We start from the raw sequence: 144,179 nt of genomic DNA on the forward strand, positions 1-144,179 counted from the left end.
ACAAAGGACACTGTCACTAAGACAAAAAAGCAACCCACTGACTGGGAGATCTGCAACTGACAAAGGTCTGATCTCCAAAATATATAAAGAACTCAAGAAACTAAACTGTAAAAGGCTAATCAACCCAATTATAAAATGGGGCACTGAGCTGAATAGAGAATTTTCAACAGAAGAAGTTCAAATGGCCAAAAGACACTTAAGGTCATGCTCAACTTCCTTAGCAATCAGGGAAATGCAAATCAAGACAACTTTAAGATACCATCTTACACCTGTCAGAATGGCTAAAATAAAAAACACCAATGATAGCCTTTGCTGGAGAGGTTGTGGAGAAAGGGGTACACCATCCATTGCTGGTGGAAATGCAAACTTGTGCAACCACTCTGGAAAGCAGTGTGACGGTTTCTCAGGAAATTCGGGATCAACCTACCCCTGGACCCAGCAATACCACTCTTGGGAATATACCCAAGAGAGGCCCTATCATACAACAAAAGTATATGCTCAACTATGTTCATAGCAGCATTGTTTGTAATAGCCAGAACCTGGAAACAACCTAGATGCCCTTCAATGGAAGAATGGATGAAGAAAGTATGGAACATATACATATTAGAGTACTACTCAGCAGTAAAAAACAAGGATTTCTTGAATTTTGCATACAAATGGATGGAAATAGAAAACACTATTCTGAGTGAGGTAAGCCAGACCCAAAAAGAGGAACATGGGATGTACTCACTCATATTTGGTTTCTATCCATAAATAAAAGACATTGAGCCTATAATTCGCGATCCTAGAGAAGCTAAATAAGAAGGTGAACCCAAAGAAAAACATATAGGCACCCTCCTGAATATTAACCTTCATCAGGCAATGAAAGGAGACAGAGACAGAGACCCACATTGGAGCACCAGACTGAAATCTTAAGGTCCCAATCAGGAGCAGAAGGAGAGAGAACACGAGCAAGGAACTCTGGACCACGAGGGTGCACCCCCACACTGAGACAATGGAGATGTTCTATCGGGAACTCACCAAGACCAGCTGGCCTGGGTCTGAAAAAGCCTGGGATAAAACCGGACTTGCTGAGCATAGTGGACAATGAGGACTACTGAGAACTCAAGAACAATGGCAATGGGTTTTTGATCCTACTGCACATACTGGCTTTGTGGGAGCCTAGGAAGTTGGGATGCTCACCTTACTAGACCTGGGTGGAGGTGGGTGGTCCTTGGACTTCCCACAGGTCAGGGAACCCTGATTGCTCTTTGGGTTGATGAGGGAGGTGGATTTGATCAGGGGAGGGGGAGGGAAATGGGAGGCGGTGGCGGGGAGGAGGCAGAAATCTTTACTAAATAAATAAATTTAAAAAAAAGAAAAAAATAAGAAAAACTATAATTATCTAGTCTTCAACTCCCTCAGAGACCTGAAAAGGAAATAATATTAATTGAGTAAGCAGGAAGTGCAAGCAAGAGACTTCTAAAAATTGTGAGTAATGACAGAAACAGCTGGCAGTCTGGACAGTCACCCAAAGTTCCCCTGCAACACTGGGGCATCCATCTTCAGCCTACTGATGCCAAATCAAGTCAAGTTAATAAGATAAGCTTTTAATCTGAGAAAAGCACTCCCTGGATGATCTGGTGGTGGTGGTGGTGGTGGGGAAGCAATCACATCCCTACTGCATAGGCGTGGTCTTTGAGAAAATCCAGGGAAGGAGCCTCCGCTTGGCAAGCTTTCTGAGGGCAGATGGAGGAGTGGGGCCAAAGAGGAGTTCCCAGCTAAGCAGACTGACTGAGCTGTGCCATGTGGGAGGGGGGCAGGAAGGGAGATGGGAGAGCTAGGAACCAGGTGCAGCAGCCAGGAGGCCAAAGGTGGAATTACAGGTAACCAAAAAGTCCACGTTATATAGGAAAGAGCCTCTAGGGAAGGTCAGCCCTAGATTGAAGAGAGGATGCGGTACAGCAGCTGTATCCTGTAACAATGAGGGACTGAGGAATGCTGGAAGAACCTGGAGGCCAGGTTGGCTTTGATGTTTTATTTTATTTTTTTCCCTGAGACAGGGTTTCTCTGTGTTAAGAACTCTGATTGTCCTGGAACTTCAACTTTATATATGTATGTATGTATGTATGTATGTATTTCCACATCCCTACTGAAGTTTCTCCTCCCTGCTTTCCTCCCAGTACTTCCTCTCACGCCCCTCTGTTCCCCACCCCCAATCCACTCCTCTATTTCTGTTTAGGAAAGGACAGTTCTCCCATGAGTATCAACAAAACCTGGCCTATTAAGTTGCAGTAAGACTAAGCACCTCCCCATGTATTAAGCCTGGGCAAGGTGACCCAATATGGGGAGTAGGGTCCCACAGGCCAGGGAAAGGGTCAGAGACAGCCCCTGCTCCCACTGTTAGGAATCCCATAAGAGGACTAAGCTACACAATTGTAACATGTGCAGAGGGCCTAGGTCAATTCCATGCAGGCTCCCTGGCTGTCAGATCAGTCTCTGTGAGCCTCTATGAATCCAGGTTAGTTGAATTTTGTTTTCTAGTGATGCTGGAACTCGCTTTGTAGACCAGGCTGGCCTTGAACTCACAGAGACCTTCCTGCCTCTGCTTCCAGATTAAGGACATGCCACCATTGCCTGCTTGCTTTAATATGTTAAGTAGACACCTCAGCTCTTTGTCTCAGGTTGGAAACTTAGCAATGGTAAATGATCTTTTTGATGTGAAATTGAAAATTAAATTTTCAAGTGAATTCAATTTACAAGTATTTTATTGAAAAAAAATTGAAAAAATCCAGGAGATTTGCTGTTGTTTTGTCTTTCTCCTTACCTGACTTTGATATCAGGGTGACTGGCTCTGTTAAAACAGTTTGGTAGCTTCCTCCCCTTTTTGTTTTATGAAGTAGCATGGGGAACATTGTTCTTAGTTCTTCTTTAATGGTCTGGTAAAATGGTGAATCCATCCAGACATGATCTTTGGATTACTGTTTCAGTTTCATTGCTTGTTCAGAACTATTTATATATTTGCTTAGTTTAATTTCTGTAGGTTATATGTGTTAGCATTTAGCATTTCCACGGGCTGCCCTCAGAGAGGGCAGTAGGACACATCTGTCCTTACTGCAGCTAGGGGTCGCCATTCGTGCTATGCACATGCACTGTATCCCGTTATGAAAAGCAAGCATCTCCTCCTCCTTCCCCTTTCTCTCTTTCCCCTTTTGCTTTTGCTCTGGGGACTAAAGTTTATCATCTCTGACCTCCTTAGGAAATAAAAACTGCTTTGCCCCTCATCTCCTCTTTAACACCCTGCACTTGCCCAGTGGGACTGTGGTGGTTTGAATGAAAATGGCCCCAAAGGGACTAATGGGAGGTGCTAGAGTAGGTGTCACTGTGGAGGTGGGCTTTGAGGTGTTGTATGCTCAAGCCAAGCCTAGTGAGACAGACCACTTCTTGTTAACACCTTCTCCAGCACCTTGTGTGCCTGCACCTCACCATGTCACACCATGAGGATAACGGACTAAGCCTCTGAAACTGTAAGTCACCCCAATTAAGGTGTTTTCCTTTGTAAGAGTTGCCAAGGTCATGGTGTCTCTTCACAGCAATAGAAACCCTAACCTGGCTCAAGATGTCCAGCTCACCAGGCTGTCTATTCTGCTCGTTGTGGATAACCCTTACACACTCCTGTCCACTATCCCCTCAGGATCCTCCCACTCTCAGTCCTGGACCTCAAGGATGCTTCTTCTTTGTCCTCTCCAACATCCAGTCACTAAACATCTTTGCTTCACCTGGACTGACCCTGACACCCACCTCCCTGCTCCCCTCACCTGGACTGTCCTGGTCCAGGGCTCTGGGATACCCACAGGTATCTGGCCAGTCCTTGGCCTCTCTGTTCTACTCTGTCTCTCCCCAAATCCAAACTTACACAGTATGTAAATGACTTTTTCCTAGCTGGCTTTTTATGTTCCTGGGTTCCCTCCTTGTCAGCCCCCTGTATGATGCAGCCCTTGGCCCCTCACATGAACCCTTCTCATTCCCTTGACTAAACCCTTTCAGAAGCTGCAACAGGCCTTCCTCCTGGTCCCAGAACCACACCTCCCAGACCTAACCTTCCCTTCTCCCTCATTGTAACAGAAAAAAGAGGTCTTGGGGTCTAGGTCACCAACTGGGACCTTCCTTTGCACCAGGAGCATACCTGCCAGAGAAATTAGACCTTACTGCCCAGGGATGGGCACTCTCCGTACATGTTTTAGCAGCTACCAGGCTCTTCCATTCAAGAATCCAAAACACTGACTTTTGAACCACCTCCCGCAACCTGTCCCACCACTTAACATATAAAGGCCAACAAACTCTACCTCCTTCCCGTTTTTTTTCTCTCCAGCTGCACTAGAGGAAGATACCACACTTACTTTCCAATGTTGCCCACTCCTCAATGTCTCAAATCTTCTTCCTCGACCAAACACAGAACACTCTCCAACTCATTCTTGCTTCAAAGCCCTAGAGGAACTCCAGCTCCATCCTCACACACTCAGGAGGGCACACTGCCAAGGCCCCAGGTTGTCTATACTCTTTTCCCATGAGGGGGCCCAAAAGGCCGGCTATGTCATAGTGTCAGATACTGAGGTGGTTGGGGCACACAGGCCCTCCCTGCCCATACCACTAATCAACAGGTAGAATAGTTCTCACCCATGCATTCCAACGGATACAAGGACAATTCCTAACTGTCTACACACACTTCAAATATGCATCTCATATCCTCCTGTCTCACACTGCCACCTGGAAAGAGCATGGAGTACTTACAACAAAAGAAGGGTCCGTAGATCAAATTATGGACATGCTAAAAAGCCTTCCATCTCCTCATGGTTGTCGGAGTTGTCCACCATCATCTCTAAGGGAAATAAGCAAGAGGTGGCTAGAGTTGCAGCCGTCAGAGGCCAGACCCTCTCAGCCACTGCAGCGCATCCTCACATGACAGCCCTCACCTTCACTTGCATCCCCTAGCATCCAACAAGCTCTTTCCTAGCCACACCAGCTCCTTCATCCTAATATTCAAGGCCCACCTGCAGCCCACCTGAGGATTAGCATTTCTTAAGGGCTATTACTGCCTCTTGTAAATTCTGTTTAAATGTCAGACCCCAACTCCAGTTATGGCAGCCCCCCTTTCCAGACCCACTAGGCCAGAGGCTCTCTCCCCAGAACTGACAGGCAACTTGACTTTACCCACATTCCCATAGTCAAATGTGTTAGGTTCCTCCTCTTCTTGGTGGACACCTTCTTAGGATGGGGGGGAGACATTTCTTCCAGCCAACAAAAGGGTTCAGTCTCTGACCCCTTCCTCTGGGCGACCATTCCCTCCCTGATTTGGAATACCCATCTCTCATTGACCGTGAATTCACCTCCCATATTTCCCAAATCCCGTCGAAAGCCCTCAAGATCCCTTGGTATTTCCATATCCCATACTATCCCCAGTCCTCAGGAAAGACAGAATGAACTAACCAATCCTTCAAAAACAGCCTGTCAAACTGTCACTTCTCTAAACACCAAGCCTATGTTTGATGACATTCTCAGGACCATAAATTCTTGTTTTTTTTGTCATTTGCTTTATTACAATAGTAACTACACTGAACCTCTTTTGATCCAATGACTTTCCATTACTGTATCAAAGATACCCCAGCATTCTATTTTCCCTGGATGTTTTCTTTTGTTATCCATCTAATTGCCAATGCTATTCTCTACAAACAGCTCTCCTCTGCCCTCTGCTGGCAGGACAGTAGACAAGCATTCCATGAGTTCTGTTAAACTTCCTGTTAAGTTTACTCAGGAGCCATCATTGTAAGGGGTCAGCGTAAACAATGCTGAGACGTCTTTTAAATTGGTAGGTATGTTGAAAGATACAGCTGAACAGTAGAATATGAGATTCAATTCATGTTATTTTGGAAGTGATATTTTCCACATTAAATTCATACTTAAAAGGTGCTAGGGATAAATGGATAGGATATTCAGACAGGTTTCTTAAAATTTCCTTTTTGGTGGTGGTAATGGTAAGGTTGTATTCTTTTGTTTTCAAAACAGGGTTTCTCCGTGTAGCCCTGATTGTCCTAGGGGTTACTCTGTAGACCAGACTGACCTGGAACTCAGATCCACCTGCCTCCGCTCCCAGGGTAAGGATAAAGCCCTTGACAAACTCTTGTTAAATGAATGAAGTGGTGCCCTTTGGTTTATGTAATACTATTTTTATAACAATTTTCTATAAAGGGCAATCTTCATAGAAATCCTTGCAATCTTTTAGACTTTAGACTCTAAGATGCACCGTGGGCTGACTATAGTATAGACTGAGCTACTAAGATAATAGGCCTCAGCAGCAGCCTGACTAGATGGTCTTTGAAAGTGGTTTTAAGAAACAGTTTTGTTTCACACACGGCTGTCCCCACATCATTATCTTCTATATACCCTGCGGGACTCCCAACTAACTCATTCAAATAGCTGCTATAGAAAATGTTTAATCAGAATGTTTGTCAAAGGCAGAAGTTACTCAGATGTTAAGTGATGGTAGATAGTTCTGCATATGTCCAGCATCTGAATCAGTCCAATTAAAAAAAAAAACTTCTATGCAACTAAAATTACACAGAACTATAACTAGCCACTTAAGTGATATATTTATATATTAGATATGAATCATTTACAAATATATGAAGCCCAATTCTAACCACTATCTTTAAAAAAGTGTAGAGGTGTTTGCCTGCATGTGTGTCTGTGAACCATGTGAGTGCTTGGTGCCCCAGGTGGCCAGGATTCAGGTCCCCTGGGACTAGTTAGGGGTGGTTGTAGACTGCCATGTGGGTGCTGGGAGCTGAACCCAGTGTTCTTAACTGCTGAGCACTCCCTCCAGTCCTCCACACAATGTCTTTTATGTGTATGAGTGTTTGACTGTGTTTATGTGTGTGTGCACCACATGCTTGCCTGGTGCTCAAGGAGGCCAGCAGGTTTCAAATCCCCTGGAACTGCAGTCCTGGATGCCATACACGGGTCTTCTGCAAGAGCAGCAAGTGCTCTTAACCACCCCTCCAGCCCCTATACATTATCTTTTCAAAGTCTGAGAGTGTGCTGTGCCATAAACTTCCACTTGCATTTAAATGCTTTTCTTACACTATTACTTCAAGATTAGGCTGGCTAAAAGAAGATAAAGAAGAGATAGTGGCACCACTATTTAAACAGAAAAGGGGAAATGGTGTAGAAGTCCTTCTATGTGTTGCTTGTATTGGTTAATGAATAAAGAAACTGCTTTGAGCCTATAGAAGAACTAGGTGAGGAAAATGAAACTGAATTCTGGGAGAAAAAAGGTGGAGTCAGGGAGAAGCCGTAGAGCTGCCAGAGACATGCTGAAACTTTGCCAGTAACCCATAGCCATGTGGCAATACACAGATTAATGGAGATGGGTTAGTTTAGGATATGAGTTAGCCAGAAATGTTTAAGCTATTGGCCAAACAGTATTGCAAATAATATAGTTTCTGAGTGGCTATTTCAGAGCTGAGCAGCCAGGAACAAACAAGTGGGCTCCTACTACAAACTGGTGCACCAACATGTGCCAGCAAATCCACATAAAATCTGAGGGGGGCTTGGAAAGGAATTCTAGACACAGAAAAACAAAGTTTAGCCACATTATTTTTTTCAGCTGGCAGCCATGCGGCAGCTCCCTATGAGAGGCCTTCCTGATTTGGCAGTAGCAAAAAAACAAAGTGCTGTTTCAAAATGGCAGCTTCCTGGTTTGTGCTTCCAGCAATAACTCTGGCTCTTTCCAGAGGCCGAGCACTTAAATGGGGTTTGTGAGCAGCATGCTGCAAGTTACTTGGTGGCAGTGGCAGTATGGGCCAACTGATACCAGAGTTGAGTTGACAAGTGTGGCTCCCACCCAGCAGTCTCAGAGGCAGTGAACAGACTTCTGCCATGTTGGACTGGGTAGAGCAAGTAGGCAGGGCCGTATTTGTCCTAGCAATGCCACCGCTTAGGTTTTTAAGAAGCACTTAGCATTTTAAGAAGCCATCCTGGTCAGAAAAGGATTACAGATATGCAATAAGGACAGATTCAGACATAAAAGACCTCTAAATGAGACGCGGTATGCTTAAAAAAATGTACACAGGCTTGGGAGAGAGAAGAAAAAGAGACATCAAATGTAATCTAAGAGTACAGACAGTCATAAATTAAAGGAGTAAAGATAATAAATATTAAACTTGTAAAAAAGTAATAGAGTAAGCCATGTAAGATGGAATACACAAAGTCTGGATTATGTATATTATTGTGTTTCTTTAAATTATTTGACTGTGAAGCTAAGTAGGAGAGACATTTCATTGTATAACCTGCTAACCTAAACCAGCATAGAATTTTTTTAAAGGTATCTTGAATTCAGAATGTGGGTCTAAGGATTTGTTGCTATGGAAAGAGGTTCTTTTGTTTAGAAGATGAGAACCTAAGGATTTCCTCTAGACTAATGTGGTTTGATGGACCAAGACCTCCCAAAAGGTCACCATGAACACCCCCAAAAATTACTTTGCCCAACAAAAAGCAGGAAGCAGTTTGGAGATAAATACACCCAAATTCCCAAATATTGTTTATGTTTGTTTACATTTAAAGGGGAATATGCTATAGATGTGAATACTTTGCTTGGTTTATTGATACAAATTTAAAGTCAATTTTGTTATACTGTGTATATGTATTTCTGCTCTTGATTAATGTGTTTGTGCAGCTCATTTAAAAAGTAATGTATAATTAAGAAATATAGGTTAATAGATAATTATCTATAATAGTCAAGCTTGTAGTCTTGTTAGGATTTCTAGATATATATTTCAGTTAGATAGGTATTTCAAATATCATTTAATGTCTGATTGTGCGGGACTGACTCGCCTTCATGAGGATCCAGGGTCCAGATCTACTCTATCACTGATACACTGTTTGGCTCTCAAGCTTTTACATCACTATGGTAGCTTCTGTTCATCACTTTCTTTCTTCAATAGTTATCTTGTGTCTGGTGGGTTTTGCTTTTTTGCTGACCATCTTTTTGGTTGCACATAGGATTTTCTCTTTTAATTCTTGAATAACCTGTTCACTTAATAGTGATGTTAATCTGTGACAAACAGCTCCCCCAGACAACCATTTAAAAAACAAATGATTGGTTTTTCCCTTACCTTAAAAAAAAAAAAGTCACCAGTCAGAGGCTGCTTATAGTTCTGTAAACCCCCCACCACACCCCAGTGACCCAGATCTCCTTTCTGTTCTTCCAAACTCTGTGTTACATTTATCTTTGTGGCTGTAAGAAAGCTATGCAGTATCTAGAATAATTTTTATGTTCTATGAGAAAAGAAAAAAGCACAGGCTGTTTTATCCCCTTAAGATGTTTTACAGAGCTGGGTGTGGTTATCCACACCTTTAATCCCAGAAGGGAGCTAGAGGCAGGAGGAGGCAGTGAGTTCCAGAACAGCCAAGACCACACAGGGAGACCCTGTCCCAAAGAACCACAAATAAATCAAAAATGTTTTACAAAAGAAGTCACATGTATGTGAGGGTCCATGGCTGCTTCCTTCCAGAAGCAGAGCTCATATCCACAAGCTAGGAGTCTGAGAGATCTCTGAGCAGGCCACAGACGTGTGGTGTCCACCTCTAGTTGATTTTGCTTTTTATAAAGCAGCCTAAGCATAGGAAGGTTGCCTGTGTAGTGACAGTGTGACAGTTGTCTAACCCATTAGTAATTAAGTTATTTAAATTTTATCTTGTTACCCTGTGTAAGACTGAACTGTTGTTTGTTCCTGGCTGCTCAGCCCCAAAATAACCACTCATAAACCATATTCTTTGCAATACTGTTTGGCCAATAGCATAAGTGTATTTCTGGCTCTTACATCTTAAATTAACCCATCTCCATTAATCTGTGTATGGCCATGTGGCTGTGGCTTACCAGCAAAGCTTCGGCATGTCTGTCTCTGGCAGCTCCATGGCTTCTCCCTGACTCCACCTTTTTTCTCCCAGCATTCATTTTGGTTTTCCCCACCTAGCTCTGTTCTGCCCTGCTCTGCTCTAGGCTCACAGCAGCTTATCAACCAAGGTATGCACAGCACACAGAGGGGAATCCCACATCAGCACTTCTACATGTACACACCAGAGGAAACTGAGTAAAAGACCTGTAAGGAGCAAATTATAGGCTACAACAATCATATTTCAAAAGCTATAATTACCAAATAAAGTTATGGTGGTTTCAAAGAAAATGGCCACCATTAGGGTGTTGCACCATTAGGACAGGTGACCTTGTTGGAAAAAGTGTGTCACTGGGGGACAGCCTTTGAGGTCTCAAATGCCAAGTCTAGTGTGGCCTTCTTTTCCTGCTGCCTGCTGATCGGGATACAGAATTCTCATCTTCTCCAGCATCACGTCTGCTTACACACCACCATGCATCCCACCATGATGATAATGGACTAGACCTCTGAACTAAGCCAGCCCCAATGAAATGTTTTCCTTTAGAAGAGTTGCCATGACCATGGTGTCTCTGCACAGCAACGGAAACCCTAAGACAAAAGTACAAAACCCTTGAGTTAGACTGAAAAATGAAATGCCTTATTGTTTAAAGGCACAAAAGACCAAAAAAAACAACAACAAATAAACACATCCACATTTTTAAATAGCTATTTGTATAGTAGGTAAATGTTGCTTAAACATTTTTAATAGAAAACTCATTTATAAATCAATTTATAGAAGATCAAAAAATCAAAGATCAATGTTTATTACAACTTTAACTATAAATAACTAAAAAAAAAAAAAAAAAAAACCAAAAAACCAAAGGTCATCTGCTCTGCTTTGACTCAAACATCTAGGTCCTCTGTTCCTTGCCCTTTGGAGAAAACACTGCGTTGTAAGGCTGCCGTCTTTTGGGACGAGGGCAAAGATCAAGATCTTCCTTGATGTAACCTGAAAAACAAATGGTGAATTTAGAACGGTACATTATTAACATGCATTTCTTTTAGCGCAGATGAGCATGGTGGCTGTTTGTAATCCCAGCACTGAGGAAGCCAAGGCAGGAGAATCTGGAGTTCAAAGCCAGTCTGGGCTTCATGGGACCCTATCTTAAAACACAAAACTAATCCAAACAATGAAACAATAGCATTCTTCAATATATATTCACGATACATCGCTAATGCCTGAGTATTTCTGAGTTTTAGCTTTGTGATGCTGGTGAATGATTTTATCAAGTCTACTCATTTATGCAAACGTTTATAAAATGCTCCCTGTTCACCACCTCAGAGAGTTCTCACGTTCCTTAAAGTACTTCTACTACACTGACTTCCCAGGTGAGGGTGGAGACCTGCGGAAAACACATCACTTCAGTTGACAAAACTGAAAGAGTATGAGAACCACGCCCTCGTTCAGCCTAACTAAGTATCTGCACTCTCAGGAGTTTCTCTAAATTGCCCTTATAGGTTTGTATATGGGGCCATAATGCTAAACCCAAACTCTGCTATTATTACAAATTCCAGGTGATTTTCCTCAAAGTTTTTTTGTGGTAGTTATTCCACTCAGTGAGACACCTCTATGTTCTCCATACCATTCAGATTCTCCCCAGGCATCTCCAATCCTGTAATTTTCAGTGGAGGACGGTGCTCTGGGCCAGGCTAACATGGCAAACAACCAGTGTAGCCACCTTATCTGATTCTATGCAATGACCAGGAGAAACAATGTCAATGACCTTGTGTATTTCTTTCTTACAGTTAAATATACAAAGTTTCTTTGAAATTGCATCCTTTTTCATGAAAATTCAGTATACTCAAATTTTCTTAGCGCTGTGCTATCAGTGACAGGACAAAAATCACTATTTAAAATTTTAAAATCTAGCTGTGATGATGCATATTAAATGTAACTGTCAAATTTGAAGGAACTGGGGATATGCCAACATTCTAACCTTTGTAAGATTTATTTACTTAAATTTCATCTTGACAGGATGAATCTGAATGACGAAGCTCATAATACACAGTTCCATTAAGGACATTATAAGCAATGTCTAATCCCAAATAAATTAACACAGCAGTGGAAAATCTTTCCGACTCAGGAATTCACTTGCATGTTGCAGAATCAGCACCTAATGTGCAGCACAAGATAGAGTTAGAGAGGAAAGGGTTAATATTCAGACTTTAAAAAAAATCTAAAATACTAAAATCTATAACCCTACCCCTTTCCAGACATGTCTGAGTAGAAGGAAAACCAACTTCCCAGAAATTCTCTGGTGTGCTGGGTGGAATGTAGCGAAATCGGTGTCGGGAGCAGGAAGCCAACTTCTTTTCTCTTTCTTCTGCTGGCATATCTGCATAGTACTAACAACAACAGGGAATAATAAACAGTGTTATGTTTACTGATTACAAACTAGAAACTAAAAAGCTATTTGTTTTAAACATTCTAAGGAAATAATACTGATATTGTAATAATAATGATAATGATAATAAGACAGTCAGTGCTTGATTCACACACAAATGAGGAAAGGAGCTTGTATCACAGCGTCAATCAACACAGCCTTCCTTTATCAGTAGACGTTTGTGCTAACAGTCGCCAACCCTGGCACACTGACACTGAGCTACCTCTGGGCCTGCAGTTAACTGAGAAGATACTGAAAGGTACTGGCATGATTTAACTTCTATTCTAAAAGATCATTAGGAAAAACCACAAAAGACTGGTGTGGGAAGTCCTTCTATGTTTTATTGGTTAATAAAGAAGCTGCTTTTGGCCCAATGGCTTAACAGAATATAGCCAGGCTGGAAATATGTATGTATGTATGTATGTATGTATGTATCTACCTATCTACCTATCTATCTATAGAAAGAAATAGAGAAAGTAGGTGGAATTGGTGATAAGCCATGTAGTCCTGCCAGAGACAGAGGCAAAATAGAATTTTACTCAGTAAGCCACAACCACGTGGCAATACACAAATTAATAGAAATGGGTAATGCAAGACATGAGAGCTAGCTAGCAATACGGTTAAGTAAACTGGCCAAAGAGTATTGGAAATAATATAGTTTCTATGTGATTATTTTAAGTCTGGGCAGCCGGGAACAAATGAATGGCCTCCAACTACAAAAGACCATTGTGTCTAATAAGAGGTAAGAACATAAAGGAAGACTACAGAGGTGAGCAGTATTAGGACTGTCTTTTTGCTTATGTTCTAAAAGGTGAAGTACTTAAGAAAGGCAGAGTACTCAACAGTCCAGGGTAAGACAGTACCTGGGTATGTCCCAGGTGTTGGTAGTAGAGAGAGTAAATAAATGTAAAGGGGAATTTTATGAAGGTAGAATCTGTGGGACTTAATGAAAGATAAGTTATTCATATATGCAAGAAGCACAGTCTCTTCTCCTCAAAACCAAAATTAGAAAACAAAATCAAACTTCAGACATATAAGAGACTGAGTCCTAAAGTATGGGAATCAAATGTAGAATACAAATTTGTTTTTACGCATGTGAGATTTGTGGTCACTACCATACTCTTTTACCATACATTTGGAATAGACATTGGAATAGACTTCCAAATAGTAAGCTACAAATTACATTTAAGTCCATGGGAGTTGTACTTTTATTCTTACCACTTAAAAAACTCTTTTACAGTAAACAGTTAGCAGGAGCACATAAAATGCCCAATAATTAGCAGCAAAGGAACTGAATACTGAGGAGGAAAGCAGGTAAACACTGTGCTATGAAAACTAGCAAATGGTTTTATTTGTACTGATGCGCTGCTTAATTTTATCAACTTGACACAGGTAGTTGATAAGCGTTCTCCTGGGAAAAGGAACCTAGACACCTGTAGGCAAATCTGTGGGGCATTTTCATGATGAATTGCTGATGTGTGAGGGCACAGCACATCGTGTCTGTCTTCAAAAAGACTGGGACTTTTAAAGTTATTTATATTTTATTATGTTATTATGTTTAATGTGCCATCTTGGCTATGGTTGTGGCTTAACAGTGATGTGTTTGTGTGTCAAACTGACATAGGGCCAGTTATACTGTTGGTTTGTGTGTACCAGAAACAGCTGGAGTAATCAGAGAGGAACAAGTCTCAGTTGAGGAAATGCCCCATGAGATCCAGCTTGCACTTATGACCTATTAAATCAAATTCAAAATAAGTGTTTACATCAGTACTTACAATTTCACACTCTTTACATGTGTGCCCAAGCAATTTCCTTCGCTCTTCTTTTTTCCGAACTACCTCAATATGAGGGAAATTCTGTATGCTACTTTCTCTGGAGGGAAAAGGAATTTAAAGTTAACCTGTTTGTTACTAGAAGATTTCTGGTTTAAAATCTGAATTAAAAATAAAAAAAAAATAGAAGAACTCATAAGAGAAAAACCCCCAAACACTCATTCTATTTGAAATGTTCTGTGTATTATGAAAACAAAAAATTCTTTTCAAGTGTTTATTAAAGGCCTACTATTGGTAAGTATTTCAGACTAATCTTAAGTCAGCACACAAAGTATGTTTCACTGTGTCATTTCATGCATGATTTCTTATTTGTTTCCTTCCTCTACTGCTCTTGTCCATCCCTTCTTTTCTCTATGCTCACTGCCCGTTCTCTGTCAAGTGCCCCCTTCTGCTATCCTGCCACACGTGGTCCACCCTCTCTTTCCCCTACCCCTTAAGACTCTCCTCTTAATGGTTCCCTTCTGAGTTTAATGACCTGCATAAATACATACAAATTTATACCTTTATGAAGCCAACTACTGGAAGTTATCAAATTATACATATATATAATTATAAATATCAAATTGCATGCATATAATATATATATGTTGTTTCTAATAGAAACACTCTCAGTGAACTTAAATACTCTGAAACATAAAAGATGATTTTTAAAATGATTTCTTGGGGACACACCTACTCTTCTTGATTGGAATTTCATGTTCCTTTAACTGGAAAGAATTTTTCTTCAAAACAAACTATTCTGTTTCCAACTATACTGAGTAAGAGATCCCTTCTGTATTCTAACTTTTAAAACCCTCAACTCTATAGTAATGCATGAATTAAAAAAGGGAGAGCAAGAAAGGGTGGATAAAATTTTGCTATAAAATATTTTTGTCAAAGAATTTATGAAATCTAGGCATATGTAGAATCTGTTTTTACCATATGCTCTCTGAGCATCATACATGAAGCAGGTACTCACTAGACGACTGGCATCCAAGGCAGACTCAAGGAAAGCATCACTTAAAAGGCTGTAAGCTTTGTGTCCCTGACCAGACCTGATGTATAATACTGCCAACCTGACAGAATCTAGAGTCACTTAGGAGACAGTCTCTAGGCACACCTATGAAGGACTATCAACATTAGGTTGCCTCTGGGCATGCCCAGGAGTGCTGGTTAGCTGAGATAAAGACCCATCTTAGCTGTGGGGGATACCATTCCATGGACTGGAGGAAGAGAGCTGAGCACCAGCATTCATGGCTCTCTGCTTCCCAACTGGGGATACAGGAAGACAAGCTGCCTCAAGTCCTGCTGCTGTGACCTCCCAACCGTGATGCAAGAGATCTTACAACTGTGAGCCAAAAGAAACCCTTCCTTCCTCATGTTGCTTTTGCCAGGTATTTATCAGAGCAACGAGACAAGTACACCAGGGTCTTCTAGACTTCTCAGCAGGAGGAGCACACGATTACCGAGACCTTTACCATCTTTCCACCTTTATCCACTTCCTGTTTCCTTAGCTACCCAACAGCTTCAGAAATAAAGCTACTCTTACTTCAGGAAACACTGAAACCACAAGCTATTGCCCTGTAATATCGTATTAATCTAGGACTGTCTCGAAGACACAGAACAAAGCTCTTCATTCACTGCATCATTAGGTGCATTAGCCTTGCAGTGAACGAAACAAGGGTTTACTGCTAGAGAACAAGCTACGGCAGTCACATGACAGCTAGAAAAAGAAGACAGTCATTATTACAATTTTCAGGATATACAACTAAAGGAAAACTAATAAAGCAGAAAAAAGCTATATTAACATCACTTGCTTAAGTGTATCCAAACACACATGACATGCGTGCAAGCATGCACACTTCCCATAGGGCTGGGTCTCCTGGAGCTGAAGCTGCAGGCAATTGTGAGCCACCTGACATGGCTGTTGGGAACCAAACTCACCCTGTGGAAGAGGGGTCAAGTGCTCTAAACTGCCCCAGCTAAGAACGCCTTCCACCAGACATTTTGCAGCTTCTATCATGGAAGCTATAAAAGGGGTCTAGGGCAACTCTTTGACCCAGGAGGCTTCTAACAGGTGAAAATGGGACAATCTGTCTGTAGTAGTTCCTCATTCGCAGCTTCGCCACCTGCCATTACATGTATGAAGTTCTCTGTATGTAGTACAATGGATTCCTGAACCATCATGCTCCATCTGATCTGTGTATGCTACCCACTGCAGTTGTTTCCGGTATCAGACTGGCCACAGCGCTACGGTTTATTTGGTAATGCCTCTCAAGCACAAAGACAGTGATGCTGACAATTTGGATATGTGAGGAAAATGCTTCTTTTTAATGGAGTGAAAGCGTTCACAGGCACAGGATACAATCTTGTGCATACAGGAGTCAGCACCGTCTATTAGGACTGGGGGTCATAAATGTAGTGTGTGATAAGAGGGACTGTTACTACAAACATGTCAAATACAATGGATGCAAACACATCAGATGCTTAAATTCATGAACCTATGGTTACATTAAAGGAAAAAACATGCCTGCTTACATTTTTTTTGGGAATTCTAGGGTTCCATTTCTTTGGGAAAGTGGCACATAAAGGAAAATAATTAAACATTTAATGACAAAATGTCAAGTTAGTGCTTTTGGACTCATAGGAATCAATAAAATTCATTTTAGGCCAGGTGGTTGGGCCTTTAATCCCAACACTCAGAAGACAAAGGCAGACAGATCTCTGTGAGTGTGAGAATAGTTTAATCTACCAAAGTGAGTTTCAGGCTGTTGGGGGTTGTGGACCCCCCCGGACCCTGAATTTCCTGAAAACAACTTGTTATGTTTGCAGCTACTCTGAGCAGAGACCCTCAGGAGTTCCAGATGGCAGAAGAGTGGTTTCTGGTTGGTTTGGTTGGGGCATGGCTATCAGTCATAAGCTGTCCCTGAACACAATAAAGGGGGCATTCTTGTTTCAGGGATGACCCGTGTCCCCATGTCTCTGTCTCTGTGTGTATATGTTTAAAATCTCCAGCCCTTTTCCCAGCTAGCGTCCAGTCCTGTCTAGTAGTGCAGGTGGTAGGCTACAGGCATAGTATCATAGTACACGTAGTACAGGCACTACAGGACCGTAGTACATGCAGTAGCACGAATGCTACATCAGGCCAGCCAGTATTATACACTTAAATCATACCATGAAATCCTGCTCTTAAAAAACAATTAATTAAAATTTTTGGCTTTTAGATTACTAAAGTACTCAACAGAAATGAAAGTTGAAGAGTGACTTTATTTTGGGCTGAAGAGAAGGCCTAACAGGTGAGGGCACTTGCTACCAAACCTGACCTGAGTCTGATCTCTGTGACCTGTATGGCAGGAGGGGAACTCCTCCTCCTCCAAGATGTCCTCTCATTTCCATATAACAGCTGTGGCATGCTCATGCCCTCCCCTAACAATACATAAATAAATGTAATTAAAAAGAATAACTTATGAAGTGACTCATTCTGAGAACTTCATAAAGAAAAAAAAGCATAGTTTTTCAGAATAAGTATTAAGTCCTAAATTTACTTAATTATTTATTTTTATTTTTTGTGCATTGATGTTTTGCCCACATGTATTATCAGATCCCCTGGAGCTGGAGTTACTGACAGGTGTGAGCTGCCATGTAGGTGCTGGAAAGTGAACCTGAGTCCTCCTGAAGAGCAGTCAGTGTTTTTAACTGCTGAGCTTTCTCTCCAGCCCCCCTAAATTTACTTAAAAAAAAAAAAAAGCCAACTAGACCATTAACTGAAAGGCACAGAATTTACAATCTTTGTGAAAAAAGCAGAGAGTAGCAAAGTTCAAAATTAAGAAGCTGAAATTTTTGTTCCAAAGGTTCAAAAATCCTCAAAAATGAAGCATGGCACCCTCAGCTCATGACCTAAAGTCTTTAACATGTGAAAGAGAACATAATTCAACAATTTCCAAAGTTCAAAATGAAATAGACTAAAAATAAGGAATCTGTTACAATAAAGTAAACTACTTATTTCTACTGTTGAAAATGAGAGGTACTGGTAAAAACTTCCTTCTATGTACAATTTGTATCTTATCTTCCAGTCTCTTTGTTTACAAGTACAAACTGCGTGTGTAGGTGCGGGTATATGCATGTTGCCCATGAGGGCACATGTAGAAATCAAAGGTGGACATCAGGATGCCTTCAATCGCTCCCCCCACTTTTTATTATTTCTCTGAGAATTTCATTCAATGTATTTTGATCATATCCAAGTGGCCCTCTTACCCACTCAGCCTCCCTCATTTTTGGAGACAGGGTCTCCAACTGAACCCCTGGACCCCCCTGTCTCTCCTGGCCAGTGCTGGAGTAATGATGTGCACACGGTACCTGGCTTTTATCATCTTAGGTCCTTGTGCCTGTCAGGCAAAGACAGTACCACTGGGCTATATTCCCACACTCCCTGACCCATAGTGATTTATTTATTTATTTATTTATTTTTGAGGCAAAGTCTCACTGTGTAGGCCATACTGGTTGCAAATGTGAATTGTTCTGCCTGTCTCCCAGTGCTGGGTTTTAGAGAAGTGAGCCTGGTTCTAAATGATTCTTTTATCTTCTTCTTCTTCTTTTTAAACTATGATGGAGGAAGGTCATTGGTTAAGTAATAAAGAAACTGCTTGGCCTCATAGGTTAAAACATAGGTGGGAGGAGTAAACAGAACAGAATGCTGGGAGGAAGAGGAAGTGAGCTCAGACTTGACAGCTCTGCTCTCTGGAGCAGAGACGCCATGCTCCCTTGCCCAGCCAGACGCACGCGATGAAGCCACCTCGTGGGCTACACAGATTATAAGAAATGGGCTAGTCCAGGTGCAAGAGTTAGCCGAGAAGAGGCTACATATAATGGGCCAAGCAGTGTTTAAAAGAATACAGTGTCCATGTAATTATTTAGGGGTATAAGCTAGCCAGGTGGCCGGGGTGCTGGGGACGCAGCCCCGCCGCTTCCTATTACTACAAAACTATGTAACTTTGGATGGCCTCAGTATCCTTGTAAATTATTTTATTTTAATCAAAGTAATCATTAAATATCTTACAGACTGGCAAAGTCAGCTCTACTGTACCTCTAAACACTTACCTCTCTTTATCTTTAAAATATGGCTCCACAAATGCTTTCTGCTTGACTCCCTCTTGTTTATCACCATGTACTGTAAACAAAACAAGAATGTCACAAGATGTAGAACTTGTTGAGAAATAATAAGCTTGCCTAGGGAAAAAAAAAAAACTATAGCATGCACCAAACTTCCCTTTATATTGATTTTCATATTTGAGTCCTGGGAGGCAATTCACTAAAATTTTATTTTATCTACATTAAAGGTGATGATTATCTTGTCTCAGAGACACTAAACTAAAAATTACATTTCAGGAAGTATTTAATTGATTGATTAATTTGGGTCCAGGCCTTACCATGCAGCCTCAGACTTAAGAGATCCACCTATGTCTGTTTCCCAGTGCTGGGATTAAAGGTGCACACCACCACTTCTGGCACATGAAGTATTTAACTATCTAGATGTCTGCTGTTATTTGGCAGGAGATAGAAATAATATTATAGTATATCTCACTTATTTGACCTATTAATTTGTATAATGCATCTTTAAGACAGGCTATGATTCAAAAAATAGAGATTAAAGATTTCATCAGAAAATTGATGATAAAACTGAAAAATATCCATCACTTCCAACTTTGCTGTTAGTACTTTGTTTCTCATGTGCAGGGATGTTCTCATATTTCTCTTCAACTCCCTCTCCCAACACCAATTTGAGTTTTTTCACCAAATAGCTTGTTTTAGAACTACATACTAAAAAATTTTACAATTTACTTTATTACTTTTATTTTCCCAGCTTAGCAAACTGGAGGTTTATCTATGTTGTTTTGATGTATTTACTTATTGGTGGAAATGTAGACTGTCTTCATTTTTAAGCCATTTAAGATGGCACTATTATAAGTATACTTTTCGGTGCTACAATCCTAACCCTATAAAAATAAGCACAACTCTTTTGCATTTTTACTTTTCTTAGGGCATGCATTCATAACTGAGTCAAACGGTGGGATAGGTATATATTTAATTCTGTACAAAACTGATGATGAATTTATGAAACTGGTTTCTTTTCCTTACTTGTATTAACTCCTGTCACCAACACACATGATGCCCGGCACTCCTCCTCCTTTCTAATATTTGGTTGTCAGTGTTTTTAATCACCCCAGGGAATGTGAATTTAACACTTGATGCCCAAGAACACTGGATACTTGTTTCAGGTGCTTACTGATTATTCAAATATCTTTTCATTCAAGAACTTCTAGCTGAAAACATAATGTAATCAATCTAATTTGTTTTTAAAATAAGGCCATCCTGGTGTTCTGTAGAAAGTACAGGAGGCATGCACACGACAGGTGAAACAGCAATGCTTTAGATCAGGACAGAGAGAAACAGTAAAGTATGCCCTGGACAGTACCTCCAGGCTTCAGACGAGGCACAAAAGTGAGGTGAAAAATAAAGTCAAATATGACCCCTACTGCCCACTCCAACCTCTGGTTCCCAGGTTAAATCTCATCCTAAAACCAGCTTTGTGTGTCATTCTAGATAAGGGAGAATCTACAGACAGCATCCACATGGTAGGCAAGCTATTATCACTACAGCAAATAATTCCTATCTACTTTTCATTAAGATTTTAATTTTTATTCTTCTGTGATTTATTCTGACATTGTTAAAAGTTGACTCTCATGGAGTTTTGTTGGCATGACCTGTGTATGTCACAAAACAATAATGCTTACAAATTATGTGACGTTTAATTTTGATGGTAATAAAAAAATAAAGTATGTGGGGCTGGAGAGATGACTCAGAGGTTAAGAGCACTGATTGTTCTTCTAAAGGTCCTGAGTTCAATTTCCAGCAACTACATGGTGGCTCACAACCATCTATAATGATATATCTGGTGCCTTCTTCTGGCATGCAGGCATGCACACAGAACACTGTATATATATGTATATATAATATTATATATTATATATTATATAATATATAATATATATAAATAAATCTTTAAAAAAATGAACTATGTAAAAACTGATTTCCCACATTTCTACTTTTAGCTACTGGGTAGATGGATACTGAAATAATAATTATAAATTATTATAATTATAATAAAATAATGAAACCTGGAGTGGCAGGGGAACACGAAAACTGGGGTAGAAAAAAATTTTTACTGGGAAGTTGGTATGCACACCTTTAATCCTAGCACTTGGGAGGCAGAGGCAGGTGGATGTCTGAGTTTGAAGCTGCACTGGTCTACAGAGCAAGTTCCAGGACAGCTAGGGCAACACAGAGGAACTCTGTCATGAGAAACCAAAAAACAAAACAAAAGAAAAACAAATTCCTTAAAGAAAACCAAGAAAAAGCAATCAAACAGATGAAAGATATGCTTCAAAACTGAAAAATGTGATAGAGGCAATTAAAAAAAAATAACAACCCACAAACTGAGGTAAATCTGGAAATGGAAAATCTGGCTAAACAATCAGGAACTACAGATGCAAGCATAATCAACAGAATCCATGAGATGGAAGAGAGAATCCCAGGCACTGAAGATATGATAGAGGAAATAGATTCATTGGTCAAAGAAAATGTTAAATCTAACAAATTCTTAACACAAAATATCCAGGAAATCTGGGACACCACGAAAAGGCCGAACCAAAGACTAATAGAAATTGAAGAAGTCCAGCTCAAAGGCACAGAAAATATACTCAAGAAAATCATAGAAGAAAACTTTCCCAACCTGAAAAAGGACATGCCTATGAAAATACATGAAGCTTACAAGAACACCAAACAGACTGTATCAAAAAAGAAAGTCCCCTCACCACATAATAATCAAAACACTAAACATACAGAATAAAGAAAGAATATTATGAGCTAGAAGGTAAAAGGGCCAGGAAACATATAATGGCATACCTATCAGAATTATACTCAACTTCTCAATAGAAACAAGGAAAGCCAGAAGATCCTGGTTAGGTGTTATGCAAACATTAAGAGATCACGGATGCCAGCCTAGACTACTATATTCAGCAAAGCTTTCAATCAGCATAGATAGATACAGAAAACAAAATATTCCATGGCAAAACCAGATTCAATCAATACCTATCCACAAATCTAGTCCTATAAAATGTACTAGAAGGAAAACTTCAACCCAAGAAAGTTAGCCATACCCACAAAAACACAGGCAATAGATAATCTCACACCAGCAAATCCCAAAGAAGAGAAACACACATCACCATCACCACCACCAAAAAAAAAAAAAAAAAAAAAAAAAAAGGAAATAACAATCACTGGTCATTAATATCCTTTAATATCAATGGACTCAATTCATCTATAAAGAGACACAGGCTAACAGACTGGATACGAAAACAAAATCCATCCTGCTGCATATAAGAAACACACCTCAACTACAAAGACAGACACTACCTCAAGAGTAAAGGGTTGGGAAAAGATCATACAATCAAATGAACCTAAGAAACAAGCTAGTGTAACTATTTTACTACCTAACAAAATAGACTTCAAACTAAAATTAGTCAAAAGAGATCATAGGAAAAATCCATTAAGATGAAGTCTAAATTCTGAAGTCTCAAACACAAGGGCAGCCACATTTGGAAGAGGAACATTACTAAAGCTTAAAACACACATCAACACCCACACACTAACAGTGGGAGACTTCAACACCCCACTTGCACCACTAGACAGGTCTGTCAGACAGAAACTTAAGAGAGAAATAAAGAATCTAATAGATGTTATGACTCAAACGGGCTTAATTCATCTACAGAACATTTCACCCAAACACAAAAGAATATACCTTCTTAGCACATTATAGATCCTTCTCCAAAATAGATCATATACTCGGTAACAAAGTCTATCTCAATAAGTACAAAATAAATTGGGATAAATCCTTGTGTCATATTGGACCATCGTGGCTTAAAGTCAGAATTCAACAACAATACTAACTACAGAAAGTCGACAAACTCATGGAAACTGAACAATGCTTAGCTGAATCAGCCCTGGGTCAAGGAAGAAATAAAGAAATTAAAGACTTCCTAGAATTCAATAAAAATGAAGGCATAACATACCCAAACCTATTGGACACTATGAAAGTAGTGCCAAGAGGAAAGCTCATAGCACTAAGTGCCTACATAAGGAAGCTGGAAAAGTCTCACACTAGTAACTTATCAGCACATCTGAAAGCTCTAGATCAAAAAGAAGCAAACTCACCCAGAAGGACTAGATGGCAGGAAATAATTCAATTGAGGGCTGAAATCAATAAAATAGAAACAAAGAAAATAATACAAAGAATCAATGAAACAAAGAGTTGGTTCTTCCAGAAAATCAACAAGATAGACAAACCCTATCCAAACTAAGCAAAAGGCAGAGAGAGAATATCCAAAATCAGAAATGAAAATGGGGGCATAACTACAGACACTGAGGAAATCCAAAGAATCATTAGGTCATACTTCGAAAACCTGTATTCCACTAAATTGGAAAATCTAAAAGAAATGGACAATTTTCTGGATAGGTTCCACATATCAAAACTAAATCAGAACCAGATAAACAATTTAAATAGACCTAAGGAAACAGAAGCAGTCATCAAAAGTCTCCCAACCAAAAGAGCCCGGGGCTTTCAGCTCAGACTTCTACCAGAACTTAAAAGAAAAGCTAATACCTATATCCTTCAAATTGTTCCACACAATAGAAACAGAAGGAACACTACCACTTTTTACAAGGCTACAGTTATCCTGATACCCAAACCATACAAAGACCTAACTAAGAAAGAGAATTACAGACCAACCTCCCTCAAGAACATTGATGCAAAAATATTAAATAAAATACTTGCAAACCAAACCCAGGAACACATCAACCATAACCAAGTAGGCTTCATCCCAGAGATGCAGGGATGGTTTAACATACGAAAATCTTTCAATGAAATCCACCATATAAACAAACTGAAAGAAAAAAAAACCCAACATGATCATCTGAAAAAGTCTTCAACAAAATTCATGATAAAGGTCTTGGAAAGAGCAGGGATATAAGGAACATACCTAAACATAATAAAGGCAATATACAGCAAACCAACAGCCAGCATCAAACTAAATGGAGAGAAACTCAAAGCAATCCTACTGAAATCAAGAACAAGACAATGCTTCTACTCTCTCCATCTCTATTCAATATAATAGTTCTAGCTAGAGCAATAAGACAACAAAAGGAGATCAAGAGGCTACAAACTGGAAAGATTCACTTTCACTATTTGCTCATAGTATGATAGTATACATAAGTGACTCCAAAAATTCCACCAGGAAACTCCTACAACTATAAACACCTTCAGTAATGTAGCAAGATACAGGATTAACTTAAAAACAAAGAGTAGCTCTCCTATAGACAGATGATAAACGGGCGGAAAAAAAAAATCAGAGAAACATCACCCTTCACATTAGCCACAAATAACATAAAATATCACAGGGTAACTTTAACCAAATAAACAAGTGGAATACCTGTATAACAATAACGTTAAATCTTTGAAAAAAGAAATCGAAGAAGACACCAGACAATGGAAAGATCTCCCATGCTCTTGACTAGGTAGGATTAACATAGCAAAAATGGCTATCTTTAAAAAAAAAAATCTACAGATTTAATGTAATGCCCATCAAAATACCAGAAAAATTCTTCACAGACCCCAAAAGAATATGCAACATCATATGGAAAAACAACAACAACAACAACAACAAAACAGGATAGCCAAAACAATCCTGTACAATAAAGGAACTTCTGGAGATAGCATTTTACACCTGTAAGAATGGCCAAGATCAAAAACACTGATGACAGCTTATGCTGGAGAGGATGTGGAATAAGGGGAACACTCCTCCATTGCTTGTGGGAATGCAAACTTGTGCAGGCACTTTGGAAATCAGTATGGTGGTTTCTCAGAAAATTAGAATCAATCTACCTTAAGACCCAGCAATACTGCTCAATCATAGCACAAGCATTCAATGTTCACAGCAGCATTACTCATAATAACCAGAACTAGAAACAACCTAGATGCCCCTCAACTGAAGATCGAATAAAGAAAATGTGGTACATTTACACAATGGAGTACTACTCTGAGGTAAAAAAGAATGACATCTTGAAATTTGCAGGAAAATGAATGGAACTACAAAAAACCATACTGAGTGAGGCAACCCAGACTCACAAAGACAAATATACTATGTACTCACTCATAAGTGGCTTTTAGACATAAAGCAAAGAATAAACCAGTCGACAACCCCAGAAATCCCAGACAACAAAGAAGACCTTAAGAGAGACATACATGGATCTGCCTAGGAAGGAGAAAAAGACAAGATCTTCTGAGTAAACTGGAAGCATGGGAGGCAGAGAGAAGGTGGAAGGGGTGAGGGGAGGAAGGAAAGGGAGTGGGGAAAATGTAAAGCTCAAGTAAAAACAAATTTAAAAAAGGTGTTCAGCAGAAGGTATAGTTAAACATTCTCAACTTCTTTTTTGGAATATTTCCTTAGTTTGAAATTATTTCAAGCAAAAAAGTAACTGGGAAAGACAGCTCAAGTCGTTAAGAACACTGGCTATTCTTCCAGAGGACCCAGTTTTGAGTCCCAGCACCAACCTGGTGGTCCACAACTTTCTGTAATTCTAGTTCCAAGAGATCTACTACTATAACCTGACATCAGAGGGCACAAAATGCATACGTGGTACACAAACATATACACATAGACAAAGCACCCATAAACATAAAATTTTAAAAAATATCTGAAAAAAATTTATGTAAGAAACATAAAACTTTTGTTAATATTTCTAATCAATCCTCTGTTAATTAGTTGATGACTTAAGTGAACTCAGTACAATGGTAAAGATATAATTAAAGAGAAAGCATATTTACTGTTTGGTTTCTTTGTGGCAGCAGACAATTCTTCCTCATCTGGTACCTGGGGAAAGTTATCTGTCAAACAGGATTCATATTCTTCATGTGCTGTCTGATCAAACATTTCTTCCATGCTATCATTCATTTTTATGTCTCCATCTATAAAAAAGGTATTGATTGACTTAGCAGCTTTGGCCTTCTGTGAAGCCCAATGTGAAAATAGTAACAAAGAAAAAGTAATGTAATACGGTCTATTCTGAACTAAGACGATTCTTACATGTGGACTGTAGGTTTCATCTTCAAGTGTTCTTTTAATAAATGAGCACAGTGAAGTGCTTATAGACACGTGTGTAAAATGTGACTCTAAGACTGTTAGTTTATGACACCTTGTCAATAGAGAACCTCAATCAATACATGTGATGGGAAGTTTAGAGATACTTAAAAAATACACAGCTATAATACAGACTTCAGATCCAATTGTAAAGAATGTTTTACTGAATACAGAGTGAGGTGGAGGCATCTATGGACATGCTAAAAAGATGATAGAATATTAGTTGCAAACTCTAATGTTAAAAAGAGCAGAATATTGTTATTCAAAGTGAGTAACATACTACAATATATGTAATTAAGAATTTAGAGATTTTTAAGTCGAGATTCTTTCCATGTAGCTTAATTCTTAGAAGGGGCACAAGTGGTAATAAACTAAGTCTGTTTATTTATAAAGGCCTTTGCGGTGATTTCAAGTGTTATCCTATGGCGTAAAGCTAGCTTTTGTTACTGTCACAAAACTGGATCTCTTACACATGTTGAAGACTTTCCCTTTCTATCAACTCACATATAACTCACAAAAATCAAAAAAATTCTAATCAAGGAAACTTTGAAAACTAGAAAATATACCATAATATAAATGAAAAATGCTAAATATAAAGAAATGTATAAACAGCAAATATTAAGTGTCAGGAGCCAATTTCCTCCTAAAATCATTACAGGAACCGTCACCCTGGGGAGTCTGCAGAGAACGCCATACCCATAATTGTGTTAGGAATCGTTCTATTGACAGAGCCTACCCCACACCCAAATTGGCTGTTAGTGGAGAGCTATCTGTTAGCGGAACCCATCCCACATTCCAAACTATCTAAAGATCTAGGTGTGTCAACTCGTGACTTCCTGGCCTAGGTGACCTGACCGAAGGTAACCTCCTGGCTACGTGACCAACACGGACCATGTGACCAATGTGAACCACGCGGCAAGAGCCCAGGCCCCTGTGCCCATCCCCCAACTCTTTACCCTATATAAGCTGTACCCCATCTCTAATAAACTGAGGCTTTGACAAGAACCCCCTCGCTTAGCCTCCTTCCTCTTTCCTAGCTCATATCTTCCAGATAGTGCCTCTCTAGGACCCTGGAATAACTGAACTGCCAGGCCGGTTACTAACCCTAGACTAAGTAACCCGCCAAGGCAATCAACAATTAAGCTCTGTATAAAATTTTACTTGATTTTTTATTTTTCTAACAAAGTAGCAAAAAGTTATTCTTTTTTTAAAAATCACTATTAGCACTTGGTAATTTAAAATGATGGAAACAATGAACTTACACCCCATCTACTACATCACAGTGCTGAATTCATCTTCACAAATTTCCTAAATGATTGTTTATAAATGTTTGTTATATTTAAAGGGGAATATGCTATAGATATGAATACTTTGCTTGGTATGGATCTTGGTCTATTGATTTAAGGTCTAACAAATTTAAGGTCAATTTTGTTATACTGTGTATATGTATTTCTGCTCTTGATTAAGGTATTGTGTTTGTGCAGCTCATTTTAAAATGTAACATATAATTAAGAAATATAGGTTAATATATAATCACCTATAATAGTCAAGCTTATAGTAATGTTAGTTAGGTTTCTAGATATATAGAGATATAATATACCTATCTATCAGTTAGATACGTATTCTTCAAATCTTTCAAAAGACTAACAGAATATGGCATTTAAATGTTTTTAAGAACTTAGGTCTTTTCATGACAATGAGACACATGTTCCTGGCAGTACCAATCTATTTCAAGAGGATGATGGACAATGAAGAGGCTTCTTATGGAGTTTGCTAGCCATTTGGGCAAGAAACTGCTCTTGCCTGGACTGCTTGATGAACTGGACATGCAGGACCCCCAGAAAAATGACTGCTGAACTTGCCAGAAGGTGAGAAAGTCTTTTGGGGTTTCTGTTTCATCAAAGAGTCTGCCAGACATTCTGCAGGACACAGAAGAAAGTGACTGACAATCTGTCCACATAGGTGCAACTATCTTTGAAATCTCCCGCTTCATGGGAAAGTCTGCCAGACACTATGGGCCTATAGGCTGAAGATGGGTACCCAATGTTACAGAAGACCTTTGGATGACTGTCCAGGCGGTGAGATGTCTCTGCCAATTCTAGAGTTTTGGAAGTTGCTTACAATGGAATTCTTGTTAACTTAGGTAATGTTATATCCTTCTGGAGTCTTTGATGGAGTTGAAGAATAGATAGTTATAGTTATAGTTTTCCTTAGTTATGAAAAAAGATTAAGTAGATATAAATTTTTTAACTATAATTCTTGCTTGATACCTGTTTTGTTGTATGTAAATTTCCTATGTTAAAGTTAAAACCTTTTTATTTAATAGAAATGGAGAGGTGATGTGGGATTCTCCTCTGTATGCTGTGAATATGTTTTATTGCCATTTGTTAATAAAGAAGCTGCTTTAGGTCAATGGCTTAACAAATAGAGCTAGGTGGGAAAAGCAAACTGAATGCTGGGCACTCAGAGCGGGGCCGGGGAACAAATGAGGGAAAAGCTAGGTAGCTGCCAAGGAGACAGATGCTTCCACCAGAGCCCGTGGTAACTTTGCCCAGTAAACCACAGCCACGTGGTGATACACAGATTAACAGAAATAGGTTAATTTAAGATATAAGAGCTAGCTAGAAAGACACTTAAGCCATTGGCCAAACTATTGCAAATAATACAATTTCTGTGTGATTACTTTGGGTCAGGGCAGCAGGAAATGAACCAGTGCCTCCGCCAACACCTACCAACTAGTATTCATGGTAGTGGAAGGTAGTTTGCATGCTACTAGAGGAGAAAGGTAATCATCAAACCTGCTACAAACCCAGTGACCTACAATGGTGACCTGCCTTCAAGATATCCCAGCATACACATTGTGGGAGGGACCACCTATACTCTGACTGTGTGGAAGGCCATTCCATGAGATGGAACCCATGTGTGACACTGCTAGGGTGGCCATGGGCCTAGGCAAAAACCACACACTATTGTTTTTACTAAAGGAACACAGCAATAACATGACTGTCAACTACATTCTGCTATACCCATGCCAGTATTGCCCACCCATTATCACAGAAGTTTCTTGCAGTAAATGGGAACTAATACAGAGTCCCACATGGACAATGTGCAGAGAGTGAGAGACTTCAGAGCACCCAGTCCTAAATAAGATGCCCTCATCAAACGTCCCTCAGAGATCAGGGATCTATGTGGAAGAGGAGGTGAAAAGACTATAAGGGCCAGAGGTGATGGATGACTCCAAGGAAACAGTGAGACCAGTGCACACATGAACCCAGACTGGCAGTATGCACAGGACCTGCGTGCACAGGTTCCAGTCAGATGGGGTCCCCATCACTGAGAGGAGGAAGTGGACCAAGGCTCCTACACTTAACCAAGGAGCTAGTTGCAACTGATAACCACTTGCAGAGGAAAAACAGTTTTCTCTAATGGAATCTCATTGGTTATATTACCCACATTTTGGGGCAGCCCCCATGCCTGGCTATAGTTAGCCAACATAAAATGAACATAATGGTATTTATTAAGATTTCTGTCTCACACAACTTTGTTTGGGAAATTTTTGTCTTATAGGTCTTTTGCTTGCATATTTTATGTTTTTGTGGGGTTTTTGTTCCTTTTGATTTTTCTAGAGAAAGAAAGAAGGCATGGAGTTGAGTGGGTAGAGAAGATCTGAAATGAGTTGGGGGAGAAGGAAAATGTGACTAGAATATATTGTATGAAAATTTGTTTTCAATAAGAAAAAGTCCCAAAATCCAGATCACAAACTTACTGCACTTATCACTATGATACAACTATACATTTCATTTCACATCTGATTAAAGTAAATGAAATCAAAGTAAATCTTACTTGGACTTTTTTCTTTTGGCTCTTGTTTCTTCATTTTTAAAAGCACAGTTTCACTGACCAATGTACAGTCCATATCCACCGTTTCTCCTAATCGTGAATGACTGCTATCCTAAATAAATATATTAAAAGCACAAAAGTTTAGCAATTATTCTTTCATAGTCTTATATCTGCGCTTCTGACCACAAAAAAGGTTAAAAACTCTCAACAAACTTTACAATTTTAAAGCATTAAGTTATTTACTTTTGTATCTCAGGAACAGATATAGATTTTCCTGCTTCTAGAGCACTTTAGCCTCAATATATAAGCTCTTCATGCCAATCTGAGGAAAAGGAAAACGGACCACGGAAAGACAGATTTATTTACCACTGATCCTTTGTGCTTTAGTTACCATCTCCAATCTGCCTTGCAGTAATAAACTTCAGTGAACATGAAAAGCAACTTTAATAGTCAAATTTGATTTCTTCATAGCTACATGCTACTTTAATAAACTACCTAATTTCTTAATGTGCCACCAAGTAGGAGAATTTCACTAACTATATGGAACTTGAACACAAAGCAAAATCATATTTCCAGTACAAATTAAACAAAATAAAACAAAACACCATAGCTGGGTGTAGTGACATGTGCCTTTAATCCTAGCACTCAGGAGGCAGAGATAGGTGGATCTCTGAGTGTTCAAGGTCAACCTGGTCTACAGAGCTAGTTCCAGGACAGTCAGAGCTATATAGTGAGATCCTCTCTCGAACATTCATATATAAACACAAAAATGTTCCCTTTAAAAAAAGTAAACTGGGGAAAAAAAGTCTTGACAGCATTCCTTCTTTTTTTAAAGCTAATTAAGGTGGCTAGAAAGATGATGGCCTGAGGGTTAACTTGCTGCTTTTGTAGAGGACCCAGATTCAGTTCCTTGCACTCATATGGTGACTCCCAACCAATTGTTACTCCAACTCCAGGGGATTTGACACCATCTTCTGACCTCTGCAGGTAATTTCAGGCAGATGGGGCACACAAACACACATGTAGGCAAAACTCATATGCATAATAAATATAAAAAATAAAAACATTAAAGCTAATCAAGACACATGATGGAATTATTAGCATGGTGATACACATCTATGATCCCAGCATGTGTAGGACTGAGGCATTTGAGACCAACCTGGGTTGTATAATAAGATCCTATCTAAACAACTAAGAACATATGATAAAGGTAAAATCACTTGAAATATGTAACTATAATTCTTTGCTATTTAATAAATACAGCTACTGTCTCCAGGGGTAAACATACAAGTCTGATAACCTGGGTTTGATCCCCAGGACTCACATGGTAGATGAAGAGGACCAGATCCTGAGGGCTGTGCTCTGACCTCTGCATATATGATGTAAAATTCACATGGTGTGCAATATTGTACAAATGCACACATATACAATAAAGGAAATGTGTAAAATAGTATTCCAAGGAGAGGAGACTGCTAACTCACTAGAGTACGAAACAAAGGGACTTTAGTTCATTTTCTAACATACCTTTGTATCTATTACAGTAACATCCATTTTATACTGAGAAAGGTCTGCTCCGGGATCAACACTCCACTGGATATTTTCAAAGGACACATCTTAGAAAAAGAGGACAAGCACAAATTAAAAACCCAATTTGAAAATCTGTTTCATTTTAAAATGTTAGGGATGTACAGAACAGAAATATTAAGGTTCCTGCAGCACTCACTCAGAAACGAACGTCCCGGGGAGCTGAAGAAATAAATACCTCACTAGGTGAAAGCACTAACTGCTCTAGCAGAGGACTTGGGTTTGGTTCTTAGCATCTACATGGCGGCTCCTAACTGTCCATAACTCCAGTTCCAGGGACCTGATACCCCTCTGACCTCTGCAGGCATGAGCCACATACACGGTACAAATATACATACAGGAAAATCATTCATATACATAAAAATTTTAAAATGTTGGGGGGCTGGAGAGATGGCTCGGAGGTTAAGAGCACTGATTGCTCTTCCAGAGGTCCTGAGTTCAATTCCCAGCAGCCACATGGTGACTCAGAACCATCTGTAATGAGATCTGGTGCCCTCTTCTGGCCTGCAGCATACATGCAAGCAAAACACTATATACATAATTAATAAATAAATCTTTTAAAAAATTTAAAGCTTAAAAAAAAACCAATTCAAAGTGGCCATAGAATTTCTCAAGACAGTTCAAATGGCCAATAAACATTATGAAAAAGTTATCAATATAATGAACAACCAGAAAAATGAAAGACAAAAATGAGATATTCACAGACTAAGATGGCTAGACTCAAACTATGTGCATGTGTATATATATTTTTGGAAATCCTGAAACCGTTATACAATCACAGTGTTAATGTGAAATGGCATAGCTGCTTTGGGAAACAGAAAGTCTCTTAAAAGGCTAATAGCTGATACAAGGTCCAGCAATTTTAGTCCCAGGTAAATTGAGAAAAAGAAACAGCTATTTCCAGAAAAATCTGTACACAAATGTTCATAGCAGTATTATTCATAAAGGTAACAATGACAGCAAATTTGTACTGACTGATGAAAACATGACTGTATATAATGAAATCTGACTCAGCAGTAGATAGTGATGGAATGCTGACACATACACAAAGCTGGGAACTGACAACACCATGTCAGTGTGGAGATGGCTCAGCAGGTAAAGGTGCTTGCCATGCAAACATGATGACCTGAGTTTGAACTTTGGAACCCAGGTGAAAGTTCGAAGAGAGAACCGACTGCATGAAGTTGTCCTCTGACCTACACATGTTGTGACACGTTCACATTCACATTCAGAAACACATCACACATGCAACAATAGTAGTAAAATAAAGTCAAAGGAAAACATTATGCCAAGGGAAAGAAGTTACAAGATTTCATACTAAATATGGCTCTATTCACATAAAACATCTACGATATTTCAATCTACAGAGATAAAAGTTAGAGCATTGATAACCAGAATTGGGAAGGATGGAAAGGCTTGGGAGATGAATAAACTTAGATTGTACAGAGAGCTGTACAATTCTTTAAGAATACCAAAACCACTGGACTGGACACAATGGACATAAGTGGTTTGTATTTCACTAAAGTAATTGTTTAAAAGGTAGAATTGTAAAATTGTTTGAATTTTGAGTGTATTATATGTAGATATAACATATGACAACTACAAACTGTAGTTTAAGAACATGAAACAACAGTTGGGTGGTGGTGTATGTCTTTAATCCCAGCACTAGGGAGGCAGAGGCAGGTGGATCAGTGAGTTCGAGGTCAGCCTGGTCTACAAAGTGAGTTCCAGGACAGCCAGGGCTACACAGAGAAATCCTGTCTCGACCTCCCCTCCCCCCCCATGGAGCAAAATACTAACTGCAAACAGACTGTGGGAAGTTAATAGGTATAGTGTGATTCCTAGAGGAATAATGAAACAAAAAATAAACACAAAAAGCTAAAAATCAGAAATGACAGAAAAAACAAACAAAAAACTAAAACCAAACTTTTTTCCACTTAGGGACTGAAACCTGTGTAAGAAGAACAACTAAATCATGTGCTTCAGGGGAAAATGGAAATAAGTCAATTATAAAAGAATAAAAACTTGGCTGATGAAAACAAGAAAAACACTGCATATGAAGCAGAGCAGTGATGAGGGGCTGGAAACAGAAGGACATTTAGACAGATGAGGGGAACTGGGCTTGGGAGACATCTCAGAAGTGAAAGTGCTGGCTGTGCAAGGATGAGCCTTTAAATGTATATAAAAAGATAGGTGTGGGGCTGGAGAGATGGCTCAGTGGTTAAAAGCATTGCCTGCTCTTCCAAAGGTCTTGAGTTCAATTCCCGGCAACCACATGGTGGCTCACAACCATCTGTAGGGAGGTCTGGCGCCCTCTTCTGGCCTTCAGGTATACAGACAGAATATTGTGTACATAATAAATAAATAAATATTTAAAAAAAAAAAGATAGGTGTGGTGAAGACAGAGGACTGATAAATCCCTGGGGCTTGCCGGCAGGCCCAGGCGTTGTTCTAGGCCAATGAGAGACCACCTAAAAATAAGGTGGACAGCATCTAAGTAGCAATATACCAGGCACACATCCACCTACATGTGTACCTATACAGATGCGCACATGCATGTATATACACACACAAGCAAGTACAAGATTTAAACAAGAAGCTAAAAACCTATTAAATTTGCATATGTATAAGCTTACAGACAAACATTTCAATGCAAAACAAAAAAGACAGTAGCTAAGTATCAAAGGGTGAAGAACAAGTTTTGAATGATTAAGTATTTATTCATACATTAATATTACTACTTCTATTATTACTATTACTGCTGCTACTGATGTTGCTGCTGCTGTTTTTTAAGACAGGATTCTTCTGTGCAACAGCTCTGGCTATCCTGGAACTCACAGAGATCCACCTGCTTCTGCCTTCTGAGTGTGTGCACCACCACAGCCCAGTGATGAGCTATTTTTAAATATTCTGGAGAGTTTAGGACTATGGATGGAGCTTAGTGGTAGGTTGCTTATCTAACATGTTTAAGGCCCCGTGTTCATTCTCTAGTATTGTGTTCCTCTAAAACACTAAAAACCAAAACCAACTAACAAAACAACCAAACAAATAAAAAAAACCCCAATGGAATAGTTAAAACACTTTTTAAAAGCTTTTGCAAAGGAAGTAATGAATTAACTGCATCCACAAAGCCATCTAAAAATACTTATAAAGTATTTAAAATAAATTTTTAAAAAGTATAACAGCAGAAAATCAAAGGCAAAATGAAAGCAGTGAGAATGATGCTATATGCAGGAAAAAATAAGATCTCATTTCCCCCAAATTTATGTCTAAAGAACGTAAATGTCATGCAGTTAGAAAGAGGAAGAGCCTGTTTACAATGCACATACCTTGGTTGTTTGGTAGAGACTTTGTTTTAGCAACTCTACAGGGATTTAACTGAAGAACTGATGCAAGCTCACATCCTCCATGGACCGATCTGCCTTTTACTTTTGTTGGCACAAGAGAACCAGTACCCTAAACAAAAATGATTATTAGTACCTAAATGAAATCACAAACAATTTTAATCAAAATGGATGAACACAGAACACAAACCTTCACATCACTAAAAAAATTCTCTGTCTCCGAACTTTCTTGTGAACAGGGAGGGGTTTTGAAGACAGGCTTTTCCTCTTTTATCCGCAGGGCTGTTTTATGGTCTGGAGAGCCTTTACTAGAGGCCTGGAGGACACACCGCTGCTGTAAACAGGATGCCTCTGAAGACTCTCTGGCTAATATGCAGGCCCCACTCAAAGCTTTACGACCTGAAGAAGAGCCCTTTGGAATGGGCTTCAAAGCCTCATAAATAGTCACTTGTTTAAACTTGTTTTTACAAGTCTCATTTCCATGGCTCTTCTCTTGACGTTGGGTAGCTGCAAACCGATCTGACAAGTCCAGGGGTTTATCCATCACATGGTCTCCATTCATGAAGAACTGATTCTCCATTGGAAAAGGAAGAGTATTTTCCTTATCAAAACAGGTTGGGGGACAGTTTACTACATGTTCACTCTCTTCCTCAGTCTTCTTCCTTTTGGATGCTTTGCCGCCCAGTGATTTCAAAGGCACCAAATATTTATCAGTAATAACATCTTTATTATGATCTGTACTGCTCTGCTCATCTACAGATTCACTTACATTTTTATTCATAAATATCTGCTTATTAGGAAATGATTGGCTAATGACCTTATTCACTTCAGACCCCAGATTATGAGGTGTGAGAAGAGCACTGTCCTCAGATTTTGATCTAGCTTTCTCTGACTTAGAGGCAGAAATGTTACTAAAGGGAGCCGTCTTCAGAAGGTTTCTTTTCCCAATGTCTAAAAGAGAAGGGGAAAAACTTGTATTCAAACCCAAATGAGTTTTCACAGTAGAGGTAGCTCCAAATACAGGAGATGAGACCCGAGTAGTAAATTCTTGGGGAGGTGTCTTTGAAGTAGAGTCTGAAAATCTAAATAAATAAAGAATGATATAAGATTTTTTTTAAAACTGAAAAGCAGGAAAAAAATTAAAAGACCAGTATACTAGGAAAACATTTCTTAAAACAGAACAGTAAAGCACTCTCTACCTATTAGAGGGAGATGATTAAAACAAATTTAAGAAACAATGTTGGTTTCACCTCATTTGACAGAATGAAATCCTCTGAGGACTCAAAAGTCTTTTGCTATTATTAAATCGTATGAGTAATTCCAGGGAGAGAAAAATTCTTAAACTACAGAACTGAAAACAGAGCTCGGTAAGTGCTCTCATCAGCTATATGATCTTCAACAAGATAGTTAACCTTATAGAACCATATTTTTGTTATCTGTTTAAAGAAAATAGAAATGGGTAATAAAACTCACTTGACAAGTTATTATCATGATAAACTCAAAGTAACTGAGGTATCTTTAAAAAAAAATTCAAGCAAATTCAAGGCTTGGTGGTGGCGCAAGCCTTTAATCCCAGCACTCAGAGGCTGAGGCAGGCAGATCTTTGTTAGTTCAAGGTCAGCCTGCTCTAGGGATCAAATTCCAGAAAATCCAGGGCTGCATAGAGAAATCCTGTCTAGAAAAACCAACTAATCAACCAAACAAACGAAACAAAAAAAATCAATACCAAAACACTCTAAAAAACAAGCAAAATGCTTTATCAACATAGATACTGTTAGTTAAATATTACAAAATTAGAGAAAAACAAAAACAAAAAAATGGGCTGGAAATATGGCTCAGTGGGTTAAAAGCACCAAAAACTCTTGCAGAGGGTCCAGGGTGAGTTCCCAGAACCAAATGGCAATTCACAACCACCTATAACTCCAGTTCTAGGGGATCTGACACTCTCTTCTGATCACTGTTACTTCCAGAGAATACGTGGCACACACACATACATAAAGGTTTACACAAACATAAAATGCATCTTTCACACCATTTAGTGTTTGGAGACACAAAGTAATGACTATGTCTTTAATAGGATAAAGCAAGATTGGGAATTCTTAATGCTGCCTGATGAATAATATCTGAAGCCACTTGGGGGGGGAGGCACATGGAATATTGCTGAAATTCAGCCTTAAAGGGTTTATGGAACTTCATTAAAAACAAAACAAAACAAACAAACACTATATGCTCCAAATTACCTTAAACTATCTTCACTACTTTCTGCAGATTCTCCTGAAGGCTGTTTATTGTGATCTCCTTCAAGACAGCGGTAGAGCTCACCCCCAAGAGGGCTTGCAGGACCTTGGGGTTCCTTCAATAGAAAAATATGCTTAAAGTTGATAAATGCTTCAATGAAATAAATCTCAAAAGTACATGAAGTAAAAGAAAGCAGAGTAAAGAGGTAATTAAACAGAGAAGGAGTTGTATTGTGAATGTATAAAATATTCTTATACTGTAGACTTTATTTTTAATAAACCTTTAAGAGTCATTTATTTATTACGTATACAGTGCTCTGTCTGCATAAATCCCTGCAGGACAGAAGGGCACCAGACCTCACTGTGAGTCACCATGTAGTTGCTGGAAACTGAGTTCAGGTTCTCTGGAAGAGCCTGTGCTCTTAACCACTGAGCCATCTCTCCAGTCCTATACTGTAGACTTTAACTAATTTTGTTATCTAAATTTTATAACAATAAAAAATACGAAAAGATACTACCATTATTTTAATACTTTACATAAGTATAATTTACAACTGCATAGAAATATTTCAATATCAAAATACATTAAGATGAAGGGTAGAATGAAGGGTAAATGAAAAGAAGTTAATTAAATAAAATTAAAAATGTTTTGTCCTCCTGCTCATTCTCATAGTCCCTCTGTTTCTTCTTCTTCAGCATATTCTACTAGCCTGTTTAATTCTTAAACATAGATCCAAGTAGACATATCAGTTATTAATAATTTATATAATCAAACTAAGTGATTACTTACAGACTCTTCTTGAGCATTGAGTCCAAGTGTTTCAGCGACAACAGTGTCTAGATTGAAAGCTGACTCATCAGTGGGGTAACTGCTCCTTCCACACATTCCTAAAGAAGAACAAAGAATGCTCACTACACAATTTTAGAGAAGAGATATACTGAAAAAAAAAAAAGATTAGAAGAATCAGGTATTAACAACAACAACAAAAAAAGATTAGCAAAAAGCAAACAAGCAATCAAGCAAACAAAGAAACCAAGGTACCATTTTTAAGATGGCAGTAAACAAATTTTAAACTCTGTTCAAAAGGTCCAAAATATTTTCTATAAACAGCTATGGGTTACAGGTATTTTAGCAAAAGCATGTTATATGTTTTCTTCTCAAGGAGCTTAGTGATTACACTTGAAAGGTGAAAACAGAATTTCTGTTTTCTAAGAGGAAAAAAAAGAATTTGCAAAAGAATGTAAAAAATATAACAAAGTTTTAAATGCAGGCCTCTAAATCTCCCTTGGGAAGTTAAGACAAACTATACAAACTGATGCCTAAAGTGGCCCCTAAGGTAAAGGGAAGTTTGGCCACTTAACAAGATTGGGAAAACAGAAATAAAGTTTTAGGTATCTTTAAGGATATAGATATATGAAAAAAAACAAAACAAAACAAAACCCTGCTGTTCAGAGGACTACATGTGATTTAATAGCCAGGAAGATGAAAGTAGAAGGACGTGAGCCCAAACCTGTGAATTAGGGGTCAAATTATGCTTAAGAACTCAACATTTCAGCCGGGCGGTGGTGGCGCCCGCCTTCAATCCCAGCACTTGGGAGGCAGAGGCAGGAGGATCTCTGTGAGTTCGAGGCCAGCCTGGTCTACAAGAGCTAGTTCCAGGACAGGCTCCAAAGCAACAGAGAAACCCTGTCTCGAAAAACCAAAAAAGAACTCAGAATTTCTCTTGTGAACAAGGAAAAGATCCATATTTTGACAGTCCAGATGTAAATACTCAGGTAAAAAGGGTAATTCTGACTATGACAGACTCATGGCCAAGAAGAAAACTCTGACAGGAGAATGAAGCAATGTACTTAAAACAGTTCCGATGATGCTGGTGGCTAAAATCAGTACAGAGATCCTATAAACACACACGGAGACCGTACAAATCAGTACAGAGATCCTATAAACACACACGGAGACCGTACAAATCAGTACAGAGATCCTATAAACACACACGGAGACCGTACAAATCAGTACAGAGATCCCATAAACACACAGAGAGACCGTACAAATCAGTACAGAGATCCTATAAACACACACGGAGACCATACAAATCAGTACAGAGATCCTATAAACACACATGGAGACCGTACAAATCAGTACAGAGATCCTATAAACACACATGGAGACCGTACAAATCAGTACAGAGATCCCATAAACACACACGGAGACCGTACAAATCAGTACAGAGATCCTATAAACACACACGGAGACCATACAAATCAGTACAGAGATCCCATACACACATGGAGACCGTACAAATCAGTACAGAGATCCCATAAACACACAGAGAGACCGTACACATCAGTACAGAGATCCCATAAACACACAGAGAGACCGTACAAATCAGTACAGAGATCCCATAAACACACACGGAGACCGTACAAATCAGTACAGAGATCCCATACACACACGGAGACCGTACAAATCAGTACAGAGATCCCATAAACACACACGGAGACCGTACAAATCAGTACAGAGATCTCATAAACATACAGAGAGACAGCACAAATCAGTAAAATTTGGAGGATGTTTAGAAATGGGAACCTGGTACCCCATGGCAAGTAGCTCCCTGACTGTACACTGGTGCAAAGGTCCCTTTAAGAGGCAAGTTCTGTGCACTTCCAATCTCTCTATTCCTGCAGAAGCAAGTAGCTCTCCACCTCTCTTCTGCCTCCTCTTTGCCTCTGTTTCTCTCTCTGTCTTTGTGACTCTCTCTTCCCTCCTTTCTCTCCACGCTCCCTATAGCCTCTTCTCAACTCCACACTCAAGCTCTCTCTGCATAGTGTTTTGTCACCCATTGTGATCCTCACCCAACTGCCAAGGTCCCAACTCACACCATATCTTAATTCTTAAAAACGGTGCTGAAAACTCAGCAGCTCTCCCTTGCAACTGAGGAGTGCTGGGGATCCTGGAACCCTTCTATCTGGTCACTTTTCCCACTCAGGATCACTGGAATTCTAAACCTAACAGGAGCAAAATCAGCAGTAACAGTATGCCCTTGACTTTGCCTGACATAATTTTGTTTTCCTTCTCCCATCACCAGACTGAAAGCTCTAAAACAGCAAAGGCTTTGTTTAGTGCCTGACACAGAAGACTCTTAAATACTTAATGGATGAAGGAATAAATCAAAATAACGTCTTTTTACTTAAACTGTTAGAACTTTGTATTAGATTTGATAGTAACATGAATTAATACTAGCATAACATTACTTTTTCAAACAAAGCTTTAAAGTCGGACGGTGGTGGCACACACCAGGAGGAAGAGGCAGATGGATCTCTGAGTTTGAGGCCAACCTGGTCTACATAGCAGGTTCAGGACAACCAAGAGTACACAGAGAAACCCTGTCTCAAACAAACAAACAAAATCAAAACAACAATAACCCTCCCATACCTTTAAAATACTGCCTAATTCTGACTGTTGGTCATTTTTGCCTACCAACAACCACAGTTTTAAACTTAGAACCTCAGTATCTACTTACTAGACAGGGGTGAGTGACTTTGCTTGCAAGTGTCAGCTACTAGAATTTCATGTTCCACAGAGTTATGTGGTGCAGGAGCTAAAGCCTTGGAAATTTTTCTTAATTCTGAGAAAAAAAAAAATAAGAAAGAAAGTTACATAATAAACAATGAAAAAGATGTTATCAAGCTTTATTCTGATAAGTCAATATAAATTTGCCTTTAATGCATTACAACCATTATTTTATTGACACAATTCTCACAAGTCTTACGTTTCACTGAGAAACAAAGCACAGGCTAGGATAGTGGGAGAGAGGGGACTGGAACTAGTTAGCTTCTTCTGACCGAAGTCACGTAGGTAGTGACAGTTCAGACACTTTCCTTCTATGGGATAAAGCACTACGTTTACTGAAAATGTTATTGGGTCGTCTTTCTTTACAATCTGTCCTGAAAGGAAACTCTAAGGTGTGCTTTATTGGAAATACTTTTACTGCTTAAGGACTTAGTTCAAAGACAAAAAGACAAGGTAAAGGAATGGAGCTGTACTTTAATTATAACTTGAAAACTAAAAAGTGTTAAAAACTGTTATGATAAGTAAACATGATAAAGAGAATAACACTAATTAAGTCATTAAATTATTTCTTATTCTTATTTTCTAAGTTAAAAAAAAGAAGAGTAAGACTAAAACTAGGTTTTAAAGTATTTATGTTATACGCCTGTTTTCTACAATTAGGAAATGAGACAGAAGACTTACGGATACAAATGACTACTAATAAAATCACTGCAGCTGTTTTCTATACATTCAAATGAATACATCACGGTTCATATTCTGCCCAAACTTAAAGATCAATAAATGCTCACTTAAGACACAGGGTCTTATATTTTAACTCAATTAGATGAAGGATTTAAAAACATTTCTTTTGTTTTCCACTAGATGGTGATGAAAACTCACAATTGGAAGAAACTGCCAAGTCTTATATTTTTCAAATAAAGATGTAACTAATTTTTTTAGAATTTTAATTTCTATTAAAAATTTTCATACAATATATTTTGATCATAGACTCTCTCCACCCAAATCTTCCCTACCAATTCAACTTCATATTCTTGCTCTCAAAAACAAAACCCGGAAAAAAATTTTCTAAAACCCCATCAAAACAAAAATAGCGAGCATGCACGCGCGCGCGCGCGCGCACACACACACACACACACACACACTGAAACGAACAAAACAACCCAAGGAATGAGTTTGTTTTATGTTGGCTAACTAACTACTCCTGGGCATGAGGTCTGCCTGGAATGTGGTTGATAAACCTCAACACACTTTCTCCCAGTAAGTTATCGACTGCAAATAGCTTCTTAGTTAGCGATAGGTCTTTGTGCCCACTTCCCATTCTCGGTGCTGGAAGCTGGTCTAGTTTAAACCTCTGCAGGTCTGGTGTACACTGTCACAGTCTCTGTGAGTTCATGTGTGTCAGCCCTGTTGTGTCTTGAAGAATCTATTTATTTCCTGGAGTCATCTACCACCTCTGACTCTTTCCAATCTTTCTGCCTCTTCTTTTGCACACATCCCTGAGCCTCCACAACACAGATTTGATAAAGACATCCCATTTAGGGTCAAGTGCTTCAAGCTCTTTCACTCTCTGAATGTTTTCAGTTGTACATCTTTGTTAACTGCCATCTACAGCAAGAAGCTTCTCTGACAGGGACTGAAGAATGTTCTGCTCTATAGGTATGGCAATATGTCAGCAGGGGTAATTTTGTTGCTATATGCCTTTGGCAGAATAACTGTAGTAGCTTTTCCCCTTAAGTCCATAACCTATCTAGTTCCAGGTTCTTGTCCACATTAGTAGCATCAGATAGGGGTTCCATCTCATTAAGTGGGCCCTAAATCCAATCAAAAAGTGGCTGATTACTTCCATAACATTTGTGCCACTATTGTTTTATAGGCAGATAGATGTCTGCTGTAGATTGCAGGCTTTGTAGTTGGGTGAAAGTGATTGTTTTTCTCCTCTTCTAGTGCATAAAACCTTCCAGAACCATGAATGCTAGCTAGTCAAGAGGGGTAAAGTTTCTAGCTGGGCACCAACTCAACTTCCTGTTCAATAACATAAATAAGTTGTGTCTCCAGCAAGAGGGCCTCACCATCAGGTTACGGAGAGCAGCCAACAGCCTTGGAAACAGCCTGTGATGTCTGTGAGGTGGTGGCTAACAATTCAACTAGATGTAACCCATTTCTGGCACTGGAAGTTTTACTTGGTGGCTTAAGATGTCTAGTTGGGGCACTGTCTTCCCCGATATACGGTGACTCTATTTAAATTCCTCCCACATACGTATATATTTTAGGAAATTTCTACAGTAGCAGGTTTCCATGTGGTTTTTCAAAGGGCCTTTGGTGTTGTCCTGTACCCTGCCTCTCATCACCCTCTCCACTTAACTCTAGTCTACTTTTCCGGGTCTCTTTATGGGGCCAGTACACTTTTACTTTCAGTGCAAATGTAGTAAGACTTATTTACACTTTCAAAGAATAAAGATCTAATTAATTTTTAAGATTTATCTGTTTTACACATTTATATGTATGTGTGTCTTGCCTGCATATACCACATGCCCACAGATGTCCGAATCAGATCCCTGGCACTTGAGTTATGGATGGGTGTAAGCCACCATGCAGGTGCTGGAAATTAACCCAGGTCCTATGCAAGCACAAGTTACAAGTACTCTTAACCACTAAGCCATCTCTCCAGAATCCTAGATTCATTTATTTTTTTAGTTTATGTATATGGGTGTTTTGTCTGCATGTATATCTGTGTATCACATATGTGCCTGATGTCTGTGGAGACCATGTAAGGGAAATGAGTCTCATGGAACTAGAATTAAAGATGGCTGTGTTATACTATGTGGTTTTTTTGGTAACTGAATCTGAGTTCTCTGAAAGAGAAGCCATTGCTCTCATCTGCTAAGCCACCTCTCCAGGCACATAGATCTACTTACTTTTTAAAGCATAAAGTATTCACTTTATACAAATATCTCTACAACTTAACAGACCTCCTTTTTCAAAACATTTAAAATATTCTGGATTAAGAATTGGTCTTTGTTCTTAAGTTTAAATGAGCAATTAAAAAACAATCACAATGTCATGTCACATAAACTACAAGTATAAGACCACTTGAGAAAGTAATTTTTGAAGCATTTAGCCAAAATAGTAAACTGGGATGGAATTAAAAACAGTTTCCACAAGCCAGGCATGATAGAGCACGCCTTTAATCCCCAGCCCTTGGGAGACAGAGATGGGGGATCTGAGTTGGAGACCAGCCTAGTCTACAGTGCAAGTTCCAAGACAACCAAGGCTACAAACAGAAATCCTGTCTTGGCCGGGTGGTGGTGGCGCACGCTTTTAATCCCAGCACTCGGGAGGGAGAGGCAGGCGGATCTCTGTGAGTTCGAGGCCAGCCTGGTCTACAAAGGGAGTTCCAGGACAGGCTCCAAAGCTACAGAGAAACCCTGTCTCGAAAAACAAAAAACAAAACAAAACAAAAACACAGAAATCCTGTCTCAAAAAAACAAAAACAAAACAAACAAAAGGGAAACATTAAGCCAGGCATAGTGGCACACGCCTTCAATCCCAGCACTCTGGAGCCAGAGTCAACCGATCTCTGTGAGTTTGAAGCCAACCTGATCTACAGAGTAAGTTTCAGGACTGTCAAGGGTACAGAGAGACTCTGTCTCGTAAAGAAAAAAGAAATAAGTTCAATGAAGTATATACATTAAAAAAAATCTATGCAGAGGGCTGGAGAGATGGATCAGCAGTTAAGAGCATTTGCTGCTTTTGCAGTTTCTGGGCTTGGCTCCCAGCATCCACAAGGCATATAGCACACAACCTCCTGTAATTCCAGTTCCAAGGAATCCAACACTCTATTCTGACCTCACAGATGAGCTCCAGTCACATATATATCTACTCAGACACAAATACACACATAAATTATGCACATATTCAGATAGACATACAGCTCATGTCTGTATATAATGCCAGCAGAAAAATACTTTATTAGTCATTTTACTAAAGGAAGTTAAAGTCACAGTGATATCCTTGATTATCTGAACAACGTTCACCTTCCTTCCACCAAACCAGATTACATAAAAACAGTAAGTGAAGACTTTACCAAAGCAGCTAAAACACAACTCTGACCCTTACCATTTGTACATACAGAGTGCTCCAATTTAGAATGTGTTTGTTCTATGTATCGGACATGGAGATTCTCCTTTTTTCGTAGTCGGTTAATGCCAGAAAATGAAAAGGATGTTATTGGTGAATCTGGAATAATGTTTTCCTCACATTCAAGCTCAGCTACTTGATCCTGTTGATCATTTCTAGAGCAAAATGACAAATTAAAAGAGAATAAATCTGTAAACATCTACTAAATATCTGTTAACTATGATAGAATATATATACAAAGATAAAAGAGATGCTAAACCTTGCATCTAATGTTCCAAAGTCACAGACCAGAGAAGTATGCAAATAAGTCAGTACAAAGTGAGGAATATCACTAGAATTCTTAATCTAAACTATTTGAAACATTTGGAATTGAAGTAGAAAGTACAGATCACAGTGTTCTGAGGTAAAAATGAAGGTATTTTGAATGGCAAAGAGGCCACACAGTGTGAGGAAAGGTATGCAAAAGTGTATACTTGTGTTGCCTAAGGGAAAGCTGGAATTACAGGACACCCTGAGTGAATGTGTCCATAACCGAAGAGAAAAAGAACTAAGGTTTCAGAACATAAAAGGATGTAATAATTTAACAAGAGTGTACAGGACTGATTGGAACAGGAAGAAAGAAGAAAGGAAGTCAATTAGACAGGAGTGTAAAAAAGCAGGCAAGATTCTGTGGTCTGAACTGCGATGCTCACACTTGTATGGAAAGGAAACGACCAATGTTAAACGACGTGGCAGTGAAAACAAATGGTACACAGGACGGTAATGCTGACATGCAAACTACCAACAGTTGTTGTGGGTTTACATTTCCAGGACATGTCCAAAGTGCTTTATTATGACTTTAATTATTACTATGACTGTGTAAAATATTATTTTACTCTTATTTTGCAATTAGGAGATAAAGAAATAAAAATACAGTCACTTATTCCAATAGTAAAAGAGCTAGGACTGAAATTTAGTGTAGACTCTGGAGTAAGTTACTCTTAGTACAGCTCCCGAGTCTAAAGACCAACCATAGTCGGCGTCTAGCCCTGCTTCTACTGAGCTCTGCTTACTCCATCTCTCAACACAGCAGTCACAACAGTCCTAGTAAAACTCAAGTCTTACCAATTAAATATGATCACAACCCTGCACATCTCTCCACTTCACTGAGAATACATGTCTGAGGTTCCCCAAACATGCTAAATATACTTCTGTCTTAGGCTCAGTGCTTTAGTCATTCTGTTTGGAGTGCCCTTGCCCACATGGATACTCATATCCTTTATGTCTTTGCTGTAATTTAATTTCTTACTACCATATTAATGAAGTAGGACCTAACTATGCAGACCAAGCTGGTCTCAAATTTTTCCTTCTGCCTCAGCCCCCTGAGTGCTTGGATTACAGGCATGCTTCACTGTGCTTGGCTGTGCTAGAGTTTTAATGTTAAAATTGCAAGTCCTTTCCTTAAAGTAGTCTCCTTCTGGTTCTTCTGTTTATCATAAAAATGCTACCTAACAAAGTATGTAACTTATGATTTTTATTGATTACCATGATGAATCACAACAGTCTAAAGAACAAGTATGTAATGGGTAGTACACAATTTGTTGAATGACTGACATTTTCAGGCTTCACTAAAGAAATAAATCTGTGATGATCTCAGCAACTGTTCTTGCCTAACTCGATTCAGGACCAATGACACCTAGAAAAATTGGGTTTGGATTGAATTGTAATGACCTATGCCAAACCACTGTTGACCTTATTAACTAATCAATAGTACTATTCTGTCAACCATTTAATTTTTAAAGACCAAACTAGTTATATTATTTGAAAATTAATTTGTTACATGACTTCAAAGAACTACTTAAGAATTTTATAAACTACAATCACCAGAGATTGATAGAAGGCTGGCAAGATGAGTCGGTAGGTAAAGGTGCGTGTTATGTGAACTGGCAACCTTAACACTTATAAAGATGGAAGGACAGAAATGACTGTACAAAGCTGTCCTCTGACCTCCACAGGTGTACCATGATGCACACATACACACACACAAAAAAAATAAATCTAGCTGGGCGGTGGTGGCACACGCCTTTAATCCCAGCACTAGGGAGGCAGAGGCAGGTGGATCTCTGGGAGTTCGAGGCCAGCCTGGTCTACAAGAGCTAGTTCCGGGACAGGCACCAAAGCTACAGAGAAACTCGAGAAACAAACAAACAAATAAATAAATGATGGAGGAGGGTCATTGGTTAAATAAAAAGAAACTGCTTGGCCCTCATTGGTTAGAAGATAGGTGGGAGGAGTAAACAGAACAGAACGCTGGGAGGAAGAGGAAGTGAGCTCAGACTCCACAGCTCTCCTCTCGGGAGCAGACGCCATGCTCCCAGCTCCCAGGCAGACAAACGCGATGAAGCTCCAACCCAGGATGGACATAGGCTAGAATCTTCCCGGTAAGTGCACCTAGGGGCGCTACACAGATGATTAGAAATGGGCTAAATTAATATGTGAGAATTAGCCTAGAAGAGGCTAGATAGAAATGGGCCAAGCAGTGATTAAATGAATACAGTTTGTGTGTTGTTATTTCGGGCATAAGCTAGCCAGGCAGCCGCTCTTATTACTACAAATAAACAAACAAACAAACAAACAAATAAATAAATAAATCTACGACAAAGACAAATGTTTACCCAACAAATATTTACACTTTAATTTCCTGAATAAAATCAGCATTATTTGTTATCCATAACTCTTTAACATTATAAAAGACAACCCTAGAACTAATATCTAATTTTTTCTCATTGATAAAAATCATTGTGTAAATATACACATACATACACAGGCACTAATGTGTATATCATGTTTTGATATGTTGATACTGTGGAATGATTAAATCAAGCTGACTAGTAAATTCACTTTTTAACCCATTTTATAAAGTAAAACATTTAAAACCTATATTTGTACCAAACTTTAAATATACAATGTGTTATATTTTAGTTACCATTCTGTGCAAAATATTTTACATGTAATTTTTAATAACTTAATAGTAGTATAAAAACAAAAGTTAGATCCTTGTAAGTTAATGGAGTGTAAAACTCTGGTGACCTAGCTTCTGCTTGACCTCACTTTTGATACCTCAAAACAGCTGGCTGGCTCACCTTACTCTTTAATTTGTTGACTGTCCTTCATGAAGGCTCTTCAGAGCGCCATTTAAGTTTTTGCTCAGTGATCCAGGTAGGATCTAAACACAGAGCAAGGCTGCCAGCGCCTCATCTTTGTTTCTTTTTACTAATGCATGTATAGCCAATATTAAGTAAAATCAAACATACATATTATCTTTTCTCTGCCCTCTACTTGCAAATTTGTTATTCTGAATATAAATGCAGGACTTTAGAGACATGACTCTAATAACAAAGAAATAATAAAGGTTTCTTTTCTTTTTTTTTAAGATTTATTTATTTATTTATTTATTTATTAGGTATACAGTGTTAGCCTACAGGCTAGAAGAGAGTACCAGATCTCATTATGGATGGTTGTGAACCACCATGTGGGTGCTGGGAGTTGAACTCAGGACCTCTGGAAGAGCAGCCAGTGCTCTTAATCTCTGTGCCATCTCTCCAGTCCAATGAAGGAACCTTTTATTATCTATTACACACACACACACACACACACACACACAAACACACACACACACTTTTCTTTTGCTTCTGGTCCCAGGAGGTAAAGCTAGGATCAACGCTGTAATTCTAAACAAGCTTAGAAAACACGTCAAAAATTTCATCTTGCTAATGAATTTGCACCAAAACTATTCAAACAATGGTTGAAGACATCATACAACAAAGTCACTTTTAGAGGCAATAAAACAAATCCTCTGAAATTCTGTGTAGACTCTTATGATCAAAGAAAGACCCTCCTGCACTGTTTTGACTAAGCATGTCCTAAATAAAACACTTGCACTTTGAATGTCTATGACAAGTCTTTATTGTAGTACTTTTTAAAAAAAAATCAGGATCAAGATTAGAATATTTCTTTTTTAAAAATATTTATTTAGTGTATATATGTGTGTGTCAAAGTGTCTGCATGTGTATCACATGCACGCAGGAACCTGTGAAGGACAGAAAGAGCACTGGATCTCCTGGACGTGGAGTTACAGGCAATTGTGAGCAGCTGTCACAGTGCTGCAAGAGCAGTAAGCAGTCCTAACCCAAGCCCTCTCTCCAGACTAAGACTAATATTTCTATCAAGCAAATGACAATTTAGTTTCAATATACTTAACACACTTTCGGCTTTTAGGCAAACACCCACTTAATTCTGCATGCGCTCTAAACACTTAAGTGTCTTATCTATTGGCTTTAAAGATGCCAATAACAAGGCTAGTACTTTCAAAGCTAATGTATCATATGCTACATGTTCTGTATCATGTTGCAAATAAAAATATGTCAAAAATAACCTATCTGAAATCCTTGGAAGCAAGAAATATTCAGATTTATTTTTAATGAAAATACAGAGCACACAGACCATAACACATGTAGTAGAGTCTGAGGCATCATTAGCAAAAAGTTATTTTCATTCCTACAGAGAAAGGAAGAGGGAACAAAAATAGAAGAGGGAAGTTGTTTTATATGCCTAAGAATTCTGCAAGAGGAAGTACTTATGAAGCTTCTACAACACTGGAAAAAGAAGTAAATAATTTGAAATATTTATTTGAACTATAAGGTAATTAAATAATTTTTCTCCTATTTATGTTATTTGATGCTCTAAATGTTTTAAGATGTTGATAGATATTCCCCAAAACATAACAAAATGCAGTGATTTCCTCTGAAGTTCTTACTGTACAGCACTTCATAATTTTAAAAAATGAGATTTGTGACTATTAGTTTGTACAACTAAATGTGATAAAAGCAAGAAAAGTAGGAGAATGCTCTCGCTGCAGCTGAGAGAAAATACTCACTCAGTTTTCTGCTGCAGTTGCTCAGAAAGCTTTTTGTTTTCTTCCTGAAGAGTATTCTTTTCATTCACTGATAAACGGAAGAGAAAGCAGATTGATGTCCACGTCAGTTCTTACGACAACATTTATGAAGAAACTAGGACTTTATTCCTTTGCTTTTGAGACAAGGTTTTACTCTGTAGCCCAGGCTGTTTTGAAACTCAGTATATGGGCCAGGATAGCCTCAAAAACAAAACAAAACAAAAAACCCCAAAACAACAACACAAACAAAAACACAGAAATTCTCCTGCCTCAACTTCTTAAAAGGGATTGCTGACACCTGACCAGAAATGACAGATTTCAAATCCTAAATCATAATGTTATGCAAGGTCAGTACTACTGTGCAAAACTAGCTTGACGATTTCAAACCCTAAATCATAGTGTTATGCAAGGTCAGTACTACTGTGCAAAACTAGCTTGCTCCTGGGCAGTGATTACTGCATTTCATATCATGCCAATTCTATGTAACTGATTAACTGATAATTTTATCTAATGCTTATGAGTAAAAGAATATTAAGGAGTAAAGTCTAATTAGTCATACTGAGGACAAGAAAAAATTCCATCTGAGTTATTCAGTCCTACTTTCAAATATTATTTTAGACATCTTGAAATAAATTTAATTACAAAAATAGTATTTCAGGCCGGGCGATGGTGGCGCATGCCTTTAATCCCAGCACTCGGGAGGCAGAGGCAGGCGGATCTCTGTGAGTTCGAGACCAGCCTGGTCTACAGAGCTAGTTCCAGGACAGGCTCCAAAGCCACAGAGAAACCCTGTCTCGAAAAACCAAAAAAAAAAAAAAAAGTATTTCCTAGTGTCCCCAAGGTCTGGGTTTGATATTGAGTATTACAAACAATAATGCTCAATATTAGTAAAATACTTATAAGCACATTTGTAAAATTAATCTTTCTTTATACCTTTTGTGAATAATTTAAACATGTCCTACTATAAGTTGTACCTGATGGAATCTATCTATATTCTATCTTTCTATCCTTGTTTAATTTATAAGGCAGAGAAATAACTACAGCCCCAGGTTCCTATCAGAACCTGCATGGATCTGCATGAGACGGAATATTAGAGCTGAAAGAAGTAAACACAAGCCCCCACTCCTAACTCAGGAGCACTTTCAACTTATAAACACTTGCAAATGAAAATTTAGTTTCCTCCAAGGGAGTCTCATGGGGAAACAAGCTTTAAGAGTAAGCTGCATGCCCAGCAGCAGACAAATGGCATCTTTGGGGGTTCCTAGTCTCACAATGTCATGTTAGGGCTCTTTTTTTTTTTTTTCTTTTTCGAGACAGGGTTTCTCTGTAACTTTTGGTTCCTGTCCTGGAACTAGCCCTTATAGACCAGGCTGGCCTTGAACTCACAGAGATCCACCTGCCTCTGCCTCCCGAGTGCTGGGATTAAAGGTGTGCGCCACCACCGCCTGGCCTTCCTTTTTTCCTTAATAATTTTTTTAACTGATTTTATTTATCTGTTTTTTTCTTCTCTCATTTTACCCTACATATAGATTCTTTGCATATATACAATGGCTTCCACTTTAGTGTTTTCAAGGGATTCGAGAGTGTGCTCTTGAGCTCTTTTCCCTCTGCTTGTTTTGTCCTACAACAATGTCAGTTTTGTTTCACGTTATTACATTTTATTGTCACAGAAGTCTGTTTTCTAATGAGAGAAGAAAGGGGGTGGATCAGGATCGAAGGAGGTGAGGAGGATCTGGGGGAAGTAGAAGAGGGGAAAGTGTAATCAGGATATATTATGTTAGAAAAGAAATTTTTCAATGAAAGTAATAACAAAATCTCATTTTACCTACAGCAAAACTTACCACAATCCATGTGAAGTCGCTCTATAGCACAACATTTTTTTTTTCTTCACATATACTAACAATATACAAAGGGAAGTTGTGGGACAATATGCATAAAATTTAGCCTTTCAATTCTTAACTTTGCAGTAGGTTTTTTTATTTTTTGAGACAGGGTTTCTCTGTAGCTTTGGAGCCTGTTCTGCAACTAGCTCTTGCGGACCAGGCTGGTCTCAAACTCACATAGATCCACCTGCCTCTGCCTCCTGAGTGCTGGGATTGAAGGTGTGCGCCACCACCCGGCTTGCAGTAGGTCTTAAATACTATGCCAGATGTCAATTTTACCATTCCCATCATCAATGCTGTTTCTTTTATTTAGAAATAGACTGGACTGACTGGCCCTTTCATACAATGGGCTAACAATTTCTTCAAGAATTCTTGGAGAATTTGTCCAGTAAATTTTACTTTTAATATTAAAGAAGGAATTAATAAATGGTCGCTGGGGAGATGGCCCCATGTTAAAATGCTTGCTGTACAAACATGAGAAGCTGAGATCACGTCTCCAGCATCCACATAAAACCATGGTATGGTAGCACATGTCTGTAACCTTAGTACTAGGAATGTGGAGCAAGGAGGGCAAAGACAGGAAGATTTCCCAGGGATTGCTGGCCAGCCAGTCTAGCCAAGACTGTGAACTCCAGGCTCAGAGAGAGGGCTCTCACTGAACACAAAAACTAAAGTGAAAAGCAGAAGAGGATACGCAACACTGACCTCTGTCCTCCACATGTGCACTTAGGCACATGAACCTGCATTCCCATATGCAAGCATAAATCACATTTATTCACAGAAATATAAACGAACTGAACAAATGATTCTCTCATATAGAGTATTACTGTGCAAAAAGAAAGACTGAGCATAATTAGTGAAGAATGTCTTTTAAAACTAGACTAAAAAATCAGGGTTTCTAGTTAGTGTTAACTGTCAACTTGATAAAATCTAAAACTGCCTTTATGCATGCCTATGAGGGAGTAGACTGATTGCCTATGAGGGAGTAGACTGATTAAGTTGAGGTGAGTGAGACCTTTCCCCAAGCAGGGAATGAGGAACCGTGTAAGTGGAGAAAGACCTGAGTACTATGGGTGCAATATTAGTTACGGGAAGCTCTTGCCACTGTGACTTCCCTGCTGTGATGGACTAGAATTGTAAGCCAAGATAAGATAAGCCCTTTCCCTTAAGTTTCTTTTGTTATAGAGTAATAAGAACAGAATTACCAGGAAGCTGTGTATGGTGGCTCAAATCTATTAACTTCAGAACTTGAGAGATCGAGGCAGGAAGATTGCCACGACTTCAAGATCAGCCTAGGCTGCAGAATGAGAACCTAGCTCAGAAAATGAATCAAATAAAACTAAGAAAATCAACTAGCATTTTTCATAGGCAAATAATAGAAAGGCCAAAATGTTGATATGTAGTACAGCATATAGCAAAATGAGAACAAAGCACAGACAAGATGACTTCTGAAGATAATTAAAAGAAATGAGTACCTTGAGCCAGGCAAGTTAAAATATTATCTATAATTCCAATCTTGAAGAAGCTGAGGTAGGAGGATTATAAACTCAAGCACAGAAGGCTAGTGTGGCCTACAATGGAAGACCCTATCTTGAAAAGAGAGGAGAGAGGGGAAGAAGGGGAGGGGAAGGGAGGGAAAAGGAAAGGAAAAGATTATCGGAACTAATGGAGGAGGTATAGAGACAAACAGCCCATTACGTAGAAACAGTAGGATGTGGCAGCTCTGTTTTTCTTTAGGGATGACCAAAGGGGAAAAAAAAAATGACTTTAATAGACAAAAGCTAGGAATTTAACAAAACAAAGAGGAAACTGAAAATAATATACTCAGTAACATATATACATGAAAATCAAGATAGTACTCACCTTTGTGAGCATACTACATTGTTGTATTTAACTCTACTATGCATCTAACTGCATTCAATCAAGATAAAAGAAATAAAATATAGACATGCCCAGAAATGTTTCTTGATGTTTCTTGTAAAACTTGGTGAGATTTTAAAGGACAATGTAAACAGTACATATATAACTCATTGTATATATAAATACATATCTATATATTTCTTACCAAAACAATAAGATTACATCTATAAAAGACACCAAAAGTTTTAATATGTAAGCAATTAATATAATTATAACCAATTCCCTAGTAAGTTTTAACAACAGAACAGTATACTTAAAGTATGTAGTAAAAAATGAAATGGAACTCACTAAGCTCTGTAATAAGCTTAAGATTCTGCTGTCGGATATTTTCAAACTCCTGCTGCTTTTTGTGCATATGTTCTTCAGTTACTGCACAGCGATCACACAATCCTGCTCTTAACCTGTGGACAGAAACAAAAGTATTTTTCAGCTATTAACACATATTTCCTTATACAGAACGAGTATCCTTTTTCATAGATTTGGTACTCCGGTGTTTCAGATTTTAGTTTCTTAGCTTTGTAGTATTTGCAGTCTAAAACCATTTCTTTTAAAAAGTCCAAAATTTGAAGTGTCACTTCATATAAAAATTTTGGAATGTTGGCATGACATTGAAAAGTTCTGGGATTTCAAAGCATTCTGAATTTTGGAATTTTAAAAAATTTATTTTTATTTCCTAATTATGTGTACAGATGTGTGCCTGTGTGTACGTGCACATAAGTACAGGTCCCCCAGAAGCTAGAGCTGCAGGGGGTTGTGAGTGGTCGGACGTGAATGTAGGAATCAAATTCAGGTGCCAACCCGGCTCTATAGTTACAGATGTGGGATTAAGGATGACCAAACTATAAAAGCATTTGAAGAGTTTTGTACTTTATAAAGATCTAAAGAATTGACTTGGTGATTACAGCGACAACCATCTATTTAATACTAACCCTTTAATACACTTGTATCTAACCTGAAACCATGCTATGGTATAAATAAATAAATAAATAAATTCCCATAACACTAACAAAGAAATACCGTATCATTGCCTATACACTGCAGTTCTGGATGAAATTATCATTTTAATTATTACCCAAAGTCTTTTTTTTCTTTCCTTTGTACCCTTAAAAACTTTTTATTTATTTATTTTAAGATGGTTTCACCTTGTAGACCTGGCTGGTGACCAGGCTGATCTCACATTCAAAGATCCTGCCTCAGCCTCCCCAGTGCTGGAATTAAAGGTTATGCTACCACATCTGGCTAAAAATTATTCGTATTTTGATTTTGAGATAGGGTTCATCCTATTATGCTGCTAGGCTGATCTTACTGTGTAGCCCAAACTGGTCTTGAATTGATGTGGGAGTCCCCTCTGTGTGCTGTGATTACCATTAATAAAGAAACTGTCTTGGCCTGTTAATAGGTAGGTGGGGAAGACAGAACTGAATGCTGGGAGGAAGAAGGCAGAGTCAGAGAGAAACACCATGTGAGTTTGAGGCCAGTTTGGTTTACAAAGTGAGTTTGAGGACAGCCCACCAACCAACCAACAAAATATCAAAAAAAAAAAAAATTAAGAAATGAGAATCAGATGCTCATTTTCCAGCAGCCCTTGTGCTGCCTTGACTCTGTGGTCACCAGGACTGCAAGATGGCATCATTTATGCCTCTGAAGAAAAACTCATGAAATTAAACTGGGATATTGATGCTGGATTTCACTCCCCACAGGTTCTATTGGAGCCTTCCAGAGATTAGGAAGAATGCTACAAATACATTACGCATGGAAAGACAGCATTGTAGATCTTAACATGGTGATGGCAGCCTATTTTTCAGTTACTACATTTCTTACAAAGAATTCAAATATGGGCAGTAATGCAAGTACCATTGAAGAGGGGTCAGTATGGAAGGCACTGCACACCTAATGAACTAGTAACAACTGGCTCATGTAATTTTAAAAAAGGAATGGAAATCATTCCATCTTAAGACCCTTAACCCCAATCCTACTAGCAAGCATCAAAACTAATGCTTAGAAATGTTCACAAAGCTCAGTTGGTAGAACATCCCCAGGAAGCCTGGACCAGTCCGAAATATCACATAAACTGGGTGTGGTGGTACACAGCTGTAATCTCAGCACATGGGAGGTAGAATTAGGAGGTTCAGAAGTTCAAAGCCATCCTGAGCTATATAACAAGTTTCAGGACAGCATGTAATATGTGAGACTTTGTCTTGAAGAAGGGGGGGGGGCAGGGAGAAAACACATTTTCATAAAATAGATGTTACTTTTAACACCCTCAATAAAATATCGATTTTTATACTTTAAGGCTTGTCCTAGGAAGCTGAAAAGATAGGTGTAATCTAAAACATCTGCTGCTCTTGCAGAGGACTGGAGTTTAGTTCCCTGCAGCACCAGGCATCTCACAACTGCCTATCTCCATCTCCAGTGGATCTGACAACCTCCTGGTTAACCATGTGCACATACAAACATGAAGACATACATATACACATAAATGAAAGCTTAAAGAAAAGAAAAATTAATAACTTGCTCTACATATCATTCTTATATGTGACATAGAAATAAAGAGAAATTTAAAGGCAAAACTTTACTAAAAGTACATTTAAAGATAGTATTCAGTAGCAATTTAAAAAAGAACCTTCCAAAAAGAATAGGCTACAAAATAAGCAATGTTGAAGATTGCACATTTCAGATCAGTTCTGGCAATGTGAGTCAAGCATAAATACTCTTGAGATGTAATTAATTTACACTGACATTCATAAAACTAAGGCCCACGAAGTATCACAAAACCATAGAAACTATGGGCAATAAGGAAAGTTTCAGATTTGATCTATTTACGTATTAACTATGAAATCCTGGAAAAGCTTCTCTCTTCTTTGCCAGCTATTTTCTTTTATGGAGAATAGACCTACCATGTGTCTTAAGGTGTTAATTTGAAAACCAATTGCCAGATGCCTGAGTATAAAGTTAATCCAAGATGCACACAGACGCTCACTGAAAATGAACCATGACCTGGGCACAAAAAACACTGAAGACTGTAATCCAAACATTGAGAAGGTTGAGGCAGAAGGAACAAGTTAAAAGACAGCCTAAAAACATCTGTCTCAAAGATAAAACAGCAGGCAGGCAGCAACATTTTAAATGAAAAACAGCAATGAAACATGCATGATTCAAATGAAATCAACGACCAGAATGGTCAGAAGTTAGACATCTTTCAATAAAGTAGTCTAGTTCTAAAGAATTACAGAATTAACAACTAGATATCTTAGATTAATTTATAAAACACTTCCAAACGAAGTAGATGTACTGACACTTCTCAAAAAGACTGTAGGATAGGAAAACTCACATAAAGTATAGGTGGGCACACAGCCTTAAATACCAAAATATGGGAGGCAGAGGCAGGCATGGTATACATAGTTAACTTCAAGACTGTCAGAGTTTACATAGTGGGACACTGTTTCAAAAACACCAATGAATAAACAAATAAATAAGAAGAAGTAAAAGTTACAAAAGCTAACTAAACTGGAAGACCAATTAAATACAAAGTGAAATATGTTTTAAGACACTGGAAAGGGAGGATATTCAAAAGGGCTTAGATAAAGAACGTGAGGAAGACATAAGAGTCAAATGTACAGAGCCAGTTCGAGCAAAACAAACAAAACCATATTCTAAAATTGTTTCCTCCACACCCATTTCATTCAAGTTTTATCTCAATATCACTGCCTCAGAAAGGCTACTCATTGAAAATCTTAAGTATCCTTCCTATTGTCACTCAAATATACCATGTAACTACATTTTCTTCCTAGCACCATGTCTATGAAATCCTTTTTTAAGATACACTGAAGTTGGAATTAAGATTCAGATATGTGATTCCCAAAGCAGGAAGATCTTTTCCACATACTACTGCCTATTCAAGTAAGTGGATATCCTTACGACTAGAGATGACACTCAGTTCTGATCTGCATTGTGCAGAATTCTACATTATTTTGGAATGATAAGATGGTCCTGCAGGTAAAGGCTTTTGCTGCCAAGTATGGTAACATAAATTAGATTCTTGGGACCCCACATGCACACATACACACAAAATACATAAATTTAGAAATCACTCCACCACTTTAAAAAAAAGATGCAAGTTCAAATCAGTTAGGCCTTTTTGTAACATATATGAACATGGAAAGCACTCAATTCTGGAAGCGTTTTTATTCCTGGGTATTGATTTAATCTCAGTTTAAAAAAAAAAGGCTATGTATGAAAGTTGAGAATGTTAACTCAAGAATATTCAGAAAGAAGAATCTCTACATTTGGTGAAAAGTAAAAAACTATAAAAGAAAAATCAGAGTAGAAAAGAAGACAGAATAGAATTTATTAGTTTCAATATACTTGGAAATATAAGAAAATGTAAGCATTGAATGATATCTAACATTAAAGACACCATTTATACATTAAGCTATGACTAATAAAAATAATGAGAAAAAACACACAAAACCTTAGAGTACATCCTCAGTGTCAGAAAGGACTTATTCAACGATGACATAAAACTAAGGGAGGGGGAGTCACTTTCAGTTCCAGAATGGACTCCCATTGAGAGGAAAATAAATATTATTCAAGTACCAAACTTACCTATCTTCTAAAATTTTAATGGTTTCCTGAAGGACTTTCTGTTGGTCTCTCAGCTGTTGATTTTTGGTGAAGAATTCTTCCAGTCTTTGTGCATCTCTAGATTTAAGAAATAAATAAAGATTCCACAGAAAATTAGAAGGATAGTTCTGACACTATAATTCCGAAGTTTGTGTTATGCTGTGCTGGAGAAGACAGTTCAGACAGTAAAGTGCTCGCTCCCATCCCCAGGAACCGGGGAGGCAGAGACAGGAGAACCTCTGGGGCTTGCTGGCCAGACAGCCTAGCAAAATCAGTGAGATCCTGTCTAAAAACTTAAGGAGAAAAGCAAATGAAAACACCCAACATTGGCCTCTGGTCTCCATACACATGTGAATACACGTATGTTCACACACATTACCTTGTCTTAAAAGAAAAAAAAAAAAGCTAAATGGCTGGTTAGGGTAGAAGTATGTTATTGTTTTTTTTTTCCTTAGTAAAATAAAGATTTTTTTTTTTCCATTAAGCAATGGCAGATTTCTAAGATTATCAGATTGACTAATTGATCATTATAAAAATTATTTGTTATGAAATAGATATAAGGTAGATAAACACAAAATCCTTGTTCCGCTATGCAAGGACCTAGCTTACTTTGGAGAAGGCAAAAAACAAACAAAACTACCCTATACTTTCCTGGTTAATAGGAAATTGAATACTCATTTTTGTTTTTCTCCCCCGGAGACAGGGTTTCTCTATAGCTTTGGAGCCTATTGTGAAACTAGCTTGTGTGACCAGGCTGGCCTTGAACTCACAAAGATCTGCCTACCTCTGCCTCCGGCGTGCTGGGATTAAAGGTGTGCTGGGATTAAAGGCGTGCACCACCATTGCCCGGCCTCATTTTTGCTACTAAACTGGCAAGACCCAATTTACCTGAAATCCACAGACATTAAAGAAGATGCTAAAAAGACCAATGACTGGAAGCTACAAATTAAAGTAAAACATTGCTATTACCCACTGACTAACTAGCCGTGTTTCCATTCTTTAGATTCAGAAGTATTATAAGTAATTTTAAGAAACTCATCGTCAACACTAATTTACACATCCAATAAGCATCTTTATGTGGCTGTTTAGCTATGGGTGAAAAATAATACTCGTAAAAAGTACATTTATGTTGGGTAGTGGTGGCGCACACCTTTAATCCCAGCACTCAAAGGCAGAAGCAGGCAGATCTTTGTGAGTTTGAGGCCAGCCTGGTCTACAGAGCGAGTTCCAGGACAGGCTCCAAAGTTACACAGGAAAACCCTGTCTCAAAAAACAAAAACAACCAAAAAAAGGACAAAAACAAAACAAAAAAAAAAAACCCAAAAAACAAATCTATGTTTACTATAAGCAAATCTAGAACAATTCTAAGACTGTGTAATTCAATTTGCTGGGTAATTACTTTGATTCAAGAGAAAATAAAATGCTACTTTATAACTTAATCATTTAAAATAGTAATATTTTAGAAAATAAAATTAACAGGTTTATTGGAAGGGTCCACATTAAAAAAAACTATGTAGTGAAAGTAATGTAAAATTCACAATCAAGGAGTAAGCACAATAATTTCTGGGTTTTGGTACTGCTTCTTACAAATGATCAATATTTGACTCTTAAAGTCATTTGAATCAGCAGTTGTTAATTTAGAATTTACATTAGTAACTAACACTGACCCATGAAGCAACAAAAAAAGATTTCAACCTATCAGAAAAAGCCAAACACTGAAGCTGAAGAGATGGCTCAGTGGTTAAGAGCACTGGCTGCTCTTCTAGGACTCAGGATGGATTCCTAGCAGCATGACTGCTCACAACCATCTGTAACTCTAGTTTCAAGATCTAAGACTGTCTTCTAAACTTCATGTGCACCAAGTACACACATGGTGCATAGGCATACATGAAGGCAAAATATCCAAACATATAAATAATGATAATAACAATAAAATTCTATTTTAAGGACTGGAGAGATGGCTCAGTAGTTAAGAGCTTTGCCTGTTCTTTCAAAGGTCCTGAGTTCAATTCCCAGCAACCAATGTGCTCACAACCATCTGTAATGAGGTTTGGAGCCCTCTTCTGGCCTGCAGGGATACATGAACACTGAATACATAATAAATAAATAATCTTTAAAAAAATTCTATTTTAAAAAGTAAAAGTGAACAAGAACTCCCAGAGTGTTGAGAGTATTGTACAAGGGTGATGTGGGGATTCTCCTGTATGCTGTGATTACCATGAATGAATAAAGAAAGCTGGCTTGAGCCTAGAGCAGAGCAGAGCTAGGCAGGGAAAACTAAACAATGCTGGGAGAAAGAAGGTGGAGGTAAGCCACAGCTACGTGGCGATACACAGATTAATGGAGATGGGTTAGTTTAGGATATGAGTTAGCCAGAAATACCCTTAAGCTATTCGCCAAATAATATTGCAAATAATATAGTTTCTGTGTGATTATTTTGGGGCTCAGCAGTCGGGAACAAGCAGCCTCCTACAATACAAGGGCAACTGTGGAATGATGCCAGTACACAGTCATCTAGATATTTTAGTTGGTTTTCATTAAATCATTGTATGATATTACTGACAGTATTTATAATCTGTTGACAATGTTTACAAAGGACATCAACACAAATACTAAAACTCAAGTAACTCAAAGCAATTGTGGCATCAAAGAAAAGTATATTCTTAAATAAAACATATTTCCATTATATTTCAAGTGGATATAAAAATAAATTTTATCAATTAAGGAAATAACTGTATTTTGGTCTCATCCAATAAAATGCAATTTTATCATTTCACTTTGAAATAAAATTTTTGAGGTAACAAACACAATTCTTTATGCACATATAAACATATAATGAGTAAATATAAGGCCATATTATTGGTATTAAAGCAACTTAAAAGCTAGACAGTTTATTAAGCTCTATAACCCACAGAAATAAAACTGTGCCACAGAAGGAATATCATGCTCCAGGAACTGCACCAGTAATGACTCTTTACTGGCTACTGTAAAGTTGGTGACAAACTGTAGCAACATTTTCAGTTGCCTACTCAATAGCCATTTTCTTAGTTTATTTCTTGCTAAGATTAGTCTTAGTTTCTCCAATATTTAATAGTTTGGGGGAGAGAAGTTTATCTTTTCTAATGTTTCATTTTGAAAACAACCTCAGATTTACAAATAATTTATAAATATAGAAAATCACAACCAATCATCAAAATAAAATTAACACTAATAAAAACAATGGTAAGTGGTAAATAATTAACAAACCCCATTTAAATTTTACCAAATGTTCCTTTAACATAATTTCTCTGGTCCAGGACCCTACAGTATATTTCTCACATCTCTTCAATCTGGAAGTCTCTGTCGTGCCGACATCATTGCAAAGTACTATCAAGTTATTCTGCTGACTATGTTGACTATGCTTCCGCAGCATAAAACTATTTGCTAAGAATATGAGAAGTAATATTGCACCCTTTTTACTGCACCATATCAAGAGACCCTTAAGATAAATACATCTCATTATTATTGATGTTAACTCTGATCATTTGATTTGTTAAGTCTGCTGGGTTTCTCAGTTGTAATGAATCCCCACCTTTGAATTTGGTATCTTGTAGGAAGACACTTTGAAGAATTTATGAAATTTGCAAATACAGTTTCTATTTTAAACTCACATATTCTATTTTATAGGTGAGTGTTTTGCCTACATAAATGTTATGTGTACCATGTGTGTCTGATCCCCAGAAAAGTCAGAAGAGGCTGTCAGATCCCTTGGAACTGGAATTACAGGCTATTGTGGGCAGTAATGCTGGGACTTGAGTCCTATGGAAGAGTAGTGAGTGCTCTTAATCATTAAGCCATATATCTACCTACAAATACTGTTTCTTATCATATTTTTTAAGGCTCAATTGGTGGTTATTGCCTTTTACAATTAGTGCTGTAAAGCTTCCCAAATAATGACTTTTATGTCTACTATTCTTTCTACATTTACTAATTGAAATTCCACTAAAGAGTTATTCCTTTGGGCTGGAGAGATGGCTCAGTGGTTGATAGCACTGGCTGGTCTTCCAGAGGACCTGAGTTCAGTTCCCAGAACCCATACAGCAGCTCAACAGGATGATCTAGCATCCTTACACAGACATACATGTAAGCAAAAAAAACAGTGTATACAAAATAAATCAATTAAAAAAAAGACTTGGAATCAAAACCAAACTTAAAAGAAAAGTTACTCTTTAAGAGAAATATAATAGCCGGGCGGTGGTGGCGCATGCCTTTAATCCCAGCACTTGGGAGGCAGAGGCAGGCGGATGTCTGTGAGTTCGAGACCAGCCTGGTCTACAAGAGCTAGTTCCAGGACAGGCTCCAAAACCACAGAGAAACTCTGTCTCGAAAAACCAAAAAAAAAAAAAAAAGAGAGAGAAATATAATTTGTGGTGGTTTGAATGTAACTGGTCTCCATATGCTCACAGCGAGTGGCACTATTAGGAGGTACGGCCCTGTGGTATTGTTGGAGGAAGTGTGTCTCAGTTCACTTCCTGCTGTCTGAGGGTTACTATGTAGAACTCTCAGCACCTTCTCCAGCCCATCTCTGTCTGTATGCTGCCATGTTCCACCATGATGATAAAGGACTAAACCTATGAAACTGTAAGCTATGCTTTCCTTTATAAGACTTGCCATGGTCATGGTGTCTCTTCCTAGCAACAGAAACTGTAACTAAGACAAATTTTTCATTATTTATTTGTACAAGTTGTCTTAGATTTACTCTTGTGAGTTTTTTCACTTTGCCTCTTTAATTTTTTTGTGACAAGGTTTGATGTAGCCCAGGCTGTCCTCACACTTACTATGAGGTAAAGATTAACAACTGCCTCCATCTCAAAGTGCTGATATTATAAATAAGTATCACCATGCCTGGTTTTCATTTGGTACTAGGAATCAACCTCAGGGCTCTGCCCATGGTATATAGTCTACCATGTGAGTTACATGACCATTCTTTTATTATCTTTTAATGCACTACAGTTTTCACTATGTCCTTCTTTTCTGGTATATATGTATGTATGTATATATAATGTATTTATATACACATATGTGTGTGTGTACACATACACACAAAACACACACACACATACAAGAGTGAATCATTTGCCAGTATGTTTGCATGGGCACCAATATAGTATCTGGTATCTGTGGAAGTCAGAAGAGGACAAAGATCTCCTGCATATGGAGGTAAGGCTATATACCACCACGTTTGTTAGGAATTAAACCCTGGGTCCTCTACAAGAACAAGTACTCTTAACTGTTGCAGGAATCTATTCAGCTAATTAGCTTTTGGGGGACCAGCCCTGTGGCCCTTTGGGTAGGTGCTAAGTGTCCACTGATAAGCTGTAGCAGGTCACTGTCTTCATGCCACACATCTGCTTAAAGACTGTTTATGTTCTTACATGAAGCCCTAGTCTTCCAGATACACAGGTTATTTAAAAATTATAGATTAATAGTCACTCCTGTTTCTCATACTTTTAGTTATGTTAATCAGGTTCTCTAGATGCACAGAGAAGTACTCTGCACAGATAGATAATCTCCAAACACTTCAAAGAACTGTAAAATACGGTATTTAAATAACTCAGGATTCTGTTGATATGAGACACAATTGCTCCTGGCAGCACAGATCTATTCCAGAGAGAATGTTGGACACCAAAGACACTCCACTTGGAGCTTATTTTCAAAATTCTTGGCAAAACTAGCCTTTGAACAAAGAACTACCCTTGCAGTATGCACACTGTCCAAACTGGACAAGCAGGATACAAGCAAAAACAACTGCTGAACCTTGCCAAAACAGGGTAGGACAGTCTTTTAAAATCTCCTGATTCTGAAAATGGTCCATCAGATACTCCAGGCCTTAGCCAAAGTTGGCTACCCTAATGTTAAAAATGAGACTTTGGGTGACTGTCCAGGTAGCCAGCTGTTTGTCACTTATGGTACCTTCTGAAAGTTGCTTGCTTGCACTTCCTGCTTCCTCAGGTAATATTTTTCTTCTCAGGTTTTTGATGGGGTTGAAGCCTAGACAGTCACAGCTACTTTCCTCTCAAAATTTAACTAAGACATTTTAGGTAAAAGACTCCTTAGGATAGGATAACTATTGAAATAATCTGCTATTTGCTAATTACCTTAGACTGGACATCTACAATGTGTTTCTTGCTTGATGTTCTTCATGTTGGTTGTAGTTCTATTTTTGTACATGGTTTTTGCCTTTTATTTCTCCTGGGTAATACTTGATTATTTATTCTTATTGTATATAGTTTTGTATTATGTTTAGAACCCTCTTAGACAAAAGAGGAAATTGTTGTAGGAAATCCACTCAACCAATTAGCTTTTAAGGAAATGGCATTTTGAATGTGGCCTGAGGTGCTATGTGTCCACTGATAAACTGCAAGAGAAGCTGTTCATTCTCTTGCTCTGGCTCTTGCTTAGTGTGAGGGGAGACCCAGGATGGTGGAGAGACAATGAGGGATCAGCGAGCCGTCTGCCTTTTTTCTGTATTTGTGAGTTCATCCCTTCCCAATACAAACCCTTAATAAATCAGTTTTATTTACCTCAGTGTGATTACACAATACTTAATCACCAAGGCTTAGTGATTAAGCCATCTCTCCAGTCCCATATTTAAAGTTTTTGTATTTTTCCCATTTCTGAATCTATCTCTGCTACCAAATATTATTTTCTAGGGGTGAAGGAAGAGTTCCTTTTTAAATAAATATAAATGGTGAGCAATAGTCTGGAAATATTAGAAACAGGAGATAAGGAATATATAGTTATAGTCCACCAAGATACAAATTCAGATCGCTGGATTCAGAGTCCAGAGCATTAACCATTACACCATGGGAGCTGATGCATATAGGTATATACTGTAAAGCCCTTGTCATAATGACATTGTTTTGTGATATTTATTGACATTCTATTCTGCTATTTACTTCAAATTCTCAAACATGCAAACTCTAAATAGCCATGGTACAACTTGAAAATCACGTATGATGAAGTTTAATATTCAAAGTAATTCAGGGGGGCTTCTGGTTATTCTAAACTTCTTAGAAGTAGTATCAGAATACCCATTTCACTAGCAATCATTCATTGTATTAAGTATTCAATCACATTCATACACATGCTCTGTGTCTTTAAAAATAAAATCTCATGTAGTTCACATGTATTTCTAACTCCTGCTCTTCCTGCCTCCACCTCCCAAGTACTAAGATTCTAGGCGCAGCTTCAGGCTCAGGACCACTATTGTTTTTAAGACAAGTTCTCATGTAGCGCAGGCTATCTAAATGAGATTGGTCTAGAACTCCTGATTCTCCTACATCATCTCCCAAGTGCTGAGACTACAGAAACACTCCTCTCTGGTTAAGACTGGATTTGTATGTAGTTTAGGCTGGCCTCAAACTTACTATGTAGCAGAAGCTATCTTTGAATTCATAATCTGCGTACCTCTACTCTCAAGTGCTAAGATTATAGATGTCTGTCACCATATCTGGCTTCCATTTTTTACAAGTTTAGAAATCTCAATTATTCTTCTCCCTCCTTGTAATACTTTGAATTCTAGAAATTAATATGCCAGAGAAAAGAATGTCAAACAATTCTCATTTCACTAACTGTTCTATGAAAAGATGATTTTATATTATAATATAGTAAAATATACATATGCATATTTACTAAGCCTGTACTTAGTAACGAGATTTTTTTACTTTAAACATAAAAAAATAAAAATATAATCACAATTAATTAGCCCAAAGTTAATTCCTTTACAAGACATGAAGTTTTTCAAATAACAAAACTGACAATTAATAACTAATTAATAAATAAGACATAGGCATTACATACTGATACTTACAAAATTCGTTCCTTTTTCAGTTTGGTTACTTTTATTTGTAAACCTGCAAGGTAACAAAGAGAAAAAAAGCATAGTATTTTGTTACACATTGCACCAATTCTAAAGCAGTTATCTAAGTTCCTTTATGAGGCAAATGCTACACTATTAAGCCAATTTAAACCTGCTCCTGAATAATGATCCAGGACTCATTGATGTACAGTGTATTCCCCTTACTTGTACCTTCGGGCTACAAAAATAAATCTGCAACATTATTGCTTTCAGTCTATTAAATGGCAGTCAAGTAGATAAAAAGTGAGTTATTTCCTTTCTAATAGTGAGGGCAAACATATAATTAGCATTTCACTATAAATGCAGGTCTGTGCCCTGACACAGCATATGTATTTGCTAACAGAAATAGTGCTTATGAAGGCTCAAGTCTCTGGGGATTAAACTAGATTGTGGCAGGAAGTCCTGGATTATAAACAAAATTGCTTACAGAAGGTATCTAAAGAATGGCACTAGAATTTTTAACTCTAGACACACTCTTTTCAATTTTACTTAAGTCTGATATAAAACAAAACGGCAAGAGAAAATATTCATAAATACAGTATTTCTAATTTTCATGGCAGTAACCAATAAAAGAAAATCACCAAATAAGCATAAAACATTGTCTACAATACTACTAGCAACTTAATATAAATGCAAAACAAAATAATTAATTACTAATTATAAAAATGATAGTGTTGAGCAATGATAAAGGGTTGTAAAACTATACCCCAGACTTTTCTGGAGATACTGGAGACCAGTACAGTCTCTGGAAAACAATTTAGCAGTATGTCCAAAGTTATTCACATCAGTACCTGAATTCTTGGGTTCTAATCTATATAGAAACTCATAATAACAAAAGTATTCAATGTAAAAATATTTAGAAATGCCTTTACAAAATATATATAAAGTACCACTTGCTGGAATAATATTGCCTGTTTAACAAACCACACTATCTCAGTTATAATAGACCGATGTGGGAGTCCCCTCTGTGTGTTGCTTTTCTTGGTTAATGAATAAAGAAACTGCCTTGACCTGTTGATAGGGCAGAAATTAGGTAGGCGGGGAAGACAGAACTGAATGCTGGGAGAAGAAAAGAGTCAGAGAGACGCCATGGATCCTCCTCCTGAGACAAAGCTAGAGCTAATGGGCCAAGCAGTGATTTAATTAATACAGTTTCTAAACAGACTAGGTTCCCACAAAGCCAGTACATGCAGTAGAATCAAAACCCAGTGCCTTTGTCCTTGACTTCTCAGTCAGCCCTCCTTGTCAGCCACATTCAGAGAGTCCGGTTTGATCACAGGCTCCATCAGTCCCAGTCCAGCTGGCCTGACTGCTCTCTGGACTGGAGAGGGAGGCAGAGGGAGAATGGGAGGAGGGGAGGAGGTGAAAATTTGTAATAATAATAAGAAGAAAAATATAAAACAGGAGGAAACTGCTCTCAAAAAGAATTAATACAGGTTCTGTGTGGTTATTTTGGGGCTAAGCTAGCTGAGTGGCCAGGACAAACAAGCGGCCTGGCTCTCCTTGCAACAATAGACAACCTTTACAATCCTCAAAGGCTCTTCAAACACACACTAAACTGGGCCCTGTGGTGTGTAACTGTAATATTGGCGCTTAGGCTGGAGCAGCATGATCACAAGCTATATCTGTCTATTTTTTTAAAAAAAAGTCAAATTAGCTGAATTTTTCTACTTTAATACAGCCTTTCTCTTTATCCTCTCTACAAATTTGATTAACGTGAGAGTAAAAGGACTATTTACTTTGATTTCTAATTAAGTTCTTACTATTCTGTAATTTATTCAGTTAGAAATATTATACTTAAAAATAAATTGCCTAGAAATTGTTAATATTCTCTAAGAATTTCATTTCCTTTCTCTTTTTAAAGGTTGGGTCTCCCAGACTGGAGAAATGGCTCAGGTGGTTAAGAAACCGTCTGCTCTTCAGAACCAGGGCTTGACTCCCAGTACCCACATGGTGGCTCCAGTTCCAGGGAATCTGAAGCTGTCTTCTGACCACATGGACATCAGGTATGCATATGATACACACGCAGGCAAACACTAATATATGTAAAATATATCTTGGAAAAAATTAAAATCTTGGGGGCTGGAGGGGTTGCTCTTCCAGAGAATGAAAGTTCCAATCCCAGCACCACTCGGCTGTTCCTAACCACCTATAATGCCAGTCTTAAGGGAGGTGACATGTTCTTCTAGCTTTGAAGGGTAGCAGCACAGACATACATAAAGGCAAAACAATCATATGCATAAAAATAAAATATACTTAAAAATTTAAAACAAATCAGCATCTGATTATTATATATATCAGTATGATATATATATATATATATTATATATATGATATACTGATATATTACTTAGGCTGGCCTCAAACTCACTATATAGCCCAGGCTGGGTCTCAAACTCACAATCCTCCTGTCTCAGCCTGCTAAATGCTGAGAATTTAGGTGTGTGCCACCATGTTCAGCTAAGATTATCTTGTATGGGACAGAATTAGTCCTGAAGAAATAGTTATTAGTTGAATGCTTTCTGAATAATAAAAGATTATTTATTTACTAGCTGCCTTTCGTAGTTCATGGACAATAGTAAATTACACTCTTACACCAATATGATGTGTCTAGAAACACTAATGCACTTAATTCTAAGAACAATTACTTCGAAGTATCTGTAATTACTACAATCTTGGATAACATAACTTAGGGAGAACTTTTTTAAAATGTTCCTGTTAATCCTTGTCAAGACAGACACCGACGGGGAAGTCTGTCTTACTCTCCTTATTGCCTCTAGTGGTGCCAGGAAACCCAATAAGCAAATGGAAGGCTCTGAAGAATTTGGGGGCTAGAATTACAGGTTTGCTCTCTCTTGAGTTTGGCCTCTAGGAAGTGTTTAATGAATATGACACATTTTACCCTTGGTTCTACAACCTATCGTTCAACTAAATAAAATATTTTTAATAAGGAAGTGTAAAAAGTCATAGACATTACAGTACATTTAGTAGGGCAGCTATACATTAGAAACAATCAAATGTTCTTCAACTTAAGTAACATCTAACAATAAAACCTACTTCAGAGACAGAGAATGGCAAGTTTGAGGCCACCTTGTGCTACACACCAAGACTCTCTCTGAAGCAATTAACTATTGATACCTGAACAATTTGGACAGATCTCAAAGGGGATTGTGCTGAGTAAAACTTATCAATTTCAAAAGGTTATTTTTTATGACTCCACTTATGCAACATTCTTGAAATGAAAAAATTAGAGATGGGGCTGGAGAGATGGCTCAGTGGTTAAGAGCATTGCCTGCTCTTCCAAAGGTCCTGAGTTCAATTCCCAGCAACCACATGGTGGCTCACAACCATCTGGAATGGGGTCTGGTGCCCTCTTCTGGCCTGCAGACATACACACAGACAGAACATTGTATACATAATAAATAAATAAATAAAAAAAAACAACCTGTAGCTTAAAAAAAAGAAAAGAAAAAAAGAAAAAATTAGAGATGAAAATGAAAATACTAATGGAATAAACTGGAGAGGAAGGAAGAAGGAAGGAGGTAAGTGGTACACACAATCTACACATCACTAAAATGTACACAACTAAACACACAAGTCTAGGTTTCACATACACACAAGTGTACATACAGAATTTGTGTGATCTGAATAAGGCTAGTAAATTATACCAATAAAAATTTCTTTGTTGACTACTGAGAACTCAAGAACAATGGCAATGGGTTTCTGATCCTACTGCACGTACTGGCTTTGTAGGAGCCTAGGCAGTTTGGATGCTCAACTTACTAGACCTGGATGGAGGTGGGGGGTTCCTTGGACTTCCCACAGGGCAGGGAACCCTGATTGCTCTTCGGGCTGAGGAGGGAGGGGGACTTGATTGGGGGAGGGGGAGGGAAATGGGAGGCAGTGGCGGGGAAGAGACAGAAATCTTTAATAAATAAATTAAAAAAAATTCTTTGTTGTGATAATATATAATATACATAAAGTGTAATCAGTATGGTGGCTCACATCAATAATCCCAGCATTAGAAGGTTGAGGTTAGAGGACTTCATGAGTTTAAGGCCAACCTGGGTTATAGAGTGACTTTCAAAGGAAGCAAATAAAACTATACAATATACTACCAGTGGGAAAACCGAGGTAAAGGGTATGCGGGATCTCTGCACTCTTTCTTAAAAATTACATGTGACTTAAAATAGTAAGAAAAAAATGATTTGATTTTAAAAGATTTGCAAAACAATAAGGGAAAGCTTATAACTGGTAAAAGTAAATTGGTGTGCTTTTATTTAAAATAATAACAATCCTTCACAGCTGCTGAATTCCTAACCCTGAATTTCCTTCTCTTTGGGTAATGACGACAAACTCCAGAGCCTTGGAAGCACTCAGCAAAGCATCATTCTTGCAGAATGAAGAACTTATGCCCCATAAAATAAAGACTGGAGTCAGCAGTTTTTGTCTCTTCTTCTCAAAATGTGGGGATTTTTATTTGCTGACAGATTTTCTTGTTTTTAATTTTGGCTGACTTCTAAAACTCAGGTCTGCTTTTGCAAGTGAAAAAGAGCCAAAGATGAAGTGGATGCTTGCCATAAAATAAAGATTCTTTATTTTTCAGACAAGAAACAATGAAGTGTAAAATCCATATAAACTTCAAAAGAAAATTCTTGGGAAATATGGAAAGAACTTTTATCTTACAAGCATTCAACACCTGTGCGGCATTTGTTCTGTCATGTGGATCAGCTCTGAAACATGTTCATGTGTACGTGTGTTTTTAAATTTTAGCATTTGCTATTCATCAAGTCAATTAGGTATCTACAATTAGAACCCCTATAAAGTGAGCTTTAATCCTGCTCCACACCCATCGGAAGGAATGAGGCTATACAACAATGCAGCTCCTGTATGAACAGGTAGTCTGTTCAACAAAGTATTTGGAATCCTAACACTAGCAACCTGAGAACCTACTGAGGAAACAGTGCTCAAAAGACTAAGTACTATAGGACATCAATTAATCATATACCTATTCATTCTATGAATTTTGAAGGAAACCAAACAATCAAGGGCAAGTATATGTTGTTATATTACACTAAACAAGTTTAAGAGGTCATAAATGAGACAAGAGTTCAATTTGTAATGTATAAGCAAAAATCAATGCTAATTCCTGTTTTAGTTTTTTATCCAGATAAAAAAAATCACATGTAATGGCTACTGTCACTTTAGTTATTTATGTTATTTAAATAGAAATGATTAAACTAGTACCACTTTTAAAATAAGTAACAGCTTAATAGATCAAATAATTTGATTTTACCCCCAAAATCCTATTTCTCTAACTATATAATCAATTATTTCTATTCTAAAATGAAAACATAATTTTTTGTTTTCTCAAGACAGGGTTTGTTTCTCTGTATAGCTTTGGAGTCTGTCCTAGAACTTGCTCTGCAGACCACGCTGGCCTCAAACTCACAGAGACCCACTTGTCTCTGCCTCCCTAGTGCTGGGATTAAAGGTGTGTGCCACTACTGCCTGGCTTTGAAAACTTATATTTATGAAATCAGCTGTACTTAATGTATATGTACTTTAATATTTAATTATCTCAAACTAATTGCTGTGTATTTCACTGACTTTATAGCAGGTATGAATGCAAGTAATAAAATAATATGTGAAAGCTACTTAGAGAGCTCTTAATGAAAAGGTCCTGGTTCTATGAACCAAAACTGTTGATTCTATAGTCATAATGTAATTTTTCGACGAAACATTTTCAAATAAGCAGAACAATGAACAACCAAAATCAGACTCAAGGTGTAGTTGTGCTGTCATGGTAGAGCCTCCACCCTGTTCCATTTTCTTTAATCAGTTGCAATTATGTCCCCTAAACCGCCCAGTTTTCTATGAAAATGACTTATGAGACACAGAAATTATATTAACTGAGATGTGATAGCACAAGCTAGTGTGAACAGAGAACACTATAAAATGATATGAAAAGCAAATATTCTAAATTCTGCTTTATTACCTGTGCTTTTAATAAACCTGATACTGAAATTTAAAAAAAAAAACCCTACCCAAATATACTCTTAGGACTTTTAAAATTTAAAGGATTCTGAAACTTTTATTAAAATATGAAAATTCTATTAGAACTTGTTATTCTGAATTCAAAGCATAGAGTTGTCTATTCTCAGTAACAACTTAGACACTAGAATGAACAATGAAGGATACAATTATGCTAAAAAGAGTAAAAATTTAGTGACAAGTATCGCTAGGATAACCCCTGTAAAGAATGCAGCTTGCAAATTGCTGATTTTCAGCATAAGAGACCACTTATTCTTTCTTAGTTTTAAAAGAAATGCATGTAGCTTATTATATCATGATCAGTGAACAGAGTTTTGTATATGGCATATCATCGATATTGTTTTATTATGTTTTGGTCAAACGAATCAAACAAGAAATCCCAAATGCTATATACAGCAGGGTATACAGATACATGTAATTTCTTATGGGTATATTTCCTTTGCTGTCTATGTAAAAATTATGCATCTCAAATACTGTTTACTTTTCCTATTATTTCTCCTTTGTCTTTTACTGCATGAAGCTTTAAAAATGTAGTGAGTCAATTTTGATTCCTATATATACTTCAAAACCTGCAATGTCCAGACATGTCTGTATTTGATGTCTTGCAAACAGCTTCTTGTATTGGTTTTTCTAAATAGATCGCCCACCTTTTTTTTTTTAAGTAAGCATCCCCTAGGCAGGTCTTTGATGTTATTACATAGTCCAATTTTATATGGAACTATACCACATTGACAAATGAGTAATAAAAAAAAAAGTCCTCTTTTGTTTGGGAAATATCTAGTAACCCAAACTAAATTTTTAAATAACATCAATTTTCTACAAATAGTGTTTACCATGCTAAGCATGGTGGCACATGCTTGCGATCCCAAGTCTAGGAGGCTGAGGCAGGAAGAAATTGAGTCCGAGGCCTGCCTGGGTTACATAGCAATTTCTAGACCAGCTGGGCTAGTTTCAAATAGAAACTCTGTCCTATATGAACAAAAACCACACCTCCAAGAATCCATAAGCAGGAAACAAGCCTGTTTCTTATCCCCTATCCTCTTAATGTTTTTGTAGCACATACATTCCTGGGACTACGAAGCCTATTAAAGAACAGCAACAAGGACTGCAAACATAAAAGAATGATCTACTATAAAACAAAGGTCAGCTATCTACTGTGTAGTATTTGTCAGATTTAATAACAATTATGCGCTTTGCTCAACAAATATATCATTTATTTTCTTAATGCTGCTTCATAAAATAGAGGTCTCCTGAAGACCCTGTTTATGGAAGAACAAAAAGTAGAAACCTGTCAAAATATATTTCCCTATTAAATTAAGACAGAAAATAAAACTTTAAATGGTATGTTAGTCAGTTTTCTAGCACTAGAACAAGATACTTGGCTAGGCAGTGGTGGCGCACGCCTTTAATCACAAAACTGTCTTGAGGCTTGTCAACAGGGCAGGACAACCTGAGTTTGATGTCCATGGGACAGACACTCCTCCCTATAAATTAATAAATAAGTGTTTTATAAATAAAATAATCAATATTTGAGACTTTTTGCTAAAAGTTTTTTTCCAGTATCCCACTGGCAGGTGTCTGCAACAGACATTCACTGAACATGGTTGCTCTCTCAGAATGATGGTGATAATGAACATATATTGGTTATTGTATGCCAGGCATCATCCAAACACTCCATACACATTCAGTTATGTAATGCAATCAGAGATCATCTTCATATACACGAGGCATCTGAAACAGCACAAAGCTAAATAACTTGTACAGTTACCATCTCTACTCAAATCAGATAACTTACAGGCTTCTCCACTGTAACTCATGCCTCTGTCTCAATACAGCACCTCTTGAATCCGTTCACAACCAACAGAAGTAGAGTACTCAAGAGCCAGTCCTAGCTGGTGTATTGGTCCACACCTTTAAGCCTACCACTTGAGAGGCAGAGGTAGGATGATCCCCAAATTCAAGGCTAATATGGTCTACAGAATGAATTCTGTACATAGCCAGGGCTACACAGAGAAGCCCTGTCTTGAACCACTTCTCCAAAAGAGCTATCCTAAAAATAAAGTTGGTGAGACTCTCTCAGCATGAACATACTGCTAACCTGAACATATGTGCTTTTTACCTACATGCTGAACAGACCCCCATCACATTACCACTTAGAAATAAACCAGCTGTCTATAATTCTTTGGGGGGGGGGGGATCAAGATCTCATTTTCAATTTTTCTAAAGTCTTCTCAGGAAACTGTCTTTCTCATCCTCCCATCACCTTTTTTACCTGGATGTACCCAACTGTAAAGCCTGATCTGAAAAAAAATCATAAGCACATACTGGTTTTTCCCTTATCTTCTGAATACAATACAGTACATTAAAATTCTATCACACAGCAAATACTCAAAATACATTCTGAGATGAATATCTCTATGTACACTGGGACTTACAGGTTCCTTTAATAGTTCAGAATCTTCTGAGGCTGTTATCATAAGGTTAAATTACACTCAGAACTGATGGGGGCTCACACTTCAGCATCACTGCAGTGCGATGTTAAAGGTGTGGGACACTGGGATACAGAGCTCATGGCTGCAGGGGACAATCAGGAAAGATTCACAGGGTTGGGAGTGTAAGAGTGGGAGAGCACTCACTCGGCATACGTGAGTGGCTTCCCTCCTCAGCATCCCCACAAAAAAACACCTAATCTGTAATAGGGAACCTTTCTTACATATAAAGAAACTCTATCATACATTAAAGATCTGAGAAAAACCTTAAACTTCTGATCCTCTTGCCTCTCCCTCTGAAGGGCTTGTATTATAGGTGTGTGCCTAGCATCTGGTTTGTGTGGTACTGAGAGATCTACCTGAGTATACAAGCCAGGCAAGCACTCCACCAACAGAGCTGCATCCCTCGGCCCCAAGGTATCTTCAATACAGATATTTATATGCTCATCCTAACTACATCTACTTAATCTTCTGTACATTCCTGCAATCCATGAGTATATGACTGCTTCCATGACCATCTGGCAGCCTACAGCAGCTTTGAAAGGAGGCTGACATTCACGTTTGTAGGAGAGTTCAGTAGCAAACAGCTCCTAAAAGGTTTGTCATTTACTTAAATGGCACTTTTACGTCTAGAGATAATCTTGCAAATAATAGTAGAAAAAAAAGATAAAAGATTATATAACAGTTACGATCTCAATGAAATCAGAATTCAAATCTAAATCTTCAGTTAATAAATTCTACTGTTTTTTTTTTTAGCATATTTCCACAAGTAACAAATGACAAGTCTATAAAAACTATGGTCAAATCATAAAGCATAACAACAGTAAATGCCCTTTAAAAGTGGAACATTTGCTCCTAAATAAAATTATTTCTATGTAAAATATATAAAATGATCAAAGCTAGTTTCTATTACTATAGCCTCAAGCACTTGAGGAAAGACTTTACCTTGTACTTCCTTATCATGAGATTCTTTTAGTTTTGTCCAGAGCTCCTTGAAGTCACTGGACACATCTGCAGAGTTAGGGCTTCCACAGTTGCTTCCCGAAATGCTCATCTTCTCACCAGGCTTCACACTTCTGTTTGCGTATGTTTCCCCGGACCTTTCTCGTTACCTTACATAGGTATGAGGTTGTCTCTGAAGTGTTCAAATACCTGAAATGACAAATTACAACGTGTCATCTTTCGCACATCTGCTTATGTAATTTGAAATTAGGATGAAAGTTGAAGTCCAGCTATTTTTAAGTTTTCTTTATCTATTTACAAGCAATTACTTGGAGACTTTGGGAAGAGAGAGAAAAGAAGATAATGGTGAGAGCAGAGTGTGGTTGAGAGGCAACAGCAGGCGGAGATCTGAGTTCAAAGCCAGCCTGGTCTATGCAGTGCTAGGGCTACATAGTGTTACATAGTGTGAGACCCTGTGCCATTAAGAGAGAGAGAGAGAGAGAGAGAGAGAGAGAGAGAGAGAGAAAAGAAGAAGAGGAGGAGGAGGAAGAGGAGGAGGACGAGGAGGACGAGAAGGAGAAAAAAGATAGCAGTGAGAAAACTATGGTTTCAGTTGTTGGCTTTGACACAGGATAAATCTCGGCTGGTTTCCAGTTTTCCATCTAAGAAGGAATAATTACTCGTTTTATGTTAAAGTTAAAGGGCTCTAATAATATTGAAATGTTTACAATCGTTCACAGTCAGTTCTCATTCATCCTTATAAAATGTACTGGCCAGCTGTACTGGCTTATGCTTACAATTGGAATACTCTGGAGGTGGGGGAGGATCTCAAATTCAAGGTTGGCCTGGGCTATATAACAAGACCCTATCTTTAAAAGAAGAAAAGAGAGAAAAGGGAAGGGGGCCTGCCAAGATGAATCAGCAGGTAAAACACCACCAGGCCTGACAACTTGAGTTTGATCCCTGGAAGATGAAAGAAAGAACTGACTCCAACAAGGTGGCTTCTGACCTCCACTGTCCTGTGGCATGGGCACATTTACTATGTCCACCACATAGTAAATAAATAAATGTAGTAATGATAAATACGCAAGGAATGAGAATGTAGGTAAGAAGTGCTTGCTGAGCACAGAGAAGGCCCTGGGTTCAATCCCTAGCACTGAAAAAAATTACTGCTTTAACTTTTGGAGAGATGTGCAGTGCAACACTTACAGTTATAATGAACCAGGTAAGAAAATACCCCGAAAGATTCCTGATTTTATAATCTCTTACATACACGCATGCTGTAACACCAGGAAGATGGCTGACATAGTAAGGCATGGGAGGATCTATGTGTATTTCTAGGAATAAGTCAATATGATATACATACAGCTCTTTCTATTTAGAGTACAAAACTATTAGGGTAATGTACTCTGTGACTCTTATATAGTGCCAACCAACGATTAACTTTACAACTGATGCAGCCCCTAAAAAGAAGTAACAGACTATTCAGGAACTCAAGTGGTTTAATAAATATTTTAAACTGTTCTCTTACCTGAAACCATTAATTAGCTATCATTACAAAAGTAACCTATTGGGCATGGTGACTCACGCCTGAATCTTAGCACTGGGAAGGCTGAGGGGAGAAGTCTGCTCCAAGTTCCAGGCTGTCCTTCTCAAGAAAAATAATGGAAGAAAGCAGAGGAGATAGGAGGAAGGGAGCACAACACAGAAGGCCCTGGAGATGTAGCTCAGTGGGTAAGTGTGCATCTGGCACTCACAAGGCTCTGGGCTCCATTCTCGGCACTAGACAGAGGCAGGAAGAGCTGTAATTCAAAGCCATCTGCTCTCCAGCTATAGAGAGTTTGAGGCCGGCCTGTGATGCATAGTCTCGTACAAAAACAACTCCCTGATAGAGAACCGGCTGTGTTTAAAGAGCACTGGCTGCTTTTTCAGAGAACCCAAGTTCAAGTCCTAGCACCCAACAACAGCTCACAACCTTTCACAACTCCAGTCCCAGGGAATCTGACACCCTCTTCTAGTCTCCAAGGACACCAGGCATGCATGACACCCATGCACATATGATGGAGGAAGGTCATTGGCTAATAAAGGAACTGCCTTGGCCCATTTTATTGGTTAGAAGTTAGGTGGGAGGAGTAAACAGAACAGAACGCTGGGAGGAAGAGGAAGTGAGCTCAGACTCGACAGCTCTCCTCTCGGGAGCAGACGCCTGAGAGAGACGCTATGCCCCGCTCCCGGGATGAAGCTCCGACCCAGGATGGACATTGGCTAGAATCTTCCTGGTAAGCGCACCTTGGGGTGCCATACACAGATGATTAGAAATGGGCTAAATTAATATGTGAGAATTAGCCTAGAAGAGAATGGGCCAAGCAGTGTTTAAATGAATAGTTTGTGTGTTGTTATTTCGGGCATAAGCTAGCCGTGCGGGCGGCTGGGGTGCTGGGGACGCAGCCCCGCCGCCCCTTATTACTACACACATAAAATAAAAATGAGTCTCAGAAACAAAAACTAAAACAACTTTCAGAGGAGCAATAATGCATTCAACCTGATTAACACTGCATACGGACGTTTGAAGAAACCCATTACTTTGGCTGGACGTGGTGGTAACACCTTTAATCCCAGCACTCAAGAGGTAGAGGCAGATTTCTGCGTTCCAGGCCAACGTGGTCTACAAAGTTTCAAGACAGCCAGGGCTACCCAGAGAAAATCTGTCTTGAAAAACAAAAACAAACAAAAAAATCCCTCCATTACTTTGTATTCTAACCTAAAATTAAAAAAGAAATAAGATTCTGTGAGTTCAAGGCTAGCCTGGTCTACACATCAAGTTCCAGGACAGGCAGAGCTACCCAGAGAAACCCTGTCTGGAAAAACCACCACAAAACAAAATGATGTTCGCAAACGCTTAGTCACCCGCACTGCACTACAGACACAACACCAGTTTACTAAGAGCTACAAAGTTGCAGTAGTTTTCTAAAGAGTCAGAATAAATGATCATATATAGATTTCAAATAATCTTATTAATTTTGGGGGGAGCACTAAGTTATTGTTAAATCGCATGAATGCAGTAATGATACAGTCACTTAAACTTTTTAGAAATTTTTATTTCTTATAGTACTAGGAACAGAATCCAGAGCTTCATGGTGAGGATTCTACCACTGAGATTTATTTTCAGCTCCATTTTCCTTTTTCCACTAAGGTTTTGTCTGTTACAGGAATAGTATGGAATAAATTAATTCTCTGGAATTGGTTTGAAAATGGGTGTGGGTGGAGAGATGAAACAAGAACACATTAGTCTGGCAATTATTGAAGCTGAATGATAATAATGCTAATGTCTCTCTCGTGAATATTCACTTCAAATTAATTTTTAAAAGTGAGATGAGGAGTGTTAAAACAATTTTGCTTCACGAGCCTGTTTTTAGCTTAGCCATAAGATACATTATGGCCAATAAGAGACTACACTTAGTTATGTATAGTAGCATATGGGTTATACTTTTAATAATAATTCTAGTGAGTGAATTATCAGAACTCTACAAAGAGGTACAACTATTAACTCCAGTACAGACAGGGTGGGTTGTTTCAGGGTTAGGATTTGAGCCCCAAACTATACTTCTCTGTAGTGAGAAATAAAGTATGGCAGGTGGTGGTAGCTCACACCTTTAATCCCAGCACTTGGGAGGCAGAGGCAGGCGGATCTCTGAGTTAGAGGCCAGTCTGGTCTACAAAAACAAGTTCCAGGGCAGCCAGAGCTACTCAAGCAAACCCTGTCGAAACGAAGGAAGGAAGGAGGGAAGAAAGGAAGAAGGAAAGAAAAAAAATAAAGTTTAAAGGTTTAATAACTTTAATGGGAAGCTTAAAAGTGAGTTAACAGTTTAAACTAAGTATCTTTTAGGAAATGCTTCAATGACGAGGTAGTTAAAATAACGCAGTGCTTTTGTTGTTTTGAAACAGGGTCTATTTAGCCCAGGCTGACCTAGAAGGCCTAGGCAGACCAGGATGGCTTCCGAACTCATATGGAGACCTGTTCGCATCTGCGTGCGCTGCCACCACGGCCGCTCAGCTACATAAAACACCATTAATACCAAGTTTGCAAATTTCGGTTCACGACTTCCTTCCCGTCTACCCTCTCGTCCAGCACTTTGGAGCCCATCTTTTGGCTCTGAACCGTTATTCGCTGCGCACCGCGCCCTTGTCCCCTCCACACTCCGGTCTCGCTCTCTCTGCGGGCACAAAGGCTAGGTGTGTCCTCGGCATCGCGAGCCTGCACGCCGAAGATGCTCGGCAAGGCCAGGCGGTCACGCCACACAAGGGAAACGCAGGGCCGGTCGGCGCCCCCCTCACGAGCAAAGCGCAGGCTCGCCAAGCCCTCTACAATTTCGTCTCCAGACGCCGCCAGGCAGACGCCCCGCAGCAGGTCACACCGAGGGCGCTCCCGAGGGTGCCCGAAAAGCGCGCGCTGCGCGGCGGCGCATGCGCGGGGCGGGCTCAGTGCCGAGGGGCGCGCCGTCGCGGGAGCCCGAGACTCAGCGTGGACCCGGAGCGCGGCGCGTCCTCCGGGACGGCCAGGGCCCAGACTCCCTCGCCGGGTGCCTCACGCCTCGCCGCCGCGGCGGCCTCTCCTAGAGCGCGGCTCCCGGCAGGAAGTGGCGGCTCCGACTCCACTCACCGGGTATGGGGAAGGAGAGCCTGTACTCACCGCTCCGAGCCTCCCTGGAAGCCCTCGGGAGCGCAAGGCCGACAGCGGTGTCTTCCGGGCCGGGAAGGCCCCGCCGCTCACTCCTACCCTCCTCCCGCCGCGTTCCCTCCCTCGCCAGGCGGCCGGACCCACGGCGGGGACGGCCACAGCCTCCCGGAGGAAGGCCGGAGGGCGCCCGGCCCCGCCCGGCCCGAGCCCTGCGGCGTCACGTGACGTCAGCGGGAGTTCCCGCGGCCGGCGGGCGTCACGCCCCTCTCCCCCAGCTGCTGGGCGGCGGAGGAGGGGCTGCCGGTGCGGACCCGGATGGAGGATCCTCGGGAGATGAGCCGCCCCGGGGGCCCGGAGGCTTGGCGAGCCCCGGTTCCTGGAATTCCCTGGCACATTGTCCAGCCGACCTGTTGTGAACTTGATCGCGAGCCCTGGGTCGGACGAAAGTTAGTTAGCCATGACCGTGTGAGCCCTGCACGATTCAAGGCCGGCGTGCTGCACCACACGGAGAGTTAAGACGGATAGATGTTTCAGCCTTAATTGCCTACAGTTTAGTGATGGATCCGAGAGTACTGAATTTGAACGCCACATTTCAAAACGGTTGCCGAAGTTAAATGATGAGTTTCAAGTGCCGAGTAAGAAATTAGAAGTCTAGAATCGTTAAAACTTTTTTGTGCTTTTGTTGTTGAAACGAGTGTTGAGTGCCCCATGCAAGCTTTAAACTCAGTATGCATGATCTTGAACTCTTGATTCTCCTGTTGCTGTCTTCTGAATGATGGTATTATACTATTATATAGGCATATGGCAGCCACCACACCAGGTCACTTTATTTTACTTTTAGACAGTGCTGGGCATCCAACCCAGGGCTTTGCGCATGTTAGGTAAGCACTCAACCAACGGAGCCACATTCCTAGCTCTTTGCTAATTCTTTTAAAATCAGGATTTCCTGTGGGTTGTTTTAAGGTTCAAAGTCTAGGGGGAGGGCCAATTCGAATACAAACAGCAGATTCTCCAGTGAAACAAATAGATGGAATTACAATATCTTTTTAAACCAACCCAATAGTTTTCTGTGATGCTTAGGTGTCCCAGGAGACCTAGGAATACTACAGGCTTTGAAAGTTGAATAGTGCAGGACACGGTGACCAAGCCTGTAATCCCAGCACTGAGAAGGCATAAACAGCGGTGAGACTGGGGAGTTTGAGGCCAGCCTAGAAGGCAGTTTACCACTCATCTCCGATCTCAATGGCTAACACTCTTTGGAACTGGACACTCCAGAGTATTTTTGTCCTATTTTCCCACTGCCATGCAACCATCTTTAAGGAGCTCCCAGCATTCATTACTGTTACAGTACCTTCCCAGTTACAGTTTAAGATTTTATGTGCATGCATGTTTGCCTACATTTATGTATGTGTACCATGTGCATGCTTGGTACCTGCAGAGGCCAGAAGAGGGCTTTGGATGCCCTGGACCTGGAGTTGTGGGTGCTCCTGAGCCACCATGTAGAAACTGGGAACAGAACCTGGGCCTCTGCAGAAACTGCTGAGTCATCGCTCCAGCTCCCTGCTTCCTTATCTTGAAAGACTTAATAAAAGAATGAAAACTATTAGATTTTTTTCCAGCAAACACTCTACCATGAAGTTATGTACCCAGTCCTGTTATGCTATTCTTAGCACAACATATAGTCTCTAATTGTCAGAGTGAAACTTGTATAGTTTCTAATAGAAATAGGAAGTGTAGATGGTGTGCTCCATGATCGCTGCCCTTGGGGAGGCCAGGAGGCTAAATAGGACAATTGCTGTGAGCCTAATACCAGCCTATACTACATAGCCAGGCCTTTCCTTAACCAAAAACAAAACAAAACACCTCTCTGTATGTAATCTATTTATATAAATCAGAATCCATGTAAACATCTTTAAACATCCTATGAAATCCATCACCAATCCCTGTCAGTCATACCTACGATATCATCTCCTAAATCCATTCCTTTACTTTCATCACTGACCACACAATCTTCCGCAATCCTACTTTTATTTGTTTCTGAGACAGGTCACGTGCAATCTAGGCTGGCCTCTCATTTACTAGGTAAATAATGTTGGCCTTGAGCTCTGACAGTCCTACCCTTGACGTCCAAATGAAACTCCCAATTCACCAAACTCCAAAGGGCAGTCCATATATCCATAAATGAGCTCAGCCTGGCATATAGGAGGGTGTCGGTCAGGTAAAAAAGCCAGCATCCCTCAGGGATTTGTAAAGCTGGTTCCCCTCTGCCAAAAAGAGGCATTTCCTTACCTCTGGTCGAAGAGACCCGTGGCTACCTGTGTGGCACCTATTATTATATCAAAGCTCATGCTGGCCTCCTCCAGGCTCGCTCAGTGTCAGTAACCTGGTATACATTTCCAAGTTCATGCTAGAATTAGTCCTTATTAACCCTCCCCTTTCCTAAAGCCCCTCAAGCTACCCATTCTCTAAGCTGTTTTTTTCTTTTGTCTGTTCACTGCTATTCTCTCGCTGATGCAGAGGGCCATGGCCTATCTGCTGGCTGTGCTCAGTCTATTTGTCTCAGCTTTAGACGCCCCTGCAAATGCCTGTGGCTTCTCTCTCTCTCTCTCTCTCTCTCTCTATCTCTCTCTATCTCTCTATCTCTATCTCGTCTACAATAAAAAAAAAAAAAAGCCTTTCCCTTGGCCGTTGCAGGAAGCAGGCAAGTCAGTTTCCATACTACCTTCACCTACAAAGTAGTGGGATTGCAGGCATACACTACCATGATCTCTAACCTAAACTACTACCAATTGATTTTCTACTCCACCCACTCAGACACCTATCTAGACCTTTCTCTTCTCTGATATTTGGAAAAATTGAGCATCTTTTCCCATGGTGCATATATTTTGTCTATGTGCATTGTACTAAACAATTTTTTAAGATCCAGTCTAATTAGTAAGATGCAGAATTTGGGGACAGAACTGAGTTTGAACCCTGCCCTCACTGTGACCTCTGTCACATTTCCCCTGCCTGTAGAATGAGGCTAGTTGTGCAGACTTCACAGGGTATAAGGATTAATGAATTTATGAAAACCAGTTAAGATAGTATTCAAATATATGCTCAATTTAAAAAAGCTAGCTATTATTAGTATTTCTGAGCTAAGAGACAAATATCATAATATATTTAAAAGTAATTTGAAATAATTGAAGAAGAATTGAAGGCCTAATCTCTGGAAACAAATATTTTAAATTTAAACTTTAGACTGGGCATTGTGGTACACGTCTTTAATCCCAGCACTCAGGAGGCCAAGACAGATTTCTGAGTTTCAGGCCAGTGGGGTCTACACAGAGAGTTAAGTTTAAATTTAAAAACCTAGTTTAAAAAGGGTAATTACCCCCCTCTCCTTTAACCTGGTTACTTCCAGATCCCTTTTGCTCCGCAGCTGCGAATTTAAATCTGATAATGTCACTTTGCAGTTTAAATGCCTTCAGGGACTTCCTGTTAACTCTTTGAAAACAGCCCATTTGTACATTTGCATCTTCTGACCTCTACCCTGTAGCCTCTGTTGTAGGTTAGAGGTGTTCTAGGTGATCTCTACCCTGTAGCCTCTGTTGTAGGTTAGAGGTGTTATAGGTGCTCTCTACCGCGTAGCCTCTGTTACAGGGTGTAGTGCTCCTAGACCCCCCTGCATCTCTTCCTGGATTCTCACTAAACTCCTTTCCTCTTAACCAGTCATCTTTTTACCACAGTAGACAGTTCCTATTCTAGCACCATGTTTCTCCATCGTGAAACATATATTTATAAATATTTCATATTTAGGGTTTTTTGTTTGTTTGTTTTTCACCTTTGAGGCTTGTAAGTTTCTTCTTACTCTTTTTTTTTTTTCTGGGTTGTTTTGTTTTTCAAAACAGTCCTGGAATTCACTCCGTTTACCAGGCTGGCCTTGAACTCACAGAGATTTGACTGCCTCTGCCTCCCCAGTGCTGGGAATAATGGAGTGTGCCACCACACTGGCTTTCTTGTTCATTTTTAATATCCCCACTATAGCCTAAGTAGGACTCTGACTGACAATGAATTGGGCATCCCTTGACAGATTTCCCATTTTTCTTTTATTTTGGATACACAGAAAAATTTTAGGTCAGTTGTGGTGGCACAGGCTTAAAATCCTAGCATTTAGGGAATAAAGGCAGGAGGGTCAAGAGTTCAAGAACAGTTCAGCTACACCTGAACTCCCAAACCTTCCTAGGCTACTTGAAACCTTGTCTCAAAACAAACAAAAACCAAGAACAAAACAAAACTTAGATTTTCTTTCCTTTTGTTTTTTATTTTTTCCCCGTTTGTTTTTCAGACAGGGTTTACTGTAGCCCAGGTCTGTAACTCACATTGTTGCACAGACTGACCTGTAATTCCCTGTGTAGTGCAGGAGAACCATCAGCTCTTGTCACCTGGCTCCCACCTCCCAGGTGCTAGGGTTACAAGAGTGTGCCACCACATCATCCTTTTATGAGCTTATATAGTGCTCACGTCAGTCGTGGAAATGGTGATCATAATTGTAGATACTTACCCAAAAGAATTCTAAAAACTGCCATGGGAATAAATTATGAAGTTCCAAATATTTCCTGAGAAAGCATACTTAAAGAAGCAGTTACTTTGAACTCTTTATAATACTGTTTTTTTTCATAACTTATGGTATATGTGTGTGTGTGTGTGTGTGTGTGTGTGTGTGTGTGTATTTGAGTCCTGATCTTTCCCTAGACTAGTGATAACTCAACATGATTCTGTTGTAAGTACCATGTTGCTAAGATCAGATATTCTCTTAAGTTTTTCTTGTTTTTTTTTTTTGGTGTGTGTGTGAGGGGGGTTGTGTGTAGCCTTATGCATGCTCAGCAAGTGTTCTACCACTGATCTACATTCCCAGCCCTGTTAAGTGTGTTTTGACTTAAAATATTTTTTATTTTTCTTGGGTGTATGGGAGCATGGCCCTATTGTAAGAAAAGGAACATCTTTACCTGTATATTGTATTGTGATGACAGAATAAGGCTATTTCTATCAAAAGCTTGGGACTCTAGCACCCTCAGAGCTGCCCCAGTTAGGGCTGCAAACGCAATGTCTACTCATGAGATTCCCTAATTGGGATGCTCAGTTTAAAAGTTGTATGATGAAATGGTCAAAATGGTAAATTCTGTGCTGTGTGTATTTAATTGTTTAAATTTCTTGTGTTTTATAGGATTTTTTTTTTTTTTTAGAATTTAGGGCCTAGTATAGCTTTCTAAAACCATTTAACTCTCACCATTTTAAAAATAAAATTCTTGATTCTATAGTAAATGCTTACCTCCCACAGTTGGATAACTGAGGAGTGTGAAGGGAAACTCAAATGTCGGGTAGACTCATGACACCAAAATTACATGGTTTAAGCCTCGTGGAAGGCATTGGGTAATCCTTAAAATAGCCCTTGTTAGCTTCCTTTTCCTTTGCTCTCTTCCAAACCTTCAATGTATTCTTCAAGCTTTTCTGTACAGTATTTTCATTTTCACTGAAAAACCAGTCCAGGTTAAATAAGACAATTGAGCTAAGAGGGTGTGAAATGCCGATATTTCTTTCTCAATTCTATGATTTGGACAATGCCATAAGGCAGTTTTGTTTTGTTTTTTTTTAAATCAAATTGCATCTCACTACCTGTTTTTTGTTTGTTTGCTTTTTGTTTTGGGTTTTTTTTTTTTCAAGGGTGCAGAGTCTTATATTACAGCTCAGGCTGTTCTGGAATGCACTGAAGTCCAGGCAGGCCTAAAACACATGGCGGTCCTCCATCTCCTCTCCCCAGGGCTGGGATGACAGGAGTGAGTTCCTCCGGACCTTCTTTGCATCCACCTTGCTCTAGGTCACCAGTGAGTCCTTGTGCGGCAACAGCTAGTTTTTAGTACCAGATATCCTTTTGTCCCTCCTTACAGTGAGGGACAGTCCTTTAAAATCACCAGACTGCCTCCTCATAACAGGCTGGGCTCTTGCTGCCACTTCAGAAAAGATCAGTCAAGTCACCTACATGTCTGTTGATGTCCCCTCCTAAATATGGTTTGTTTAGTGTTTTCTTCTATTCATACCCCCCCCCCCATTCAGGTCATTTCTTACCTCTGCAGTCTTGCCCACTGTAATGGAGTCTCTGGCACTCGCCTAAGATCTAAGCCACTAGTGTTTAGTTTACTACTCTGCTTAGAACCCTGCATTGACTGCCCCATGCCTACAGGTTAGATAGAATGCGATCCTTACAGGGTCACAGAAACTTCAGTCCTCCCTCCCCACTCTGCCTTACACCTTGACCTTCTCCTTTATCAAACGAAAAAACTTCTGTTCTTTTCTCCTTTTTTGACATGGTTTATCCAATCCTTTGCTCCCATTTCTACTTATCCGTTAAGATTCAGTTTAGGCAGTGCTGCTTCCAGTTGACTGACCTAATATTTCTTTTCATCCCTTCTTCCTGTCTTGTTCAACAAAGACCCCTTCATTCACCCATACTGTAACACTCATCTTTATCAGTACACCAATGCTATTATGTTTTAATTCTTTTCATAAAGCTTTTATCTTTTGCAGTGATGTCAGCATCTGGACACCAGGGATGCTTTCTCCAGTTGTTTGTTACCCTAGTTCTTTCCAGAGTCTTAGCATTATGCTAGCTAATAGCACCACAGATATAAATTAAAATTTTCTAGTAACCACATTAAAAAACAAAACATGGTAAAGTTGGATATGGCGAGTCATGCTTGTAATTCCAGCACTTAGTAGGTAGAAGCAGGTAGATCTCTGAGTTTGAGGTTAGCCTGGTCTACATAGTAAGTTACAGACTAGCCAGAAGGACACAGTGAGACCTGTCTAGAAACAAAACAAAACATAAAAACAAAAGATGGGATACACAATATATTTTTATTTAACATAATTTGTCTAAAATATTTAACATGTAGTCAGCTAAAAAGTAATGAGAAGCCAATGGTTTGTAGGTAAAAATAATTGTCCTACAAGCTTGATGACCTAATTTTGATCCCCAGAACCTACATAAAAATCCATATGTGTGAGTGGTGGTGGCACACGCCTTTAATCCCAGAATTTAGGAGGCAGAGGTAGGTGGATCTCTGTGAGTTCGAGGCCAACCTGGTCTACAAGAGCTAGTTCCAGGACAGGCTCCAAAACTACAGAGAACCTCGAAAAAACAAATAAACAAACAAAAAGTGTGCATAAAAAATCCGTATGTGGTAGCACACATCTGTAATCCCAGAACTACAGGGAATGAGAGGCAGAGACAAACTCAAGGACCAGATAGCCTGGTGAACACAGCAGCAAAAACAAGAGAGACTGTCCGAAAACAAGATAAAAAGGCCTAACAATTAACTTTTCACTCCATACAGACACCTGCCTGCACTTCACATCTTACATACACACATGCACATGTGCTTGTGCCATATGCACAAACACACACACACACACACACACACACACACACACACACACACAGAAAAAAAAAACACACTGAGATTTATACTAAGGGTTTTTCTTTTTGAAGCAGCATCTCATACTAACTCAGGCCAGCCCCCCAAATCATATAATCCTCCTGCCTCAGTCTCTCCACTTTGGGATTGTAGTCCAGTGTCACTACTCCGTGCTTTCATACTAAGTTTTGAGGACTAATATCTCTCTTACCTAATGGCACATCTCAGTTCAGACTAGCCACATTTTATGTGCTCAAGGCCATATACTTGGTTAGTGACTACTGTTTTGGGTCCTACTATATGTAATGACCAAATCAATGTTACAGGAACAAATGAGATTTTATGATTCATATAAAGAACCAAGATGGAGCTAGGAGTGGAGTGCAGTATTTGAATCTCATTGTCCCCTGTTTGTGTCTGGAATTCTCCGTCTTTCTTTAACCCCTTCCCCTTATATTGTCCTCCTCTTCTATACCTTTAACTGAGAACCTGTATCTTCCAGCTCAAAACTTAAGACAGCGATTAAATCTATTAAAGTAATTTATAAAAAGCCAGTACCTGTAGCATAAACATAATCCTGGAAAATTGGAGTGAGCTGTCATACTTGTAGTCAGCATTGTTTTAATCACAGCCCAAGAATTTGAGAAACAAAAGGGAATAGGATTTTTAAGACATAAGTATGTTAAGTGAAAATATTGGACCAAGTTAAATGAATACTTGATAGAATTTTTAAAGAATTGTTTATGGTTTTTGGTAAGTGGTATTTATGTGTGGGCATATATATCATTAGTGATCCTGCTCCAAGTGCCAAAATACTGGGTTCATGGTTTGAGTTGAAAGTGCCAAAGTTCATTATGCTGCGTAAAAAATATCTGCCTTTGCTGGGCCTGATGGTGCACACTTTTATTCCCAGCACTCAGGAGGCAGCGGTAGGCGGATCTCTGTGAGTTCAAGGCCAGCCTATTCTACACCGCGAGTTCTAGGACAGCCAGAGTTACATAGTGAGACCCTGTCTTGAAAAAAAGCAAAAAATAAATCAAAACAACAACAAAAAAGTGCTGAGGTTCCAGTCAGGTTTAGCAATTTTGTAGTTTTTTTTTTAAATATATATTTAGCATACATGAGTCATGTCAGCATCAAAGTGGTTTTTTTTGTGGATTTTTTTTAATTGAGCTCTACATTTTTCTCTGCTCCCCTCCCTGACTCTCCCCTCCCAAGGTCCCCATGCTCCCAATTTACTCAGGAGATCTTGTCTTTTTCTACTTCCCAGCATCAAAGTTTTTATGTTGATAGTGCCTTAGATATTCATGGAAGTACTTACAGCAGGCGTTGAAGATGATCAGGGATGGTGGTTTACACTTGTAAATCTGTAATCAAAGTACTTAGAAGGCTGGGGCATGATTGCCGCAAGTTGGGACCAGCCTGGCTATACAGGAAGTGCTAGCTAGCCTCAGCTACATAATGAAATGTTTCTCAAAAGCATTTTTTTTTTTCCGAGACAGGGTTTCCCTGTGTAACAGTCCTGGCTATCCTGGAACTAACTCTTGTAGACCAGGCTGGCCTCAAACCCACAGGGATTCACCTGCCTCTGCCTCCCAAGTGCTGGGATTAAAGGCGTGCGCCACGACTGCCCAACTTCAAAAGCATTTCTTTTTACCCCATAGCTGAGGAATATAATTCACGATAGAGTGCTAAATTAGCATGCACAGTGTCCTGGGTTTGGTCCGTTATACCAGCACTACACACACAAACACAGAAGACTGCATATTACTTTCAGTGTGAAAGAATATCTCATTCAGTCTGGCCCGTTTTCAACCTAGATCAGCAAGTTTTAGGAATTATTTATAGACTTGTACTTTGTGTAACCTAGGCTAGCCTTTAATTTTCCTGTCTCAGCAGGGATTACAGATGTGTGCCATCATACCTGGCTAGAAACTTTATTTAGTTTGGTTAAATAAGTAGCAATAGCTATAGTGGAGTAAATTCCCTTCTTTTTCTCTAGAAACTGAGTGTGTTAAGACAGGGTCTTACTCTTTAGCTTAGGCTGACCTCATGGCAGTCTTCCTGCTTCAGACTTAGGTGCTACCATACCTGCTGCATATTTGTTTTTATTTCAATTTGGCCTAATGTATTTTAATTTTGCGTGTATATTGTCGCATTGCGATATATGTCCATGTTGGTGTGGATATGCGATGTGTGCATATGCACGTGGAGGCCAGGTCAACATCATGTGTTTTCCTTAGTCAGTCAGTGAGTCACTTTGGACTCAGAAATCTCCCTGCCTCTGCCTCCCAACTGCTGGAATTAAAGGCTGCCATAATGCCTGGCCTCCATCTTGCTCTTTGAGACAGGTTCTCTCACTGGGCCTGGAGCTTCCTGACTGAGTTAGGCTGGCTGCATAGTAAACCCCAGGTATTTACTTCTCCACCCACTGGGGTTTTTAAGGTGGCGAGGAGCTGAATTTAGTACCTGTGCTTGGAGAGCAAGTACGTTATAGACTTAGCCATGTTGTTACTGTTTGCTTTTTTGCATTTATTTGTTTATTTTAGTGGCCTTAGGGACATAGCATCTACGTGGGAATCAGAAGACAACTTGCAGGAGTAAGTTCTTTCCTTCGACCATGCAGGTCCTGGGGACTGAACGCAGGTCATCAGTGTTGGCAGCAGGCACCTTTACCAACTGAATCATTCGTGTTTAAAGATTCATTGAGCTTCATTTCAATTTAGTAATGGGCAGTGTTTTACTGGATATATGATTTTTCTCAATAAAGAAACTATATGCTTGATATAAGGTGCTTACACAATTTATTCTTAATTGGAGATGTGGTAATGATTTAAGAATGTTAGTCTCTTATTTTCAAAATGATGTGTCATGGACAGGGACATCTGTTTATAATGTAGTATGTAGGCAATATTTTATCTCTATGACTACTTTATAGGTTTATGAAGTCCAAGAACTTTAAGTATTTATCCCTTATACCTCCTTCCTAACACTGACACTTAGGAGAACCTCAGGACTTAACTGCTAAAGAGATGACAGTAGAACATAAAAAACCATCACCAAGACTAGAAAACTGAAAAAGTTTATTTTGAGACTCTTGAAAAGTGAGTCTTTATACTATTATCTAGTGAATATACTATATTGTCATGTGTGTGTTGTAACCGTGCCAAAGTACTTATTTACAGTTACATATAGCAAATACTCTGAAGGGCTGACTAAAGGAGAGCAAGTCACCGACACTTAGAGTCTATTTATAAAGCAGTCCTCAATAGACTTAGGAAATAAACACATTATCATGTCTGTTCTAGTTTGCTTCCTGTCGTTGTGATAAAAACACTAATAAAAGCAAGAGTTTATTTGGCTTATAAATATCAATCACAGTCCATTATTGAGGGAAGCCAAGGTAGGAACTCAAGCAGGAACCATGGAAGAAGCTGCTGTTGGCTTGCTCCCTGGCATGCTCAGCCACCTTACCGAACGCAGGGGTGGAACCGCACATGTGGGGCTGGGTCCATCAATAGCAATCAAGAATACCAAAATTCATAATGAAATCATGCTTTATCATATGATGCCCTCAGTGAGCTTTTAGGAGACTGATAGGCTGTGTCAGGTCACCATGTGGCTTGGCATACCAGTCATAGTCCTGGTTAATAACTGTTGTTCTAGTTTAATTATTAATGGGACTTCCTTTTACTAAAAATGACTTGGTTGGGTCTTAAATCATAGGTCAGAGGTTTTAAAGAATTTTAAATGTAAATAAATTAAAAAGAGAAGACAGATGCTTTTTTGTGGTCAGGAATATTTCCTTCTCATCCATACACAGGTCTACAGTCATGTCTAAACTATTGGTAGGTCATTGTATATATTATATAAGCAATGGAGCATTGTATTTTTCGATTTATTAATACGATACCAAGTCTGGTGTATACGCCTATGATCTCAGCACATGGGAGGTGGGGGTCTCTGAAGTTCAGGCTTATCTTCTGCTGCATGGCGTTTGAGACCAATATGAGCTGTGTGAGACCCTGACTCAGATAAAAAATCCCCAAATAAAAAATAATAATACACAGAATTTCTGTGAGTTGCCGGGCGATGGTGGCGCATGCCTTTAATCCCAGCACTCGGGAGGCAGAGGTAGGCGGATCTCTGTGAGTTTGAGACCAGCCTGGTCTACAGAGCTAGTTCCAGGACAGGCTCCAAAGCCACAGAGACACCCTGTCTTGAAAACCCCCAAAAAAAAAAAAAAAAAAAAAAGAATTTCTGTGAGTTGAGAAGTGGTTTAATATTGGTAGGAAGTTAATTCAAGAACAGTGTTAAAATACAAATGTATTTGTGTGTGTGCCTGCGCGCGTGTGCGTGTGCCAGGACCCACAGATTTGAGTCCTGTTCCTTAACTGGAGGTCAGAGAGTTTGAGCTTATTTTTGCTCTCTCAAAGTTGTTGACAGCAGATGTGGCTACAAACAAGAGATCCTGACCTAGAGTGTGTTAATTAGTATTTTGTGGATAGAGGTGAATCTGCTCCACCTTGACCAAAGGTCAGAGAATTCAAGTCCAAACAACAGAGTGCTTGACTGAGGATGCTCTGTCTATTCCTAATATGTTAGTGAAGTCTGCTGCCTCCCCCTCCTTCCTGGAGTGAAGTATATAAGCGTGTGGAAAATAAACGTAGGCAGTTTCAGGATTCATTGACTTTCCCTCCTGGTGCTCTTCTGTGCTTCTGTTTTTTTTATTTCTCTCATATCTCTGTTCCTTTTGCTTAATAATTCTAATCCTCAAGCTCCTACCCTGGAACGTGCAAATTCCATCAAGGCTGGACCCCGACAGATGTCACCACAATGTGTGGCTTATGACAATGTGTGTGTATGTGTGTGTACATATAATTGTTTGGCGTGGCTTTCCGAGATTGGGACTTGTTTTCTAGCCCCAGCTGGCCTGATCCTTGTTAGATGCTTAATCTTTTCTCAGACTTGTTCAGTCTTTCTGCATCAGTCGAACTGCAGTGTATAAGGACAGGATGTCTCTCCCTGGGTAAGAGCCCTAGCTGTCCTGGGACTAGCTCTCTAGACCAAGTTGTCCTATATCTTCTTTTTTGAACCTAAAAGTACAAAAGGTAGAGCAGGTACAATTATCATTATTTTCACAGAGGTTCAGAACTAACTACTGCTGTTAGTGTCCACTGCAGCTCTCTGCCTATAAATGTCGTGTTTGTAGACGTAGTCTTCTCATACACCATGCAGTTTTTGATAGAACTGATATGAAAGTTTTACATTTTATAAAACTACTTAATTGTGTTTATTTTTTCTGTTTTGTAATTTATTTTTGTTCTAGGTTAACCTTAAACTCCAGTTCTGTCTCAGCCTCTTGAGTGCTGGAGTACAGGCATTCACCTACTCAGCTCAATTTTTTTTTTTAACTCTTCAAATTTTATTTGTGGTAGGATGCGTGTTTTGATTTAGGGAACAGAACATTTAAAGTATTTCTTGTTCAGAAGGAGGATGCAGGATTTATAATGAATAAACATGAAAATAAATTATTCATTTATTATTTCACAACTGGAAAAATATGAAGCACACAGTCACATTTAGAATTCAACTGGGTGTTCTCTGAGATCTCACACCAAACACAACAGAGTCTTTTTTCCCCTCTGTCACAGGGATTTTTTTTATTCTTTTTTTTTTTTATTTTATTTAAGTTTGTTTTTTGCTTTTTTAAGACTGTTTTTCTGTGTGGCCTTGGCTGTCCTGTGACAGGCGTGGTGACACACGCCTTTAATCCCAGCACTCAGTAGACCAGACTGGCCTTGAACTCACAGAGATCTGACTGCCTTTGCTTCCCCAGTGCTGGCATTAAAGGTGTGCACTGCCATTGCCTGCCTAGAAAATATTTTTGAAAAAATAATAAAGTGTGAATTTTAGTCAAAAAATTATTACGTAAGTTAATTTATAACCCCAATATATTTTCCTATTTACTCCAGAAAGCTTTAAACTGTAAGAGATCATACTCTTCAGTTAGTTTATTTAATTTTATTTCACAGTTTTATAGAGATGTGAAATGTACTTTGATAAAGTTTCCCAGTTTATTGTATTTAAACTTTTAAAATATATTTTTTATTCTATGAGAATTTAATAATTCATACAATATATTTTGGTAATAGTCCTCCCCAACTTCTTCCCCTAACTCCTAAATACAGGGTCTTATTTAGCGCAGATTGGCCTGGAACTGTATAGCTGAAAATGACCATAAACTCCTAATGCTCCATCCTCTGTCCCAAGTGTCAGGATTGCAGGTGTACACTCTAATACTGGGTTCTATTTTTTAAACCTTTTTTGCATTAATAATTTATTTCTTAGGAATTTTGTTCTACATAGACTTTTATTTGCCTTACATATATGTATGTGTGTGTGTGTCCTGGAACTCACTTTGTAGACCAGGCTGACCTCAAACTCACAGAGATCTGCCTGCCTCTGCCTCCTGAGTGCTGGGATTAAAGGCGTGTGTCACCACCGCCTGGCAACAGTGTATCTCTTGTTATAGTGTGTTCAGCAGTGTGTACCTCACCTCTTGTTTGCTGTGCATTAGGGTCAGCTTTCCTGTTTATCCTAACTCAGTTCACAGCTACTCTAATACTCAAGAGTTCATTTCTTAATCTCAGGCATAATTATTCTAATATAATTCAAGATAGTGAAAAATACACTCATTGTTAGATTTCTAGATTTCTTTCTTATCTGCACTGTGTCTCCTTTCCTTACTTCCTGATGTTTACAAAGGCCGTGTCTCCTGCTGGAGCTCAGGTGGCGTCCAGCGTGCAGCAGTCCCTCTCCATCACCTCCCGAGGGTGTGGACTATAGATGTGAACTTCCATGCCAAGTCTATGCACTGCACAAATGCATGTGGCATGTGTGACTGCTTTTCATACATAGTCTTCAGAGTCAAGCTCTTGCATCGTGTCAGAGGTTATATTTGATTACTTCTGGTAACCAGGCCCTCTTGGAAACACTCTCAATAAACTCGCACTGTTCAAAATCCTGTTTTTCACTTGAATGAAAAGTGTTACTTAAAGATCCAATGTGGTTGGGCTGGAGAGATGGCTCAGAGTTCAATCCCCAGCACCCACATGGTGACTCACAACCATTTGTAATGAGATCTGGTGCCCTCTTCTGGCTTGCAGGCATACACGCAGGCAGAACATTGTATACATAATAAATATTTTTAAAAAAGGTCCAATGTAGTCAATTTGTTTTTACTATAATTTTACCAATGTAAACATAATAAAGTCTTTGGATCAATACTGGGAATAGAGTGTATACTAACTGGTTATTTATCTGCTCTTTGCCCCTTTAAGATTGGCAGCCAAATTCAGGAAATGAGTTGTAGTTTATTAGAAAATGCCTTTCTCACAGAAGGTCAAGTTTCAGAGCATCTCAGGTTTTGTGGGAATGAATTGAATACATGAAACAAAAATAGGCTAAAGTTCTTTACTTCCCATTTGAAATTGCTCTAAAAAATCCATATTAGGTATAAAGTACATCAGAATTTATTGATAAACTAAAGAAAAAGCAGTTTGATAATGTTTTTCCTATAATATAATATATTGGACAATTGTCTGGTCTTGCTTGTCTCAGTCACTTCAGTAACAACCAGATTTAGGCAGATGAAACTCGAAAGCGCCTCACCCGACCTTTTGGCCTGTGGCCTTCTTTGAAACCAGTGGAAACTCTACACAACTTGAAATTGGGGAAAATTAATAGCCTGCACAGCCCCTTGGCTGGAAGTCAGAGCTGGTACATGTGTGCTCTTTGCTTCTGACCTCTGACAGAAGACCCTGGGGTTATTTCATGGCTCCTAAGAATATATTGGCTTTGGGGCAACTGATTGAAGTTGAGGATGGATTTAAAAATGTAATCGTGGGGCTGGAAAAATGGTTCAATGGTTAAGAGCTCATGTTCAGTTCCCAGCATCCACTAATGACTCCGTGGGCACCCAAACACACGTGACACACATTTTAAAAAAAATAAAAAAGCAAGCATTGACTGGTTCCTTTTTTCTTTTCTTGTTCTCTTATTCTTGATTGGGATGCCTTCTGAAATACAGAATTGCACATTGACCAGAAGACTAGATTCTACTCCCCATGAAGGACATTAGGGATAAGAGGGACACACAAGATTTCTGTTCCACTATTTTTTGTAATGAATGGACATTAAAAATTTTAGAAGTTTATGTAGCCTTGGTAGCATACACCTTTAATCCTAGCACTTGGGAGGCAGGGGCAGGAGGATCTCTGTGAATTTGAGACTAGCCTGGTCTATACAGCAAGTGCCATCACAGCCAAGGCTATGCAGAGAGACACTGTCTCAAACCTGACCACCTGCTTCAAAATTTTAGAGGTTTGCTTACATAGATGGGAGTCAGACTAGTGATGCATCGTTGTTGGCAATGATGGAAATGCTGAGCTAAGATCTGAACATGTGCATTTGAGGTTTTCTTCTGGTAGCTTTCACAGCTTTGCTATGAAGGACTCGTTTATCCGTAATACATACGGTCTAAAATACAATTTCCCTGGTTACTTTTAGGCTATCTTTAATACAGTGAACTGTAAAGTTCTTACTATTCTAGTTCATAGCAAGTTTGTCAGTCTTGAATTATCCAAAAAAGCTAATTGGGGGAAAAGTTTAATTAAATAAAAATTACAGAATCCCATTCCAATATATAAAGTTGAGTTTGAAATATTAGCCAATTAGCCATAGTTTTTTGTTTTTGTTTTTTTTTTGTGCAAAACATGCATTTGATTTCACAAATTTTTCTTCAAAACCATAAACATAAAAAAGTAAGTGTTCAGAGTCTCAGGTTTGTCTCTGAGCAGTAAGCCCTGAATTTTAAACAGCAGAGTTCACAGTTCTTAATGACAGTATGCCACAGAGTAGCAGAAACATCATGATGTACTCTGAATGTATATTGTACCTAAAAATTAAAAGAAAAGAGAAAGTTCAACTAAATAAAAGTTTTGACTCATAGTTCCTCAAACTTGGAAAATACAATTTATGTTGAATAAAATGAGGGATGGTTTGCTGAGTCAGCACATTCCACTGCCGCTGCCCTGCAGAGTCCTTCAGAAGAAGTTTTATGCAGAACTGCCTAGAAGCAGGACTAAGAGGCGTCAAAGGTTTTCTCTATAAAAGTGGAAATCTCTGAACAACCCTTGCCCCCACTTTACTAGCACACTATACTCTTATGTTTGAACATTACATAAACTGGGGACACCGGGGACAACGGAAAGGTCCACTCAGCCCTGTCAAGGTTCCCGAAAGGAAAGTCCTCAGAATAAATCTGCTGGGCTTTTAAAAGTCCCTTGATAAATTCAATGTCAGCTGTTGAGTTAAACTCCCCAGGGGTGGGTGCACTCAGTTGTTCTCCAGACGACTAACAGGATATATGTGGTGCTAAAGTCAGTCTAAAGGCTGCTTGCCTTCTAGGTGACAAACTACCGCAAACATGAACTGACTCCATGAGAGAGATATGAAGGGACTATTTTAGAATGTAAGTGGAAGGAAGATCCAAGTATTCTGTAACATAAAAAGGTTTCAGACCCAATAGGCATGACACAACCTGTCTTCATTCCTTTCTGTTCAGCTCAGCCAGTGCTTTGGAGCCCAATAGTTAATCAGTTACCACATCCCACAGTCTCTGCTTTTCACACTCCTCAAATCTTGCTGGGAACTATTCCTCCCAAGTACTTAGGATCACCAAGCAGGACAATACCTTTTTTTCTTTTGCCTTAAAGAAACAATTATTATTTTATTAACAATTAGATTCGCTATATGAACTTGTTACCATATAGCAACAGCCTGTAAAACATAATAGTGTATATTATCAAAGAAATAGCTGGCTGAAGATGATTAATTAATATTGTGATATACTTAACAGAATATTCAACTCAACTTTTTAAATGATAATAGTTATAACTAACTTACAAAAGAGTATAGCAAAGTATGTAGTGTACCAAATAACTTTATCTCAACAAATACATGAACATAGATGCAAGTTCATAAAACAATATTTAACCAGCTTTACAGAAAAGTGTAATAATGCAGGTACTTTAATGCTGCTGTATTAAAACATCTATCTTCTTAAACATTCTACTCTTTCAAAGATGCATTTAAAATTGGAAAATATAAAAAAATATGAACTTACCCTTTAGTTTATTTAGATTCTGTCTGCCCCTGGTCAAAAGCAGGTGGTATTTCTCTGCTCACTTCCCCTGAAATTAGGAACTTAGATGTTAAGTCAGTGAACGCCACCTCTCTGGACCACGTCAGAGTCTGCTAGACACCACTGCGATGTGGAAGAGTCCTGCTGCATCTAAGCTATATACGGAGTGCAATGGATAACCTAACATGCCTTTCATTGAACTTGCCGGGCAGGTTTTCGGCCGCCTGTGGAACACGGAATCAAACCAGAATATGTTGGCATAACAGGCCAGTCAAACTGGTTCTTCTGTAGATCCAGAACCTGTCGGACCAGTCTGCATCAAAGGCTAGCTCAACATGCTGCAGCGGCTCAGCTCTGCTAAACTTGTATTGGGTGAGTTATCCCCACCTCCAGTCAACTCCCAACAAACTACTCAGAATGTTGTAGCCTCCAGCAAAATAATTCAGAGTTCTAGTGGGAGGAGTAGCTATGCGCCAGCTACATTGTTGGGAGCTTCTCCTGGTGGATAGAGTAGCAGGCAGGCTGTTATCCTCAGAGGTGGATAATCTGTTTCAAAATGTATCCTGGGTCCCTGTGCCAACCAAAGCCTCTAGATACGGATTATCTGTAGTGGAGACGAATCCCACAATGCCTGACCTTTCCCACATGTCCATCTGGGTTCATTTTCTAGTTTACCCTTGAAGAGTGAGATTAGTATTGCACACAAGGGTAGTTGCCCTGGGAGCTAGAAGGAAGCTTTACCAGAGGAAGAGAAACAGGTGGAGGTTGACCAAACATTTGCCTGGGTGTGTAGTCTGCCTTGTTTTCAACTGAGCCTCACAGCATTCCGAAGTCTGGAATCTGAAGGCCTGCTTCCATACAACAGAGAACTTAGAGAAGGTTTTACTTCAGATATTCCACAGTTCAGCCCAGATCTCTAGTCTGTCCCAGGAACTGTGCTGATTTCAGGCTAATGTGGAGAAATGCACATTGAGAAGAGTTGGGAATGATGTTAGCGTCTCCAGTAAGCTATCTAATAAGCTTTTGGAAGAAGGAAGCAAGCAACGAGCAACATAGGATTGATTTTGGTAGAAATTATTGATTTTCTAGGGAGATGAAGTGGAGCTCTTCCTCTCCTAACACTTTTGTGTTTAGAAACAGCTTTTCCTACCGAGGCGCTGATTCTCAAACCTCTGTGCTTCACACTCATCCAGCTGCAGTACTGCTAAACCACTTGCCCCGCCGCGCCTAGGCACTCTACCTGCACAGGTGGGGGGCTGCCCAAGCACTGCTGCGCAGGCCAGGACTCTGCTCTGCCCCACCCCCTTCTCTCAAGTGTAGAGATTACAGCTGTGTTCTGCTCTTTGGGACAAGAAGAATTTAAAAAGTTTTTTTTTTTTTTTAAAAAAAGTTAAGTTTCTGGGATGAAAATTCCACTGAAATAACCCAGTCTATTGTGATACCCACTATCCAGCCTGCACTGGCCATAAACCCCAGATTTCAGGCTTGAAACACTACACCCAACTTCAAGTTCTTTTTCTGTACCTGATTAGTAAAGTTACAAAGTTACCATATTCATTTTTGAATCTCCAGTGTCTGAAACACTGATTGACATTTTAAAAGTGCTTAATAAATGCTTGCTAAGTGACTGTTCAGAAACAGCATTACTAGATTCCAGGGAAACCACAGCGAGGAACCATTATGTGAATCAAACTGTAGAAGTACTATAATTATAACAGGAGGTGGAATCCCAGAAAAGAGAGCAGTGTGATTGGGAGGATAGTGACAATGTCACAAAAGACCATTTAGAGCAGGGCTTCTTTTAAAAATTATTTAAATTTTTTATTTATGTGTGAATGTGTGTGTAGACCAAAGGAGGATGTCATGTCTTCCCCAGTGTGTGTGTGTGTGTGTGTGTGGTGTAGGCCAGAGGAAGATGTCATGTGTCTTGCCCAGTGTGTGAGTGTGTGTGTGTGTGTTGTGTAGGCCAGAGGAAGATGTCATGTGTCTTGCCCAGTGTGTGTGTGTGTGTGTGTGTGTGTGTGGTGTAGGCCAGAGGAAGATGTCATGTGTCTTGCCCAGTGTGTGTGTGTGTGTGTGTGTGTGTGTGTGTGTGTGTGGTGTAGGCCAGAGGAAGATGTCATGTGTCTTGCCCAGTGTGTGAGTGTGTGTGTGTGTGTGTGTGTGTGTGGTGTGTAGGCCAGAGGAAGATGTCATGTGTCTTGCCCAGTGTGTGTGTGTGTGTGTGTGTGTGTGTGTGTGTGTGGTGTGTAGGCCAGAGGAAGATGTCATGTGTCTTGCCCAGTGTGTGAGTGTGTGTGTGTGTGTGTGTGTGGTGTGTAGGCCAGAGGAAGATGTCATGTGTCTTGCCTGTTTATCATTCTATCTTATCCCTTTGAGACAGGGTCTCTCACTGAACTCGGAGCTGGACTGGAGGCCAGCAAGCCCAGGTGATGATCTTCCTGTCTCTGTCCTGAACAATGCTTGGGTTATAGACACATGCGTGGTGTGCCTGGGCTCTGATGTGGGCGCTGAGATCTGCATCATGGTCCTCGTGCATAGCAAGTGCTCGTACCTACTGAGCTGTCTCCAGCTTCAAGCTGGGTTTCATAAATGTTGTTCATGTACAACCACCTTTAACTGAGAAATATTTTCATAAGCTCGGGTACCTAGAAATATTAGTAGGTGTGCCAACCAAATACTTACTGGCACTAGATCACAAACAAATTTACTTTAAAACAATTTTTGGTATATATAATTATATCATTTATTAAAGAAAGAAAAATTGTATACTAAGGGAGTAGATGTGCTTGTTTGTTTTTACATGAAGAGTTAATCTTGGCTGAATATTTAATCTTGCAAGATGTAGAACATTAGAAATATTTTTCATGGTTGAACCATGTTTTGATTTTATAATGGTTGATGAGAATACTGCTTCACATAAATACATTGTAAAGGAAAACAACAGACATACGTAGTATAGAATGGCTGAAGCCAGTTTAGGCCGTTGCATACTATATTTCATAACATACAGTGGTCTCTGCTCTGAGCCCAGGATGTGGTATGACAAAGTATTCAGGAAAGGTGTGTGTGCTGTACGTTCAGAGACAAAGCTGCAGTGAGGTTGCATGGCAAAATGCCTGCCAGAAATACCTCAGACTCATTACACATTTGGTTCTGGATTGATTTTAATCATTGCAGTTTCAGAAACCTTTCACTGTCAGCAGGCTTTTGTTTTGTTTTGCTTTGTTTTGTTTTTGTGGTTTTTTTTTTTTTTTCCTGTGACTGGACATATTTACTTATGCAACCCCATCTGGGACTAGGACTCAACAATTTAAGAAGCTGGACTTAGATTTTTCTCTCTCTCCCTATCCATCCTTCCATCTGTCTATCTATGACCAAACATGGCTATCTGTAGGACAACGTAGAAGTGGAGGTACACTGTAAAGAATTCCTTTGACTTGGTACCATGAAAAAGTGTTAATTGTCTGAAGAAACCCTTACAGGTGTTAAGGTTATTTCCTAGAGGAAGAGTCAGAGGCTGTTTTAGAGTCTATAGGCTAATTGTCTTTGTTGCAACTATTGGAAGCAGATTTAGCCAGGCCGATTTTATAATTTCAGCAACTATTCAAGGCTGGCCTGGACTATATGGTATGATCCTTCCACAAAAACAAACAACAAAAACAAAACAAACAAGCAAACAAACTCAAACCAAAAACAGACGTAGTAGGTGATGGGGAGTGTCTTCCACCTTAATTCATTTACCCGTTAGAGGTGTGCCCGAGGCTCCTCTCCTGTTAACTCTAGAGCTTGTCTTTATCTCAGAGCCCACCCACTTTAAGAGAAAGGGATTTGCTCTCTCAACATTTGCAATAGAGATTGTTTGGACGTGGTCAAGTGTCTCCTGTATTATTTGTGTTGTAAGCCTGGTCCCTGCAGTGAAGGGTGAGTGTGACCTATGAGTAGTGGGGATTAGTGGGTCTACCATTAGAAGGGAAAACTAGTTGCTTTCTCTGGCTCTGTCGTGCCACTTGGTGACTCTCTCCCGTGTGCTCTTGACGTCACAGTGACATGCCCAGTTCTGCTTTTACCAGAGCCCTAGTTAACATTGGAGCTCCTGGACCTCCAGAGCTATGAGCTAAATAAACATCTCAGATTTATCGTGCATCTAGTTCAGGGATTTTATTATAGTGACAGAAAATTAATACAGAGACCAAGATCAAGATCTTTTTTTTTTGTTTTGTTTTGTTTTGGGGGATTTTTTTCACTAAACATGGTGGCTGCTGTTTAAGTGCCATTTCATAAATGCAACAATGTGATTGATAAGTAGATTTATTAACCTATGGTGGCATTGGAATTCCAATTAGTAGTTTGTTACCCAGTTAATCTTAATAGGTGGAATTTAAGACATAGAAATGTTTTTTTTTTTTGCTTCATTTTCTTTCCTGTTTCTCACCTAGAAATATCTTTCATATTGAAACACGGCCACTCAATGTCTATTTCTTTCTTCTGTATACAATACAGAATACCTATCAAAGCTCAGTTTTCAGAAGAACAGAGTATAGTTTGGAATATTCACTAAGTTTTTAAATTACTGACATATCTTTTGTACTAAAATTTGATTTACTAAATCCACAGAGTAATTATAATAAATAACATTGAATTTTATTTTGAAAGCTTTTTAATTCAGATGTTTACTTTTTATTCTAACCTGGCTGTCCCGAGGGAAAGTTCTCTATCTGGCAATTTCATGCTACATATTGTTTACCATAATAACAAAATATAACCAAAATACATTTCTACTTTGCAAGTCAAACCAAAACAACTAGCTTAATTACTTTCTACAATGTAGTAAAGCTAAGCTACTGCATATATCTGGCAATCTTTTAAACTGATGCAAAGTTAATAGAAAATGGGGTTAATGTTCATGGATCATAAAACGAGGAAGGCAATCAAACGATACAAGTACTAACTTGCACGCACAGGAAAAGTATGCACAAACATTTGTACCTGCCAATTTTCCCAAGTAGACATTTGCAACACACTGCTCAATAGTTAGTTGAACTTGATCACCATAAAATTAAGTGCATGCCTTACCTGAACAAGCTCCAATCAAGAGCTTGCCTTAACTACTCTTAGGTTATAAACAGGTTAGTTGGGTATTCATCATCATACGGTGGCTTTAACAGACCCATTCCAATATCTATTCAGTACAAGATGCTGTTGTAAATCTTCTGAGTAACTGAACAATTAAAACATGTGAGGGCAAAAGCAGATGAGGCTATAAGGAAGTATTTTACAGGTGAATTTTTTTTTTTTTATGCAAGCAAATTTAGTGACGGGTTCTCCAAAAACTGCTGCTGAGATGTGGGTGCAGGTATCAGTGATTTGTGAGAAATGTGTTTCTTCTGCAGCAATATCGCACCTGGGGAGGCAGGACCGGGGGAACAAGGAGGTAGAGATCTCAGCATCAACACTGGAACTCCAGGGGCTCCTCAGTATCTCAGCATCAACACTGGAACTCCAGGGGCTCCTCAGTATAGGGAACAAGGCAGGTAGAGGTCTCAGCATCAATACTAGAACTCCAGGGGCTCCATAGTACAGGGAACAAGGCAGGTAGAGGTCTCAGCATCAGCACCGGAACTCCGGGGATCCATAGTACAGGGAACAAGGAGGGTAGAGGTCTCAGCATCAATACTATTACTCCAGGGCTCTGTAGTACAGGGAACAAGGCGGGTAGAGGTCTCAGCATCAGCACCAGAGCTCCAGGGGCTCTGCAGCATACATCACAGTGAGTTTATTCTACCTGGAGCAAAGGAACTGGATTTTCATATTCCACAACCTGCCTTGGTTAACTGAAAGATTGAAAACATCCAGGCATTTTCAGCACTCACACCTGAAGTGACCTTAGCAACCCAAGGGTAATTTTTTGAAGCAGGTTGCAGGTCCGGGAACATTAAGAGTAATGCCAAGATAGAGTTACAAGAACAGATTTACCCTACCACCTGAAGCAATGGAAAATGAAAAATATATGAAACCGTGCTTCTATTGCATGTTGGTCAGTAAAGAACAGGGGTAACAAACAAGTCCAACAATTACCCAGTTTTTACCTGGAGAGCTTTCTTTTTTTTTTAAATCTTTTTTATGCTTTATTTAACTTTATTTTATGTGCATTGGTGTGAAGGTGTCAGATCCCCTGCAACTGGATCTTCAGACAGTTGTGAGCTGCCATGTGGGTGCTGGGAATTGAACCCAGCTCCTCTGCAAGAGCAGTCAGTGCTCTTAACCACTGAGCCATATCTCCAGCCCCCCTGGAGAGCTTTCAAGCTACGTCAAGGATGGGTAGTATAGGCTGAGCTTAGTGCTCTACAGAGAATGACATTTTGGATAAAAATATGCCCCCCAACTCATTTTAGCTAAATAAAGCCAAGTGGATCAGAGATAAAAGAAAAAAAAAAAAACCTGTGCTAACACTAATCTGGACTGGCCCTCCTGCCATCAGGCAAAATAGGTTTTTTATCTGCTAGTTTAGTGAGTAACCTGTTAATCCACTCAATTTATATATCCACATTAATATAAATGATATGTGTGAAGCAGAAGTTGATAGGATTGGAAGGAGATTAGTACAAATCTATAACTGTCCCATCTCTCAATGATTGATAGACCTACCCCGAGTATGAAAAGGGGACACAAAGCTTATTGTTGTCAACTACCAGGTATGGTTGAACTTGTAGGTCATTCTGCTTTACAACAACAGGATGTACATTCTTTTATAAAGTTACACTCTCTTCTGCATCATAAGTAAAAATATCTATGTGCATGTGTGTGTGAGTGTGTGCCAGAACAGATATCACATGTATAGTTGAACAAAACATGATCTTTTGAAGAAACTGTGATCGCAATAATATTGTTTCAAATTTTTGAACTATCCAAAATATTTAACAAATATTCTGAGTTTTACTTAGGAAATACAAAAGTTAAGAAGCAAAACTCTGTATGATAGTGCACACCTACAATCTAAGGACTCACGAAACAGTCGCTATGTTCTGGGCTAGCCTTGGCTATATGGTGAGCTCAGAGACAGTCAGGGACACATAACAATACTCTTATTTTAATCAAGAGAAACACCTGCCTAGCTATTTTTCTATACAGAATTCTAAAAAGCTCTGAGGTCTGTGAAGATTGATTTTGTTAGTGCTAGTTGATAATGTCTCAGTTCTAGAAATGACAGCCTAACTAGGAGAAAAATCTTTCACACACGACTCAAGTGATTTCATTCTAAATGAGGAATCGGTCTCTGCTGACACAAATTTGGAGATGTGACAGTCACTCCAGGGTAAGTGGCTGCCCAGGAGCAGTATCCTAAATACTAGGCAAATAGTGTATGAATCAAAACTTAATATAGTAGCTTCATATAAAAACAACAATATTAGCTGGTAGTGGTGGCACACACCTTTAGTCTCAGCACTTGGGAGGCAGAGACAGGAGGATCTCTGAGTTCCAGGCCGGCCTGATCTACATAGCAAGTTTCAGAATAAGGAAGCTACATGAGATCTTGTCTCAATAAACTCACTAACTAAAAACAGCAACACTGTAAAGCTCTGACGAAATTGTGGTTAAAGTTGTGACGGTTAAGCTTCATTGTAAACAAGACTAGGTCAAGCATCACCCTGGAATAATCTCTGGGTATGTGCTTGTGTGACGTCATCGCGCGGACCGGGCTCCTGCACCAGCGCACACTCTCTGTGCTTCCACCGTAAACACAGTGCGACCAGCTGCCTCAGCCTCTGCTGCCCAGCTTCTCTGCGTGGTGGAGAGTTCCCTTCAACTTTGAGTCAGAATAAAGCCTTCCTTTGGTCTGTCACAGCAAAAATCAAATAAGTAATGCGAGGCGTTAGCCCACACGCCATCCCGTTCTCATCAGAGTCCAGCGTGGCTCCTGGCCAGCCGCTTGCCTGCCCTCTGCTCCACCTCGGTTAGTTTTGTGGATGGCTCGCTCTCTTCAGTTTGATCTGGTATGGGAAATTTGCAAAGTTCTTTATCTCTCTTGGAAGCTTTCAGATGTTTTTCACTTGAATTTTTTAATATAGGGTTTCACCGTGTAGTCCAGGCTGGCTTTAAACTTTCAGTCTCCTGCCTCAGCTCCTGGATGCAGGGTTACTGGCATTTGCCCTTTATTAAATCTGTATATAGCAACTAATTTACACAAAACATTATCACACTGGAATTATTAGTGATGAGGAAATTGCTATGGAGGTTTGAGGGGATAGGAGGTTTGAGGGGATAGGAGGTTTGAGGGGATAGGAGGTTTGAGGGGATAGGAGGATTGGTCCTTGTTCTGAATTCTTTTTTTTTTTTTTTTTTTTTTTTTTTTGGTTTTTCGAGACAGGGTTTCTCTGTGGTTTTGGAGCCTGTCCTGGAACTAGCTCTGTAGACCAGGCTGGACAGAGATCCGCCTGCCTCTGCCTCCTGAGTGCTGGGATTAAAGGCGGGCGCCACCACTGCCAGGCTCTTGTTCTGAATTCATATTGAACCATTCCATCATACTACCCTAAAAACAAAGCCTGTATGATCTCCCTGCAGTGATGCCACATTCACTGTTTTTGCTACTTTTGTTTTAAGCTAATACATTTAATTATTATTATTGTTGTTGTTGTTTGGTGTTTTGAGACAGGGTTTCTCTGTAGCTTTGGAGCCTGTCCTGGAACTAGCTCTTGTAGACCATGCTGGCCTTGATCTCACAGAGATCCGCTTGTTTAATTAACTTTTAAATGCTCTGTAATTGCCAGGCAGTGATGGTGAATGCCTTTAATCCCACCATTTGGGAGGCAGAGGAAGGAGGATCTCCGTGAGTTCAAGGCCAGTCTGGTTTACAAAGTGAGTTCCAGAACAACCAGATCTACACAGAGGAACCCTGTCTTGGAACAAAACAAAACAAAAACAAAACAACAACAACAAAAACCCTCTGTAATAATATACTTTTCTTTTATACCATTTAGTAGGAAGAATAGGATTTTATAATTATCCTGGCCCCATTGCAAAAATCTCGTGAGCTTATCAGAAGTCATTTATTTTGAATTATTATTTCCTTAATGTATTCGATTTCAGAACACTCTTTAACATTTTAAAATTATATTTTAAAATTATATATGTCTATATAATTTATATGGGGGTAGATGTCTGTGGGAGTCAGTTGGTCAGAGTTGGAGGGGTTGGTTCTCTCCTTCCATCATGTAGATTCTAGGGACCTGATTCAGGTCACAGAGTGTGTGACAGACACCTTTACCCACTGCCCTGCCTTGGCAGCATCCCCTTTTAAAATAGCTGTATATTAGATACTTGTTGCTGTGACTAAATACCAGGCAAAAAGCAACCTGTGGGAAGAAGGGTTGATCTTACCAGGTTGTAGTCCATCACAGAGGGAAGTCCCATCACGGTGGGAATCAGCTCCATGGTGGCAGCAGCTGGGACAGCTCACCTTGGCAGAATGAGGAAACAGCCAGCAGGAATTGGGGCCACAAGACCCCCCCTCCCAGTAGCTGGTTTCCTCCAGTGATATGCCACCTTCCGAAAGTTCCACAGTCTTCCGAAGCAGTGCTCCTGGCTAGAGACTAGGTGTCTAATCGCACGAGCCTGTGAGGGCGTTTCGCCATTCGAACCACAGTAGTACATTTACTGATCCCTACCGGAAAGTGTGTGCAGCACCCTGCAGGATACGAGATGGAGAAAGAGCAGCAGTGTCGAGGAAAGCTCTGTCATCCCAGGGAGTTAGTGCGTGTGACCAAAACACCCAAAGCCGTCTCTTATCACCACAGAAAGTATCTTCCCGGGTGAACGGCTGTGGATGTGTGTCTCCTTTCCGTGTGATATGCATTATTTGAACTTGAGATACAATTTCTGTAGTCACAGATGAGTTAGATAGCTTGGGCCACTTGGGGGAGGGGAGTTTATCCTGAGTTAAGAGGAGTGTAGGGATGGGGGTAATTCAGCCTGGCCAAATAGGAAATTTGAACCAGGAAGCAGGCAGCCCCATTACAGCTCTCCATTCGGAACACTGCTCACTAATTCCTGAATAGTTGTCCAGTCCACTTCCTTCTTTCCCTTTGCAGATGTCAGCTAAAATATCGTAGTCCTTGAGGATTTAGATAGGATCGTCACGAGTCATTTCCAGATCAGTGCAGTTCTGCTGGTTTAGTGAGGTAACTTCAGATGCCCGAGTGAGGATGCAGTGGGGTAGTGGGGTGGTGGAATGTCAGGGTGATGCTCTCAGGTTCACCTCTAACTTTGAGTTCCTACGTCTACGCAGTAGACTTTGGTGACAGCTTGGGAGGTTGTATCACAGTGTTGTAATTGATGCTGACTGCTGGATTACAGACAACCCTGAAAATTTACCTTTGTTCTTCATTCAAATAATCCTCATGCTGGGCTAGGTGGTGCACACTTTTCATCCCAGCACTTAGGAGGTAGAGGGCAGAAAGATTTTGTGAGTTTGTGGTCAGCCTGGTCTACATAGTGACTACCAGGACAGCCAAGGCTAAATCCTTCCCCTTGCAGATATGTCCTGTCTTCATGCGGGTAGCACTCCTGGTCCAGATGTTTTGAAAAGTGACTCTATCTCCTGGTATGTTTCCTGGACTTTGGACAGTTGTTCCTTGGGTCTTATGTTCTGTCTTGACTTAAATAGGGAAGTGTCCCGTTCATAACACAGCTGGGATGGCTAAATCAGAAATTGATTTTCTTAGTTTTAGAAGCTAGAAAATGAGATTAAAGAATTGGCTGGGTTGTCTTCGGAGGGCCTTGAAAGAAGGCTATGTTCAAACCTCAGTGTTGCAAGCCTTTCTTGAAGGTGGCTGTGTTTGCCCTTCCTACATCCTCTGCCCTGTGTGTGCCTGTGTCTAAATTCCCTCATCTTAAAACTCCAGTCATACTTGATTAGGGACCATTCTAATGTCTTTATTTAATCATTTTCTTCTTAAATTGTCTCTCTGCAGATATAGATTCATTCTGAAACACCAAGGATTAGAGCTCCAACTAAGAATTTGGGGGAGGGACCCCATTAAGCCCACTGTGCTTTGCATTCTTGTTCATGTGATTTCATCCTTTTCTGCTTTTGGTTCCCAGTGTTTATGGTAGGGAAGTCCTCCCCGAGGCACTTAGTTTACAGAGGGGTCTTGATTTCACACAGCTGGGAGGGAGAGGCAGCCTGATGGGTAGAACAGGGAAATACCTGGGCTGCGGGAGTCATGACCAGAGTTGTTAGTGCCGAGAAATCCTTGTTGCCTTTGGAAACGTGGAGACGGCATTTTCCAAGTAGCGGCAAGTCATTGCTTCTGACTTGGAAGACATTGGCATTACATATGTCTCCCTAGGTATGGCTGTCGAATTTCTAATTTAAGAAGGCCTAAGTTCATAGTACATAGCTTAACTGTGTACTAATTGTGTGGTATTGGGCAAGTTATAGGGCTTCTGAGCCTAGTTCCTTCATTTATGAAAAGAGAGAAGATTACTATAAGGGGACCAGGTGGAGGTGGTGTGTGTCTTTAATCTCAATGCTTGGGAGGCAGAGGCGAGCAGATCTCTGAGTTTGAGGGCAGCCTGGTCTACAAAGTGAGTTCTAGGAAAGCCAGGGCTACACAGAGAAACTCTGTTTTTTTTTTTTGAGGGGGGAGAGGGGCACAACTTAACATCTCCAGAAAAGTTTTGCAAGCTATATACCACTAACTGTTAAGTGTAGACATTCTTTACTTTATTCTCAGTTCTGTCCAGTATGAGGGAGGGCCAGGACTCCAGTCTCTGGAGTCTTGAAGAAAGGATTAGATGTGAGGTTCAAACTCAGGACAGATTCTCAGAAGTGAGGTAGAGAAAAGTGATTGGTCATCTAGTTAGTGTCCAAGGCCTCTGCAGCTGGGAGGAGCAAACCTTGAGGAGCTCAAAAGCCTGTGTAAGCACTCAAACCAACAGCCTGCTCTTGACAAAAGAAGGTTGAGGACAGAGGGAGGGAGGGAGAGAGGGAGGGAGGGAGGGAGGGAGGGAGGGAGGGAGGAAGGGAGGACTGCTGAGTGACCTGTGTCTAGGTCATTGCTCTCTCTTTGGCTGTGGACCTTCGCTTACCTATTTAGATTCCATCTCTACTGCTACATAACATCTCAATGTATAGTCAAGTTTATTATTGAAATTACAGTTATTTCTAATATGTTTGAAAGTAGTTTCAAAACATTTTGTCTAGGTTATTTCATATTAATTGTATTGTTAATGGTTTTATTTACTTACTTTGTTTTTCTGAGTCAGAGTCTTGCTGTGTAGCCCTGGTTGTCCTGGAACTCACTCTGTAGACCAGGCTGACTGCCTCTTCCTGCCAAGTGCTGGGATTAAAGGCATTGTTTCTATGATTTTCAATTTGTCTTTCTCTTTTAAAACTACCTGTGGAAATCCAGCAATCTATAAGTGCTCATAGTTTGACACACAGGAATACAGTGTGATATGCTGAAACCCAGTGGCAAACAAAGTCATTCTCCTATTCCTTCCATCGGAAAGCCCTGGCTTCTCCTCAGCTCACGTATATGGAGCATGGCCTTCCTGATTATTTCCAGGGTGAATAATCACAGTAGAATCTCCCAGTGGAATGGGAAATGCCTTTCATTGCTAGTTGCCACCACAGACCCCTGCCAACCTTAAAACTCACCTCTTGCAGTAACTTTTAAAACTGGGAGCAACAGCCCTTCCCACGGTGCCTGCTTTCCCACGGTCACCTTGGCACTTGGGCTTTCATTGAGATGTTTTAAAGTCCAGAAAACTGCCTGAAACCACGTTCACCCTCCCTAGCCATTAGTAAAATGCAAATTAATACCACAGTGAGCTGTTAACTGACATTAGAACAGCTAAAACTAAAAAGTTAGGACACCACCATACCTGACAGAGATGCAGAGAAACTAGATCTCACACATTCCTGGCTGGAAGGTAAAATGGTAAAATGGTCTAGCTACTTCAGAAAACAGTTTGATACGTTTTGTAAAAGCTAAACACAGGCTTGCCATATATATATAATCAACATCATATCTCTATCTATCTATCTATCTATCTATCTATCTATCAATCATCTATCTATTATCTATCTATCATCTATCTATCTATCTATCTATCTATCTATCTATCTATCTATCATCTATCTATTATCTATCATCTATCTATTATCTATCATCTATCTATTATCTATCTATCATCTATCCATCTATCATCTATCTATCTATCTATCTATCTGTCTACCTATCTATCTTCTATCATCTATTTATCTATCTATCTATCATCTATCTATCTATCTATCTATTATCTATCTATCTATCTATCTATTATCTATCTATCTATCTATCTATCTATCTATCTATCTATTATCTATCTATCATCTATTAGCTATCTATCTATTATCTGCCTATCTATCTATCTATCTATCTATCTTCTATCTAATTAGCAGTTGTACTCTTGGGTATTTACCCACAGGAATACTTACATTCAGACAAAAACCTTTGTGCAAATGTTCATGGCAGTTATTTATAATAGTTTCAAACTGTAAACCCTAAACTGTCTTACAGTGTTTTAATGCTAAGCAAACACTAATATATTTATAATTGGGAATAATATCTAGCAAGAAAAAGGAATGTGCTATTGATGCATGAAGTAACTTGGATGTATGTCAAGGGCATTAAGCTAAGTAAAAATACCTGTTTTTGCTGGTCACACTGGCACACACTTTTAATCCCAGCACTCAGGAGGCAGAGGTAGGTGAATCTCTGAGTTTAAAGCCAGCCTGGTCTACACAGTGAATTCAAGAACAGCCAGGACTATACAAAGAAACCTTGTCTCAAAAACAAAAGTAAAAAAAAAAAATCTTGTCTTAGAACATTTTGTGTTACTATAATGAAATACCTGAAGCTAAATAAATTTATAAGAAAAAAAGTTTATTTAGTTCACAACTCCAGAGATTCAGGGGTCCACATGTGGTGCAGGACAATTCTATATTCTGTCAATTAGGTTTTAAATAAACACTGATTGGCCAGTAGCCAGGCAAGAAGTATAGGCGGGACAACCAGACAGGAAGTAGAGGAGGGACAATGAGAACAGGAGTATTCTGGGAAGAAGGAAGCTCTTTCCACGGTCCTATACAGACACCAAAGAAGCAGGATGTGACCTGCCCTGCCAAAAAGGGTACCGAGCCATGTGGCTAACATAGGTAAGAATAATGGGTTAATATACGTTACAAGAGTTAATAAGAAGCCTGAGCTATTGGGCCAATCAGTTTATCATTATTATAAACCTCTGTGTAATTTCTTTGGAGCCAATCGGCTGTAGGACCTGGTAGGAGGACAGAAACCAGGCAGGACAGAACAACACACTTGTGTCTTTTTTTTTTTTTTTTTTTTTTTGCTGGCAGAGTCTGAGGTGGCACAAGGCCATACATGGTAAGAGTCAACAACTATACATGTCTGTTTCCTCTGGTCCTGCTTCTTTTTATGAAGTCACCAGTATTCAAACAGGGAGTTTTTGCTTTGATGACTCCTGACAGTCTCTTGATATCCTAAGGAGGCCCAAAAATGTGAGCCTATTCCACCTGTCTGAAGGTCAGAGAATTTGAGGTTGCTCAAAATCGTTGACAACAACCAGGGCTACACATCTCGACCCAGGATGTGGTTACTTGGTTCTTTTGACATGAAGATGACCCATACAGGTAAATCCAATCTACCCTGACAGATGGTCAGGATATGCAAGCATACTTCTGCTCCCTCTTTTGAAACTGGAGGTTTAATCTGGGGAGTGGCCGCCTTCAGGATACTTGGTCTAGGGTAACTTCACTGCCTGAACAACAGAATGCTAATGACTTAATGTCTCAATGTGTTGAAGCAATTAACTGTTCTAATTGTCCTTTCTATCGTGTTAAAGAGTCTTTTGTTGCCTTTATCCCCCTTTTGTATTGGGTATAAAAGTGTATGGAAAATTAAACAGGGATGATTTCAATATTCATGGGAATGCCCTCCCAGTACTATTCTATGTTTCTGTTTTATTATTTTTACTGGTGTCTTCGTATTCTTTACATATTTTTTGATCCCCATACCCTTACCCTGGCAAGTGGTATTTCTGTCAAAGCTGGTCACTGGCAACATTCATACCTCTAAACAACATAATTGGATTGTTTCTACCCTTTTATTTCATTTACTCACTTATTTTCTTATTTGTTTGGTTACTTGGTTGGTTTTGTGAGGCAGGGTCTCTCTGTGTAGCCTTGGCTGTCCTAGAATTCATTATGTAGATCAGATTGGCCTTGAACTCAAAGAAATCTGCTTGCCTGACTCCCTGGTTGCTGGGATTAAAGGTGTACAATTGGCTTGTTTCTACCCTTTTAATAATTCAACTAATTAAACTGCAGCCTGAGCACTGCAAGAAGGAGCTGCTTGTTTGCCCTTCCCACCCAGAACTGAAAAGGCAGAAACTGTATTAATTAAATCAGTGGTTGGCCCGTTAGCTCTAGCTTCTTATTGGCTAACTCTTATATTAACTTAACCCATTTCTATTAATCTGTATATCTCCATGTGACAATGGCTTACCAGCAAAGTTTCAGCATTTCTGACTCTGGTGGCGGCTCCATAGTGTTTCTCTGACTCTGCCTTCTTCCTCCCAGCATTCAGCTTAGTTTATTTCCATCTAGTTCTGTTCTGCCCTTGCCATAGGCTCAAAGCACTTCTTTATTCATTAACCAATAAAAGTAACACATAGACAGAAGGACTTCCCACACCATTTCCCCTTTTCTGTTTAAACAAAAAGGAAGGCTTTAACTTCAACATAGTAAAATTACATATAACAAAACAGCTATTAAACAAGAATTACAGTTACAATATTTATATCTACTTTATCTTTTATCATAACTAAGGAAAACTATAACTATAACTATAAATTCTTCAACTCTATCAAAGACTCCAGAAGGATATAATATTACTTAAATAAACAGGAAGTTCATTGTAAGCAACTTCCAAAATTCTAGAATTGACAGATGCATCGTTCTACCTGGACAGTCACCCAAAGTTCTTCTGTATCATTGGGGCATCCACCTTCAGCCTACAGGCCCATAGTATCTAGAAGACTTTTCCATGAAGCAGAAAATTTTAAAGACAGTTCAGCCTATATTGGCAGTGTGTTCATTGTTTTCTTCTGTGCCCTGCAGAATATCTCGTAGACTTTTTCATGAAGCAGGAACCCCAAAGGATCATCATACCTTTAGGCAAGCTCAGCAGTCATTTCTCTGTGGGTCCTGCATGTCCAGTTCTTGAAGCAGTCCAGGCAAGAGAAGTTTCTTGCCCAATGGCTAACCAACTCCATAAGGAGCCTCTTCGATGCCCATCTTCCCCTTGAAGAAGCTTGTGCTGCCAGGAGCAGATGTGTCTCATTGTCATGAAAAGTCCTAAGTTATTAAGACATTATAAATGCCATATTCTGAAGGTCACTGAAAGATTTTAAGAATACCTAACTAACTGAAATATGTCTCTATTCATCTAGAAAACATGACTACAATCTTGACTATTATAGATGACCCCTCTATTAGGTTATATTTTTTAATTATACATTACATTTTAAAATGAGTTGTACAAACACAATACCTTAATCAAGAGCACAATTATACATATACACATAACAAAATTGACATTAAATTTGTATTTATAAACCAAGATCCATAGCAATGCAAATTATTCATATCTATATCATATCCCCCTTTTAAGTAAACAAACATTTATAGACAATATTTGGGAATATGGGCATAGTTTTGTCTATACTTCTTCTTGCTTTTTGGGGGTTCTATTAATCAGGTCTTCTATGGTATATCCTGTGTGCTAGGTTCATCTCAGTCAGCAGTTAGGCAAAGTAATTTTTTGAGGGGTGTTCAAGGTGACCTTTCAGACAGTCTTATTCCATCAAACCACACCAGTCTGAAAGCAATCCAAAGGTTCTCATCTTCTATGAAAACAAAAGAAGAACTTCTTTTCCAAAGCAACATATCCTTAGACTCAAATTTTGGAATTAAGATACCTTTATGTTGGTTTAACTTAGCAGTCCATACAATGAAATGTCTCTCTCTACTTAGCTCCCTCACAGTCAAAAATTTCAAAGATAACACAATAATATACATAATCCAGACTCTCTGTGAGTTTTCCATTTTTATGTGGCTTATTTTTTTTTACTCCTTTTAATCTATGACTATCTGTACTCTGTCTCTTTAAAGACTTTACCTTTTTTTAAAGCATTAACTTTATTTTATGACTCTCTATACTCTTTTTCTTCTCTCTCCCAAGCCTATGTACATTTATCCAACACTAGGACTCATCTGGATTTTGTCTTTGTTGCATACCTGTAATTCTTTACTGTTCAGAAGCACTTTTTAAAATGCTAAGCTCTTCTTAAAATTTAAGCTGCACCGTTACTATGGTAAAAAAGTTGTGGCTACCAAGAAACTGTGCTAAATTCTATTCTTTTGTGTCTAGAATTCCTTTTCAAGCTCTCTCAGGTTTTTAAGTGGATTTTAGTTGGCCATGTGGGCACCAATTGTTGCGAGAAGGAGCTGCTTGTTTGTTCCAGTTACCCAGAACCAAAATAACCACACAGAAACCATATTAATTAAATCACGGCTTGGCCCATTAGCTCTAGCTTCTTATTGGCTAACTCTTATATTAGTTTAACCCATTTCTATTAATCTGTACCTGAGAACCCTTTAGGGATGTACTTATATCTAATCCAAACTGCACCAACACCCATCTCAAAAAGTCACACACTGATTTCATTTCTGTAATATTTTGGAAATGACAAAGTGGTAGAGATAGAAACAAATGGGAGTTGTTAGAGTTAGGGGAAGGAGGTGTGGCCTGTGGTTTCAGCAGCAGATCTGAGTGGTGCTTCTAGATTGTAACTCTGGAGTTAATTCTTTAAACGTGGGTGTGATGAACCACTGGTTTAGGTACTGTAGTGACTGATCTGTTGTCTCTCAGGTGAGGCTCATAAAGGATGCACAGGATTTTCAGCAGCGTGTGTGCAACTTCATGTGATTCCACAGTTAGGGGAGTAAGCTTAGGTTAGACCCTCATGACCCATTACCTCTCCACTGAGGTAATGAGCCTTAGGAAAGGTTGAACGAAGGGATAGACATATGGAAATGGTTCACCATTTCTGTAATTTCTCTTATGTTTATTTGACCCTAGTACCAAGTTGAATTCTGTTAATTTTCAGATATTCGTGGATGTTCTCAACATTTTAACTATTTTTTTATAATTTATTTTTATTTTATGTGTATCGGTGTTTTGCCTGCATGTTCTCTATGTAAGGTGTTAGATCCTAGAGTTACAGACAGTTGAGAGCCATCATGTGGGTGCTGGGAATTGAACCTGGGTCCCCTGGAAAAGCAATTCAGTGCTCTCAACCACTGAGCATCTCTCCAGCCCCCACTAATTTTTAATTTAGTTCCAATTGTTTAGAATCTTAAATCTTTGAAATGTGTTGCTTTGCATATGTGTTAACTTCCTGAACTTGCATGTGTTTCCGAAGTTTGATACTTTACATGTTTTTCTCAACTTTGACGTTTTCTGTCTTCACATTCACCAGCCCTTTCAGTTGTCTACTCCATTCCCTTGTTAGGACTACTTACGGAGCTTTTAGTTACTGCGCAGATTTCAGTTTGGATTTCTGTTTGTTTTTCTCTCTCTTTCTTCCCTTTTTTTCCTTGTTTTTTTGAGAGAGGGTTTCTCTGTGTAGCCCTGGCTGTCCTGGGACTTGATCTGTTGACCAGGGTGACCTTGAACCCATTGAAATCTGCACCTGCCTCCCACGTGCTGGGATTAAAGGTGTGCACAACCAGACAGACCTGGTCTTTGTTTGTTTGTTTTCTTTAAAAATGGGAGAGAGAGAGAGAGAGAGAGAGAGAGAGAGGAAGACAGAGAGAGAAATACTTCTTTTAAAATACATAATCCAATGATAGTGCATGTGGTATAAAACAGACCTGTGCAACCACATTGCTAGAGCATTGTCACATGGGCTGGTGGCAGTGTGTTGGTGGTAGTGACCCGACATGTGGGAGCATTGTCACATGGGCTGGTGGCAGTGTGTTGGTGGTAGTGACCTGGCATGTGGGAGCATTGTCACATGGGCTGGTGGCAGTGTGTTGGTGGTAGTGACCCGGCATGTGGGAGGCCTTTTTATTCTCAGACAACATGTACCATTTAGTTATCAGCCTAGATTCCACACCAAGCCCTACGTAATCGCTAATCTGCTTTACAGTCTTCTCTATTCTAGACATTTCATTCAAATGGAATCATCAACATATGGCCATTTAGGTCTCACTTTTTTTTTTAAAAAGATTTATTTATTTGTATACAGTGTTGTGTCTGCATGTATGCCTGCATGTCAGAGAGGGCACCAGATCTCATCACGGATGGTTGTGAGCCACCACGTGCTTGCTGGAAATTGAACTCAGGACCTCCGGAAAAGCAACCAGTGTTCTTAACCATTGAGTCATCTCTCCAGCCCATATGTCTCACTTTAAATTTTGCTTAGGAAAATATTTTCGTGGTTTATCTAGGTTATATTACTGACACATCATTATTTTGTAGGTCAAACAGTGTTCAGTTGTATACATATGCCACACGTTGTTTATCTGTTTGTCTGTCAATCACTGGGTGCTTTTAGTTTTAGCATTATGAGCAGTGCTGCTGCCAGCACTTGTGTACTGGAGGGCTTGGAGAGCTGTTACTGGGTCGTTTGTTAGCTTTGTGTTGAACTGGTTTAGGAATTGCCAAGCTGTTTTCCTCAGCGGCTGCACGTTCTTCATGTCTACTAGCCATGTGTTCTGGCCTTTCCACTTCCCCATCAGTTCTTGACACTATCCTTTTGACTTTTCAAAAATGGAAGTAGCATCTCATTGTAGTTTTGATTTGCATTCAGAAACCAAGCTCACAGACGCTTCTTGAGGGACTAACAAATACCGTGCTTCAGGCAGAAGAGAACTCACACAGCAGCAGAGGGGCCGAGGCACAGAGACTGGCCACCTCACTGCTGCAGTTTTGTAAACATGAACTATGAGAAACTAATCCCGTGAGAGACTCAGTTTTACAGGAGATGGCGGGGGTGGAGAAGTTGTGACTCCTACAAGGGGTCACACAGCTAGGATAATGTCCTGTTGTACAGAAATGAGACTCAAGAAGCTAAACAAGAAGCTTCATTCCATTAGCTCATTTTTTCTTGTGTCTATGAGTTCTTGAATGTATAAGAAGAAAATCATCACTGCGTTCTGTCCTTGGAGAAAACAGGGCACCAGAAACTCTTCTGGAGATGAGTTGTGCCTGTCATCTTCCTTGGGACGGCACTGTGCCGAGTGGCTGTTGTTCCTGGCATGGCATATGAGCGGGGCAAGGGGGAGGAGAGGGGGGATGTTAAGCAGCAAATGTTGGTGCGTCCGAACTAAAGAAACAAAGACGAAAAGAAAAATGATGTTGAGTTAACAAAATTGCTTAGTAGAGAGCAAAATGTTCTCTGTCTTTGGGGTTAATTCTAAACACGTGATTTTTCTGTGCCTGTGAAAGATCACCTGATCTGTTCTTTAAACGGCTTGCAAGCTACAGTGTAATCTTTGTAAATTATAGGTAATTACAAAAAAAGCACAGCTAATCACAGTTGTTTCAAAAATATGTCCCTTCTCTTAACAAAGCAGTAACCTAGCCAAAAAAGCCAAAGCTCAGATAAACTGGCATTTCCCTAGCTCCAGGTATCATTCCTCAGCACAAAGCCCTGTGCTCCTCTCAGGTGTCTGTGCTCTCTGAAGAACAGAGCAGCTCTCTTCCCAAAGCTTGGGCTTTCCCTGCTCTTTGTCTGGAAATGGGTGCATTGTTCATGCAAGGGCCGGCAGTGCTGGAGCCTCCCTCTTCTCCGCAGATCCTAGGCCATTCAGGGAGCCAGTGCCCCCCTGACATCTCTCATTCGTTGCTCTTTCCCTTTAAGGCCTCATTGCAGCTGCAGCTGCAAGCAGATCAGCTTTCGTCCCACTGTGTTGACATTTTTAATTAGTATTTTCTGAGACATCAACATGCGGCTTCTTTCTCAAGGTCTTAAAGGGCAAAGTTTGGATCTAGAATTAGCAGTTGGTGTTGATTTCCTTTTTCCTGAACTCACTGCTATGTAAGGTACCCAGATTCACCCCCATCCCTGCAAAGCCCTAGCTGAAAGTTGTGTGAAATAAAACTCCCCGAAATGTAGGCAAACTGAGTAAACCTCAGAAGCTTATCAATGCTAAGGCGACACTGGCATCCTGAAGGCGGCAAGGGTTGGTGTTGGGCATCAGGTGACAGGTGTCTTCTCGGGTTTCAGCCCTTATTTTCCTACTCCTCAGAGGACAGAGAGGGTGTGGGCTCAGGGTCACTGAGCAAGCCTTAGCTGAAAGAAGAAGCAGGGCTGGGGAACAGAGCTACTTCAAGACTTTGTTTTTCCTCATTGCAAGAACTTGGAACTGATATTAGTCACCAAAATATTTTTTTTTCCTGGCTGTGTAACATGAAATATACAAAAGTTTGCTGTTGTCATTTGTGTCTCAAAGATTTTAAAAAAAAAGTCTTTTTGCTGTTATTTACTGTACTGATGTATACTTAGTAAAATATACTACAGATTTTAGGTATACAATATTTTCATGGCTAAGAGATTTTAAATTTTCATTTCCCATTATGAAATTATAAAGAAGTGTATATGAAAACAGTGACTGATCAGCAGAGAATACCTTATCTAGTTGTAATTATGCTCAACAAAATTGTGCTCATCACTCTGCTGATTAAGAGTAGGGTTTAACATATTCATAGCACGTATATTCCAAACAACAAAGGCACATCATTGCAAGGCATCTCCTGTAAGAGTTCTTGCGCAGGACTGAGGTGTAACACAGTGGCAGAGCATTTGCCTGGTGTGCATGGGGCCCTGGATTCAGTCCTCAGAACCACAAGGCAAACAATGACCAAAGCAAACACACAGAAGCTGTGAAGTATTAAAGCTCCATCGTCTCTTCTCACTGTCTCTCCAGGGTCTTACTGTGCACTCCTGCGTGGCCTGAAACTTTCTTTGTCGATCAAACTGGCCTCAGTCTCAGAGATCTGCTTGCCTCTGTCTCTAGAGTGGTGGGATTAAAAGCATGTGCCACTACTCCTGACTGCAACTTCTTTTGGAGTCAGGTGTGGTGGCCTGCGCCTTTAACCCCACAGTCAGGAGGCAGAGGCATGAGGATCTCTGAGTTTGAGGCCAGCTTGTTTTACATAGTGAGATCCAGGACGGCGGGGACTATAGAGAGACCCTGTCTCAAAAAATAAAACAAAACAACAAAATTTCAGCCGGCCGGTGGTGGCACACACACATTTAATCCCAGCACTAGGGAGACAGAGGCAGGCAGAGCTCAGAGTTCGAGGCCAGCCTGGTCTTTACAACGAGTTCCAGGCAAACCAGAGCTACACAGAGAAACCCTATCTCGGAAAACAAATTTCTTTGTATTGAGCAACCTATGGGGAGGGAGCTCATCTCTGAAGAAAACTGATTCTCCTCTCAGCAGCCACTGAGTGCTGGTAGCTTTTTATCTAGGGGCGGAGCCTTGTGAAATATCCGTTTGTCAATGTTGGCATGTCTACTGGTCTTGTACAGGCAAAGGTATCGTTGAGGTTTCATGGATGCACCTTCCCTGTCAAATATTGCAAACCCGTGGTCCCTCTAGTGGTTACCCTAACATGAACATACACATAGTAGGGTGTGTTCACGCAGTGCTGAATTGACAAAGAAAAAGAGGGCACGAGTTTAGGGGTTGAAACTGAGGAGCTGGAGCTATAAGTCTCAGAAACCCAGGACAAATGGCTAACATATCAAAGTGGATGCTCTCCAGCTCTCCCAGCATCCCTCAGTACTTGTGCCCCTTCCCAGCAATTCTCATCCCATCCCCTACTCTAAACATCTCTCTCACAGTGGCCGGGCTTCCTCTTCCCTTTCTCCCAGCCTGTGTAATTCATCCATTTTTACTACATTAGTGTCTGGGCCTGTTGGCTCCTCTCTTGCTCAGCCTACCCCTCTCTCCTCTCGTGGTCCTGTTTAGTCTGCAGGCCACGTTCAGCCTGGACTCTTCCCTCTGCCTGCCATCTCCCTTACAGCTACAGTAAGTCTCCACACTTTAGGAGCTGTCACGTCCTCCTTCTGTTTTATTTTTTCGATCATGGAGGAAGGAGAGAGAGAGGTGTGGACATGATGGAATGTGGTAGTCATGTATGAAATTCTCAAAAAAAAAATGAAAGAATTAAAAACAAATCAATTACTTCTTTGGGCCTGTCACACAACAGCAGGTAAACACACTTACTGAGAAACTTGAGTGCTTTAGTTAATCCTGGATCCTTATAACCCAGTAAAAGTAGATGGAGAGAGCCAACTATGCAGAGTTGCCCTCTGATCTCTACCTCTATATTATATCATGGCCTGCATACCCCGCCATTAGACACACTCCTGCCCACCCACCTCCAACACCAGCAGCAATGAATAAAATGAATAAAAGCATGTCTTCGATCTAAAACTATTTGGTGGGAATTAGTAATTCATGTAAAGCTGATTTTACTGTCTATTTTAGAATTGATAGTTCTATAGGAAAATTTAAACTAGAGTTTGGTATTCATATTAGACACTAATTATTCTGTATTACAGCTTGGTCTGTAGAAAGGACCACATAGAGGTGAACATAGCCAGGCTCGACAGGCACAATAGCTTGCTGTCCTTTCCTCTGTACAGTGCCAGCTGCTTCAGCTGACCACTGTCCTGGGCTAAAGAGATTCCACACCTTTCTGCTCATGGCCAAGTTACAAGTGCACTCCTTGGTGTCCTGAGTGGCATCTATGCGACTAGAACATGTGACCTGTACTCTTCTCTCACAGGATCTGCTGCCCAAGCCTCTCACAGTCCCTGCTACATTCATTAGGGCCATGAGCGCTTCAGAATTCTGTAGTCCCATGTATTGAGGTGCAAGAGGGACACCATTTCATATCCACTTGGCAGGAATGGTTGTCTCTGGTTTGGAGGTGATGGTGAGTTTGGTGATAGCCTGCACTTCCTTTATCTGCCTGATTTTGGTGCCTTCCAGTGCCAGTGGGACCAGGGCCTTGGCACCCCTGCCAACCATGCCTTGAGAAAACACAGTGCCTCTTTGGTTCTTCATCTACAGCAAAGCCAGGAAGACCCTGGAGAAACAGCTCTCTCTCTACAGGAGTTTGTTAGCATAGGCTGTGGGTCTCTATTATGTGTGGCGATTTGAATGAGAATGCCCCTCCTCCACACTTATATATTTGAATGCTTGGCCTGCAGTTGGTGGAACTGTTTGGGAAGGATTAGGGAATGTGGCCTTGTTGGAGGTGTGTCACAGTGGGTGGGCATTGAGGTTTCAAAAGGCCAAGCTATTCCCAGTCCTCTCTTTGCCTGCCCAAGCCATTCCATGCTGTGGGACAATGGCCTGTACCCTGTCACTTGTATTTTAAATAAACACTGATTAGTAGCCAGGCAGAAGATATAGGTGGGGCCACCAGGCAGGAAGTAGAGGTGGGGCAACAAGATTTCTGGGAAGAGGGAAGTTTCAGTCTGCAGTCATCACCCAGACACAGAGCAAGCAAGATGTGACTGCCTCGCCAAAAAAGGTATCAAGCCACATGGCTAACACAGACAAGAATAATGGGTTAATGCAAGATGTAAGAATTAATTAATAAGAAACCTGAACTACTAGGCCAATCAGTTTATGATTAATGTAGACCTCTGTGTGTTTGTTTGGGACTAAACGGCTGTGGGACCTGTTGGGACAGACCTCTGCCAACAATTCCCAGTTCTCACTCTGTCTCAACTGTGTCCATACGTAAGCTCTCAGCTATTGCTCTAGTGCCACACTAGCCTGCCGCTCTGCTCACCACTGTGTTGGTCATGGATGCTACCACCCTCAAAGAACTCCTTCTTTATGGGTTGTCTGGGCCCTAGTGTTTTGTTACAGCTAGCAATAGAAAAACAGCTAAGCTACTGTGCGTGCCATGGCTGACATTACATCTGTCACAGCTGAGATACTGTGCATGCCATCGCTGACATTACATCTGTCACAGGAGCTTCTTCATAGGCACAGTTTGTGCCCAGAGTTACCAGGGCACCTGCTCATACCGACAGCTGTTGCTACACCTGGTCAGTGCTGAGGCCACCACAAATAGCACGGACCCCTCCTTGGACCTGCTAAGCTGGAGCACAACCTTTCAGAACAACTTATCCTCCACAAACTCTTCTTTCATGTTGGTATCCAAGGTAAGATACGTCACTGGGCTCTCCACTGCCCAGTAGTGAGTGCCCTTTGTTTACCTGGTCATGGTATAGCCATTTTGGGCACCACTTGGCCAGTTTGAGAGTAAATCCTTCAGCAAACTGCTCCATGCTAAAATCAGTCCCTCTGATTGAACTGAATTTACAGAGTCCCACCAAGGCCCCAGATGCATACACTGTGCCGATACAGGTCCTTGAGCAGTGGAACCCCGTAGTGAATGACACCCAATTGACTTGACTAACTACCTGCATCAGATCTTCCACAGGACCTGAATGCAGGTCCTCATTCTTGCTGGCGAGTTCTTTAACTACTGGTCCATCTTCAAGACTCACTTATGTTAATTTTATTTCTATGTGGTGAGTCTCTTTGCCTTATTTTCAAAATGATACTGCTGTTCAGTTGCCTGGTGACCACATCTATCTGGAGGCTTTCCTCTCCTTTCAAACTTCAGCAGTTTACTGGGAAAAGATGAGAAGACAAAGCTCAGAGCTGGCACCTGTGTCTAAGGCACTGTGTCAGGTCAACTGCTAGCGCCCTCCTTTAAGATCTGCTTTTTTTTTATTTCTATGGATGAGAGTTTGCCTGCATGAATACATGTGCATGGCATGTATATGTGGTACCCACAGAGGCCAGAATAGGGCATTGGATCCCCAGGAACTGGAGTTACAGATGATTGTGAGCCAGCATGTGGGTGCTGGGAATCAAACTCAGGTCCTGTGAAAGCGCAGGACCACTGAGCCGTCTCTCTAACCCTCAGTTACCAATCACCCTACATCCAAGGAGCATCAGTGCTTGCTGAGGCTTCTATCTGATGCATGTCTAGGGCTTAGGGTTCCTTGCACAATGGCTGAGGTCTGTTGTTTGTACAGTGAAGGCAGAGCAGGTGCTTTTGGGGCAGTGAGAAAGTTTCGCAACTCTGAATTTTGAACTGATTGTTTGGGCACATAATCCATCTAGTGTTTTTTCCTTCGATGTCAGTATGTTTATTCTTTTCTATTTAATATACTTTATAAACCTCTATCATAAACTTTTGAAAAAGTGTTAAATCTAATTTCGCAGATGATCACTATGAACACTATAAAGGTTAATAGAATTCGACAGTCTTCTGGTTTGGTTTCTTAATTGGGAATTAAAATACTAAGTTGATCAGAAATGTTTCCATAAATGAATAATTTGATGGAGAGTTTACAGACACATGCCTGTCACTTCCTTTCCCCTGCTTGTAATAGCTAAGATTTTGATTTAAATAACCACCTTAAAGCTAATCTACTGATGTCAGCTTTTCTCCCAAATAAAGAAGAAATTGGTGCCAGGCAGTGGTGGTGCACACCTTTCATCCCAGCACTGGGAGGCAGAGGCAGATGAATCTTCGTGAGTTCGACACCAGCCTGGTTTATAAGAGCTAGTTCCAGGACAGGTTCCAAAGCTACAGAGAAAGCTTGTCTCAAAAAACAAAAACAAACAAACAAATAAAACAAAAAACAAAAAAAAAGAAAAGAAAAGAAAAAAGAAATAGGTATACATCTTGAAAAGAAATTAAATTACCAAAAGTTGTGTGCATTAAGCAGATTAAGCAGACAACTAAAAACTGACGTTAAGTGCAGGAGCAAATAGTGGACAGCCAGCCTTCTGTCTCTTAGGAATGTCTTATTCCGGGTAAGTTAGGTGTTTTGAGCTCTCTGCCAGGAAATGGAGACAGCCTTTCCACCAGCAAACTCAGTTAAACCCTTGACTCCAGGTTTTTCCAAATAGGTCATCCATTAATCTGACATGCTTGACTTTGTTTACATAGAAGAGAGAAAAGTTTTAGCTTTCGATTTACATCTGTTTCTGCGTTGTAAGGAAGGATCCAGTTATCTTTAGCATAATCACATTGTTGGCCTTCAATGAAAACAGAAAGAGCAAACTTGCATTATGACTGAGAAGCCATCCAGTTCGGCTTTATATTTCAGTCATTACAAGTTCTGATTGATGATCTCATCCATTAAAAACTTCTTTTTTTAAAGCCGGGATATTTATAAGCATCCCTCGTAGATTAGCATTGAAACTGTCAATTTTCTAGGTTTTTCTGTGAGTAGCGCTCTATAGGTAGGCTCATGAATGTAGAAGGAGGAGCCACGGCTCTTCCCTACCAGGTCTGTCAACACCTGTTTAGCAGGCGTCAACTTTGGTTGGGAAGAGGCAGTCTAGAATAGAGACAGACCAAGGTGTAGGGGCTTTTCAAGGGGCTCTTAGGAAGGCATGTTGAAAACACTTCAACCTTCTCTCTGCTCTCACTCACCAGGGCAATATAAAAAGCCCCCCCCCTTTTTTTTTTCAGAGGAAGAAAAAAAAAAAACCGAAAACTCTAAAACAAAGCAAAAGGGACAAGCTTCAGAGACAGCTGTTTTGGTGATGAATGGGTCCATTGTTCTCACTCCAACTTGTATTGTTCCTGTGCTGGCTGTCTTCCAGCTGCACTTTTCACCTTTTTCTGCCCAGAGAGACTGAGATGTGTAGTTTATATGAATGGGTTTCTAAGCGTGGACTCCTGACTAGCATTAAGCTCTACCAGGTGACAAGAGAACTAACTTTTCAGTTCCTACCCCACTCTGGGGTGGCAGTGCTCCGCAGTTTGTCCTGATGAACCCTCCTAGTGACTCAGTTCTTGTCAACCTTGCAGAATCACTGCACTCTTTAACTAAATTCCATGTGATCACTCCTTGGGTTTGGTAGAAAATCTAAGGGAGTTGAGCATGACCTTAGGTGTCTTTGGACCCCGCAATACCACTCTTGGGAATATACCCAAGAGAGGCCTTATCATACAACAAAAGTATATGCTCTACTATGTTCATAGTAGCATTGTTTGTGATAGCCAGAACCTGGAAACAACCTAGATGCCCTTCAATGGAAGAATGGATGAAGAAAGTATGGAATATATACATATTAGAGTATTACTCAGCAGTAAGAAACAAGGACTTCTTGAATTTTGCATACAAATGGATGGAAATAGAAAACACTATCCTGAGTGAGGTAAGCCAGACACAAAAAGAGGAACATGGGATGTACTCACTCATATTTGGTTTCTAGCCATAAACCAAGGACATTGAGCCTATAATTAGTGATCCTAGAGAAGCTAAATAAGGAGAACCCAAAGAAAAACATATAGGCATCCTCCTGAATATTAACTTTCAGCAAGCGATGAAAGGAGACAGAGACCCACGTTGGAGCCTAGGACTGAATTCTCAAGGTCCAAATCAGGAGCAGAAGGAGAGAGAGCACGAGCAAGGAACTCAGGACCGTGAGGGGTGCACCCACACACTTAGACAATGGGGATGTTCTACTGGGAACTCACCAAGACCAGCTGGCCTGGGTCTGGAAAAGCCTGGGATAAAACCGGACTCTCTGAACACAGCGGACAATGAGGACTACTGAGAACTCAAGAACAATGGCAATGTGTTTCTGATCCTACTGCACGTACTGGCTTTGTGGGAGCCTAGGCAGTTTGGATGCTCAACTTACTAGACCTGGATGGAGGTGGGGGGTTCCTTGGACTTCCCACAGGACAGGGAACCCTGACTGCTTTTTGGGCTGGGGGGGGGACTTAATTGGGAGAGGGGGAGGGAAATGGGAGGTGGTGGCTGGGAAGAGACAGAAATCTTTAATAAATAAATAAATTAAAAAAAAAATCTAAGGGAGGCGCTAAAGAGATGACTAACCATTTAAGAACACTTGTTCTTCTAGAGGACCTGAGTTTAGTTTCCAGCACCCACATGATGACTACAACCATCTATAACTCCAATTTCAGAGGATCTGATGCCTTTTTCCAGCCTCCAAGGTTATCAGGCATATCCATGGGGCATATGCACTACATGTAGACAAAATACTCCAGTACATAAATACATCCTGTGAGGTCACCATCATGGCTATATTCTTTTAATGGAGGCTAAGTCTTCTGACTGGCAGGTGCTTACACCATTGATTTTTGCAGATTACAGTAACTCGTGTTTTTACAGTTGTTGCTATTGCTGGTCTCATAAAGGATCTTGCAAATAGTGACTTTGTTAAAGTTTTTGCAGTTACTTCATTGGAATATATTTGAATTTTGACTGCTATAGTCCACAGTTTCTTTTTTTTTTCTTTTCTTTTTTTTTTTGAGACAGGGTCTCTCTAGTAAATCCTGGAAGTCAATCTGTAGACCAGGCTGACTTTGAACTCACCAAGTTCTTCTTGCCTCTGCTCCTGAGTTCTGAGATTAAAGGTGTAAGCCATTATCTGGCCTCCAGAGTCTGAGATTAAAGCTGTGCTCACCACATCTGGCCTCCAGAGTCTAAGATTAAGGTGTGCTTACCATATCTGGTCTCCTGAGTCTGAGATTAAAGGTGTGCTCACCACATCTGGCCCCCAGAGTCTGAGATTAAAGGTGTATTTACCATATCTGGCCTCCAGAGTCTGAGATTAAAGGTATGCTCACCACATCTGGCCCACAGCTCCAGTTTTAAGTTTAATTTTATTTATTCTTTGACAAAATACACACACACACACACACACACGTATGTATCTTCCTATGTCTCTGTCTGTCTGTCTGTCTGTCTCTCTCTCTCTCTCACACACACACACACACACACACACACACACACAGAGAGAGAGAGAGAGAGAGAGAGAGAGAGAGAGAGAGAGAGATTTTGGCCATATCCACCTCAACTCCTTTCTCCCATTTACCCCAGGTTCCCAGCACATGTCCTTCTAGGTTCATGTCCTGTTCTTTGTTGTTGTTGTTTTTATGCCCTATGGAGTCCAATTGAGGTTATATACACGAGGGTGGGCACACCCCAAAGAAAGGTGCCTCCTTCCCCTGCAGCCCTTGGGGGTTGAGCCTCAGGAGCCCACCTCCTGTCCCTGCTGGAATTACTCACTGACTTGATCTTGTGAAAGTGCAGTCACTGTGCTGTGCCAGAGGCCAGCCTTTCACAGCGCTCCTCCGGATCACCTGCCCCACCTTCCACAATGTCCCCTGAGCCTTGTGGAGGTTGAATAGCTGTCTCATAAGGCTGAACACTCAACTGTCACTTCTTCTCAGCACAGTTACATGTATCTGTAATGACTGCTGTCCATGACAAAAGAGACAATTGCTTGACCAAGGTTGAGAACAGAACTAATCCATGGCTACAAGCACATATTTAAAAGTCAATTTGACAACCTTGTTCAATAAGATGACTGTAGTCGGCTCTCTTCCCAGGCCCAGGGCCTATGCTCTCCCCAGTCATGGGTTTCTGACCAGGTTTAAGGCACCAGACATGAATTCTCTCCTGTGGAGCAGGAATCAAGTCCAGACAGCAGCTGGTCACTACGATAGCGGTCACAGCAGTCCTGCCACTTTTGAACACTTTCTCTTTCCTTATATATGAAACAGGATTGTTAGGAAGACAGAATGAGTTCATAATCTCATCACAGTGTCTAGGTCATTCCTTTGCCCTACCAAGGTTAAAACTGATTTTCATATAGATTGCTGATTTTATATGGAGAGTCAACATAGTCATAAAAGATTCAGTTGTTTGAGGTTCACTAATTAGTTGTTAAACATTATAACCTGCTTTAAATTATCTGATCCTGAGGACCAATAAATTAAGTAATTAAGTGATGATTGTTTTCTAATTAATGAAGTATATAGAAACGTTTACACTTCCTTATCAGTATGTGTTGCTCCTCTTCTGTAAGGGTCTGTGGGCAAATTAGTAACACTCATTGTGATGAGCCAGAAAGTGATCTAAATGGGCAGAAACTCTGAATGGGTCTCACTAGTCATTTGTGTCTCTGTTTGTTCTGTTCAAGGACAGCTACATGGGGTGTAATCCATGTCATTGTACAAGTTCCTGAACTCAAAAGGGATTAGGATTTATTTAGTGATTGAATTTGGAATTTTTGATAATTTTTGAAAGGTAGATTTTATATTTGTTTTCATTTTCACTGGACTCTGTAAATCATGTGGACTCTGTAAATCATGTGGATGGCTCTTACTTTGTTTTATTTATATTTGTTTAATGATCAAGAAAGTATAATCACTATTTAAAAACATCTGGTTCTGGAGGATAGAGCTATCAAGGATCACTTAATTCACACTGGTTTGCTGATGGGGTCATTAAATGCGTCTCTTACATCTCAAACATGTGACTCTCAAAGACTGGAAAACTGCCACTTAGATGACTATTTATAATCATGTATAATCTTTATAATCTAAGGAAATAAAGAAGGTACATTATAGTTTTTACTGAAAGCACAGGCTAACTTTAGCTACTAGCAGAAAAGCTGTTCTAGCTCAGCAGACAGCCAAATATCCCAGGCAACACATTAAAAAAAAAAAAAAGACAAAACTTTTTCTTCAAGAAAAGCTTTTTTAAGTCATAAGTATCATATGTTGTTCAGCAACAGGTAAATATTTTTTATGCAATAACGAGTTGAAGACCATTCCCTTTGTTTCCCAAATATCCTAAAACTGTTGATGGACTCAGAAATGCCTTGAATTTGAGGAGAGCTTTGTTTACACAGGGTTGAGGGTTGAGACTTGGCTTTGAAAAGGGAGTAATTTCTCATTATTTCCTGAAGGAGTAATGATTCAGCATCACTACTTCCGTGTTTGGCAACCACTGCACTAATCTGAGGGAAGGCCACATGAACTAATTCAGAGCATTTTCCTTACACAGTGAGGACACGGACTATTTAATTATGGTTGGCAATACTCAGTGTTGCTACCATGAGCAGTCTTTGTGGGACACAGCACAGTCTACAATAGAATCCTTGGTCTATTCATACTGTATGGGATCCTGGCATGACAAATCAAGGAAGCTCACTACTCAATGCAGCTGTGAGCTCAGGGAATTTCAGGGCTTGTAGAGACAGATTTTGAAGGCTACTGTGTCTGGGTAATTGGGAGGCCTCTTAGACCGACAGCTGGGTAAATCATGCTGCAGACTTTGGCTTTCAAATGCTTTCTTTTCACCAAAACTGTTCTCCTTGTGCCTCTAAATCTGATCAGACATAACATTCATTTTCTCCTTGGGCAAAGCAACAGCAAGTCTTTGGATGGACCATTCCTTTCTCCTAAATCACCAAAGTGGACCTCTTGAGAGCGCACAAACTAATGAAATAGGCTTAGAGCATCTCCTGAGGAGAAGGCTCTCTGTCATTCATTTGACTCAAAGGGAGCGACCCATGTACCTTACCAGAAATTCTTACTATTTTATAGCTGAATAGGATCCAGATGCCACAAAGTTCAGACATGTTGAGAATCTAAACAAAGCAGCTGATGAAGTCTTCTGAAAAGAAGCAAAGATAGAAAACTCTTACCTACTTGACTCAATTTATCCCTTCTTTAAAAACCCTGGGAAGATGCATATATTGGATTCTATATGATAAAGAGAACTCTCCTTAGAACAAAGGTTATATAAAAACAATCGATGTGTTATTTCTGTGTGTTTTTGTGTGAACATGCGTGCTGCACTGTGTATGTGTAGGTCAGAGGACAATCTGAGAGAGCTGATTTTTCTCCTTCCATCATGTCCTGTGGGCTGGGGAGATGGCTCAGCGGTTAAGAACACTGCCTGCTCCTTCAAATGTCGTGGGTTCAATTCCCAGCAACCATCTGTAATTGTGATTCACAACCATCTGTAATGAGATCTGGTGTCTTTTTGAGGAAGAGACCTAGTCAGTAGTCCTCATCAACTTAGACCATGAAACCCAATGTGGACAAGTAAAACAAAACCGCAATATATGGGCTACGCATGCATGCTTCAGCATTGCCAGGACATAAACTTCATTTTTTTTCATCCATCATGTCCTGGGGATGTAGCCCAGGTTGACAGGTATGCCAGACTCACTGTGACATCTCAGCTGTCCCAAGAACATAGGATTGGAAGTACACTTCCATCAGCTCTGATGTCTGCGGCTTCACTCCTCAGCTCCTCAAAACAGAAGTAAGTCTATAATGCAAAAAATTTGTTATAATAAATAGCAAGTAATAAATAGCTATGACCTTTTATTTAGTGCTTTAGCTCATTGATCAAATCTCCAGCACATGAATGCTGGGGAATGAGATCAAACCTTGACACATGCAGAGCAGCCAGAAGGAAGGATGGTGAGTCACGTGGGTAATTCCCCACAGGAGCAAAAAGCAGGGAAAGGATTATGTGCACCAAGTGCTCCAAAGAGAAACAAAAGACAGCAGCTGTCAGAGGAAATCCCGACATAAACTCACATCAACTATGCATTGCCAGGACCTGAACATATAAATCAGGTTAAAGGTTCCTGGGTGGGGGCACATGCTTTTAATCCTAGCACCTGGGAGGCAAAGGCAGGCAGATCTCTTGAGTTTGAGACCAGCCTGATCTCGGATGAGTTCCAAGACAGCCAGGGCTACACAGAGAAACCCTGTCTCAAAAAGCCAAATAAATAAAGTTAAAAGTGAAAAACGGGGTAGCAACTGGTGAGTTGTCCATGCTTCACCCCAGCAAACAGGTCTATTGGAGATCACTCAGCAGAAAACATAACGCAGATATCCAGGCAAATATGAAGGGATTTGACTTTTTTGTCAAAGTATTCTTTTTTTTTTGGCGTCAAACTTGGTGGTGCATGGGAGGCCAAGGCAGGAGGATTACAAGTTCAAAGCCAGCCTGGGTTACATAAGGACACTTAAAATAAAATGGGAAAATTTTTTTTGCTAGAGAAAACATTTTAAGATATTAGAACAGACAAAGCTTTCTTTAATAAGACTGGTAGCTCCAGAAATAAGAGCACAAATTGGTAGTTTGTGTTATAACCAACTGAACAGCTTCTGAACAGAAGAGAACAGTCAGTAGAATGAAGAGACAAACTACAGAGTAGAGGGAAGTCTCTGCTGACCAATCAGCTGGCGGATGTGTACACTTTGCAGGGAAATAGATGGAACTGGAGATGTCACGTTAAATGAAATAAGCCAAACACAGTAAGATGGTATTAAAGAAGAACATTAGCACATATATCCCGATCAATGAATGGGCAAGTAATCTGAACAGATACATCTCAAAAAACAAAAGATCAGTCAATATTCAAGCAATGCTCACCACCTGCCGTCATCAGAGAAACGCAAATTGAGACTACAGTAAGAGTTAAATCGGCCAGACGCAGCGCAGCGGAGCGGCGGCGGCGCCAGACGCGGCGGAGCAACAACGCATACAGGAAGAAGCTTTCGGGGACCGGCACAGCGGCAGACCCAAGCGGCGGGGACAGGCGTGCAATAAGGAGAGCAGATCGCCCTACTACAATTGAATCAAAGAGGTAGGCCTTTGGTTGGCCAGGTCACTGGCACAAGGGGAGCCTGGTCCTGTCCTGAAGATCCTTCGGAGGGGTGAGAGGGTTCTTGGCCTGCAGCAGCAGGAACCACGAAAGAGAGTGAGGGCATTTTGTAAGCGGAGCCCTTGGCCAGCAGGGAAACCTGATCCGGTTTCTATAGGACCCATTGGATAGGATCAATAGGAGGACATGGGCAGGCGCCAAGGCAAGAACTCACCCAATAATCCGAAAAACAACATGAAAACATCAGAACCCAATGATCTTACAACAGTAGTATTTGAACAACCTAACACAGAAGAAGTGGAAAAAATCGACTTTATGAAGATAATAGAGTCCCTTAAACAACAGGTAAAAAATGCCCTTATAGAAATGGATGAGAAGTATAATAAAAAGTTTGAAGAAATGAGTAAATACGTACATGATACCCTGGGAAACCAAGAAAAAACCATCAAACAGGTAATGGAAACAGTTCAAGAATTGAAAACTGAAATGAAGGCAAAGAAGAAAATACAAACTGAGGACCAGCTGGATATGGAAAATCTAGGCCAACGAGCAGAGTCTACAGAAACAAGCATAATCAATAGAATACAAGAGCTAGAAGAAAGACTCTCAGATGCTGAGGACACCATAGAGAAAATAAACGAACAGATCAAAGAAAACAGCAAAGCCAACAAATTCTCAACACAAAACATTCAGGAACTATGGGACACAATAAAAAAACCAAACCTAAGAATAATAGGAATAGAAGAAGGAGAAGAGTCACAGCTCAAAGGTCCAGAAAATATTTTCAACAAAATTATGGAAGAAAACTTTCCCAACTTTAATCATTTAAATATTCAAGAAGCATACAGAACACCAAACAGACTGGATCAAAGAAAAACATCTCCTCGCCATATAATAATCAAAACACAAAATATACAGGTTAAAGAAAGAATATTAAGAGCTGTAAAAGAAAAAGGGCAAGTAACTTATAAAGGTAAACCGATCAGACTTACACCTGACTTCTCGATGGAAACTATGAAAGCCAGAAGGTCCTGGATAGAGGTTCTGCAGAAGCTAAGAGACCATGGATGCAAACCCAAACTACTATACCCAGCCAAGCTATCGTTCACTATCAACGGAGAAAACAAGACATTCCAGGATAAGAACAAATTTAAACAATACGTAGCCACAAATCCAGCCCTACAGAAAGTAATAGAAGGAAAATCGCAACCCAAGGAATCCAACACTACCAACACTGCCTACAATAACCCAGGCATCTAATGACCCTTCACGAGCACATCTCAAAGAAGGGAGACACACAATCTCTACTACCAAAAGCAATAAGAATAACCGGAGTAAACAACCACTGGTCATTAATATCACTTAATATTAATGGGCTCAATTCACCTATAAAAAGGCACAGGCTAAAAGATTGGATACGAAAACAGGATCCAACATTCTGCTGTTTGCAAGAAACACATCTCAACCACAAAGACAGGCACCTACTCAGAGTAAAGGGTTGGGAAAAGGTGTTTCAAGCAAATGGTCCTAAGAAAAAAGCAGGTGTGGCCATACTAATTTCTAACAAAACTGACTTCAAACTAAAATCAATCAGAAGAGACCGAGATGGTCACTTTATACTCATAACAGGAACAATTCATCAGGAGGACGTCTCAACCCTGAATATATACGCCCCCAATATAAAAGCACCTACTTATGTAAAAGAAATATTACTAGAACTCAAGGCAGACATCAAACCACACACACTAGTAGTAGGAGACTTCAACACACCTCTCTCTCCAAGGGACAGGTCAATCAGACAGAAACCTAATAGAGAATTAAGAGAATTATTGGAGGTAATGAAGCAAATGGACTTAACAGACATCTATAGAACATTCCACCCAAATAGGAAAGAATATACCTTCTTCTCTGCAGCTCATGGAACCTTCTCAAAAATTGACCACATACTCGGAAACAAAGGAAACCTCCACAGATACAAAAAAATATCAGTGTCCACCTGGGTCTTATCAGATCATCACGGATTAAAGTTAGAAGGCAACAACCACGCTGCCCCCAAAAAACCGACAAACTCCTGGAAACTGAACAGTCAACTACTGAACCACACCTGGGTCAAGGAAGAAATCAAGAAAGAAATTAAAGTCTTCCTTGAATTTAATGAAAATAAAGGGACAACATACTCAAACCTATGGGACACAATGAAAGCAGTGCTAAGAGGAAAGTTCATAGCACTAAGTGCCCACTTAAAGAAAACGGAGAATGCATACATTGGGGACTTAAAAACACACCTGAAAGCTCTAGAAAAAAAAGAAGCAGACACGCCCAGGAGAAGTAGAAGACTGGAAATAATAAAACTGAGGGCTGAAATCAACAAAATAGAAACCCAGAAAACAGTCCAAAGAATCAATGAAATAAAAAGCTGGTTCTTGGAGAAAATCAACAAGATCGACAAACCCCTATCCAAACTAATTAAACGACAGAGAGAGAACACGCAAATAAATAAGATCAGAAATGAAAAGGGGGACATAACCACAGACACAGAGGAAATTCAGAGAATCATTAGATCTTACTACAAAAGCCTGTATGCCACAAAACTGGAAAATACAAAAGAAATGGACATTTTTTTAAATAAGTATCATATACCAAAGCTAAACCAAGACCAGGTGAATGATCTAAATAGACGGGTTTCTCGCGAAGAATTAGAAATGGTTATCAAAAATCTCCCTTCGAAAAAAAGCCCAGGACCAGATGGTTTCAATGCAGAATTCTACCAGAACTTCCAAGAAGAACTAATACCTATACTCCTTAATGTATTTCACAATATAGAATCAGAAGAGTCATTGCCAAATTCCTTTTATGAAGCTACAGTTACCCTGATACCAAAACCACAAAAAGACCCAACCAAGAAAGAGAATTACAGACCGATCTCACTCATGAACATCGACGCAAAAATTTTCAATAAAATACTGGCAAACCGAATCCAAGAACACATAAGAAAAATTATCCATTATGATCAAGTAGGCTTCATCCCAGAGATGCAGGGCTGGTTCAACATACGCAAATCTATCAATGTAATCCACCATATAAATAAACTGAAAGAAAAAAACCATATGATCATTTCACTAGATGCTGAAAAAGCATTCGACAAAATTCAACACCCCTTTATGATAAAGGTCTTGGAGAGAATAGGGATACAAGGGTCCTACCTAAATATAATAAAAGCTATTTACAGCAAGCCAACAGCTAACATTAAATTAAACGGAGAAAAACTCAAAGCCATCCCACTAAAATCAGGAACACGACAAGGATGTCCACTCTCTCCATACCTCTTCAATATAGTGCTTGAAATTCTAGCAATAGCAATAAGACAACATAAGGAGATCAAGGGGATTCGTATTGGAAAGGAAGAAGTTAAGCTTTCGTTATTTGCAGATGATATGATAGTGTACATAAGCGACCCCAAAAATTCTACCAAAGAACTCCTACAGCTGATAAACAGCTTTAGTAACGTGGCAGGATACAAGATCAACTCCAAAAATCAGTTGCCTTCCTATACACCAAGGATAAGGAAGCAGAGAGGGAAATCAGAGAAGCATCACCTTTCACGATAGCCACATATAGCATAAAATACCTTGGGGTAACCCTGACCAAGGAAGTGAAAGATCTACTTGACAAGAACTATAAGTCTTTGAAGAAAGAAATTGAAGAAGACACCAGAAAATGGAAAGACCTCCCTTGCTCTTGGATTGGGAGGACCAACATAGTAAAAATGGCAATTCTACCAAAAGCAATCTATAGATTCAATGCAATCCCCATCAAAATCCCATCAAAATTCTTCACAGATCTGGAGAAGACAATAATCAACTTTATATGGAAAAACAAAAAACCCAGGATAGCCAAAACAATCTTATACAATAAAGGTTTGTCTGGAGGCATTACCATCCCTGACTTCAAACTCTATTACAGAGCTACAGTATTGAAAACAGCTTGGTATTGGCATAAAAACAGAGAAGTTGACCAATGGAATCGAATAGAAGACCCTGACATTAACCCACAAACCTATGAACACCTGATCTTCGATAAAGGAGCTAAAAGTATACAATGGAAAAAAGAGAGCATCTTCAACAAATTGTGCTGGCAAAACTGGATGTCAATCTGTAGAAGAATGAAAATAGATCCATATCTATCACCATGCACAAAACTCAAATCCAAATGGATTAAAGACCTCAATATCAGTCCAAACACACTGAACCTGATAGAAGAGAAAGTGGGAAGTACTCTACAGCACATGGGCACAGGAGACCACTTCCTATGTATAACCCCAGCAGCACAGACACTAAGGGCATCATTGAATAAATGGGACTTCCTGAGGCTGAGAAGCTTCTGTAAAGCAAAGGACACTGTCACTAAGACAAAAAGACAACCCACTGACTGGGAGAAGATCTTCACCAACCCTGCAACTGACAAAGGTTTGATCTCCAAAATATATAAAGAACTCAAGAAACTAGACCGTAAAAGGCTAATCAACCCAATTATAAAATGGGGCACTGATCTGAACAGAGAATTCTCAACAGAAGAAGTTCAAATGGCCAAAAGACACTTAAGGTCATGCTCAACTTCCTTAGCGATCAGGGAAATGCAAATCAAGACAACTTTAAGATACCACCTTACACCTGTCAGAATGGCTAAAATAAAAAACACCAATGATAGCCTTTGCTGGAGAGGTTGTGGAGAAAGGGGTACACTCACCCATTGCTGGTGGGAATGCAATCTTGTGCAACCACTCTGGAAAGCAGTGTTTCGGTTTCTCAGGAAATTCGGGATCAACCTACCCCTGGATCCAGCAATACCACTCTTGGGAATATACCCAAGAGAGGCCCTATCATACAACAAAAGTATATGCTCAACTATGTTCATGGCAGCATTGTTTGTAATAGCCAGAACCTGGAAACAACCTAGATGCCCTTCAACGGAAGAATGGATGAAGAAAGTATGGAATATATACATATTAGAGTATTACTCAGCAGTAAAAAACAAGGACTTCTTGAATTTTGCATACAAATGGATGGAAATAGAAAACACTATCCTGAGTGTGGTAAGCCAGACCAAAAAAAAGGAACATGGGATGTACTCACTCATATTTGGTTTCTAGCCATAAATAAAGGACATTGAGCCTATAATTCATGTTCCTAGAGAAGCTAAATAAGGTGAATCCAAAGACAAACACATAGGCATCCTCAGGAATATTAACCTTCATCAGGCTATGAAAGGAGACAGAGACAGAGACCCACACGGGAGCACCGGACAGAAATCTCAAGGTCCAAATCAGGAGCAGAAGGAGACGGAGCACGAGCAAGGAACTCAGGACCACGAGGGGTGCACCCACACACTAAGACAATGGCGATGTTCTATTGGGATCTCACCAAGGCCAGCTGGCCTAGGTCTGAAAAAGCATGGGATAAATCCGGACTAGCTGAACATAGCGGACAATGAGGAATACTGAGAATTCAAGAACAATTGCAGTGGGTTTTTGATCCTACTGCACGTACTGGCTTTGTGGGAGCCTAGGCAGTTTGAATGCTCACCTTACGAGACCTGGATAGAGGTGGGCAGTCCTTGGGCTTCCCACAGGTCAGGGAACCCTGATTGCTCTTTGAGCAGATGAGGGGGGGGGACTTGATCGGGGGAGGGGGAGGGAAATGGGAAGCGGTTGTGGGGACGAGGCAGAAATCCTTAATAAATAAATAAATTTAAAAAATAAAAAAAAGAGTTAAATCAGCACATCCAATACACCATGCACGTGTGCACATCTGCACACACACACACACACACACACACACACACACACACACACGGGCTGGGGATGTAACTCAGATCAGCAGAATGCTTGCCTAGCATGCACAGAGTCTTAGGTTTGATCCCCAGAACCACATAAAACCAGGCATAAGGCACGTACTTGTAACACCAGCACTTAGGAGGAAGGTGGAAGCAAGCAGATAAGAAGTTCAAGGTCATTCTTAGCTACCCAGTGAGTTCAAGGCCAGCCTGGGCTACTTGAGATTCTTTTACACACACACACACACACACACACACACACACACACACACACACACTGCTATCACTATGTAAGAAACCAGAAATCCATATATACTGGTTGGTGTAATGTAAGTTAGTCCTGACATTATGGGAAACAGTGTGGAGGTTTCCTAAAAACTAAACATAGGTTCAATAGGCTGGCACAGATTTAAAATTCTAGCACTTAGGAGTCTGAGGCAGGAGAATCAAAAATTCGAGGTTAGTCTTGCTACATAGATAGACCTTGTCACAAAAGCAAACAAAGGCAAACTAAACTAAAAATAGAATTAGCATATTATCCTTTCTAGTTTTTACCTAAAGGAAATCAACTTATTCCAGGAAAATTGACAATAGCTAAGCTACTAAGTTAACCCAGGTATCTGTCAACAGATGAGTGAGTAAAGATAAAGATCTCTCTCTCTCTCTCTCTCTCTCTCTCTCTCTCTCTATATATATATATATATATATACACATACATATATATCTTCTATCTATCATCTATCTACCTATATATCATTTATATCTATCTATCTATCTATCTATCTATCTATCTATCATCTATCTATCTCTCATTTATCTTTCTATCTTCCATCTACCTACCTACCTATCATCTATCTATCTATCTATCTATCTATCTATCTATCTATCTATCTATCTATCATCCATTCATCCACACATAGAGTATTCAGCATTGAGAAGAATGAAAACATCATTTGCTTTCACTAGAAAATAGATGGAACTGGGGACATCCTGTTAAGCCCTATGAACCAAACACAGCGAGTAGCACATGCTCTGTCTCATGCACAGAATCTGCGAGAACAATCTACAAGTAGGACTAATAGAGGAGGGGAAGAGAACGGAAGATGGGGGAACAGAGGGGGAGTCCAATACAGGTCTATATGGAAATGATACGGAGAAGTATATTAACTTGTACAATTAATAGGAATTAATAAAAGAACACTAAGCAAAAGCGCTTTGGTTTCATGTATTTATTGACAAAACATTATTATGTTCAGTTCAACTTGAAATTTACAAAAGTAACGCGACTTTCTTGATTTAAAATCCTTTCTCCTTCCTTTCTTTCCCTGCCTCTTTTCTTTTCTCCCTCTGTTTCTTCTTTCCATTCCTGTCTGTTTTGAGACAGGGTCCTACTATGTACTACAGGATGGTACAGACCTTGAGAGCTTGTTTGGAGGTTCTAGCAGGGGAGCGCAGCTACTCGTATACCCTTGACCCAAGACAGGTCCTCCTCTATTCGGGGAAGGTCGTTTTCTTCAACCAAGTGCGTAGCTTCAGAGGAAGGGGACACCCGGCTAGCCAGCCAGATCAGCCGAATCAACTCTGGTGATCAATGGGGTGACAGATGTTGCAGCCAGATGGCCCCTCACATCCATACTACAGGATGGTATGGAAATCGCTAGCCTCAGGTTGGCTTCAGATTTGCAATCTTGCCTCTGTATTCAAAGCACAATGCCAGGCTAGATTTTGATGTCATAGAAATTCAAGTAAAAATGAAGTAAGCAATTTTGTAAAAGACTGTGTTTAAAACATTTAAAAGTTGTAAAGCTGGGCACAGTGGCAGGTGGGGGGCCTAGGCATGAGAACTATTGAACTTGGAATTCAAGACCAGCCTGAGTGATAGAGGGAGGTTCCATTTCAAGAGAATCGATTCTGGAGCTGGAGAGATAGTTCAGTGAGTGCCCCCACTTACACTCACACACACAAAGACTTCAAAAATTAAAATAATTTAAGTTGTAGAATTAAAATATCTAGAAGTCAGTAAATTCTCAAGAATTCTATAGAGTCCCTGTCATCTGTCTGTGTGCTTGAATGCTTCGTCCCCCGTCCCCGAGACAGAATTTCTCTAGGAACCATTCTTGGGTGTCCTGGAGCTCGCTCTGTAGACCAGGCTGGCCCCAAACTCACAGAGATCCACCTGCCTCTGCCTCCCGAGTGCTGGGATTAAATTGTGCGCCACCGTTGCCCGGCTGACACTTTCTTTTTTAAAGGAGAGAAAATTGTGTTTTAAGAAATTATACCTACTGCTCCTGATTTGGACCTTGAGATTTCAGTCCGGTGCTCCAATGTGGGTCTCTGTCTCTGTCTCCTATCATCGCCTGATGAAGGTTAATATTCAGGAGGATGTTTATATGTTGTTCTTTGGGTTCACCTTCTTTTTTAGCTTCTCTAGGATGGCGAATTATAGGCTCAATGTCCTTTATTTATGGCTAGAAACCAAATATGAGTGAGTGAGTACATCCCATGTTCCTCTTTTTGGATCTGGCTTACCTCACTCAGGATAGTGTTTTCTATTTCCATCCATTTGTATGCAAAATTCAAGAAGTCCTTGTTTTTTACTGTTGAGTAGTACTCTAATATGTATATATTCTATACTTTCAAGGAACTCAGGACCGCGAGGGGTGCACCCACACACTGAGACAATGGGGATGTTCTATCGGGAACTCACCAAGGCCAGCTGGCCCGGGTCTGAAAAAGTCTGGGATAAAACCGGACTTGCTGAACATAGTGAACAATGAGGACTACTGAGAACTCAAGAACAATGGCAATGGGTTTTTGATCCTACTGCACGTACTGGCTTTGGGGGAGCCTAGGCAGTTTGGATGCTCACCTTACTAGACTTGGATGGAGGTGGGCGGTCCTTGGACTTCCCACAGGTCAGGGAACCCTGATTGCTCTTTGGGCTGATGAGGGAGGAGGACTTGATCAGGGGAGGGGGAGGGAAATGGGAGGCGGTGGCGGGGAGGAGGCAGAAATCTTTAATAAATAAATAAATTAAAAAAAAAGAAATTATATCTAAACGGGCGATGGTGGCACACGCCTTTAATCCCAGCACTCGGGAGGCAGAGGTAGGCGGATCTCTGTGAGTTTGAGACCAGCCTGGTCTACAGAGCTAGTTCCAGGACAGGCTCCAAAGCCGCAGAGAAACCCTGTCTTGAAAAAGAAAAAAAAAAAAAGAAAGAAATTATACCTAAGTCATGAGTTGTTCCATCTCGGTCATAACCTGTTCTGAATAGCCATACTAATAGACATTTTTAAAGAAAGGGTTTTTATTATGTTTATTCTATATTTAATACCGAACTTTAGCAGTAGGGGTATAGCATAATGAACACCCTTGCATCTGTCTTAAGCTTCCATAGTTATATATACATGAACAATATGGTTTTGTCTAGTATCCAACTTATACCTGCCTTAATTCATATTAAAGCTAATCCTGGCATTAGTTTATTTACAAATATTATAGTGTGAATGCCTCTAAGTTATAATTATTATTGCATTCCAACACGGATGTAAATCCTGTGTTGGGAGGGTGGCTCAGAGGGTTAATGTGCTTGTTGCCATGCTTGATGACGTGGATTTGAGCTGTGACCATTTGGTGGAAGGAGAGAAGTGACTCTTGGAACTTGTCTTCTGTCATCCACACACATGCTGTGACATCTGACCCAGTGCCCACACAATAAATAAACACAATAAAATAGAAATGCCTTAATATAGCCAAATACTTCATCTGTGTTTTTTAGATAGCTTGTTTTTGAAGACAGTTGCTTTGTCTGGAATTGGGTCTGGGTGAGTGGTAGAAGACATACCTTAGTATGCTCGGAGCCCTGGGTGAAGCTCCCAGCATGAGGAGAACAGGAGGCACAGCCTTTTCATTTTAGTAAGGCTTCAAACAAGGCCCAACACTGTTCTTAGCTTATCTCCTTAGTCTACAGGTCCTGCTCTTCCTTCTGTTTTGCTTTAGTTTATATCTTTTCATGAAATTCCACTTGAAGGTGGTTAGAAACATGCTAAGTTATCTAATCATCCACTCTTTAAAAAAGAAGCTTAAACAACTTCATCAAACACTTATGCACACATGTTCCATGATACACATGTGGAAGTTAGAGGAACTACTAACAACCCAAAGGTTTTCTCCTTCCGCCCTGTGGGTCCTGGGGATCGCTCAGGTTGGCAGGTTTGGCAGCAGGTGCATTCACTCCATTCACTGAGCCTTCTCCAGTCCTTTTGGTTCATTTCTTTATCAAGTAAAGTTATGCTGGGCAGAGAGTGTGCACTGAAATCTCTCCTCGGGTGTCTTCTCTTTTGGGGCATTTGAAGCTGTGGCAATTCTTTGCATTAATTTAATGCACACAGTAGATTGTGCTGTACAATCTTCTCCAACTCCATCAGTTGGAATTCACTTTCAGCACCGACCTGACAAGAGATTTTCTTTGTTGGATGCAAGGGGTTGCTCTTTTCAATGGAAGAAATTGTTCAGGGATGAACTGTCTGCTCTGTGGATCTCAGAAATTCAGTTAAATGGCATTTATGTGCTACCTTATATTATAAAAGGTATTATAAAAAGGTAATTGGTATTTTCCTTAGAATCCTGGCCAAATTCCAGTTCTGATAAACACATTCCACTTCCATTAATTTCACTTCAATTTCAAATGGATTCAGTGTCCTTAATTACCTGCCCCAACCTGTTCTTTGGTATTGAAGTTTACTTATTCAGCAGCTGCTGATTTGGGCCTCACAGTAAAGCAGACAACTTTGTCAAAAGAACACGAGTGTGTGTGGGGAAGGATGAGTTTGGAGGGGTTCTGCAACTTATGTTCACCCTGCAGTACACAAATCTTGAGAAACAGAGAGAGAGAAGAATGGGAAAGCAAAAGAGAGAAGGAGAGTGGGTGTTAGGATTGTTCCAGAATCAAGGGCCCTTTCATTTACTTAGTAAGCCTTCATTAGGAAATTTGTGTGTGAGCATTGTTCTGGACACTTCGGGGAGAGGCGATACAAAAGGGGGTAATGTGCTGGCCTTAAAGAATGTGCCATCTGTTGGGATGCAGTGTTAGGGAGCCGACTGCTCTCCCAACAGTTTCTTACGATGAACTAAAGCATCAGCAAGTTTCTTCTTAAAGTCTTGGGCTTCCTCCTCTGTGGAACGGAGACAGACTCTTGTCTAGGCATTTGGTGAAGATTTTGCAGTGATGTTGCCTGGCACATAGTCAGTGTCTGATGACTCCTAGCATTAGCCGTGAGGATGATGTCCAGTTCCACTCGGTGACCATGGAGATTCAAACATCAGGACTGTGGGGTACAGAATCATAGGTGGAATGGCTTCATTCGTTCACGAAATGTCAGAAACACAGGAGAATTGCAGTTACTACTACCTTATAGGCTCTAAATCCTTCATTTACTAATACTTTAGATCATAACATCAGGAGAAGAAATTGTTACACTCT

At 39.8% G+C, this 144,179-nt stretch overlaps 1 protein-coding gene across 1 annotated transcript; it reads right to left on the reverse strand.

Annotated features, from left to right (window-relative positions):
* Positions 1-10,654: 10,654 nt before the first annotated feature.
* Rbbp8 (RB binding protein 8, endonuclease) lies at positions 10,655-80,753 on the reverse strand. Its single transcript, XM_041660090.1, has 19 exons — positions 80,562-80,753; positions 75,875-76,081; positions 66,339-66,381; positions 58,469-58,564; positions 54,152-54,264; positions 50,043-50,109; positions 45,107-45,282; positions 40,941-41,045; positions 38,210-38,307; positions 37,423-37,535; positions 35,373-36,264; positions 35,168-35,294; positions 31,779-31,867; positions 30,258-30,366; positions 26,102-26,242; positions 19,261-19,330; positions 14,128-14,224; positions 12,173-12,314; positions 10,655-10,917 (listed from the first exon to the last, which is right to left on the reverse strand). Exons 2-19 carry the CDS (start codon positions 75,981-75,983, stop codon positions 10,820-10,822), a joined length of 2,685 nt encoding a protein of 894 aa, XP_041516024.1. The 5' UTR covers positions 75,984-76,081; positions 80,562-80,753; the 3' UTR covers positions 10,655-10,819.
* Between the last annotated feature and the right edge of the window lie 63,426 nt (positions 80,754-144,179).

This window comes from Microtus oregoni, unplaced genomic scaffold (assembly GCF_018167655.1).
Source record: "Microtus oregoni isolate MIOR12 unplaced genomic scaffold, Mior012 000011F_ref0000422, whole genome shotgun sequence".
Taxonomy (NCBI): Eukaryota; Metazoa; Chordata; class Mammalia; order Rodentia; family Cricetidae; genus Microtus; species Microtus oregoni.

Bases quoted from the DNA above. Each gene is read 5' to 3' on its own strand.
- Rbbp8 (XM_041660090.1), bottom strand. From the start codon at position 75,983: ATGAGCATTTCGGGAAGCAACTGTGGAAGCCCTAACTCTGCAGATGTG. The intron at 45,283-50,042 runs GTGAGTATTTTC...ATTTTGCTCTAG, and splicing joins CAACTGCAGCAGAAAACTGA to AAATGATCAACAGGATCAAG. The intron at 10,918-12,172 runs GTAGGGTTATAG...TTTGTTTTTCAG, and splicing joins TCAGACATGTCTGGAAAGGG to GTTACATCAAGGAAGATCTT.